A 136,839-nucleotide genomic window follows, 5' to 3' on the forward strand; every position below is an offset into this window, starting at 1 on the left:
CTCAGCTGGTTCGTTCCTCCTCCAGATCCCTGCTGGAGGTGCCACTGCAAAACTCATCCAGAAAGGCTCAGATCCTCTTCAGGCACCCCAGGGACAGGGATTCCTCAGTTTCCTTGGATGGCATCCATGGTTTTCTCTCCCTGCAGGGTCCAGGCTCAGGGGTGAGTTTGGACCCAGCGGTTCCCAGCTGTGATTTTGCCACCACCTGTATTCAATTCTGGCTTTTCCTGGCTCATCCCTGAGCCATGGAAGCGATCTGGCAAATCCCAGAGCGGAATTCCTTGCTGTGCCTTTGACCTGCCCCCTCCTTCCCCAGGGATAACCAAACCCAGCGCAGGGGGAGGACGGGTCCTCTCCCAGATGCCAGGGAGGGGATCCCCACTGGGGTTTTCCTCCGCTTCCTCTCATTCCCAAGGCATCTTTCCACTGCCAGTGAAGCACGTTCCACTCCCCCGTTCCCGGCTATCTGTGGTGAGCAGGGAGGGCTGAATATGGGGAATCTCAGCAGCCCTGCCCAGAGCTCTGGACTCTGAATCCCACACTGTTTATCCAACCCCTGTCCCTCTGTCTTCCCTCATTCCCGTTTCCTGGAAAGGTCAATGGTACTTGGAGCTGTCGGTGGCTCCTCGAGGAGAGGCCATTAATCTCTCTATAATTATCTGCACTCGTTTCAGGAGCAATAACCCATTTGTCCAAGCTTTTCTCAGAAGCTTGATAAGCAGAAGGAGGGAATGGAAGGTGGGAGACACTGGGAAATAATCCAGGGAATGTCTGTGCATTACTATTATTATTATTATTATTATTATTATTATTATTATTATTATTATTATATAATTATATTATTATCATCATATTATTATCAAATATCATATTACCAAATTATATTATATTACATTACATTATATTACATTATATTACATTATATTATATTACATTATATTATATTATATTACATTATATTATATTATATTATCATTTCATTTTTAAAATTATCACTAATATTGTTATTACTGACATTATTAATATTATTTATAATAATATTGTTATCAATATTATTACTATTGAGCTTCTGGGCCCTGTGGCAGCTCCTGCACTGGCGTGGTTCTGCCAAAGCCACTGAGGATCTGCCCCAGCTCATCCAGCACTGGAAAAATCTGGAGATCTCCCCAGATCTTTGTGGGTTTCACATCCAGTGTCTGGGTCCACTCCGGTACTGACAGTGCTTGGATTTACTTCAATTCCAATTTTTTAAAAGAAGTTTGGCCCTGAATTCAAAATATTTGCAGTTCTGGAGCTGAACTACTTAAATGAAGTAGATTTACCAAAATAAATGAAGACAATAAACAACATTCAGAAGTTAAAAAGCCCAAATCCACTTCTGTTTTCTGTCAATTAATAACAATATTTTTTACATACATAGGTGCGTATAAACAAAGGATTAATTAAAGGTTAATTACACAGGGCAGGGGAGTTTGCTCAGGTTTGAAGCCCACAATATTTAGGATCCAGTCAATGATCTGCTAAAGAGAAATTAATGTGATAATTATATCCCAGCTCTGCTGTGGGAGCCAGCGACCCACCTTTAATCAAGCTCATTAGCAAATGAGTGCTGCCAGTGGAGGCTCCCGTCCATGTCCATGTCCATGTCCATGTCCAGAGGAGAAACATCTGGATCCTGGGGAGCCTCTGTTCCACATCCAGGAGAGAAACATCTGGATCCTGGGGAGCCTCAGTTCCACATCCAGGAGAGAAACATCTGGATCCTGGGGAGCCTCCGTTCCACATCCAGGAGAGAAACATCTGGATCCTGGGGAGCCTCCGTTCCACATCCAGGAGAGAAACATCTGGATCCTGGGGAGCCTCCGTTCCACATCCAGGAGAGAAACATCTGGATCCTGGGGAGCCTCCGTTCCACATCCAGGAGAGCAGGGACCTCCCTGGGAGCCGTGGCAGAGCTCTGGGTGAGGAGGGACAATTCCAGCAGCACTCTGGGGGGATTCTCTGTCACCTGGAGTCACCAGGTGAGAGCAGCAATCCCGACCTTGTGGCTGAAAACACCTGGGATCTGCTTCCCCTCTGCCTTTGGACTTGTGGGGCTCCCAGAGAAACCCTCAGGACTTGTGGGGCTCGTGGAGAAACCAAGGAGGGAGAAGCAGGTGAGGACTGGGCTCTGCTCCCAGGGAATAAGGGACAGGATGAGAGGAAACAGCCTCAAGCTCTGCCAGGAGAGGCTTTGATTGGAAATTGGGAAGAGATTCCTCACAAAAAGGGCTGTGCAGCCCCAGCACAGGGGAATTCCCATCCCTGGAAGTGCTCAAAACCCACTTGGGTTTAGATGGGTGTGACACCTGGGGACAAGGTTTAGCAGTGATCCTGGAGGTGGTCGATGGGTGGACTTGATGGCCAAAAAAGGTGACTGGATGGCCAAAAGGGTGACTGGATGGCCAAAAAGGTGACTGGATGGCCAAAAGGGTCTTCTCCACTTTAACAATTCCAAGGTTCTGTGATTCATCCTCCCATCACGCTGGTTTCCACATCTGTGGGACACGGAGACGTCCTCAGTTCCTGTGACTTCCTGAAGGGTGAGGGGACACAGGGGACCCAAATCCCTGATGTCTGGCCATCAGGGCTGTCTGAAGAACAACAAGAGGCTCCATTTATCCGAGGAGCCCCAAGCAGGGCCACAGCCCCAGTGGTGACAGCGGAACAGAACGTGCGAGCTCTGGGCAGCAGCTGGCCCCTGTCCCCCCAGCTGGGCCCTGTCCCCAGCCAAGGCGGGGCTGCAAACGCCCTGTCCCCCTCCAAACAACTCCAAACCACTTCAAAGAACTCCCAAGAACTTGACTTCACTCGGCCCCCGGCTGATAAGAAAGTTATGAGCAAAAAAAACTTCAAGTGCGGGGTCAGCGCGGGCTCGTGGGAACAGCAGGGATCTGGTTCTGCTTCCCCAGGCATCCCCTCCTCCAGGGAAGGGAAATTCCCGTGTGCCTGAGCAATCCCAGTCCTGCACTCACCCATCCCGGCTGCAGGGACGGGATGTGCCTGCACACACTGAAATAATCCAAATTTTCCAGCTCTTTGCATGGGAGAACTTTCCTGGTTTGGTGGGATCCAGCCTGGAGTTGCTGGAGGTTTCCTAGTGGTAAATCCAAGGAGATCACCTGGAGCTCCCCTTGGGATGATGTGGGGCAGGATGGGGGTCAGGGGATGGGAGAAATGGGGGGGTTGCATCCCACTGCTTCCATGTTCTCCCAACTTCCATGTTCTCATTTCTCCTGGCTCACCTGAAGGGCAGCTCTGAGAATTCACACTCAGCTCTCCACAGGAAAGGAAAAAGGGAAAGGAAAAAGGAAAGGGGAAAAGAGAAGGGGAAAAGAGAAGGGGGAAAGGGAAAGGAAAAAAAAGGGAAAGGGGAAACAAAATGGAAAGGGAAAAAAGGGAAAGGGAAAGGAAAAGGAATGGAATAGGGGCAGGATATGATCTGGCAGCACCTCTTGCTCCCTTCACTCCCCATTGCTGCTGTGCTGGGTTGCTCCAGGAGTTAAAACCAGGGAATATCAGCCTGGAGGGGGGAAGGAGAAGGGCAAATTCAGAGATCAGAACTCGATGTGAATGAAAATATTTGCAGCAGAAAAGCACAGCTGGGAAGATGCCAGAGCTGTTCTCCAGCACTCCAGAGCCCCGTGGCACAAGAGGCAGGGCAGAGGGAACGCTGGCAGCAGGATTTGAGGAATACGACCAGAAATGCAGGCACGGTCCTCCATTTATTTACTTTAACTGGTGCCAGGGGAGGTGTCAGGCTGGGAGGCAGCCTCTGAGCATTCCCAGTGTCCCAGAACAAAATCCAAACCTTCCCAGAGCATGCCTGAGCAGAAATACTCCCAACATTTCAGTCACATCACACCAGGCCTCCCAAAGCAGGAGGGTTTGCCAGCTGAGAGTGCTGGAAAAACATTTTCCCAAAGGATTTGTCCCTGCAGGTTGCTCCTCCACAATGTTTTACCCGCTGGAATTCCTGAGGGATTGTCTGAGATTCCAAGCTCGGGTTCCAGAGGAGAGGTTCTGCAGGATATTCCCTCCCTCCAGGCATCCCTGCTTTCCCACAGCCCCTCCCTGCATTTGGGGTCTCCCAGACTCACACCCGGCCACTGGGAACTGAACTGGAATGGGTTCAGGGCCATAAGGAGCAATTAGTGCCCTAATTAGTGCCATAATTACAGCAATTAGTGGGGGGTCTGGGAGGCACCTCCATCCCTTCCTGGGCACATCCCGGGGCACACAGCTGCATTCCCTCTGCCATGGGGGCAGCACCCAGATGTTGAGAGGGGTCAGGAGAACTTCCCACAGATCCTCCAGATGTTCCTCTGCTGCGTGACCACATCTGTCAGTGAGATTCCACCTCCACAGCCCAGGGCAGAGCCCAGCTGAGCCTCACTGGGGCAGCCCCACACTTTTCCAGTTTAGGTTAAACCCTGGGTCAATCCCACACTTTTCCAGTTTAGGTTAAACCCTGGGTCAGCCCCACACTTTTCCAGTTTAGGTTAAACCCTGGGTCAATCCCACACTTTTCCAGTTTAGGTTAAACCCCGCCTGGATTTCCCTTCACCAACCCTTGTCTGGCAAAGCTGCTCCAGGGGCTTGGGCTCCCAAGAGCCATGAGGGATGTGTGCCCTGAGCTGTGGCTGTCCCCAGACCTCACTCAGGGATTCTGGGTTCCTCGGGACGCTGCTCTCCTGCTGTGACACAAAGCACTTTTGGGATTTTTTGGGTCCCTTTGGGGTTCCGTTCTCCTCGCTGAAGCGACTCAACACCAACCTTGCCCCCCAGTGCGTGTCAGGGCCACTCTGGCTGGGTTTTCCTGGGGGTCTCTGAGGATTTGGAGGCATCCTTTGTGTGCAGCAGAACACAGAGAGCCATTCATGCCCTGTCCCGTGCAGGAACGTGACTGGCCCAGAATAGGCTGCAGGACCCGCAGGGCTCAGGGAGGGGGGCACTGCACAGCCCAGACTCCTCTGTTTTGGGAAGAGAGCCCCCAAAAAAGGAAAAGCTGCAGCCCCTCACAGAGGCCAGAGGGTTAAAGGGTGGCTGAATCCACGGGTGGATAAATCCCTGGGCGCTTTGAGCTCCCTGCTCTGCCTGGGGACAGAGAGCAGAGGGAACAGGGCCAGGTCACCTCCTGTGCCCTTCCAAGCCTCCACCTTGGATGGGCATGGATGGGTTTGCTCCTGCCTAGGCCAGGCCTAAAGTCCAGCCCCAGAGTCCCAGGGAGGCACCAAGGGTCAGGAATGAGCTCCAGAGTCAACTCTGGGACACAAATTTCCAGGTGGAAAAAAAAAAATCTCTGGGTATTACTGGGCAAAAAAATCGGGCAGCAGCTGAGTGCTCGAGGCAGGGCCAGGGATGGGCTGTGAACACCCAGCCCAGCCCAGCAAACCTGGATTTTCCTGCTGTCCTTCCACTAAACCTGGCTTTACCTCCATGTCCTTCCACTAAACCTGGCTTTTCCTGCTGTCCTTCCCACTAAACCTGGCTTTACCTCCATGTCCTTCCACTAAACCTGGCTTTTCCTGCTGTCCTTCCCACTAATCCTGGCTTTACCTCCGTGTCCTTCCCACTAAACCTGGCTTTTCCTGCTGTCCTTCCCACTAATCCTGGCTTTACCTCCATGTCCTTCCCACTAAACCTGGCTTTTCCTGCTGTCCTTCCCACTAAACCTGGCTTTACCTCCATGTCCTTCCACTAAACCTGGCTTTTCCTGCTGTCCTTCCCACTAATCCTGGCTTTACCTCCGTGTCCTTCCCACTAAACCTGGCTTTTCCTGCTGTCCTTCCCACTAATCCTGGCTTTACCTCCATGTCCTTCCCACTAAACCTGGCTTTTCCTGCTGTCCTTCCCACTAAACCTGGCTTTACCTCCGTGTCCTTCCCACTAATCCTGGCTTTACCTCCGTGTCCTTCCCACTAAACCTGGCTTTTCCTGCAGTACAGATGATTTCTACCCTATTAACAAACCTCAGCCCCTGGGAAAAGCCAGGCTTTCCCAGTTCTCACCAACAACTTTGACCAAGTCTTGAGACGAGGATCCCGTCTCTGTCGGAGCAGACGGTGCCACCCCCTTGTCCAGCTTTATTTGTTTCTTATTTTCACTCCTTCCCAGCTCTTCCCTCCTCCATCCCCATCCCACCCCAGCCATTGGTCACAGGGGCTGTGCTGGGGGAGCCCTGGCATGTTCTATAAAACCACCCTGCAGGAGCCAGCCCAGGCAGGAGCAGCACAAATCCCGCACAAAATCCAGCTCCAGCATCCTGCAGCTCCCCCAGGACGTGCCCAGGATCCCGGGCAGGGGGAAGGAGCCGTGAGGGACCAGGAAAATCCCCCAGGAGAGCCCAAATTCCCGTGGTCAGCACCGAGGTAACGACTCCCATGGGAAGCTTTGCTTTAATCTGCAAACAAAAAATGATTCCTTGTGCCAGGGTTTGCAGCCCCCTCTGGGAAGGTGTTGAAGGGGCTGGAGAAGGTCCAGGATGGGGCAGGGAGAGGAGAAATCCAGCACATCTCTGCTGGAAACTGCAGGATGGGTTCAGGGCATGTGCTGCTGTCATCTGTCTCCCTCCTCTCCTCAATCCACAGATCTTGCTGTGATATTTGTCCACATATAATAGTATATATAATATATAATCCATGCACTACTACTACTACTACTACTACTACTACTACTACTACTACTACTACTACTATAGTTATTATAATTATAAATATAACTTAAATAAAATAAAATAAAAATATATACTTAATATATTATAATTACTAATATATATTATATATAAACTATATATAATCCACAGAAAAGCAGTGTTCGGTGTCTGAAGAGATGGGTCTGGTGAGGTGGAACTGCTCTGGAAGGGAGGGAGAGGAGGAGGAGGATGGAGGGAGAGGCTGCTGGAGGTGAGGACGCTGTGCTGGGCTCTCCTGGGCTCCCAGGGAAGAGATTCCAGCCCCACGCTCAGCACCTTTCAGGCACAATCAGGCTCTGTAGGGCTGTGACAATTTTCAGGCTGATTTTTTTTCCCCCTCCCTGGTGTCCATGTCAGGATTCCTGTGTGTTCAGCTGCGATTTGGCACAGTTAAAATTCCCACTGGGATGGGTGAAAGCAGTTCTGGATGTGGGGTTTAACCATGCTGCTGTTGGTTTCCCATCCAAACTCGTTTCCTGATGCTCCCGTGCCTCGGTTTCCCTCAGCTGAGGAAGGGCTGCTCTTCCAAGATGGAGTAAATGGGCAGGAGAAAACATATTCTCTTTGCCCAAATTTTGGATTTGGTGAAAGATTTGATTTGGTTTAGGCTGAGGAGATGGGGAGGAATTGTTTTTCTTGCGCAGCTGCGCCGTAGAGGGGCCGAGTCCTGTGATCCTCCCTCACATGAGCTCCTCTGCCAAGCCCCAGGGCTTTTTCTGCTCCTCCATTTTTCTCTGCCAGAGCTCTGAGCTCAGGCTGGGCACGTAAAACAGCCCAGAATTGTGGGGAGGGGCTGTGGGCATGAACGCCAGGGATGCTCTGGCACCCTGTGCCACCCAGAGCTGGCCCTGGGAGCTCTCAGGGAGCTCGGGCAGGAGCTGGGAGCTGCCTCTGCCCTCTCTGCGAGCTGCAGAGCTGTGGGCAAGGTGGGGAGCAGGGCCTGGGACACCCCCAGGGGACACCTGGGGTGGCTTTTGGGGACACCCGATATGCCTGGAACAGGTCAGAGCAGGGATGTGTGCCCGGATTTGTGACGCTTTGGGGTTTTTATCCATTCTCTCCCTTCCTTTCTCGCCTGCCCCAGCCCCTGGGGAGGCACAGCCGTGTCCACAGGAGCTGTGCTCAGTCCTGGGGGGCTCCTGGCTGCCTCTCCCCAGGGTGGGAGCACTGCAGGGTCTGGGATTGCCCTCGGAAAACCCTGCTACAGCCTGGGGGTGTCCTGGGGAGCAGATCCTGGGTTTGGGATCAGACCCCAGCTCTGCTTGGAGGAGTCAGAGCAGAGTTTGAGTCCCTGCTCCAACCCCTGATCCCTGCCTCTCTTGTTCCCTGAGCAGGGAAATCCCGGGGACTCTCAGAAAGGCTCCAGCTCCCAGTCCAGCCCCAGCAATTCCTCCTTCCTTCAGAGCTGGAATTTCCGTGTTTTGACAGAAGAGTTTCCAACCAGGAGCCCCCAGATTTCTCCCTGCTTGAGGAACACGCTGGAGTCTGCTGCCCTCTCCCACTCCTTCTCTGGGCTCATTTCCAAGCCTGGATCAGCCAGAACCCCCTTCCTCCACCCCACATCCCCCAGGATGGTGCCACCAGCACCCCCAGCTTTCTCCTGTGGTTGTGGAGCAGCCACTTGGCGCTTCCTGCCTGGAAGAGCTGTGCAGAGCAGAAAACCACTCCAGAGATATTTATTATATTTATTAAGTTTATTACATTTATTACATTTATTATATTTATTTATATATTTAACTGCAGCCCTGGAGAGCTCTCACTGTGCCAGCAGCCAGGGCTGGAGGGAGCCCAGTGAGATTTTACACCCCTGAGCTCGGGGGTTTGGGAAGGAAGAGGTTCAGTTCGTGGTGGTGAGGATGAGGAAGGAGGGGCTGTGCTGCTGCACATCGGGATGGGATGTCAGGTATCAGTGTGGAAAACTCCCTGCAGTGTTTTCTGTCTGTGCTGAGTCCTCCCTCTGCCCGAGGGATCAGCTGGGGAGGGGGATTGTTGGTGAGCCTTCACTTCCCACATGGAATGAGCTGGAAAAGTTCTGCTGGTTCCGTGCACCCTGAGCTGGGACTGCAGAACTGCCCAGATGTGCAGACAAAGGCAGAGGTGCCCCAAAACTACAACCTCAACCTGTCAGGAACTAAATGACCCAAAACTAAACTCCCTGGCAGGAGGGGACAGCCAGGGGGGATTTGGGATGTGCTCCCAGGGAACGGGGACAGGGGAGAGGGAACGGCCTGAGGGGAGGTCAGGGTGGACAGCAGCAGGAATTTCCTCATGGAATGGGTGGTCAGGGGTTGGAAGTGCCCAGGGAGGTTTGGATCCCCATCCCTGGGGGTGTCCCAGGAATGCCTGGAGGTGGCACTCAGAGCTCTGGGCTGGGGACAAGGTGGGGATCAGACACAAGTTCGATTCAGTGATCCTGGAGGGCTTTCCCAAAGCTGATGGTTCTGGGGTTCTGAGTGAGGAGCAGGATGGGCACAGGAGGAAACTGGGGCTGCCACAGGAGCAGCAGTGCCGAGTGCAGGGGGTGCAGGCACTGTCCCACACTCAGGTGTCCCCAGCCCCTGCAGGGCCGTGGCAGGCACAGGGGACGGGTGTTCTCCTTCCAGTTTGTCCTGCTGAACTGGTTAAATTTAGCAGCACAAGCCCCACCCTCAGGGTCACAACAGCTCTGACCTGCTGGGATCCGATGTGGCCCCGTTTCTGTGTGCTGGGATGATGGAGCTCTCCAGCAACTCATAAACAGAATGGAATCAGGAAACCGAATATCCCAGCTTGGGAGGGAACCACAGGGATCGTCCAGCCCAGCTCCTGGCCCTGCACAGACACCCCCAAATCCACCCCGGCTATCCCTGGAGCGGTGTCTAAACACCCCCAGAGCTCTGGCAGCCTTGGGGCAGTGCCCAGCACCCTCTGGGTGAGGGAAGAACCATTCCTGATATCAACCTAACCCTCTCTGACACAGCTGCAGCCATTCCCTGGGGTCTGTCCCTGCCCACAGAGATCAGAGATCGGAGTTGTCTCTCATGAGGAGCTTTCGGACCCCAGCGGGGTCTGACCTCAGCCTCCTCCTCTCCAGGCTTCCCCAAAGCATCCCATCTCTCCATCCTCTCTCCCTGCTCCCTTTCTCCACTGGCAGATCCCAGGACGTCCCACGGCACCATGAGGACTCCTGCCCCCAGCTCCTCAGCGGGACCAGCCCCAGCCCTGGCCATTCTCCTGAGCTGCCTCTTCTCAGGGACACGCAGCCAGACCCCAGGATCCTTCCAGGACAGCACCGTGCCCTTGGAGGTGCTCGGCCAGGAGCATCCCTCCAGCCTGCTGCAGCCTGGCTTCCTCCAGGGCGTGCCAGTGTCCAACCTGTCAGAGATCCCCTCCTCGGAGCCACCCCTGCTGCCCGTGTGCGCCCGGCCCGCCGACATCCGCCACGTCTTCAAGTACATCAACACCATCGTGTCCTGCAGCATCTTCATCGTGGGCATCATCGGCAACTCCACGCTGCTGCGCATCATCTACAAGAACAAGTGCATGAGGAACGGGCCCAACGTCCTCATCGCCAGCCTGGCCCTGGGGGACCTGCTCTACATCCTCATCGCCCTGCCCATCAACGTCTACAAGGTAGGCACGGCTGGGTGGGGCTGCTCCCACCTGGGAGGGGCTCTTGGATGAGCTGTGGGTTCATGGAAGTGATCAAGGGCAGTTTGGATGAGGTTTGGAGAAGTTTGGGATAGTGGAAGGTGTCCAAGCCCATGGCAGGAACAGGATGGGCTTTAAGGTCTCTTCCAAACCAAACCACTCCATGATTCCATAATTGTAGGATGCTGAGATCTGTCCTGGCCCACTGCGGGATGGGCTTTAGGGTCCTTCTGAAACCCTTCTGGGATTCCAAGATTTGTGTGGAGGAGAGAGCTGGAATGGGTGGTGGGTTCTGGGGTGGCCTCAGGAAGGGCTCTGGGGCTCAGGGGGGCAGAGGGGCTGGGAATTCTCCTCGTTCCCCTCTGGAATGAGTGGCCTGGATTTCTCCAGCTGTCAGGACACGCTGTCCCCTCTGCCTGTGCCAGCTGAGCGTGGGTTCTGCCAGGAAAGTGAATGTGCTCAGAGGCTGCAAACGGCTCTGGAGTGTCCAGGCTGGATTTTGGTTGTGTCAGAACACGACTTTCATTCTCCCTTTGAAAACAACCCAAAGTAACCTCGTGTGGAGTTTAGGACCCAGATCCATCCAAAACCGCCCAGGGTCTGGAGTCAGGACCTGGTGTCTGGACCATCCTTCATCTCTGTGTCCAGCCAAGATTCCCAGTGCCAGCAAACCACGGGAAAGCGCCCACGGCACATTCCCAGGGGTGGGGAGCTCAGAGAGCTCTCCCTGCTCTCTGTGGGCTCCCCCACGAGGTGTGGGGAGCCCAGAGGAGCTGGAGGCACGTTCCCAAAGCAGCCTGGTAACCTGTGGGTCTTCCCCAGCTCCTGGCCAAGGACTGGCCCTTCGGAGTGCAGGTCTGCAAGCTGGTGCCCTTCATCCAGAAAGCCTCTGTGGGCATCACGGTGCTCAGCCTCTGTGCCCTCAGCATCGACAGGTGAGACACGACACCACACCTGCCCTGCCCAGCCTGACCCTGGCCCTCCCCTGGCACCTGAGGCAGAAGCAGGAGCTCGTTCCCAGGCTAATGCCAAGATGGGGACAGGCTGCTCTCCTGTGGAGCTCAAATTCCAGAGTTGGAATCATAGGAAAGGATGAGGGGAGGATTGTGGTGTGGGTGGGGTGGTGAGGAGGGGTGGCCAAGGACAGCCCCCATCCCAAATCTCATCCCATCCCATCCCATCCCATCCCATCCCATCCCATCCCATCCCATCCCATCCCATCCCATTCCATCCCATCCCATCCCATCCCATCCATCCACTGAGCCCCTGCTTCCCCATTCCCACACTTGGGAAGGTGTGAGGGAAGGAAAAAGGACTTTTGGGGACAATTCTACTCTGCACCTTCTCCTGCCCTCCCTGGCTGCTTCTCTCACGGTCACCTGCTCCTGTGACATTGCCACACCTGGGCAGGTACCGAGCCGTGGCGTCCTGGAGCCGGATCCAGGGCATTGGGATCCCCATGTGGAAGGCCGTGGAGGTGCTGCTGATCTGGGCAGTGGCCATCGTGCTGGCAGTGCCCGAGGCCATCGCCTTCGACATGGTGGAGTTGAGCTACTGGGAGCAGCACCTGTGGGTGTGCATGCTGGCCTCGGAGCAGAAATCCCGCTTCATGAGGGTACCAACCCCAAACCCAACCCCAACCCCAAACCCAAACCCAATCCCGCTTCATGAGGGTACACGTGCATGCCAATGCCAATGCCAATGCCAATCCCAAGACCAAACCCAACCCCAATCCCAAAACCAAACCCAACCCCAAACCCAATCCCACTTCGTGAGTGTACGTGTGTGTACCAACCCCAGTCCCAAACCCAAACCCAATCCCAGCTCCAATCCCACTTCATGACAATACGTGTGTATCCCAATCCCAACCCCACTTCAGCAGGGTCTGTGTGCATCCCAATCCCAATCCCAATCCCAATCCCAATCCCAATCCAAATCCCCCTTCAGGAGTGTCCAAGTTCATCCCAAATTGTCCCTCCTGCCCTTTTCCTGTTGCCAGCCTCTCTCTGTCCCTTTGCCCTGCAGTTTTACCGGGATGTGAAGGACTGGTGGCTTTTTGGCTTCTATTTCTGCCTGCCCTTGGTGTGCACGGGCATCTTCTACACCCTCATGTCCTGTGAGATGCTGAGCAAGAGGAATGGGATGAGGATTGCCCTGAATGACCACATGAAACGGGTGAGGAACCCAGGGAGGAATTTTGGGGTTCCCAGAAGGAGGCAGTGCTGTTGGAGGGGGACACTCCCATCCCTGTGCAGGACAGGATAAGCTGGCAGAGCCTCACAGTGGATCTTGGCACGCTGGTGCAGGATTACCCCAGGGAAAAGAGCCTTCAACTCCAAAATCTCCAAAATCTCCAGCCTCTGGGATGGCCCCAAACACTTCTGGCCACAGCCCAGCTTCACTAAAGCTCTCCAGGTCATTTATCCCAGCCCACGCCACACTGGACCAAAGGCTGGATGTGCCAAATCCCAGACAAGGCGTGCAGGGAAAGTTTCCCTGTCTCCTCCCACACTTTGGGAATGGTTCCTTGAGGGGCTCCAGCTGGCTCTCACCCCAACAGCGTGAGGGGTGGATGGAGGGGGTGTCCCAGGGAACACCCAGGGAACCAGGGTTCATCCAGGGAACATCCCAGCAGAACCCCCAGGAGAGGCTGGGCAGGGGTCTGACCCACCTGGAGCTGCTGCTGCTGCCCTGCTCCTTCCTGCACCTGACTCGGGTTCCAGGAGCAACCTGGGCTGGTGGAAGATGTCCCTGCCCATCTCTAATGTCCCAACCCAAACCATTCCGTGGTTCCACGAGCTGGGAGCTGCTCCCCAGTGCTCACGCTGCCCCTGGCCCTGTCTGGCAGCGCAGGGAGGTGGCCAAGACCGTGTTCTGCCTGGTGGTGATCTTCGCGCTCTGCTGGCTGCCCCTGCACCTCAGCCGCATCCTCAAGAAGACAATCTACGACCAGACAGACCCCAACCGCTGTGAGCTGCTCAGGTAGAGCCCCCCAGCAGGTGACACCAGCCCAGGAGCCCCACTGGGACCAGCACTGGCCCTGTTTGGCTTGCAGCAGGCTGGGGGAGTTGCCTTCCACCTCGTGCTGTCGGTAATTCCTTGTGCGGATGGCAGCGCCCTCCTGATGGGCACAGAGAGGGTGGGCGGCGTGAGAAGGGTTAAATTGAATTTGGGAATTCTCTGGGAAGTTGAGGTCTGCTGGGAGTAGGAACATTCCCAGCTGGGCTGAGGGCTCCTCACTTTCTCTCTCCCTTCTCTTCCACCCATTGGCCAAAACCCAGCCCAGGCCAGGGGCTGTGCTGTGCTGGGGTTTGGGAATGTCAGGAGCACCTGGAGAAATCCGGGCTCGTGCTCTTGGCTTCCTCAGGGAATGCTCCTTGCAGGGAAAAGTGGTTCTTCTTAGGGGAGGATGGATTTGTGTTCAGCTCTGTTATCACTCACTGCTCCTCCACGGAAGCAGGATCCCAGGCCAGGCAGTTTAGAAATTCTCTCTGCCCTCCAGGAGTTTCTGACACATCTGTTCTCCCCCTTCCCACCTCAGTTTCCTCCTGGTGATGGATTATTTTGGGATCAACATGGCCTCCCTCAACTCCTGCATCAACCCCGTGGCTCTGTACTTCGTCAGCCGGAAATTCAAGAACTGCTTCCAGGTAGGAATGAGCCCGTGGTCATCAGGCCCAGGGACACAAGCTGATCTTATTCCTCATCCCAAATTTTCCCCCTTAGGTACCTCTCTTCTTCAGGTGCACCAGAGATCAGTGCCCTGCTGGGGAGAGGCAGAGCAGGATTTAGGACAAGCCAAAACTTCCCTGTCACTCTGGGACAGGAACATCCCCACAGGGGATCAGACCAGGGGCTGGGGCTGCTCCAAACTTTGAACCCAAGATGTTGGGAGATAATTTTTAGGAGTAATGAAGCCCTGAGATAGGAAGGGAAGGGGATGGGATGGGATGGGATGGGATGGGATGGGATGGGATTTGGGATGGGGAATTGAGCCCAGCATAGCATCACCTGTATTTTCTGCTCCCTAATGATGAGAACACACAATTACAAAAAACTCCCCAAATTTCAGTATCCTCATTTCCCACCTTCCCCAGCCCTATCCTGGAAAACCCACTCCCAGCAGAGCTGCAGGACAGCAAGGCTCAGCAACTCCCAGCCTGGCACTGTGCAGGGACACCTGCTGGCACAAATATGGGAATATTCCCTCCTCTTTTCCCACATCCCACACGTGTGACCTCTGATCCCTGTGTCTCCCCAGTCCTGCCTGTGCTGCTGGTGCCAGAGGCCAGCCCTGAGCATCACCCCCACGGATGAGAAGGGATCTGTTGGGAAGTGGAAAGCCACGGGGCAGGAGCTGGGGCTGGACCGGAGCAGCTCCCGCCTGAGCAACAAGTACAGCTCTTCCTAAATCCCTGTCACTGTCCAGGACAAGGCACAAGGACAGCAGGACCCCTCCAATCCTCTCCCAGGCTCTTCCTGAATCAGCTTTGCCTTCGTGTCCAACCCAACTGGAAGGAGCTGGAGCATTGCCCTGGGACCAGTTCCAAACGCAGCCCCTGACCCCAGAGGTCACCTCTGCAGGAGGGGGAAGGGGATTCACATCCTCACAGGATTCTTCATTGCCTTGCAGGAAAAACAAGGGATTTCTGGCCATTTGCCTGAGGGTGGAACGTGGGGTGGGGAGGATGAGCATGGGAAGGGAAGGAAGGTTTGGAGTGGTCACTCTGAGATGGATGTGGGGTGAGGAGGAGAGGGACAGACACAATTCTTGGAGAAATCCCTGTGGGGGACAGAGATGTCCTCGTGGTCATGTGGAGGTGGGAAAGGCACTGGGGAAGGTCCAGTCTCAGCTGGAAGAGCCACTAGAACCAGCTAAAATACGGGAAAGGGCTGTCTGGGATTTATTATTGGCAATAATTCATCCTCCAGGTGATTTTCCAGCAATTTTCAAGGCCAGGTTGGACGGGGCTTGGAGCACCCTGGGATAATGGAAGGAGTCCCTGCCCATGCATGGCAGGAGGGGGAGTGAAGGTCCCTCCCAACCCAAACCAGTCTGGGATTGCAATCCATGTGATTCCATGTGACTGATTCCATGTGATTCCATCCTAACCTTCTTGCCAAAACTTTCAGGAGAACTACATGAAGAAGTTGTGTTTACCAGGTTTTTGATGATTATTTTGTTGGTTTTCCCAAATCTCTCTTTCCCCTCTCTCTCTTTTCCTTCTTTCCCCCTTCTACTTTGTCATGGGAAAAAATGGAGAGGAAAAGGGGAGAAGAGATGAGAGCTGCAATTAAAAGATTTTCCAGGTGTCGGGGTGGATTTTTTAGCTTAACTTTCACTGAACTGTAAATGTTTTATGCATAAATAATAAAGAAAAATGGGTTTCAAGGAAAACAGAGACTGAAGGATATCAAGACCAGCCCATTTTCCATAAATTTCCCAATCTGTGGAGCAATCTGTGTCCATCTTCTATGACCCTCCAACTCTGTGCTGAGCAAGACACAGCATCAGCTCTGCAGCATCTAAAATAATAAACTTTATTATTCAAGAATATACATTTTGCAGCAAAGTCATAAAAAAATAAAAACAACAACAACAACAACAAAAACCCTCATTTGGACACAGGGAATTCCACACACAGAGGTTACACATCCATGGGCATCCCTGCCACTCCCAAAGGCTACTGCATCTCCTCCTCCTTCTGTGCCCTGAACTCCTTCATGCTCCTCTGAAACAAGACAAACACAAATGTCACCAACATGTCCCTGGGCAGCACAGAGCCACCACCCTGCTGTGCTGGCACTCTCTGCCTGGAGCTGGGAAGTTCTGACAGAGCTCCAGGTGCTTTTGGAAGTGACTGAGATCTACAGTCACTCCAAGGGAAAGGGAGCTGGGCCATGCCATGGATCAGGCAGAGCCTGTCCAAAAAAACTCCCACGTTTTCCTGCCAAAGGTGTCCCCAACACAGACTCAACCTCCCCCTCTGGGATCAAGGGACAGAACTGACCCTGAACTCCCCAGGAATGGCCCAAGGGACAGAACTGACCCTGAACTCCCCAGGAATGTCTCACCTCAAAGGTGTTGAGCACGTGTTGGCAAACACCCATCAAGTCATTCAGCCCTTTCCGGAATGGCTCCACAGCAGGAAGGGCTCCTTTGGGAAAAGATGGGAAAAGATGGATCAGGAACATGGGAAGTGCTTCCCAAGGGCAGTCCTCACCTCCCCAGGGGTGTGCCCCCTCCCCAGCCCCACAGCTCAGGGCTGCTCCTAGCCAGCCCAGGTGCCTGGAGCCAGGGATGTGCTTCCCACTGCAGCTAGAGCACAATTCTGGAGCAGCCTGTGAGGCTCAGCAGAGGCTCAGCACTGCAGTGCCTGGCAGAGGGCAGGGAGAAAGGGCTTTTCTTTATTTAACAGACTCCTGGTGGGAAGCTGCCATGAGCAGGGGGAATCCCATGAGAACAGGGCCCCAGACATGGAGGGACAGCCCCAGCCTCACCTCTGGTCTGGATCCTGAAGTTGATCTTGCTTTCTGAGGGGTGTGTGATACAGTAACCACAGAACTCCACGTCAGGGCTGCAGGAGGGCAGAGGAGAGGGAGCAGTGAAACCCACTCCAACCCACGGCAAATCCCAGGCAAGTCAGAGCCTCAGGGCACCCCAGGCCTGCTGGGGCTCTGGATGTTTCTAGAATGACTTAGGGGAGGGATGTGCTGAGGGGAAACTCCCTGGGTGACCTTGTTCCCTCGCACCCATCTCTCTCTGAGCAGAGCTGGAGCTCTGCAGGACAAGGGCATGGCTGGCACCACAACCAGAGCAGTGCCAGCTCTGCAGATCCCAATACGGGATCCCGGATGCTTGGAATTCTCCCTGCAACCCAATCTGCTGCTGCTGTGCTGGGTGGAAGAGGTTCAGTGGGCCAGGGCACTGGAGGAGCTCCCAGAATGTTGCAGGGCCTCTCCCTCCAGCTGAGCTGAGTGCTGGAGCTTTGGCTCCCAGCTTTGGCTCCCAGCTTTGGCCAGCAGCTTCTTTTGTGTTGTCACAGTGATTTATCTTAAAGCCCATCCAGACCCGCCTCCTGCCATGGGCAGGGACACCTTCCACTGTCCCAGGCTGCTCCAAACCCCATCCAACCTGGCCTGGGACACTCCCAGGGATGGGAAATCCACAGCCTCTCTGGAGAGTCCAGGACCCAGTTCCTCCTCCAGCAGCTCAGGAAGGACTGGAAGCCCTGGGCTGAGCTTACCTTGGGTTCCTGGGCAGGGGAGGGTGTGGGTGGAGGCTCAGGAGAGGCTGCTCAGGCCCTTTAAGGGCTGTTGGTGCTCTCAGCACAAGGAAAAGGAGGAGCAGCAGGTGGGATGGGTGTGCACAGGGGGGATTTGGGATTTTGTTGCCTCATGCCAGCCACAGCTGTGGTGTGGATGGGGAAGGAGAAGGCCAGAGCAGGGCATGGAGGTCCCTCAGAGGCCCCACTCACTTCTTCATGACCATGTAGCGCAGGGAGTTGCCCAGGGTGTGATCCTCGTCGTGCAGCACGAACGTGACGCAGTCCCCGTCTGTCCCATCCGCCTGGATCTGTCACCAGGGGAAGAGGAGAGAAGCTCTGAGCTCCCTGAGCTCAGGGACAGCCGAAGGGTGAGGATCAGCCCCCGTGCTCAGCTTCCCAGTGACTGGCAGGGCTGTGGATCTCACTGGGCCACCTCTGGTGCTGCTGTGGCACCTTCAGAGAAGAGGGAAAGCTCCTAGAATGTAAATCCTAGTTTTAGAGCAGGTTAGTCCTGGGCTCCACCTGTTGCTGTTCACCACGGGATGCCAGGGTGTCCCTCGGAGCCATCCTGACACTATTTGTCCTGCTGCTGCCCCACCACCGCACGTCAGGGTGCCCTACCACTAAGCCAGGCTTGGGAATGACAGAATCATGGAAGCACGGAATCGTTTCGCTTGGAAAAGCCCCCCCCAAGCCCACCGAGCACCCAGCACTGCCAAGGCCACCCCAGGCCGTGTCCCCAAGTGCCACAGGGCTGTTAAACTCCTGCAGGGACGGGCACTGCGCCCTGCCCTGGGCAGCTGTGCCAGCGCCGGACAACCTTTCCATGACTGGAATTTCTCCCTCCCCGACACAACGTGGGGCTGCTTTCCTCGGGAGCAGAGCCCGGGCCCCGTGTTCTGTAAGGGAGCGGGAGGAGCCCCGATCACCGATCCCGAACCCGGTCCCGATCCTCTTCCCTTCCCCGACCCCCACGCCCCCAGCTCCCCGTGTCCCTCACGGTTTCCAGCGCGGGCCCGGTGCCGGTGCCGGTGCCGGCCATGGCGGTTCCGGTTCCGGTTCTGTTTCCGGTTCCGGTCCCGCCGCTCCGCGCTCCCGGCGGCCCCGCGGCCGGAAACGCGTCGGGGCCGGGCCGGGCCGGGCGGGGCCGCAGCGGGGCCGGTGGGGCCCGGAGCGCCGGTGAGCGCGGGGGGGGGCTCGGCCCGGGGGGCCGGACCGGACCGGACCGGACCGGACCGGACCGGGTTTGGGGGTTTGGGTGCGGGGTCCGGCGGACACGGCCCCAGCCCCGCCCGGCCCCGCGGGCCGCAGGCGCTGCCGGCGGGAGGAGACCGCGCTCGGCACCGGGGACGGGCTCGGGGAACAGCGGGGTGACCGCGGGTACCGGGGTGGTATTGCCGTGTTACGGGAGTGCTGCTGGGCTATTACTGGTGTGTTACTGGGTTGTTACATCGCTGTGTTACTGGTGTGTTACTGGGCTCTTATATCGCTGTGTTACTGGGCTTTTACTGGTGTGTTACTGGGCTGTTAATGGTGTGTTACTGGTGTGTTACTGGGTTGTTATATCGCTGTGTTACTGGTGTGTTACTGGGCTGTTACTGGGCTGTTAATGGTGTGTAACTGGGTTGTTATATCGCTGTGTTACTGGGTTGTTATATAGCTGTGTTACTGGGCTGTTACTGGTGTGTTACTGGGCTGTTAATGGTGTGTAACTGGGTTGTTACATCGCTGTGTTACTGGTGTGTTACTGGGCTCTTATATCGCTGTGTTACTGGGCTGTTAATGGTGTGTTACTGGGCTGTTAATGGTGTGTAACTGGTGTGTTACTGGGTTGTTACATCGCTGTGTTACTGGTGTGTTACTGGTCTGTTACTGGGTTGTTACATCGCTGTGTTAATGGTGTGTTACTGGGCTCTTATATCGCTGTGTTACTGGGCTGTTAATGGTGTGTTACTGGGCTGTTAATGGTGTGTAACTGGTGTGTTACTGGGTTGTTATGTCACTGTGTTACTGGGCTGTTAGTGGTGTGTTATTTGTGTGTTACTGGACTGTTATATCACTGTGTTACTGGTGTGTTACTGGGGGTGCTAGTAGCATGTTATTGGGATGTTATTAGTGGGTTACTGGGGGATTTATTGCCATGTTACTGGGATTTATTAGTGTTTTACTGGGAGATTTATTGCCACGTTACTGGGGTATTATTAGTGTGTTACTGGGGTGGTACTGGTGTGTCTGGGAAGTGGACGGTGTCACACATGTAGCACTGCATGGCTTAATTAGTTAATTAATGAATCATAGGTGTGCTGGCAAGGTGTGCTGGGAGGCTGGAGGGGGTCGGGCTCTGCTCCCAGGGAACAGGGACAGGGTGACAGGATGTCGCTCTGCCAGGGAGGTTTTGGGGGGATATTGGGAACATTCTGACCCGGACAGGACTGTCCAGCCCTGACCCAGCTGCCCAGGCCAGTGGTGGGGGGGTTTAAAAGCCCCTGTGGATGTGGCACTTGGGGACACGGCTTGGGATGGCCTTGGCAGTGCTGGGAATGGTTGAACTCGGTGGTCTTGGGGGGCTTTTCCAACCTGAACAATTCCCTGGTTCCGTGCTTTGGGCTGTTCCCCTTTTAGGGAGCTGCTTACTCAATCACCGTGCTGCTGGCTGTCCTAACCCCCTCCAAACCCTGCAGTGCTGCTTCCAGGCAGGGTGATGGGGCTGGAGGAGCACGTGGATTCATTTCCTTGGTGATTTGTTTCCTTAGTGACACACTGGGGCAATCTGAAGTAAACTCTGTGTGCAGAAGGGAAGCTGAACTCGGGATAAGTCGGAGCAAAAATGTCACAATTCTCAGGCTCAAAACGAACAGGAGAGCCCCAGGGCTTCAGGGTGGAATATTCTGTAATGAAATAATGATTTTTCCAGCTGCCCAGCAGAGGTTAAAGGGAAGCCCGGGCTGCTTTCTGCTGAGCTCACTCTGCTCAAACGATCTCTTTATTGCAGCAGTTTGCAACTGGCTGGGTTGCAACACCTCCCCTTGTTCTGTGCTTAAACAGCAGCGTGGTGCCCTTTGCTTTCTCTAAGAGGATTTCTGGAAGGGCAGGCAGGGACCTTCCATGGCTCACTGGCACTGAGCTGGGAGTCTTCTGGGCCAGAAGGAAAACAGGAAATCATGCTGAGGATGGGTTTCTGATGTTCCTGAAGAGGTTTTTTTGTGCCTTTTTTCCCCTGCCTGGTGTTGGGAAAGAATTCCTCCCTGTCAGGGTGGGCAGGCCCTGGCACAGGGTGCCCAGAGAAGCTGGGACTGCCCCTGGATCCCTGGAAGTGTCCCAGGCCAGGCTGGACAGGGCTTGGAACAGCCTGGGACAGTGGAAGGTGTCCCTGCCATAGCAGGGGTGGCACTGGATGGGCTTTGAGGTCCCTCTTACCCAAACCCTTCTGTGTTTCCAGGATCCTTCAGTTAAATCCCCAGAGGGACCTCAGACAGCAGCTTGAGCATCTTGCAGTGTCTTTCTGGAAGGTTTGGTCTTGGCTGCTTCCAGCTGTGTGGTATTGTGAGTTTAGGTAGAAGAAAGCTCTGCAGAGGGCTTGATTTAAGGGATTTCGTTCCTGTAACTGCTGAGGAAGGACCTTGTGGAGCAGTTTAACAGATTTGTGTTACTACCAGGAGTGGCACAAGGCTGGTACTGGCTGCTCAGGGAGGAAAATGCTCCTTGTTAATCTCTTACTTCATTTAACCCCTTCTGCTCAAAGCTGGGGCTGAGCACGGGCTCCTGTGTCCTGAGTACTGTGAGGGACAGGGATCTGGGGACGTGGGGCTGTGAACTCAGGGAGTTTTGGGCTGGATTTGGGGAGATGAGGGCTGTGAATCCAGGGAGGTGAGAGCCATGAACTGAGGGAATTGAGCGCTGTGAGAACTGAAGGCACTGCTGCTGCTCAAGTGTCACCTCAGGGGTGGGAGTTCCACCAGTCCCCGATGTTGAAAGAGGAGAGATGTGTAGGAATTGTCCAAACCACTTCACAGTCCTCAGTTTGAGACTGGGTTTGTTCTTCTCGGGAAGCTGAGGTCTGTGTGTGTGGGCTCTGTGCCCTGACTTGGTCCTTGCAGGGCAGGGATGTGTCTTCTGCTCCTTTCTGTGGCTCCTGGGTGGCTGCAGGAGCAGACAGTGGTTTCCTGGTGCTGGACACTCACCTGCCTGCTCAAGAGGTGTGGTGGTGGGCTGTGATTCCAGGTGTGGTGCTGGGCTGTGATTCCAGGTGTGTGGTGCTGGGCTGTGATTCCAGGTGTGGTGGTTGGCTGTGATTCCAGGTGTGGTGGTGGCTGTGATTCCAGGTGTGGTGCTGGGCTGTGATTCCAGGTGTGGTGGTGGCTGTGATTCCAGGTGTGATGCTGGGCTGTGATTCCAGGTGTGTGGTGGTGGGCTGTGATTCCAGGTGTGGTGGTGGGCTGTGATTCCAGGTGTGGTGGTGGGCTGTGATTCCAGGTGTGGTGGTGGGCTGTGATTCCAGGTGTGGTGCTGGGCTGTGATTCCAGGTGTGGTGGTGGCTGTGATTCCAGGTGTGTGGTGGTGGGCTGTGATTCCAGGTGTGGTGGTGGGCTGTGATTCCAGGTGTGGTGGTTGGCTGTGATTCCAGGTGTGATGCTGGGCTGTGATTCCAGGTGTGTGGTGGTGGCTGTGATTCCAGGTGTGGTGGTGGCTGTGATTCCAGGTGTGGTGGTTGGCTGTGATTCCAGGTGTGATGCTGGGCTGTGATTCCAGGTGTGGTGGTGGCTGTGATTCCAGGTGTGGTGGTGGGCTGTGATTCCAGGTGTGGTGCTGGGCTGTGATTCCAGGTGTGGTGGTGGGCTGTGATTCCAGGTGTGGTGGTTGGCTGTGATTCCAGGTGTGGTGGTGGCTGTGATTCCAGGTGTGGTGGTGGGCTGTGATTCCAGGTGTGGTGCTGGGCTGTGATTCCAGGTGTGTGGTGCTGGGCTGTGATTCCAGGTGTGTGGTGCTGGGCTGTGATTCCAGGTGTGTGGTGCTGGGCTGTGATTCCAGGTGTGGTGCTGGGCTGTGATTCCAGGTGTGGTGGTGGCTGTGATTCCAGGTGTGTGGTGGTGGCTGTGATTCCAGGTGTGTGGTGGTGGGCTGTGATTCCAGGTGTGTGGTGCTGGGCTGTGATTCCAGGTGTGTGGTGCTGGGCTGTGATTCCAGGTGTGTGGTGGTGGCTGTGATTCCAGGCTGTGCCCTGGTGTTGCTCCACAGGCCTGGGGCAGCCCTGGACTGGTCAAATCCTCTGTGTCCAGTGGCTGTGAGGGACAGGAGAGTGCAGTGAATTCCCTGGGCTTTGTTAGCTCACAGTATTATTTAAGACAGGAGCATTTTGACCTTAAAGTGAGGCAAAGTGGAGATTGCTCAGAGCTGAAACTTAAAGGAATAAGCAATTCCTTGGAAGCTGCTGAGGGAGCCAGCACCTCCACCTGGAGAGCAGCCAAGCCAGGTCTAGCAAGTTTCTGAGGATGAAAGAAAGTTAAACCTTGGATAAGGCACATTAAATGCTGCTCACAGCAGAGGGAAGGGCAGCCCCAACAGGCAGAGCTGCTGTGGCTGCCCCTGGATCCCTGGAAGTGTCCAAGGCCAGGTTGGATGGAGTTTGGAGCAGCCTGGGACAGTGGGAAATGTCCCTTCCAACCCCAACCATTCCATGGTTGTGTTCCCCTTGGCACTGCTCCCAGGTGCTTGTGTGGAGTCTGTCCTGTGAAGAAATCCGTGACTTTATCCTTTTCCCCCTCCAGTGCTGGGCTCAGACCTGTGGGAGGTTTGGAGTTGTCCTGGTCTGTGCTGGCCAAGCCTGGATCTGTGGAGCTCAGCCTGCCCAGGAGAGAGCCCTGCTGGGATCTCCCTTCTCAGCCTCATTAATCCAGGAGATTTCCCTAACTCTCACCAGGGGGGTGGAAAGTCTGGATCCAGGAGCTCAGCCCCCACTCCTGCTCTGTGGCTGTTCCCAGAGAGCTCTCCTGGGGGATTTGAGATAGGTCTGGGATCTTGCCACATCTGTCGAGGCACAGAACAGAGCAGGCAATAAGTAGGGCCTAAATGCAAAGTGAAAAATGAGATTTTTGGGTTTTGCAGGGTGCTAAGCCCTTCCTAAGCAGAAAAGAGGCTTATGGATGTGCAGGATGAGCAGGGCAGCTGTCCCAGCTGGGCTCTGCCATGTGCCAGATCTGACTCTGGCCCTAGATTAATGTGCTGATACTGAGCTGATTAAGAATGTCCCTTTCTGTGGCAGCAGGGGTGTTCTTCCAGCCCTGGAGACTTAGGGAATCCCACAGTGGTTTGGGTTGGAAGGGAGCTTAAAGCTCATCCAGTTCCAGCTCACAGCACCTTCTGCTATCCCAGGCTGCTCCAAGCCTCATCCAGCCTGGCCTTGGACACTTCCAGGGATGCAGGAGCAGCCACAGCTTCTCTGAGGTCAGCTTTGCCACCCTCACAAGGCACAGAGGTGATAAAAACTCCTTTTTCTGGAGGGTTTTGTGTCATTTTGTGAGCGGAACCTAAAAGGGGAAGTGGCAGAACTTTGTGGTTGTGGTGCCCTGGTCCCTGTGCCAGCTCCTGATGTCCCCCCTGTTGTGTCCCCAGGCAGGAGAGCAGCCATGGCCATCCTGTTTGCTGTGGTGGCAAGGGGCACCACCATCCTGGCCAAGCATGCCTGGTGTGGAGGGAACTTCCTGGAGGTGACCGAGCAGATCCTGGCCAAAATCCCATCTGAGAACAACAAACTGACCTATTCCCATGGCAGGTGAGTAACCCCTCTCCTTGGCTCTGGGGGGAATGTGGGCATGCATGAGGACACAAAGGAACTGCGGGTGTTTGGGGGTTTTTCTGTGGTTCTGTAATTATTTATTCCCATCCAAATTCCCGTGTGATGGAATATGCCACCAGCTCAGCAGCTCCTTCTGTCCCCCAGAACTCTGCAGCACAAATTTGAGTTCAGCTCCAGCAGCAGCACAGGGCAGCTGACACAAAGTTGAGTTTTCCATTTTTATATAATTCCAAGGTGAGCTGGAGGGTTCCTTCCAGCTGTGGAGTCTTTGGAGTTTGGCTTCTGGAAGCTTCCTCTGGTTTTTCTGAGGCTTGAACGTGACTTTAAATAAAACTCTCACCCTTTTTGGGCTGCCTGGGGGGCTTTGAGACAAGCTGTGCTCACATGGGCTGCCCCAAATCCAGTCTGCAGGACACAGAGAGGTTTTCTCTGGATTTTTCCAGCCCTCTCTGAGCTCTTGGTCAGTGTTGGTTGGGCAGGGAGTAGAAGCTTCATCACCTGGGACTTCCTGCATGTGGGAAGTGGCTGAGTCAGTGGGAATAAACTAAAACAACTGTGGAAATCCCAAATTTAGAGGTGTTGGAGCTCTTTTTTTTTGGGAACTGGCAGCATGGCTGGCTCCTCTCTGGTGCCCAAGCTGTTGTGTCAGAGCTGTTCTGAGGATGCAGGAGATGAGAACTGGGCTGGGCTTCTCAAATCCTCCAGTGCCTGCTCTGGAGTCTGACACACCTTGGGTATGCAGCTTTTCCCTCCTGCTGGAATTTTAAGGATAAATTTTAATATTTTAAGTAAAAGAAATTCTTTGAGTGCTGTTCAACCAGCGGAAGAGTTGAGTCTGAGGAGTGCTGTAGTGCATTTTTGGAGGTAACTGGGCAGGATGTGGGAGCTGTGAAGCTCCATGAGCCCTGGGAATTGTTGCTCCTGTCTAGTTCCTCCCAGGGATGCTCTGCCCCAAAAACTATAGGCTCCAAAACTCCCTGGATTCTGTCCAAAATAGTTTCTCCCATTCTGAAACAGGAAAAACCTGAGTTTCTTTGAATCTTGAATTCATTAATTTTGTTACTGAGTTCTTTTTGTTTTTTAAGAACTTCTGTGTCTTTTGCATCAATGTCCAAGGAAAAGCAGCCCTCTGGCATCAGGAATTCTTGGGTTGCTCTCTCTGCTGCTGGGATCCTTCTTGGACTCTCTGAGGAGTCTACAGGGTGGTACCAGACAAGTTTCACCTCACTCCTTCCAGGAGAGTTGTGGATGTGCAAGGAGTTCTGAACTTTTTGATGGGAGCAGCCCTTCAGGCAGAGACCTGTTCCCCAGCCTCACTTCCCTGGAGATTTACCTGGGACGTGTTTGTCTGTGCCAGCTCCGTAGAATAACTGGGATTTTCTCTTGCCAGCCCCCAAGGGCCCCACAGGGAGCAGTGGCTTCTGGAAAATGAAATTTCTGTGGAAATGTGGCAGCTCCCAATGACGTTTTGTTTCTTCCTTTCCATCCCCTGCAGTTACCTGTTCCATTACATCTGCCAGGACAGGATCATCTACCTGTGCATCACAGATGATGTGAGTACTGGGGACACAGCTACAGCCCCGGGAAATCTGGGAATTTTGGGTTCCATGTGGTATTTATTAATGAGGGCTGCTCTGAGCTGCTTTTTCTGCCCCTGGAGCCACAGTGACCTCAGTTACAGCTGTGAGCTCAGCCCGGAGCTCAGCCTGGAGTGTGGGATGGTTTGGGTTGGGAGTGACCTTCAAAACCATCCCATTCCAACCCCTGCCACGGGAGGGACACGTGGGTTGTGAGTTTTGGGGTGAAGCTGTTGGCTCTGCCCAGTTTCTCTCTCTGAGAGCAGTGGGTTGGTGCTGCAGAGACCGTGCCAGTGGCGTTTCCTGCTGCTCCGGGATTCTGCAAGCGCTGAAGGATTTCAGCACTCCCTGAAACGAGTGCAGCAGTGGAGCTGGCATTGTCCTGGGCAGAGCTGAGAGCCCTGGCAGTTGTTCCTGTTGTCCCACCCTCCCTGCCCTCTGCTCGCAGGACTTTGAGCGCTCCAGAGCCTTCACGTTCCTGAACGAGATCAAGAAGCGTTTCCAGACCACGTACGGCTCCCGAGCCCAGACTGCCCTGCCCTATGCCATGAACAGCGAGTTCTCCTCTGTGCTGGCTGCTCAGCTGGTGAGCCCCTGCCCCTTCCCTGCCAGCCCAGCTCCCCTCAGCAATCTCTTCCCTTTGTTCCATTTCCTTTTTCTTCCTCAGGGTCCAATGCGCAGATTTCTTGTTTGGACTCCGATGTTTATTAATTTCTATCTGTGTTACAGGGAGTTCTAGCTAACTTTCTAATCTCTCTTTCTACAAGGCCTTTTAAGGTCCAATTAAGAAATGCCACCTAAATTACTTTTACTTTTAACGCAATAACTGGTCACCCGAGACCCACAATGTGGAATTTTCTATCCAATCACAAAATACCACCCAGACCCATGAAGAAGAAGAAATACAAAACCTCCACCCTAAAACCTCCACTTGGCTTTATGTATATTGCTATATCCTAAGACCTTAATTCTAAATTTTTCACCCCGTGGTACTGCACACTTGTATTCAAACTGCACACCAGTGATCCCAGTTCCATCACTCAATTTTGGAAGCCTTCTCCACAGCCTCAGGTCAAATGCAGTGTTCTCCTGGGGGTCAGTGCCTGTCAGCACAGAAAACCCAAAATTCTCAATTTCCAAGGTTCCAACAGGGATTCTCCTAGGGTGAGCTTTGTGGAGATGTCCCTTGGATTAAAGACCAGGTGTCCCAGGAATGGTGGTTTTAGGGCTGTCCCTACATGTTAGTGTCACTTTAGTGAAGGGATGGGACCACAGGATTTATTGCTCTGATACACATCAGCCTCAAGGCTGTGAGATTTAAAGAAGCAAGAATTTAACCATATCTTAAAGTAGGCACAAATTGCCTGTTTTCCCTGGGTCCTGGTTTTTGAGGCTCCTGTTTTCCCTGGGTCCTGGTTTTTGAGGCTCCTGTTTTCCCTGGGTCCTGTTTTTTGAGGCTCCTGTTTTCCCTGGATCCTGGTTTTTGAGGCTTCTGTTTTCCCTGGCTGTTGTGTTGCAGAAATACCACTCGGAGAGCAAGGGCCCAGACCAGGTGGCAGAGACACAAGCCCAGATTGATGAACTCAAAGGGATCATGGTCCGGAACATAGGTACTGCTTCCTTTGGGAGCTGCTCTCTGCAGCTCTTCTGGTTTGGGTTTGGGGTTGGACAAGTCTGACCATTCAAAATAGAGGGTGAGATCTGGAACTGACCCAAAATTCAGTCCCAGAATGTATCCTGTGGGATGTGAGGCTGTTCCCCAAGTCCCTGGTTATCCCAGCAAAGCTGGAGCTCCTGGCTTGGGTGTTGGGAGCAGCTTTTTGCTCTGGGATTTCACCTTCAGAGCTTTTTCTCTTTTCCTCCAGACCTTGTGGCACAGAGAGGAGAGAAGCTGGAGCTGCTGATTGATAAAACAGAGAATCTCGTGGATTCGGTGAGCCTGGGGAAATCCTGGAAGTGGGGAAGTTGTGTTTGTGCAGCAGGGAGGTGGGGACAGCACCTGGAGACCTGCAGGGAGTCCTTCCCCCTCCTTCCAGCTGTTTTCCAGCTGCATCCCAGTTTGGGGAAGATCCAGCTGCTCCCTGTGCCACAGCCAGCCAAGGGTGACACATCCCTGTCCTCATCCCTTGTCCCCAAAGGGGAGAAAAAACCCCCCTCTGGTTATCTGCAGTGATAGGAGGGATAAAATCACAATTTACACTGCCCTGGTAGCCTGGGCTGAAGGCAGCTGGATGCAAATAAACTGGAAAATGTGCATCTGTGGAGTTGTTCTGATACCAGCAGGGAAAGTGTGGCTGATTTAAAATTTAAAAAGCTGAGTTGTTGCATTTAAATAATCTTTAAAGACTCTGGAGCTTCTCGGAGTGTTTCTGAGGAAGCGAAGACTAGAAAAACCCCAAATTAATGTAATTATCAAGCAGAGTTATGTAGCAAAGTGCTGTGCACTCTGGAAGCTTTTTGTCTTTCCTTTGGGAATCCCTGCCTTAGCATCCTGGCTTGGTGCCCAGCTCCTGTGGCATCCAGTCCTTGGGCTGGGAAAGTGCCAGGAGCTCCTGTGTGGGATCCAAACATCCCTGAGCTGTCCCAAAACCCTCCTGGCTTTGGAGGGGCAGCAGAAATGCCAGGAGCTTATCCAGCAGGGAACCTGGAGCTCCCAGGTGTTCAAACCTTCCCCTGTCCTCAGGTGGTGGCAGGGCTGAAAGCTCAGGTAAAGCTTTAGGGAAAGAAGGAGGCTGGAATTGCTGCAGCAGCTGGGCTGAGCTCATGGAGGAGCTGTCCCAGGGAGTGCTGGCTTTGGAAAGCACAGGGAAATGAAGGGGTGGAAGGAATGTCCTTCAGGGGGAATGTCCCACAGCCTGGGAGGGAGATCCAGGGAGGGAGATCCACCTTGGGAATGGGCTCTGAGCTGCAGCTCCCAGGGATGTGGTTCCTGCCTGCTGCAGCCTCGTGGAGGGTGGTTTGCAGGAAAAGCTGGCACTACCCCATGGAATGGCTGCACTGAGCCAGCCTGGGCTCTTTGGGGTCATTTGCTGCCCAAATCCTATTTTGAATATGTGAAAGTGCAGGGTACAGAGAGGACATTTGGGATGGGACAACCACATCCCAAATATTTCCATACCAGCTTACCCAGGAAAGCTGTGGCTGCCCCTGGATCCCTGCAGGTGTCCCAGGCCAGGCTGGAGCAGCCTGGGACAGTGGAAAGTGTCCCTGGCCATGGCAGGGATGGCACTGGATAGGATTTAGGTCCCATCCATCCTGGGATTTTCCTTGTTTTCTCTTGCAGTCAGTCACTTTCAAAACCACCAGCAGGAACCTTGCCCGAGCCATGTGTATGAAGAACCTCAAGCTCACCATCGTCATCATCATCGTGTCCATTGTGAGTGGGGAGCCTGGAGCTGCTGTGCCAGCTGGAACCACCAAACCCCTGCTGCTGTCCTGGCATCTGTGTGTGCCCAGCTCTGCCTGGCAGGGCAGAACCAGGGCCCTGAGTGTCCTTGTGTGAGGAGGGTGAAGGGCCTGGACAATCAGAGCTGCTGGGGGGGCTCAGCCTGGAGAGGAGGAGGTTCAGGAGACACCTCCTGGCTCTGCAGGCACCTGGGGGAGGTTGTGGTGAGAAGGGGATTGGCCTCTTCTCCCAGGCAGTCACGGGGGGGGGTTCAGGTTGGATATTAGGAAATACTCCTTCCCTGAGAGATGAAGCCCAAGGCAGTGCTGGGGTCACCAGGGAGGTGTTCAGAAAACGAGAGGATGTGGCACTTGGTGGCAGGAGGGATTTGATCAAAGGCTGGACTCGATGGTTGTGGAGGCTTTTTCTAAACTTTGTGACCCTCTGAGAGGAGAGGAGAGGGGAGCACCAGGAGCTGCCCCTGCTTGCCCCAGCAGCAGCTGAGGTGCCCTGCTGGAGCTGGGGTGGCTTTTTAGCCCTCAGTCCTGGTGGGATCTCGTTCTGTGACTCAAAAGTGCCTTAATTTTTTTTTATTTTTTTTTCGGTAGGACAGTTCCCCTCCAGCTGTAAGGACTGTGGATGGAGCAGGGGCAGGGTGGGAAGCACTTTGTCTCTACATGGGGACAGCTCTCAGCTGCAGGGGGGGACAGGAGGGTGTGAGACAGGTTCTTCAAGGCTTTGGGCATGTGGGGTGTCCAGGTGAGTGCTGTGGCAGTCAGCGAGTGCTGGCAGTCCCTAATTCCCTGCGCCGTTCCCGTGTTCCTTGCCCAGGTGATCCTGTACATCATCCTGTCGGCCGTGTGTGGTGGGCTGGCCTGGCCCAGCTGTGTGCAGAAGTAGCTGCAGCTGGAGCTGCTCCCCAGGAGATGAAGAAGTGAAGAAGGAACCTCCAGAGTGACTCCTGCCTGTCACCGCTGCCACCTTCACCCTCCCATCCCTCCAGGACTTCAGACTCTTTGCCTTATCACCCAGACAGACCCGGCTGGTTGCTGCTCCCGTGCTCTCAAGAGTGGGCTGGGTTAATTACTTGAAAGGATTTTTGTGTTCCCTTTGCTGTCCCAGTGCCACCCCTGCAGAGAGCTCTGTGCATGCTGGCCCCGTGGCTTCCCCTGTGCGGGGACAGGAGTGGCTGCAGCTGTCCCACAGAGCAGGTTTGGGGTGGACAGGTGGGTTTGGGTTCCCAGAGAGCCTCTCCTGCACATCTGGCCACATCTGGTGGCACGGGGAGGTCACGGTGTCACCCTGGCAGGAACAAATGGGGGGCAGGGCTTTGTGCACTCACAGGTGGAGGTGCTGCTGCTGTTCCTGCAGTGATGCTGCAGGCAGGAGGCTGGGGGGTCACCTCAGCTGTGCAATGGCTGCCTCCTCATCCTCACTTCTTCCTCACACCCCCTTCCCCCCCCCCCCCCCCCAGGCTGGCTGCTGAATGGACACAGCAGAGGGGGTGGTCACACACGGTTCAGGATCTGCTTTCTCACAGATGATTTCTGCTGCTCTCCTTGGGAGGGTGGACTGCAATTAATTTAATTTATAATTCTGGCACCGACTACGGTGAATTTGGGGCCAGGCTGGCTTGCTGAGGTGCCAGGGAGCTGCTGCTTGTGCTTCTCCTGGAAGGTGTGCACTGGAACTGGAGGGCAGAGAAGGGTTGGAGTTGGTGCCTGGTGACTTTTTCTCCAAGGTCAGAGGGAGAAAGGCTCTGCTAGAGGATGAACTTCCTCCTCTGGGAGGATTTCAAACCAAACCCAAGGCTGGTAACCAAATGCAGGCTCAGGGCTGCTGTTTCTGTGCCAGCTGCACATCTCCATCCCGGGGCAGGCCTGGCTGAGGAGCTGGAGCTGCCGGGGGCTGGGCAAAGGGGAAGGAATGGAAAACACCCTTCAGGGGGTAAGGAATCTGCTTTTGGCCCAAGGGAGTTGAGGGATGGAAGGGGAGGCTTCTTTTGGTGCCCGAGCTGGTGCCACGAGGTCCTGGTGACAGTGGCAGGGTGGGGACGTGGCTCTGCTGCTCCTTCAGTGTGGCACTGACCATGGAGCTCCCAGCAGGACTCAGCTCCAGGGGGAGAGTCTCCAGTAGCTCCTTTGGATTTGTCTTCTGCTGGGCTGAGGTTTCACCAAGGGTGATTGGTAGCCACAAAGTGCCAGTGGCCACTGGCACCTGCTTCTCTTTGTGTTGTGAATGTAAAGCTTGGAGCCCCCTCCCTGCAGCTCCTGCAGCCCCAGGTGCAGCCGTGCATGTTTTAGGGATAGTGCTGTTACCATGTTCATTTGGATCATTTCTTGTCTTATGTACAAATAATTTTTAAAGAAATTCCTTTTCCTTCTCGAGGATGCACTGAGGCATTAGTGTAAAAAAAACCATGACCTTGATTTCAATAAAATTCCTGTACAGAAAGCAGAGTTGTGTGGAAAGCCTACCTTGGGAGTGCTCTGTGCTGGTACAGGGGAAGGTTCTGGAAGCAGGCTCACGCTTGGGGATGAGGGAATTGGATTTCCTCTTGGACTTGGAAACTCTTGGGAGTTGTTGATTGTTATCTCAGTTGGAGGCAAAGCTGCATTTTCCTGGTATCAACCATGGAGAATATTGGGAGCTGAAGGGAGCTTAGAAAAATGAAAGGATAAAATAAAGTGAACAGCTCCCACGTGTGCTGTGCTCCCTCTCTCCCAAGTGCCTGGCAGCAGCAGGTTTGTATGGAAATGCCTGGGAATGCCAGCAGCATCCAACCTCAGCACCTTCCTGCTGCTCTGCTCAGCCTGGAACTGCAGCCAGCTCTGGCAGGCTGGAAAAAATGGGAACAATCCCCCCTGCCTGAGAGACTTGAACTGGGATGTAGCCTTCAAGCAGTTAACATCTGACTCTGAGGAAGTTTCTGCTCTTCACCTCCTGTTAAATGCCCATGGAAGAGCAGCAGTTTGACTTGGGGGGGGCAGAGCCTGGGAAATCTCCTTTGGAACACAGAGCACAGGAAAGGCAACAGGAGAAAAATCAGATGTTGCTGCTCTCTTACCTTTCAGTTCTCTGGGAAGATCAGTGTGAGCAGGACATGTCTCAGAAAACAATGTACATGGGGTGAAAAACTCCACAGGGCAGTGCTGGGACCCCACTGAGCTTCACTGGGGGCAGAAACCTCTCTGAGCTCCACCGTGCCAGCCTGGGGAGGGGGTGACAGCCAGGGACAGCAGCAGCTCCTGGGCCCCAGATGTCTCTTGCTCTTCCTCTTTCCCTGCATCACAGGAGATCTCTGCAGTGCAGGAACTTCCTCTGTGCTGCTTCCTGCCTCTGGTTCTGCTCAGGCCACGTGCACGTTTCAGGAACAGCACACAGCGCCTGCTGTGGGTTTTTAATTTACTGACACCCACCTTGCCCTGATCTCTGAGGAATTAAAGGTAAATCTCACTCCTTGCATCCTACCTGACTTTACTGGTGTCCTGTTTATCCTTGCAGACCTCTCTTCTGGCAGAAGCCTCACACAAAATTCACCGTTGGAAGAAAGCAGATCTATTTCAGCACCATAACATTTTATTAAACTACACTATCAAAGTCACATTGATGGCAGGGAGAACATTGCTATCAGTGCATATTTCCTGGACTAAGACTGCAGTTGTAGCATCCAGCACTTGCTGAGGAAAAGGACACTGGAACAGAATCCTTAAGAGGCAGTAGAAAACTTCTACAAAAGTCAGGGCAGCTGGAAACCAGCTGAGAGCTCCAACACTTCAAGACTAAGCTGTCAGGGAAGGCGATTTTTAAAAAGCTGACTCTGAAGTGGTGTTGAACTCGCTCAGCTGAGGTAAGAAGGTGCTGGTGCCCAGCAGTTTTTAAGTGGCATCCCTGTCCCTGCCTGTTCCCACCCCACACAAATATTGTGTACTGCTCCTCATCACCTGTGCTGACACCTGGATACAACAGCTCAGAGTGTTCTACAGTTATAAAAACCTGCTGCAGCTCTAGACCAAACAAGAAAAAGAAGCAGAAATACATTCTATACAGAAGTAAAAAAAAAAAAAATCCAAAACAAAACAAAGGGAAAAAAAAAAGAAAAAAAAAAACAAAACAAAACAACCAAACCCAGCTGAATTCCAGACAAATATTAGAGTACATCAGGTCAGGTTTAAAAAGTCTCAAGTCTAACACCTATGTCACTATTTCTACTCTCCACGAGCTCTGTCACAGCACCAGCTCAGAGTTGTGGCACAGAGAGGACACCCCCAGCTCTGCAGCAGCCCTGGGAGGGGATGTGACACACCTTCCTTCCCCAGGGCTGCAGCTGGGCTGTGATCAAATAAGGCTTTTCCAGTCTTCCTGGGAAGACTGAGGGTTCAGTGAAGGGTGGGAGCTGCGTCCCAGCCCCAGGTCCTGGCAGAGCAGAGGGAGGTGGGTGGTGTGGAGAGCACAGAGTGAGGGATGTGGTATGTACAGCAGTCTGCAGGGACAGGGGCTCGGGCTGTTCCCAGGGAGGTCATGCCCAGCCAGCTGGGATCTGCTCCACAGAGGTGTTCTGGGCTCTCAGTAGCACCCATCCTTCCAGGAGTCATCCTCGGGGGCCTGGGGGGTCTGTGCTGCCTGGAGGAACCTGGGGGCACAAAACAACACAGTCAGGGACAGCTCCAACAACAGCCCAGGCACTTGGGGGACAAAACAAGAGCTCAGGGACAGCCCCAGGCACAGTCCTGTAGTGGACACAGGTTTGGGGTATGGGTTACCATCTCCAGGCCATGGGTAAAGTGTTGCTGTCACACCCGGAGTACCAGCAGCACCAATTTGAGGCACTTTAAGGAAATTCAGTGGCTGCTGCTGGATGCTTTAACACTGCTATCTGCTCAATTATCACTGTTGTGACTTCAGCCCATGACTGAGAACAGGAGAAGTATTTTTGCATGCAAACATAACTGAACACACAAAAAGTAATCAGGTATGTGGAGTACTGACATAAATTAGAAGATTAAAAATTCCCTTTGTCATGGTTTTAAAGTAGATACATTTCAGTGTCAGGCCCCAGGGGGACATTAAAGATCAACAAGCACTGGTTGCTTATTAGTCTGGTATCAGCCATATCACACCAAATCCAAATCAATTTAATTCCCCTCAACCACAAAACTCCCAACTGCAGCATCACAGCTGTTAAAAAGCAGCAACAAGACCGGAAGATTTAAGGGCCGGGACAGTCCCTGGCCCTGCTTTGACCCTGCTGCAGAAGTTACCCCAAGGCCAAGGCGGTCTGAAGCCCCACTCACCTCCTGGACTGGGGCGCTGCCTTTCCCTTGGGCACGGCCACTCCTCCCAGTGCCGGCCGCGCCTTCAGGGCAGAGCCTTTGGCCACAGTGACCGCGCCGCTGGTTCTGGAAGCGCAACTGCCGCTGGCAGGGCCCGTGTGGAGCTGTGCCTTGCGGACCGGGGCGCCAGGAGCCGTGTAGCTGCAGGGTTTGCCCACCTGCCTGCCGGGCAGCAGGGAGTTGGCTCCCGAAGCCTTGCCGGGCTGGCGTGCCGTGAGCGGGGACTGCGCGGCCCCCGAGGAATACCTGAGCTTGCTGGGAGTCAGACCTGCAGGGGGTTGGAGTCACAAAACAAGAGGCCTGAGTTCCTCAGTGAGGGATCAGCGAGTTCTAGTGAAGCTGAAAAACACAGTCCTAGATACTAGTGTTGAAAATGAATTTCCGTCGAGTCTCCAAGAACAGTTTTAAACATAATAAAACTATAGTAAAAATACTGCTTGTATTTTTTCAGAACAAGACAGACGATGTGTGTAGTTTATATGTAACCTGGAGTGCTAAAAAATATAATTCTGATAGGTTAAGAAGTAGTGGTTTGAGTTTGTATTTTGTAGCTTGTTGGGTAATTTGTGTGTAAGAACTGGGGACAGATTTGCTTGCTCCTGCTCTCTCGTTCTTCTCTCCTCACCACCATCATCCTCACCCAGAAGAGGACAGGAGCTGCAGCAGCAACACTGGCCCTCCCACGACGCCAACAAGAGCAGCTCCTACTTCTAATTGGGACTTTACTTCTATTTAAAACTCTACACCAAAAACTTTTAACACGGACTTTTAACGCTCGTGACTCTCTGCGCCTTTACAACAAACAACCGCTCCGCTCTTTAAAGAAAACACCAACAACCCGACCCGGGGGAGCAGGACAGCACCTCAGAAGGCACCTCTGGAGTGAGAAGGGGATGGGGGTGTGTGGAAGGGGTGGCACTGACCTGCTGACCGCTGCTGAGTCCTGGGGATGCGGCTGCCGGGCACCTGCAGGTCGGACTCCAGGCTGCGGCTGCCGCGCACGGCCTCGAGCGCGCGCAGGCTGCTGCGGGCCAGGTTGGGCATGCTGTGCCTCAGCTCCTCTGCAAGCACACACAGCTCAGCCTCAGCCCCTGCTGCTGCTTTTCAGGCTCTCTGCAAACACCCTTCAAAGCACAGCTGTCTGGGCCGAGTTCTTAGCTCCCAGTGAACAGCGGTGATGTTTGAAATCGAGGGGTACGAAGAAACCGTGGAGATTATCCCAGCAGGATCACCCCAGCATCACCGTGAGCACCCCTAGGCCACACCCCGGCATGGTGACTCCAGCACCTCCCTGGGCAGCCCATTCCAAGGCCTGACCACTTGTGTAGGGAAACAGTTGCTTCTACCACCTAACCTGGACCTCCCCCGGTGCAGCCCCAGGCATTTTCTCTTGTCCTTTCACTTGGGACATGGCAGAGGAGACCAAGCCCCAGCTGGCTGCAGCCTCCTGCCAGGGGTTGTGGACAGCAGGAAGGTCTCCTACACACTGAACACCTGGCTCCCTGGTGGACTGAAATCCTTCTGGGATTCTGGCATTTGTGGACATCAGGTTTGGCTCTCAGGCGCTCCCTTCTCTGGCCACACTCCAACCCTCAATGTCCTTCTTGTACTGAGTGGCTCAGAACTGGACACAGCACTCGAGGTGTGCCCAGCACAGTGGACAACTCCTGCCCTGGTCCTGTGGCCACCCTATTCTCCATCCATCCATCCATCCATCCATCCATCCATCCATCCATCCATCCATCCATCCATCCATCCCATGTCCCCCCAGGCACGTGCTGGCTCCCTCCCTGCCCAGCAGCACTCCAGGGGCATGTGTTCCAGTGTGCTTTTTGTTAATAGGATCTTCTGTTATTGCCCAAATTAATGGTTTGGTCCAAATTATTCCCTCCCACCTTGTCAATCTGCCCTGAATTCCATGTCAATCCTACCTTGTGCCTGCTTGGAATTTCCCTTCAGAAATCCCTTAAAATTCCATGTCCCATTAGTTCATGTGACCCAATTTCTCCCCCAGCCTCCCTCACTGGATGATGCTTTTGTGAACCCTGCATTTTACCCCTCCCCAGAATTTCTCCAATTTGCTGATGATTTGTACCCTCCTCTTGAACCTCCCCCATATTTCAGCTGTTGCACACTCCCATTTTCTGTCTTTTGCCCCCAAATTCCCCAGAGTAATAAAATCCTCCTTCTTGCCTCCTCAGAGCACAGAGTGACAGCCAAAAAAGCCGTAGAGGAATTGCACTAGCCACTATTGGGAGTTGTTGATTGTTATCTCAGTTGGAGGCAAAGCTGCATTTTCCTGGTATCAACCATGGAGAATATTGGGAGCTGAAGGGAGCTTAGAAAAATGAAAGGATAAAATAAAGTGAACAGCTCCCACGTGTGCTGTGCTCCCTCTCTCCCAAGTGCCTGGCAGCAGCAGGTTTGTATGGAAATGCCTGGGAATGCCAGCAGCATCCAACCTCAGCACCTTCCTGCTGCTCTGCTCAGCCTGGAACTGCAGCCAGCTCTGGCAGGCTGGAAAAAATGGGAACAATCCCCCCTGCCTGAGAGACTTGAACTGGGATGTAGCCTTCAAGCAGTTAACATCTGACTCTGAGGAAGTTTCTGCTCTTCACCTCCTGTTAAATGCCCATGGAAGAGCAGCAGTTTGACTTGGGGGGGGGGCAGAGAAAGGCAGAGCCTGGGAAATCTCCTTTGGAACACAGAGCACGGGAAAGGCAACAGGAGAACCTTGGGAGTGAAGGAGAAACCCTGGGAGTGAAGGAGAAGCTTGGGAATGAAGAAGAAACCCTGGGAGTGAAGGAGAAGTTTGGGAATGAAGGAGAAACCCTGGGACTGCAGGAGAACCGTGGGACTGCAGAACCCCAGGACCCACAGGCTATAACCCCGCAGCAGGGTGCGACCCTGGGCCAGCACAGGACCCCCGGGCCGGCACACAGCCCCCAAGAGCCGGCACACAGCCCCCCCCAAGAGCCGGCACACAGCCCCCAAGAGCCGGCACACAGCCCCCAAGAGCAGGCACAGAGCCCCCAAGAGCAGGCACACAGCCCCCAAGAGCAGGCACACAGCCCCCAAGAGCAGGCACACAGCCCCCAAGAGCCGGCACAGCCCCCAAGAGCCGGCACAGCCCCCAAGAGCCGGCACAGCCCCCAAGAGCCGGCACAGCCCCCAAGAGCCGGCACACAGCCCCCAAGAGCCGGCACACAGCCCCCCCCGGGCCGGCACACAGCCCCCAAGAGCCGGCACAGCCCCCAAGAGCCGGCACACAGCCCCCAAGAGCCGGCACAGCCCCCAAGAGCCGGCACAGCCCCCAAGAGCAGGCACACAGCCCCCCCCAAGAGCCGGCACACAGCCCCCCCGAGCCGGCACACAGCCCCCAAGAGCAGGCACACAGCCCCCAAGAGCAGGCACACAGCCCCCAAGAGCCGGCACACAGCCCCCCCGAGCCGGCACACAGCCCCCAAGAGCCGGCACACAGCCCCCAAGAGCCGGCACACAGCCCCCAAGAGCCGGCACACAGCCCCCAGGAGCCGGCACACAGCCCCCAAGAGCCGGCACACAGCCCCCAAGAGCCGGCACACAGCCCCCAAGAGCCGGCACAGCCCCCCCCGAGCCGGCACAGCACCCCCCGAGCCGGCACACAGCCCCCAAGAGCCGGCACAGCCCCCCCCGAGCCGGCACAGCACCCCCCGAGCCGGCACACAGCCCCCCGAGCCGGCACAGAGCCCCCCGAGCCGAGGCAGGACGCCTCCCCCAGCCCTGCCCGCCGCTCACCTTCGCTGTTTGCGTACTTGAGGCGCTCCTGCATGGGGCTCTGCACCGCCCTGCGCGGGGCTCGCAGCCTGGCCGCCGCCGCCCTGCCCAGCTCGGTGCTCGCCGAGGGCGACTGGCAGCGCGGAGAGCTCAGAGGGGAGGGCGAGTAGCGATGGGCGCTGCGCAGGGACAGCGAGCAGTCGCAGTCATCCTCATCCTCCAGGCTGTAGGTGTCGAACTCCTGGTCGCTGTAGGTGCCGCGGCGCAGCGAGTGCAGGGAAGCGCTGGAGCTGCGGCGGGACACGGAGGCCGAGCTGGAGGCGCAGTCCTGCCGCAGGCCTGCGAGGGAGAGCCTTGGCTACAGGGTTTTGGCGGTTTTTTGGGTTTTTTTTTCCCCCGCGAGAGGAAAGAAACAGTTCTTTTGTAGCTTCACTTTACGTGGATTCCTCCCATTCCGGCAGCTCTCTTAAATTGTGTTGATGGGCTGTGTTAAACTCATGGGGTATTTACTTTTAAGAATGAACTGGTCAAAAGGAAAAGTTATCTTTTGTTTTTTTCTGTTCATCCCTAAGAACAGAGATCTTCTTTTGGGGCGAAGGATCTTCCCAACATTTTAACTCCCATGTCTCTTTCTACGGTTTACAAGAATTTTTTAGTGCAGTACAGTCCATTCTTATAGCTTACAAAAGGATTTTTAGCACAAATTCATTTTCATAGGATTGTAGCCTAAATTCACATCATCCTTTCACTCGGAGATGCAGGACTCCCGAGTGGCTCTTTAAAATGCTGTTTATTGTATCCAGGGGTACAGCAGTTCAGGGGTGGTGGCTGACAGAGCCTGGCCTAAAGCTGTAGGTTTGTCTGAAGCCACTCTAGCTTTAGTTACAATGCATTATAGACTTTTCTTTGCTGAATATTCTAATACACAACAACCAATCAATACCTTTACTATTACCTACAGCCTTCCATAACCACTAACATCACCATATCCATGTCACTGTTCTCTAATCACAAAAAGTTACTGTGTTGCACTTTAAGCTAGAAGTTGTTTTTCAGTTTTCTTGCAGTGGAAAATTCTGAGACTTTTTTTTCTACTTGCAATATCAGCATTCTTGTTTGCTTGTGGAATCTTTTTGCTTGGTAAAAACATACTTTGTTTGAGGTGGGTTTATCCTTTGCTCTGAGCCATAAAAACCCCTTCTAACTAACATTGCCTTTGCCTTCTTAGTTATCCAGTAAGACTGGCTCAGCAATTATTTTCTTTTGTATCAAAACTTGCTTTTATTTCTATTCCTTCTTCAGATTCTACATTCAAAGATCTTTCTGCTAAGCATACACATCTTTGAGACTTCCTTGTCAAAATTTCATCTGGGGACATGGGCAGCACCAATCCCAAGGGCACGTCCCAAATTCCAAAGCAGTGCTCTGGTAGTGATTGGTTTCACACTGGAAGGAGAGGCAGGTGGAACAGCATCACCTGCACCAGCACTGCTTAATTACAGCACAATTAACATTCAGGGGACCTGCAGTCCATCTCAGATTGTAGACACTGCCATCAAGCTCCAGCAGGTTAAGTAGGTATAGGAGTCTAATTCAGGTATAGGAGTCCAATTTACAGGTATGGGAGTCCAATTTAGGTACAGGAGTCCAATTCAGAGGTTCAATCTTTTAGTTTGGTTCATTCTGCACCCACCAGCATTTCAAAGGTGGAAATAAACATTTTAAGCCTGTCTCCCATGAAAACACACCTGCCTGGGTGGCACCTGGGTTATTTACAGCTTCTCACCAGCCTATGCTGATATTAAAATTTTCCTGCCCGACAATATGTAAGAACTTAAAAAAAAAACCAAAAAACACAACAAAACCAAATAACCCCCCCCCCAAAAAATCCCAAAGAGAGACACAAACAAAACTTACTCTCTTCCTGCAGCCGTGCCATGACCTGCACATCAGTGAGGTCCTGCAGTTTGTAGCCCATGGAGATGGAGTCATCCGAGGTGCTCAGCTCGCTGTCCACCGAGGACTGGGAGCTCAGGGCTGAGTGCATGCTCAGGTACCCTGGGGGAGAGGGACACAAACCCTGTGAGACCCTCCCAAAGCCACCAGCAGCAGCACGGATCTATCCCAGCAACTCAGCAGCGCAGCTGGGAGCTTCAGGTCCAGCTGGCAGAAATAAGAATTTAGAAACTGCAACGCTCAGTTTTTAAGCTGCAGCCTTCAGGTGCTTTTCAAACAAGGAATGTGAGACTGACTTGGACAGTGAACATGTAAGAAATTCATTTTACACCTGAACTTCACGCCTGTTTTCCATGTCAGCAGTTACTTCTCTTCCAAACTGATTGAAGAAATAATGTTGGGAACCTGCTGCTTTTTACTGTCTGGCTGGGTTTGATCACAGCTTGAAAGGGCTGCTCAGTTTTGCTGGGAAATGGTTTATTTTAACATCACTGCTGAGTATTCAGGAGGTGCCCTGCCTTCAGATCTTCTCAGAACACGGCAGGAAAACTGTGAGCTTCAGGACGCTTAAATAATACAGTGACAGAGGTGTGGCTGTACCTTAAAGGTGCATGCTGCACAAATACACACTCCAAGTCAAGACATACCACAATAAAATCCCATTTCTTTCCTCCTGGTGTCAGGAAAAGACTGCAAGAGTTGAAATAAATCCATCCTGAGCAGGCCTTGCACCTGTATCATGTGGTGGAGTGAACAAGCACAGGTCTCCTGCTGTAACTAACAAACAGCACCTTCTATACTGATTAAAAACCCAGCTGGAGCTCCAGACCAGCTTTCTAAAAGGCACAACTGCCAATCCAACTTTGTTTAGTTTGGCTGTAATGGGAAGGTAAATGTTGCATTTCAAATTGCTAAAAACAGCCAATGAGGGGACAAAACTGCTTCTTCCATCACTAAAGCTGAGCTGATGATGGTTTTCAAACAGAAACCACACCTGGGTTTTGTCAGGGGCTGGTTTGGTTTTCAAGGGAAGTCACTGCTAAACATTTTTCCATTTAAAGGGTAGGAAAACTGTTTTTTTTCTTGGAAATCAAAGAAGATTTGAGTCAGTCAGGTTGACAGGAAACTTTAAACTTGGGTTAGCACAAGGCACAGGGAAGAGGCACCTGAGATGAAGTGAACTCATCATGTTCTGAAAGGACAGAGCCTGTCCTGGCTTCCCACCCAGCAGAGTGAACCTTCCAGGAGCCAGAGCCACTTTGGTTTTACTCATCAGGAGCTGCTGTTGGTGAAAAGGTGTTCAGACACCTGGGCTGCCCCCCAGCCTCACATAAAAACAAGAAACTGCCTTAGAGATGTTTCCCTGCAGAGCTCAGTCCTACATGCATCCTTTTGTTTGCAAAACAGAGATAAGTGTTAATTTCTATTTATAGCAGAAAATCAGACCTCAAAAACAAACCTGCACCTGTGAAAACATCCACAGGCAACCCTTTTTCTTCTTTTAGAGGGGAAAATAGTTCATTTAACATCAAGTTTGGAGGCACAGGCTGTTAAACATGCTTTGTGTTTTGAAACATGCAAAGTGGGGTTTAGCAATTTCCACACAAAACAAGCAAATAAGGAAGAGTCCTTTGATAAGAGAGCCAGGAGGCAAAGCCCTGGTGCTGGGAACAGCAGGAACTGCAGCAGGGAGAACAAATGGAGCTCCTGAAGAGTGTTCTGGCTCCTCAGGCACAGGGAGGCTGCAGGCCAAAGCATCTTGGAGCAGCTTCATTCTCAGGAGTAACAGAAGTTGAGCCTGAGCTGCCTCTAAGGCAGGGAACCTTGCTCCACATACAGTGAAGGCTCAAGGAAAAATTCTGGTATTTTGTTTCAGCTGCCCACTCAGACAATTGAAGCTTTCTGTTCCCTGCAATAATCAATATTCCCAAGAGAAACCTTGCTCAGAAAACAGAATCCAAGTAACTTTATAAAGATCACATCTCCAGTCTACAATATTATTCAAGAGCAATATATTTTTGCCCCAACAGCTGTTTTCTATTTTAAGCCACTTAAAATTAGTACAATTCATAAATAAATACATATAGAGAGAGAAAGTAGAGAAACCCAAACCAAGAAGTAACTCCAGGACATTTAGAATGCAAGGAGGTTTTGTCCCACACAAATGAAACCTGGGTGAGGAAGGGAGCAAAACAAGGGGGAAACACCACGAGTGGCCATGAGAACAATTCCCTGTGCCAATCCCTAATCCTCCTTGCATTTTAAAGAGCCCAGTGCTGCACTGTCATGCCATACCTGAGCTGCCACAGGTTAGTAGTGCTTTGTTAGTCGATTTGAGGTGCCCAGGAGAGTTTAGTGCATTGCTACAGGAGCCTGCCTCGGAATTCAGGTTATGGGCGCTGGGAGATGCCAGGGGGCTGCAATACAGGTTTTTCCATCTACTGGCTAGAAGGAAAAATACAAAAAAGCCACAAAGGTTAGCAAATTATTTTGGAAACGGAGAGCAAGATCAAGAACGAGATACAGGGGTTACCAAACAGGATTCAATTCTGCAGCAGAGGTTCTTGGTGGTACCAGTGCCGTGCTGCAGGGAGCACAGCAGTGCCCAGTCCCCCACTCGTGTCCTTTAACTGGGTTTGTCCCTCCTGAAGAATTCCAAGGGTAACTCCTGACAAGCCTGGCTTTGAGGAAGCCATACATTTCACAGAGTTCCAGTGCTGGGCTTCCCATATGATTATTTCCATCGATATCTGCCACTCCTACACCACTTCATTTTAGAGAACTCGCTGAACTTTGTCTTACATGTTCCATCATTTTATGATGGAACCAAGACATATAAACCACAGAAACTGTGCCAATCCAATAGAAAAACCAACTCTTTGAATGGAATTCCTTCAGCTCACACACACTCACATGTTCATAAACCAACCAAAATAAGGCAGGTGGCAAAAGCAAGTGCCCCCATCCTTACTGGAGGTGGAAATGAGCAGCTACAACACTGAGGAAATTACTCACACCATCATCTGGAGATATTCTGAACTGCCCACAGAACTCAGCTCTCCCTACTGTGGGGATATCAGCTAAGAAAATAATGAAGATTCACTGGATTAAGTTTTCTTTTTTTTATTTCTCCCACAAATATTATCAGGTCAGACTAAGTACAACTGAAGCCTGATACATTTCAGAGAGAAAAGAGAGAATCAAATAGATTTCATCCAAATTTCTAAGCACAGATGGTTTATGGAAGCAAATGAAATTTGTTCTCAGAGTCTATTCAGTTATCTCCAATCAGAAATGCCAAGGTTAAACTCAAGAGAAGCCTGAGATCTCAAGCAGTGCCAAACACTGTCTGAATGAAAACTAAAAACCCAGACCAAGCCCCAAAGCAGTGACCTCAGACTCCAAACCACAGGGCTCAAACTGTTGGTTAAGCTGAAACCAGAATTCTTGCACTCCCATGGAGACAAAGCCAGGCACCAGAAACCCTGAGACACCAACGTGGGGGCCCAGCTGGGCTTGGATTCCAGACCTGATGCCAAACACCGACTGTCTCACAAGTGTCACTTTTCCAAACACAGCTTTTGTGTCTGCAGGTTCCTGAGTCCAGCTGCACAGAGACTGCAGCACATCTCTGCAATAAACCTGCAGCAAGTCCTGAGCAGCAGAGCTGGATGAGAGATTGGAATCTAGAGCAGGTCAAAAACAGTCACAGGTTCCTCTCCAACCCCTCAGTGTCCAGCCCATGTCACACCAACCTGGGGCCATGAAAAATGACACAGGCAGGATAGGCTCCAGGTGATGGCAGGAGCAGAACAAACTCATTTCTGTCCTGTGAACTGCACCAGAATAAACTCATTTCTGTCCTGTGAGCTGCATCTGCTCTGAGAGCTGTCCCACCACTGAGAGGCCAAGTGGAAAAGCAAAGCCCTAGAACACTGCCTGTGATCAGAGACGCCCCCACTGCACACAACACTCCAGGTCTGCACTTCAGGCAGATGAAATCAGAATTAACACAGCCCACAGCCACCAGGAAGTGCTTTTAGGGGATGATACACTGGAGGAAAAAACTGTGACACCATTTCTTCAAGTTTAGTATTTCATTGTTGTAAGCTTCAAGCAGCAGACAACTTTTTCACCCAGGAAAGAGCAGCTGGGAAGATCCAGCAGGAATATCCAGAGGAGGAATAATCACCACTAGGAGCACTCAGCACCAGGAGTTCTCCAGAAAAAAGCTGCAAGAACAGCTTTCCATGGTTCTCTCCCCAGCAGCACATTATTCTCTCTACACATTTCTTACATTTAAAAACATTTAAATATTAACAAAACTTAAAAATTCAAAAGCCTGACAACACCAAGCTCGATTTTCCTGCTCAGAATGAGATTTTCAAGGGAGCCCAGAGCAGCAGAGGCTGCAGCTGCCCTACCTTGGTCCAGCCTGTTGATGAGGGTTCTGCAGGCAGCCTCAATCTCGGGGCTGGGGTTGTCCAGCACCTGCCTGCACCATTTCAGAGGAGAGGCTGTTTTCTCATCCATGGATTTCCTTGGAGACACATAGAGCCTTTGCAAGGATTCAAAGGAGACAGGAAGAAATGCTTGTTAATTCAAAGCATGCAGCTAGCAAAGTGGCATTTGCTAGAGTGAACAAACAGTCACCCAAAGTTAAAAAATTTAGGTTTAAATTGCAGATTGTGACTCAGAAAGAAAATGTACTGCCACAACAGGAGAAGTCAATGGCTGCACAGAGAAAGCCACAGGCTCTGCAAGGCAAGGTGCCAGCCTGGGCTGGAAATGAAGGGGTTGGGACAAATGAAGGGGTTGGGACACTCAGCTGTCTGTCCCTCCCCTCCCTCCTCCAAACCCCCTGAGAGGCAGTGAGGGTGTGAGGAGCTCCTAACTCCAGCTGCAGGGTGATCTCCTCCCAGGAGCTGCAGGGTTTTGTTTAAATCCCTCTGGCTATCCCAGGTGTTCAGCACTGCAGGCACAGCTGTGTCCTCACAGCAGCTCTGAGACACCCAAAGGTGCATTCCCAGATTCCAGGGATAAACCTTATCCTCACTGCAGGATTCAGACATTCCCAGGCAGGCAGGGAGTGTGGAATGTCAGATCCATTCTCCTCCAGCCTGAGTGCCTGCCACATCTCTGCCACCTCCACTGCTTTGCACGGACACCCAGGATTAGCCTTCTGGATGGACAGATTTCATCATCTTAAACTCCTGGATTATTTACAAGGGACTGGGTGTAAAGCAGCATCTCCACCAGATTTCCAAAGCAGAACATCCCTCTGAGGAAAGGGGAAAGCTGGAAGAGCCTTTGCTATGAAGGCAACTCAAGTATTTGATTTACACATCCCACACTTGTATTTTTAAAAGCAGGTCCCTATTTTTTTAATGTTTTTGCTGTTCAGCAACACATTCAAAACCTGCAGGAGGGAGGGAGGGAAGGAAGGAGGGAAGGAAGGAGGGAAGGAAGGAGGGAAGGAAGGAGGGAAGGAAGGAAGGAAGGAAGGAGGGAAGGAAGGAAGGAAGGAAGGAAGGAAGGAAGGAAGGAACAGTCCTTTGTATATCCAAAAGTGAAACTGCTTTTAATTCTTGCACATCACCTGGAGAAACCCTGGTGGAGAAGGCAGAGAGACCTCGACCTAGATCTGCAACCTGATGGTTTTTGAGGTCCCTCCCACCCCAAATCCTTCTGGGATTCTGGGATTTGTGGACATCAGGTTTGGCTCTCAGGTTCCCCCTCTCCTGAGGTGTTGGAGTGTGTAAAACAGAAACCTCTCCGAGTTCCTCAGAGAGAGAAAAGAATGCAGGGATTGAATTAAAACCTTTAGAGAAATTAAAATATATTAAACCATACAGACACAAAGTATAAGTGCAAGCTTTAGTTTTAAATAAGTAGAAATATTATTAAGTCACAGGGATATGAAGTAGAAGTTTTAGTTTTCAGTAAATAAGAATATGCTTTAAGTGCCTTAAGAGAGTAAAAAGCCCTGGAATCTAGTGTAAGGTTCAGAAAGTTCAGAAACTTAGCCCCAGACATAATTAAAACATAGAAAGAACATTGCTTACATTTTCCAGACAGAACAGACAGAACCATTTATGTGAAAGGACAGAGCTCTGTGTGTAAATTATGTGTAAGAATTAACAACACTTTCCTACTACAGAGCTAGGATTTAAATTTAAATTTAAACCTGATTAAAGAGGTTTAGCAGGAATGTTTTAGGAGCTCACTGGATGACTGACAAATAAAAAGGCCTGCACTGGAGTGACAAAACCTCCATCCCCACCACCCAGAAGAACAGGGGAGCTGCTGCAGCTGCTGCTTCGACTCAGGACTCTACACCACAAAACTTTAGCGTGGACTTTGAATACTCTGAACTCTGATGTGCTTCTGCAATAATCACCTTTACAGCAACCAACAACTGCTCTTGTTTTTGAAGACCTAAACCCAAGAAAAACTCACACTGAGGCTCGGCTGAGCTGCTGGCACCTGGAAACGCCCGGCAGGAGCTGTCCCATGCACACAAGTGCTGCTTCCCCACCAGTAGCTCCCTCTGCTGCCACTGCTTCACCTCAGCAACCGCTCCCAGGGGACAAAATCCCCTCCTGCTCACCAGCAGCGCCTACAGCCACACCTGAGCGCTCCTGGTGCTCCCAGCTGAAGTATCCAGGGCATTCCACCCCCACCAGAGGTGAAAACAATCAAAATGCAGTATTTAAGCATGAAGTGACCAGGGGGGTGGAGTTAAGATTTCAAGGGATGTCTGCCTCCTCCTCTCTCTCCCGACTCCTGCAGCAAGGCACACCAGCCCTTCTGCTCCAGTTACTCATTCCCTCACAGCCAGCTCACATCCAACCCATAAAATACTGATTTCCAGAACAAAACCGATGGAAATCAGCAGGAATGTCGGTCATTAGCCCACTCATCCCTGAAAAGCCAGGTTTAGAATACCCGGAGACACTGTGGGACTCTGAGCTGTCAGGTGTCCCGGCTGTAACATCAACACTTGGCCAAGACAGAACATAAACAGCTGGGATATTTCAAATATTGCACAGGTCTGCCTGACCTACTGCCCTGGATCCAGGCAGGGATACCATGGGATGAAGGAAGCAACACTCCCCAGACCTGGCAGTTTCTGGGGCCATGAGATGGAGCATCACTGCATGCAGCAGCTCTCCAAATATTACTAGTTACCTGCAGAAGGACATTATTCCCTATCTTTTGCCTCCTGACTTGCCAGCCCTGCCTCTGGCCAGAGCCATTTTTTCCAGGGAATACACTCAGCCTCTTCAGTCACAACTCACACAGAAACTTTTCCCCACCAAGCTTTACACAAAATTAAAAAAAAAAAATTCCAAAGGTTGATTTGTTACTGACAAAATAAATGCTGAGGAATGAATGCAAATATTCCTGGCCCTCCAAAGGTACCTGTCAGGGCAGCCCCCCCAGCAAACCTTGCCGAGTTTCTGCACGGATAAATGAGCATTGCAAGCACTCAAATCCAATCAAAGCCAGGAAGCAAAGTGCTGCCTCTCCCTGGATTTACTGTACAGCTCAGACCACAGAAGGAGCAGTAAAAACCATCACACAAAAAGAGGCCAACAGCCTCCTCAGGGCAGGTCAGGCTGCCCTGCAAACACTCCAGGTTAAGGGAGAGACCCCTGGCCAGCTCCTCACCCTGTTCCCATCCCAGCTGAGGATGGCCACCCTTGTTTGCTTGCCAGAGCCATTCCCACGTGCAGCAGAGCTGTGTGGGAATAAAACATTTGTCAATAAGAAGCCCCAGACCATCTGGAATTTGTGGCTTTTGCTAGGACCTGGAGACAAACTCATTCCCAGCTCTGGACTCTGCCAGAATTCTATTTTTTTTTTTTTTCTGCAGACAAGTGCATTGGCAAGAGAAACTCTCACAGAATTTCCCCAACCCAATTAAGTGAACACAGCTCAATTCTTCAGAGCACTGACAGGCAACTTCCTAAAAAAACCCCAAAAAATAAAAGGAATTTTGGTTTGATTTCACAGCACTAAGGTTCCCATTTTCCTTCTGCAGGAGCTTTGGGAAGGGCTCAGCACCCTGACTTCTCCAAAGGGGCTGGCACAGCACTAAACAAAAACACCTCAAAAATGTGAATGTGAATATTTCTCTGGACATATCAAGAGCCAGAAGACACCTCTTCCTAGGCTCAGGAAAGCCATTGGCACCCACCAGAAGCTGACTTGGCCCAGCCTCGCATCCAGGGAGCTAAAACAGCCTTACCTCAGAAAAATGGGGATGTGAAAAGCTAAAAATTCCTGGCTTTGTTTAAAAACACTCTGAATTTATCTTTCTGGCACTTTCAGCCTGCGAGGCTGTTTGATTTGCCAGGTTTAACTGAATCCCAGAAGCACTGGAAAAGCAGGAGCCACCCCAGAGTCAGGCAGAGCTTAACAAAGCCCAGCTCAGGACCAAGCCTTACCCTGCAGTTTGTTCCACCAGCTCAGCAGTTTGGGTGTTCTCTCTAAATGTCTCTGAATGGTTTTCTTTTGTCAAATTGCTAATTAAAATCGGTTATTTAGACACTTAAAAGGCCCCGTACAAAATGCACAGAGTAAACATTTGGGCAAATATTCCCAGTTTGATGTGCTGGGGGTTTGTTGTATGAATTATTAAATATGAATGATATTTTCTTTGGCTTCTGAGAGGAAACCCTTGGATAATAAAGTATCTTTAGTTTCTTCTCACTAGTGTTTGTGTTTACCCTGCAAAAAACAAAAACAGTGTTTGTGACAAACATCTCTGGCAAGGACCCAGTGCCACAAGGGTTTTTCTTCCATTAAGTTGCAGCCATTCACAAATAAATTTGTGATACTCTCTGCACTTTATTCTGACATAATCCAGAGCACTAAAACCAAGGAATATTCCAGAGACACTGCTTCCCTTATGGAATCAATGTCACAGAAGGATTTACAGAAGTTAATGGCCACTGTTGTTGGATTCTGAAATTCCTGCTTTAAAAAAAACCCCAGAATGCAGGAAACACAACAACTTATGCACCAAGAAAAATCATCCTCACAACTGAATAACAGATCAGAGCAGTTCTAAGAGTGCAATTTTAGATCCTGCTCGTGCAGAGTATTTGCAGCAGAAATCTCTAAATCCTGAGAGCAGAATTCAGGCTGCAGAAGGCTCTAGAAGCAGGGCATTAGGAAGTGGAAGTGAGCATAAAGCAAAGCCCACTGCTGAAGACACAGCTTGGGTTATTATCCATCTTCCAAAGCACTTGGCACCAGTGGCTGCAGCAGCTCCAAAAATGGCAAACACTGCACTGATTTTCAGACCTTTTGAGCATATACAACAGAGCAAGGAGAAGGAGACCTCAAGCAGCTCTAAGTGTTTAGGAAATTTCAGGTTTATGAGATACAACTCCCTCAAGTGCTAAAAGGCAGCTGAATTCCTCTCCAAAGGATGGATTTCAAACAGGTAATACATTCCTTTTCCTTTCCTTTACGTATCTGACTTCAGAGGGTTGATTTTCAGATTTAGTACTCTGCTTATGCTGTGCTTATCTCAAATCTAAACACTCCTGCTGAACAGAAATCCTAACACAGACAAGACTGAGGCAGAAAGCCACAGTGAAACATGATCCAGGTTCTGAAACGATAGAAATATAAAGGAAAAAAAGGGGGAAATCCTGTGGAGGACACTCCACACAAAAACATTCTGCTGTTAGCCCAAGGAGAGGTCTGAGCTTTATTCCTAAGAAATGCAAAGAGAGAAAAAAATGCTCCTGCGCCCAGAGATTGTCCCAGCAGGGCAGACACCACCCAGGTGTCACCCAGGGGTGCTGGGGACACCCCCAGAGCTGCACTGGGCTTCTCAAACAGCTCCTGCACCCAGAGATTGTCCCAGCAGGGCAGATGTCACCCAGCCCCTGGCCATGTGCAGCCAGCACAAGCAGGTAATGCTCTCCTCAAACCTCAGGAAAGGTTTGGAGAAGTCACTTGTGCATTATTTAATGCAGGAGAGGCAAAAACACCTCCTAAAATGACCAGTCTGAGAAAACAAGATTGCAAATCGTTGTCTCTAAGTCATGTAGATGCTGTCAGCAGCAGCCTGTGACAAGGACAGATCACAGAAGTACAAGACAGCCTGTGAAGGGTATAAATGGATTACACAGACACAGTCTGTAAGGAAAGTTCAGCCCCAAGTTAGAGGCACAAGGTGCTGCACTGGTAGGATTCCTGGATTTTGTGCAGCATCAAATGCTCACTTCTCCAGAATTTCTCCTCCTTTCTCTGATGGTACAAACAGCAATGATTCCTTCCAGTACACTGAATTAAAATCTTAAACGTGACTATAGAAGAAGGTCACTGCACACAGAGCTAAGGCTGGAAAATCCCATTCCCAGGAAACTGCTGCACTGTCATTTCTGCACAAACCCCAGTCCAAGGGCACCCCACTTGCTGTGCTGAGCACAGGTTCAGGCAGGAGCCAACACAACACTGAGCTGAAGACAGCATGACCCACTTTCATTCAAGAGACTTTTGGGAACAAGAGCAGCACTCAGGGATTCACCTGAGTGCCAGGGATCCCTTCTTCTCCTTCCCCCGTGGAAAAAGGCAGAATGACAAACCCTGGGGAACACAAGCCACGTAACCAGCAGCAGTGTGGTTTGTTCCCTAGGAAAGGGGGAATTTGGATAAAAGCCTTGCCAAAGCAGCTCAGGAGCTGCCCTGTGCTGGAGTCCAAGGTGAGCATCACTGAGCTCCTCAGTGCCAGAGCCAGCTCCAGGGCATTGGTCCCCAGGATATTTACAATTTTGAGCAGCTATTTGAGAAAGGGAGCTGAGGGAGCAGTCAGAGGCCAGGCAGCCCAGGGCAGAGTTACAGCAGCTGGGAGTGGGCACTGCCTCGGGTTTCACACACACAGCTCCAAAACACAACCTCGGAGCTGCTGAAGCAGGGCAGCTGCACAGGAACTGCTGCAAGCTCCAGCTGAACAAAGAGAAGCATTTCAGAGTACAGCAGCAACTGAGCCTCCACCTGCACCTGCAGAGAACAGCAAGAAACTCTCTGACCACCCCATGCTTCTTAGGGGAGAGGGATGTACAATATTTCAAACACTCAGCTATTCCCTTTGGATTTGCTCAATCCAGGCAGCACTAAACTCCCCCATCAGCAAAGCCACCTGGTTAGAGCTGACCCTAAATTCACAGAGAATTAAGGGGCGTTTGTTGGTGGCTTTTTTGTTTGTTTTAAGAAAACCCTCCCTGCCCTCCAAGCAGTTCTCTGGCTCTTGCTGTGGGAAAGCACAAACTCCTGCAGGGGCTGCAAGTGGGATGTGTTTATGGAGACACTTTGGGATATTTGGCAATAAACACAGGCACTACTGATCGTACACAGGATTCATTTCCCACTTTCAGAACAAGCTCCAGAACAAGAAGCCACCACTTAAAGCAGCTCCCTGTTTCAGCAGGTTTGTTTGACAAGAGGGAAAGGGAGCAGATGGAAGTGATGCAGCACAATCCAAGATAATTTATGGAAAGAGCACTTGCACAAGTGCTCTGGATCACCACCCTCACCCAGCTCCTCAGGGGCTCTTTGTCGCAGGCTCCCCTGTTCCAACCACACCTGGTAGTAAAAAAAAGAGGAAACAAACCCACAAGGATCCTACAAGGTGCAGAGTGAAGGGTACCTGGGAAAGAAGGGGCTTAGCAGCCACCAGCTGAAAGAAAGGTCAAAGAACACAACTCCCAGACACAGAATCTCTCCAGATTTCACTGGGCAGCATCCCCTGCCTGGGTAAATCTCAGCCCCTGAGATTCAACAGAATTTGAGGACCCTCCCCTGTCACAGGCTCTGTAAATATGAATGTAAGTCTGGCTGCTTCCATTAACATGGAAATAATCGAGCCAGTCTTCCTTATGCAACTTGTTAAATATATTCCCTAATTTATTTATAAGAAATCTGCTCAAAATGCTCTTTAGGTCTATTGAAGAATTCCAGTGATCAAGTTAGAGCCAGTATTTGGGTTTTAAAAGTGCACTTGAAAAGCAAAAAAAACCAACAAAAACCTGTTTTAAATATAACCTCAAATTGAGGCTGAAGCTGATGCCATAACCTCATTGAGCTCCGCTCCATTAACAAAAAATTCACCTTCCCTTCTACCAGCTAATGAATGTTTGGAGCTGAAGGTTTGGTTTGTGTTCAGCAGCCCTGTCCTTGCTGCCAGATTCATCTGGCTACACAAATTTGAAACCCAATTTGCAGAGCCCTGAGGCTTTTCCTCCCAAATCTTACAAATCAACAACCCTGGGTAAAATCTCAAGTCCCAGTTATTGCAGGAGCTGGAATCAGCCTCCAACTTTACATTTCCCTTGTCCTTCCCAAGGCTGTTAATCTGCTGATTTATAAAACAAGTTCTAAACGAGGCTGGTGGTGGAAGGGAGAGTCCCAGAGAGTCGGGTCAGTTAAGGATTACATCATTGATCTGGTTCAGTTCATGTCTCTGAACAAAAGAGGTGCTTAACTGGAAAGAAAAAGCCTTCAGGAGCTGGGAATGAGTTTGTCTCCTCGAGTCCTAGCAAAAGCCCCCGAGTTCCAGATGGTCTGGGGATTCTTATTGACAAAATTCTTATTTAAATGTGGTATTTGACAGTTGTGTGCAAGGTTTAAAAGCTCCATTATTCATTCATCTGCATGTGCTATATATAACTCAGTGAGAGGGAAAGGAAGCTGCAGCAGTGGCTGGAAGGAAGGGGGGAAAAGCAGCACCTACAGGTAAACTTCTTTTTAAAAAAATAATGGTCTGGCACAGTGGACATAAAAATAAGAACAGTCACCAATGAGAAGTGCATTCTTGTTGTACAGAAATCAGCTCCTAGCTTTAAAGGAACTGCTCACTCAAGCACAGCACATCCCTGTGCCCCAGAGCTGGGGATACCTACCAGCAATCCTCCTCGTCGGGGCAGTTCTCCAGTTCCAACACTTTGACTTCATCCAGACCCTCGTGGCTGGGAAGGCCCTGGAGATCTGCCCCCTTTTCACTGGGATTCTGTTCATGGATTACTGCAGCTGGGTTGTGGATCCCTGCCATGAGCAGGCTGCCCAGCAGCTCGGAGCTGGCACCTGGATGCCCAGGTGAGGGACAGTGCCCATTGCTGCGGCTCTGCTCCGTGCTGGGAGACACCTCCTCGGGGCCACTCTTGCAGCTGTACTGCACTGGTGCATCCAGGGCTCTGTTGAAGTTGTTCTCTCCTTCCTCCTGCCTCATTTTGCTCAGCTGGCTGTGCAGATCTGCCATCAGCTGCAGCCCCTGCTGCTCGGCCATGGCCTTGATGCTGTTGTTGATCTCCATGCCCTTGAGGCCGGGCTCGTGGTTATCCACCCCTGGCACGTTTGTCCCCAGCAGGCTCCTGCTGCTCCTGCTCCTGGTGTGCTGGTTGTCCAGCTCCAGCCTCCTGACCAGCTCCCTCAGCTTCAGCACCTCGGGTCCCACATCCTCGGGGGGCTCCGTGCCCATGGCTGAGTGCTCCGGGGCGTTTCTGCCCAGGGCTGGCTCCAGAGCAGGGTCCTGCTGGATCAGCGGGGAATTCCCAGGCACCACCATCCTCCAGGACACTCCAGCACACTGCAAGGCATGGCAAACATCCACAAGAGTTTTTAGGAAAACGGAACTGGACACCGAAAATTCTGGAGCTAATTACGCTGGGGTGGAGGTGTCTGAATTTCATCCAAATCCAGAAACAACGACTGCAAAGAACACAAATTCCTCTTTTTGGGCTGCAAGGATGTGCACCTGCTCTGCTATCAATGAGTTTAGTAAAAGGAAGCTGATTTAATCCCCCACAATAGTTTAGTTTCCATGTGTTTACCAACAAAATACTTGAGAAAAGCGCTGATGGAGCAAAGTCAGGAAACATCCTTAACGAGGTGCTGACATCAGACAACAACAGCAGCAAGTAAATGGTGAAAACATCCTTTGTGCATTACCAGGTTTATCCTGGAAAAGCAGGAAAAACTTGGAAAAATTTCTGTATCACACCTTATACCGAAGCAACAACAGGAACTGCTGTTACTGTGTTACATGAAAATAAGCTTCAATAATGTTTATAATGGTGTATTTTTCTGATACAGCTGAAAAGAGAGAGGGGCAAACAGAAAAAAAAAAAAAAAGAAAACCAAACCAATTTAAGATTCCATATTCCACCAATTAAAAAAAAAAAAAACATAAAGTGCATTTCACACTAGCTTTACAGGAGCAAACACTGCTTTTCCCCTCCACCTGATTTACGTGAGTTTTCAGTTTCATTGGGCACAGTCATTTCCAGACTGACTCTTCACTGAAAACCCCCAGTATTGAAAAATCCCTTAATTAACAGTCCACGGGGCAGTAAAATGGGTTAAAAGTTAGAAATCCTCTCAGTTTTACAGAGGGAGGGCAAACAGACTGAGGGAAGAGGGAGTAAGTCAACACAGCCAATTCAAAGTTTAAAAACTGATGCACTTGTTACAACAGCAATCTAACCCTGACTTTTTGTGGCTGTGGATGTTCTTCCCCCTCCCTTTGCTGCCTGAAAATGTCACATGTTTTGAAGTGCCAGTGAGCAAAGGAAACCACAAAAACTCAGTGCCACACAAAGCAAGGTTACAAAAAGACACCCCTACATGCACCTCAGCATCTCTCTATTATTTAGGCACTTAACAGCAATAGCTGTTTAATTTCTTTAAAAATACATTTTGTTTTGTTGGGTGTTTTTTACCTGATTTTTAAAATTATTGTTAATGTGGTCCTCTATCTGCTAGATGTATATTTTCAACTTCCACTTGAATGAATAAAAAAATACAAACAGCCCTTAGGAAGAGCTGTGAGTAAACAGAACACACTTTGCACCCACAGTCCAAACCTGTGCCTGTAAGCAGCACTGCTGAAGGTTCTGCCTTGGGGAAAATAAATCTAAAATGAAATAAATTTGTGGAGTTACCAAGCAATCCCCTTCCCACCCATGTGCCAGCTCCAAAAAGCTCCTGGCATGGATTCCCACTGCTCCAAACCCACCCAATCCTCTCGGTGTGATTACCAAAGAGCTCTCTGAGGAAGGGAGATTTCCAGAGATATCCCAAAGCTCAGCAGCTCTGAGAATGCACCACGGGGAGTTTTAGGAGTTCCACTGTCCAAGCAAAACAGCAGCTCAAGGAGGGGAGTTAAGGACATGGGTCACCCCAAAAACCGGTTCCATCCCGAAAGGGAGGAGCTGGAAAAGACCTCAGGTGAGGAAAAAACACACCTTGAGGGGGAAGAGCAGCTGAAAAGCGTTCAGTCTTTCCCCACAACCACTTAATGTGAAAAACAACCAAACGAAAAAACAAACCAGCAAAGACAAGCGGGGGAAGAGATACAAACCTGTGAAAGTTAATTCCATAACGGGGAGGGGGGGAAAGAAATAAAACACGTTTAGAAGAAGGCAAAAAGGCAGCAGCCGTGACAAGGTGGGAGACAATAATTCCGAGTTTGCCGAGCAGACACCCAGGTGTGTCATGGAGGGCAAGGTCCCCTCACTCAGCCCAGGGCCACGGGGGCTTTGAGAGCCAGGGGTGTGAATGCTCTGAGCTGGAGGGGCTCTGAAGGGTGGGCAAAGGGCTGGGATGGGACTGGGGGGTCTTTAGGGGCAATGATGGCCATGGGGATTATGGAGGGTGCAGGTTCTGGGGAGGCCCTGAGAGCCGGGGGGAGGCTGTGATGGTTATAGGGGTGAGTGAGGGGGTTCTGGGGGGGCTGTGATGGTTATAGGGCTGAGTGAGGGGGTTCTGGGGGGGCTGTGATGGTTATAGGGCTGAGTGAGGGGGTTCTGGGGGGGCTGTGATGGTTATAGGGGTGAGTGAGGGGGTTTTGGGGGGCAGTGATGGCCATGGGGCTGAGTGAGGGGGTTTTGGGGGGTACTGATGGCCATGGGGCTGTGAGAGTTACAGGGTGAAAGCTGTGATGGGGCTGTGATGGCCATATGCGCTGTGAGAGGGCTCTGAGAGGCCGGGGGGCTGTGATGGCCGGAGGGCTGAGGGGGCTCTGACGATCGGGGGCTGCGGGGGGCTCTGAGCAGCTCCGAGAGCCGGAGGGGTGAGGTAAAGGACGGGCGGAGGGCTCCGCTGGCCGCGATGGGGCTGCGCGGCACCGGCGGACGCGACCCCCGCGGGGGGCACGGGCGCGGCCGGTCCGCAGCGAGCGCGGCAGAGCCGAGCGCGGCGAGCACCGCCCCCCCTTCCCTCAGACGGTACCTGGACGGATGGACGGGTGGACGGACGGATGGACGGCGGGCCGTCGGTGCCGGTGCCGCCTTTCTCCGGCGGCTCGGGCCGGCCCGCGAACGGCGGGAGGCGCCGCTCCCGCCCCTGAGTGGGGAACGGGCCAGGGGGGCGCTGCGCCTGCGCGGGGCCGCCTCGGGCGGCGGAGGGCGGGGGGCGGCCGGGGCGGGAGCGGCGGTGAGCGAGTGAGGGGAAAGGGTGAGGGAAAAGGGTGAGCGAGTGAGGGGAAAGGGTGAGGGAAAAGGGTGAGGGAAAAGTGAAAGAGTGAGGGAAAAGGGTGAGTGAGGGAAGAAGAGAGTGAGGGGAAAGGTGAAGGGGAAAGGAGTGAAGGAAAAGGGGTGAGTGAGGGGGAAAGGGTGAGTGAAAGAGAAAGGAGTGAGTAAGGAGAAAAGGGAAGAGTGAGGGGGAAAGGAATGAGGTGGAATGGCTGTGATAAGGGGGGAGTGAGGGGAAAAGCAGGGAAGGAGGTGAGGGAGGAGGAAAAGGAATGAATGAGGGAAATGGAGATCAGTGAGGGGAGAAGGGGGTAGTGGCAGGAAAAAGGAGTGAGAGGAAAAGGATGAGTGAGGTGAAAGAGGGGAATGGAATGGGTGAGGGAAGAAAGGAAATCAGAGGGAAATGGATCAGATGGGGGAGGAAAGGGATGAATGAGGAAAAAGGGGGTGAATGGGGAAAATGGAGTGATGGGAAGGATGTGAGTGAGGAGAAGAGGGATGAATGAGGAAAATGGGGATCAGTAAGGGGGAAAGGGAGTTAGATGGAAGGGGGGTGAGTGAGGGGGAGGAAAGGGAAGGGAAGGAGTGAAAAAGGTGAGGAAGTGAGGGAAAAGAAAGGAGAGAATAAGAAGAAGGGCAAATGAGAGGAAGAAGGCTGAGTAGGGAAGGGATGAGTGAGGGGGGGAAAGGTTCTCCCCCTGTGCACGTGATCCAGAAAAATGCACAAAATATAGCTTAGCTGTGATCTCCCAAAGCTTCAGTGAGTACAACATCTCCTCAGGACAGTTTTTATCAGGCAACAATAAAACTAGCACCATTCTTTGCCATCCTCCTCCCAAACTGGACCCTCACCCAGCCTGTGGCAGCTCCTGATAAGAAGCAGTGGATGTTTGTTTCTGCTGCCAGCAGAATCTCATTTTTGTCCCAGCAGGCCTGAGCACCACATCCAGCCCTGACCGTGCTCAAGGTCTGTCCTGCTGTCAGCCAGGCTAGTGGTCATTTTGTCACTCTGTTGGTGTAATTGTTGGTGTTCTGGGAAGGTTTGGTCTGTGCAGAAGATGGGATTTCCAAAAACAGAGTTCCCATGTGCCAGGAGGGGTTTGCCTCCACCACCAGCACATGTCATATATTTATTTGATTTTATGTGAAATAACCTGGTCAAGATTTGTCCCCACAAGCAGCAGAATACCAACAGAAGTAAGAAAATTAGAAAATGCATATAGGAAAAAATCAGTGTGCAGGTGATCCTTTTTCCACAAATAGCAGGAAGATTCACCTCTTTGAATAATTCATTTGTTTTTTTATTCACGGGGAGGGGTAGGTCAGCAATTCTTCAAAGCTCAGGCCAATATAAGTCATAAAGCATAACATTTTAATAGCTGCAGGTTCCTTCTGATTGATACATGGCTTTAAGGGGGAAAAACCCCTCCTGTCAGGGAGCTGTGCAGAGCCAGGTCTCTCCTGAGCCTCCTTTTCTCCAAGCTGAGCCCCCTTCCCAGCTCCTTCAGCTGCTTTGAAATAGAAACAAAACCGTCTCATGGGGGATCAGGGTTCCTTTTCCCCCAGGAAATCACAGGGTTTTAGGAGAAGCTTGGTTTTCAGCAATTCTTGGCTGTGAGGATGGGGAAGCCCTGGTTTCCCGGGGAAGCTGGGGCTGCCCCTGGATCCCTGGAAGTGTCCAAGGCCAGGCTGGACGGAGCTTGGAGCAACCTGGGATAGGGGAAGGTGTCCCTGCCCATGAACTTGAACTCCTTCCAACCCCACATCATTCTGTGATTCTAGAATGTTATGATTCCTAGTGCTTCCCATGAGGAAACAGTAAATCTGGACATTTCTAGGACACCTGACTTTCAGGTTTCAGTATTGAGCATTCCCAACCTCTCAGCTCTGAGTTAAGGGCTAAAATGACACAATTCTGATTTTACTGAGTGCAGCGTCTGCTGGAAGCTCAATGTTAGCGAGCATTTGGGCTGTGAATAGTTTACAGCAAGGAGAGGTGTGGGCAAAGCCCTGCTGAGGGGAGAAATGGGGATTTCAGATGGGCAGAGCTTTGTCAGGAGAGGGAATTGAGGTGTCCCTGCCCTCAGAGCCCGAGTTAAACACCAGGGGAAGGACACTGTTATCTCCCCAAACAGGCAGTAGCCACAAGTGCTGCTGCAGCATCCTCAGGGAAGAGGCAGGAAGGGGAATTAAAGCTGACACACAATTAGAACAGAGTTGGAAGTGCTCCTGGAATCCTGGGGAAAGCAAATGGAAACCAGGCAGAAGCTATTTCTAGGCTGAATTTGGGGGTGAAGGAAGCAGAAATAGGCTTTTGCTAAGGACTAAATTCAAACCCTCCCAAGAATCCAAATTTAGTGTTTAAGGCTCCCAGTGCCTGCGTGCCAGCTCACACAGCCTGGCTGCACGAGGGGAGAGAAATCCAAATATCAGCAGCAGAGCCTGGTGGCAACGAGCTGGGATAAACGTGGGGAGCTGTGCCTGGATCCCAGCTCCGGGAGCACCGGGAACCTTCGTGTGGCTACGGACAGGCTCAGCACCTCTGGGAAATGTTGTCTTTGAGGAGGAGCTGCCTTATCTCGTTGCCATCACACGCGTCTGGTGCAGGTGACAGCATCAACCAGCAGGTGCTGAACCCATCCACGGGCAGCGCAGCGAGAGGGAAAAGAGCTCGAGGAAAGCGGGAGCAGGAATTCTGCCGTGCCAGCCAGTCAGGAGCTGCGCTGTTCTCAGCTCCGCAGGGCCCTGCGAGCACACAAAGAGCGGCTGAGCACGGCCCGATCCCACCGGGAATGCGGTGGGACGGCCACGGTCTCACCAGTCACATCCCATCACCAGGTGCGGGGAGCAGCGAGGCAGGAGCTCCGTTCCCTGCTCCTCCTCCTCCTCCTCCCCCACGAGGTCTCCCAGCGCCGACCCAGCAGCTCCGCTCGCTGCCATGGCACCTCCTGCTCCTTGCAGATAATCAAACACCAAACCGTGTCCAACCCGCTCCTGTGGGTCTGTTGGAATGTACAACTCTACTCTCCCCAAAGGTTTGCGCCGCAGAGGATCTTTAGGTGAAGGAGTAGCTGTGTCCCTGTCAAGGGAATGTCCCAGCTCTAAAGCACACGGGGTCAGCCCAGGACACAGGGAGGAACCTTTAACTGCCTTCCCTGAGGACTCTGCACCTCTGAGGGACATTTCTGTCATCACCCAACCCAGCCTCTGCCTGTCACCCCCAGGAAACCACCACAGCCTGTTTGTCACCGAGATTCTGGCTCCAACCAACACCCCCGGGACAGCGTGACTGAGATTGCAGCTCATGCTGCTCCAAGGTCACTGTTGGACACTGTCAGCCCTGGAAATGTGAGGATTAAACGCCCTTCAGCAGTGAACTCTGAGCTCTCCCCCGGGAATGGCTTTGGAAAGGGCCCCTGGAAACGCACCTAGAAGAGCTTCTCGTAGCACTTGTCACAGTGGACAATGTCCCGGTGGATGAATATTTTATCCAGGAGATCTCCCATCGCTTTGTGGCAGATTCCACACTGCCAAAGGAAAACAGGGAGGTTGGACAGTGACCACAACCCCACGCAGGAGCAGCAAGAGGGAGGGGGCAGAGGTCTCTGCATCATTTTGATAGGGGGTGAGGATGCAAGCTTTGGGGCTCTGCTTTCCTACAACCGCCAAATGTCCCTGCAGGCCTCTTTCTCCCACACTCCCCATCCCTCCTCCCACCCTCCCCACATCCCCACCACACACTTTCCTTGGAAACCCTGCAGGGTTTGAGGATGCAGCCACCTCAACTAGAACACAAAGACCACAAAGCAACAAGTCTGCCCCAAGGACAGTAGGGCAAGGACATGAGGGTGTTCTGAGGATGCTGCCAATAGTAAAAAATTCTCCTTGTTCTCACATTTATTCAAGGACCTGAAGAACTTCTGGGGACACCCATGGCTGCCGGACTGTTTCTGTCCCAGTGTGAGGTGAGGATCTGGCACACCCCATGCAGATCCCTGGGACAGCCCGGGGATGGAACTTGCAGGAGGACCCCTGCTCCCAGCCCTGCCGTTGCCAGCAGCACGGGCACTGGGCTTACCCTGAAGCAGTACTCGTGGCAGTGGATGTTCAGGTGCTCCACGATGATCTTGGGGCAGTCTCGGATCTCCCGGCTGCAGTAGCTGCACAGGGGCTCACTGGACCTGGGAAGAACGGGGCACTGGAATGCTCTGGTTCCAGTCGCAGCACTGGGACTGGGTTTATCCCTGTCCTGCTCCCACACTGAGACTGTGAGTAACAGGACAGGGGACTGTGCTGTCCCAGGGGTGCAGAGACCTCAGCAGTGGGGCAGGACAGATCTCAGAATCCTTCAGCTGTGGAATCATGGAATGGTTTGGGTTGGAAAGGACCTTAAAGCCCATCCTGTTCCACCTGCTGCCATGGGCAGGGACACCTGCCACTGTCCACAGTGCCCCAAGCCCCCTCCAACCTGACCTTGGACTCTGCCACAGCTGCTCTGGGCACCCTGTGCCAGGGCCTGCCCACCCTCCCAGAGGAGAATTTCTTCCCAATATCCCATCTGACCCTTCTCTCAGTCAGAGAGAAGGCATTGCCTTTTGTCCTGTCTCTCTTTGGAAATAATCCCTTTCCATTTTTCTTGTGGGCTCCCTTCAGGCACTGTAAGGCCACAATTCAGTTACCACAAAGCTTCTCAGCCCTAGGCTGAGCAATCCCAAATCTCTCAGCCTTTCCTCACAGGAAAGGTGCTCCATCCCTCTGATCACCTTGGTGCCTGCCCTGGACTCTGACTTGGAGTCTGCGGCACTGTATTTCCATTTATTGTGTTGCTGTTCCACCAAACACACCCCAGGGTCCTCAAAAAGCAAACCCTTAAAATTGAAATTTTAATCTCATTTCTGATTGAGAATTTGATTAGCCCCCCCCCAGGGCAGCCCCACCCTGTCCTACCTGTGCAGGGGAGCACTGGACAGGAAACTGTGCTGGCTGTAGCTGCTTCTCTCCAGGTCACTCAGATCCACAAGGCTGCCACTGCAAAAGGAGGGAAGGAAATATCAGCACTCAGCAGTGATATGTGGGAAGGGAATCTCGGATGGAATCATCATCCAATGATTTGGAATATTCCTGGCTACCTGTTCTATGGGGAGAAAGTCCTCAAAATGCCTTCCCAGGACACAGAGAGGAACATTTCAGTACCCCCAGGGAAAATTCCCCAGGCAAAACTCCCCTGGCCTCACCAGGACCCTCATTTTCACATCTGCCCCCTACAAACAGCAGCTTTTCACTGCTAAAACCCCAAATCCTGCACTTTTATGCAGGAAAAGGCGTGGAGCACATCTCTGGCTCCATCCCTCATCCAGCTGAGTGTTCCCTTTCTGCCTGAGTTTCCTGGATATTTGGCTTAACTTCGGCTGCTGCCAGCAGCTCTGGGACAGGCTGGAGGTTTACAGAGCTCCCCCAGGGATGCCAGCACAGCGCTGAGGGGGGATAATGCCTGCAGGGAGCATCAAACTGGTGTGAACTGGTGCCACAGCACTTGTGCTCGAGGGTGATGTGCGTGGGGCCAAATTCTGCTCTTGTCACGCTGGGGCCAGTCTGGAGCAGCTCCACTCGAGCACAACACAAAGGACTGAAGATTTCAGCTTGAAAACAGTGCAATCTAACTTTTTAAAACTCATACAGTGACGTTTTTCCAGCGAGAGCCCTCACCCTTCACATTCTCCTCACGCATTCCAATCACTTGCAGGCGCACCCCGGTGCCAAATCTGCAGGGTGGTGTTTTCGTCCACCTCAGGAGGAGCTTCCCTGTCCCCTGGGAGCAGTGGGACACGGGTCCCGCTGTCCCCACCACGCCCGGCTGTGACACATGGGTGGCACACACGGTGTCCCCAGCGCCCCGTACCTGCCGTGGCGTGGCGAGCCTCCGGTGTTCACGTACTCCTTGACAAAGAGGATCCCTCTCCTGAGAAAACGGGAAGCATTTCCATGAGAAAAGAGCGGCTGGGGCTGGGACCGTGCGTGCCCTGCACGCGTGCGGGAGAGGCTGGGAGCGGGATGTTGTTGTTCTGGAATAAATCCTGCATATCGAGCATTGTTGCTAAATAACAACTCCTCTAATTACCCCACCGCAACAAATCGGGTTAATTGGCAAGAATGGGATGGATAATGTAACCCTTTCATCCAGTTACGGCTTTGAGGGATAAGTGATTCCCAGCTCCTGGCAGGATTAGGCACACAATGGGCATGGAGTGAGCTCCCAGCTCCCGGTTAGCACCGAGCCCTGTGGCACAGCGCTGCTTCCAGGGGCTGCTCTGCCTCTGGAACATCTCCAGGGTTCTCAGCCAGTGTGTGAGCTGCTGCTGTCTGGTTGGGGATGCTTTTACCTCCCTTGCATATTCCTGCCTCCTTCCAATCCCAGCTCCAGAATTCCATGCCCCAGCCTGGTGCAGGCTGAGGGGAGTTTTGTGCCCCCCACGCTCAGCCTGCAGCCCTGACAGGAACTAATCCATGGTGCATTTTTCCATGGTGCATTTCCACTGCTGCCTAAAAGCAGGGATTAATCCTCCCTTCTTACACTAAGCCCTGTCATGGCTAAGGAAAGAAACATATATTTTTTTTTTCCTTAAACTGAGCACAAGCTCTTCTAAGTCATGGAATCATTAATGTTGAAAAAGACCTTTATGATCACCAAATCCAACCATCAATTAGTGCCACCACCATGGTCACCACCCAACCATGCTCCCAATTTTCTGAACACTTCCACCACTAACCTCAACTTCCCCTGAGGCCATTCCCTCTCCTCCTGTCCCTGTTCTGGGAACAGATCCCGAATTCCCCCCAGCTGTCCCCTCCTGTCAGGGGGTTTGCAGAGCCAGAATTTCCCCGTGAGCCTCCATTTCTCAAGGCTGAGCCCCTTTCCAGCTCCCTCAGGGATTCTCCAGCCCCTTTCCAGCTCCATTCCCTTCCCTGGACACGCTCCAGCCCCTCAGGGTCTGCCTTGTCCTGAGGGGCCGAGAACTGGCCCCTGGATTCCATGTGGGACCTCACCAGTGCCCAGCACAGGGAGACAGTCACTGCCCTGACCCTGCTGGCCCCAGTGGGTGACACCAACCAGGTGCCAGATCTGGAATGGCCCCATCCTGCAGCGAGGGGCTTTTGCCCCTCTCAGTTGTTTACCCGGCAGTGCTGGAGTCAGGCTGGTACCCAGAGCTGTGGTGGGAGCTGCAAAGCCTCTCACTGGAGCTGGACAGGAGCCTGTGGAGAGAGGGAAAAATCTGTGAGCCATGGCAGGATCCAAAGTGACAGCCAGGAGAACGTGCTGCTGCTAGGAGGGCAGATGGACAGCACAGCCCTATGCCAGACCTCATCATGGACCAAACCAATCCTTTTCTCCTTCTACATCTGCCACAGGACAGGACTGCTTCCCTGGAGAAGGGATCTGGAGAAGTTCTCACTTGTAGGGCCATGAGACAGAAGAGCCAACGAGGTCTTCCAGTGAGGATGGGCTCAGTGAGTGGGAGCCTGACTGGGAGCAGCCACAGGGAGAAAGGGCACAGGAGGAATTGCAGGAGATGGGAACATTCCCAAAGCCAATGGAACTGCCCCAACTCAGTAATTTGAAGGAAGAATGCAACAAAACTGGGAAACAACTCTGTCCATCCGTCCAGCAATGAGAGCTGGAATGAGCTGACCTTTCCTGGAGCCAATCCAAGGATCCTGTGCCTCTCCTGCAGCACTGGTGGCTGCATGGACATCAGAGAGCACATGGACGGGCTGGCACTGCCAGGAGGGACTGCAGGGGACCCAGGACAATGGTATTCCATCCTAGAGACCTCCTGCCCCTTCCAGCAGCCTTGTCCTGGGAGCACTTCTGTCACTGAACCATTGACACTCTGGGGACATTGACCCTCTCTCTCTGCTGTGATCTCTGCTTTCCTGCAGCAAAGGCCAATTCCTGGCTAGGAACCAGCTCCCCATTCTCCTGTCCCTCTCTTCTGAGCTCCCACACAGGGAAAAGTCTCCAGGGATTTTCTGGATGTATCCCGGACCCTCTGCCAGGCAGCTTTAGTTAGGGATGGTTTAAGAGCAGGTCTGTGCCACTGGATCACACATCCACTCCCTGGAAACCAATCCTTGCTCTCTCAGCTCTTAGCATTGCCTGCTGGCTCCTGTTCCATAAATTTCTGGGAAATTCCCTCGGAGCCCCTGTGACTCCCCGTTTACCTGGTGCTGTTACAGTTTAAGCTGTCCATGTAGAACGGCACCCTGTGGCTTCTCTGGGACATGGTGGCATCTCTGGGAAGAGGAGGTGGAACAGTCTCAAACTCTGAGTTTGGGCACCTGAGGGATCCTCACACAGGGTGGGAATCTCAGCCAGAATCTCCCTGCTGGGCACTGACCCTTCCCACTCCACACCCAACACCTGCTCACATCCAGGGAATCACCAAATGCATCAGGACACCTGGATACTGAGTAAATGTGGTACTGGGAAGTTCCTTGGCTCGGGAAGCTGGGATCCCAGCCCTGGACTCACCGTCCTGCAGGGGGGCTGAAGTCCCCGTGCCCCCTGGCACTGTCATACCAGCTGCTCCCGGGATAAACGCTCCCTTGGGCATCAGGGCTGGGCCTGCTGAGGAGACACAAAGCCCTGAGCACACGGCAGCAGCAATCTCTGGAGTCCCCACGCCAGGCTCACAGTCACTGCCAGGCTTCTGGCACCACCAAGCCCTGGCACAGCAGTGGGATCCCCGTCCCTGGAAGTGTCCAGAAAACGTGTGGATGTGGCACTTGAGGCTGTGGTTTGGTGGTGACAATGTGACAGCACTGCATTGACAGCTGATGATCTCAGTGGCCTTTTCCAGCCATGAGGACTCCATGATTCCATTATTCCATCATGCACTCCTCCATCCTCTGCCTGTTTCCCATGTGCTGGTTCTGCACTCCAAAGGGAGAACAGGCTCCAAACCCAACACCTGAGCAAAACCAAAGCATTCCCAAACTTCCCCAGATGCCTGGAAGTGTCCAAGGCCAGGCTGAATGTGCTTGGAGCAGCCTGGGATAGTGAAGGTTTTCCATGCCAGCAGCTTTCCCTGTCAGCATCCTTCACTCTCAACCCCCTCATGCCCAAACCCCATCCCCAAACCTGACCTCCTGGTGCTGAACACCTGGCTGTCCACATAGGCTGGAATCCTGTGGCTGGGCACGGAGCCTGCGAAGGACCGGCGCTCCTGGAACAGGGACACGGGGGGCCGGGACTCGTGGGCACTGGGAACACTCTGCTGGGAGCTGAGGTCAGACCTGCTGAGGAGTTAAAAACCAGTTGGACCATGAAGCCAAGGGGTGTCTTTGCTCTGAGCAGCTCACAAACAGTGGTCAGGGTCTGCTGAGGGTGGGTCCTGCCACATCCCACAGGGAGAGCTGGGACACCGTGGGGTTTATAGAAGCACTGGGGCACGGAATTCCACAATCCCAGAGTGGTTTGGGTTGGGAGGGACCAAATCCCAAATCCACCCCTGCCATGGGCAAGGACACCTTCCACCATCCCAGGCTGCTCCAAGCCTCATCCAGCCTGCCCTTGGGCACTGCCAGGGATCCAGGGGCAGCCACAGCTGCTCTGGGCACCCCGTGCCCCCTCCCAGGGAACAATCCCTTCCAGTATTCCTGTGGTCAGTGTTACTGCATTGGGCAAATTTCCTGACTCCTCACTTCAGGCAGGAGTGTTTCAAGGAGCAGAGGATGAGGGTGAGGGAGCCACTGATGGCACAAACACAGGGATGTCCCCAGCCCACCTGGCTGGCCCCGGGCTGGGCTCACTGTGCCTCCAGCCCCCCAGGCTCTCCCAGTGGCTGTCTGTGCTGGGAGTGCTTTTTTCCTCATGGTCCACAGTGATCCTGGGGGGGAGAAAAGAGCTGTCAGGAGCTGTGTGTGACCCTGTCCTCTGTGGGGGGAGATGCAGGAACACCGTGACTGTCACAGGGTCAGTGTCAGCATGCTTTAGGTTGGGAGGGACCTTAAAACTCATCCAGTGCCATGGCAGGGACACCTCCCACTGTCCCAGGCTGCTCCAACCTGCCCTTGGGCACTTCCAGGGATCCAGGGGCAGCCACAGCTGCTCTGGGCACTCTGTGCCAGCCCTGCCCACCCTGCCAGGGAACAATTCCTAATTCCCAATATCCCACCCATCCCTGCCCTGTGGCAGTGGGAGCCATTCCCTGTGTCCTGTCCCTCCATCCCTTGTCTCTCCAGCTCTCCTGGAGCCCCTTCAGGCCCTGCCAGGGGCTCTGAGCTCTCCCTGGATCCTTCTCCTCTCCAGGTGAGCACCCCCAGCTCTCCCAGCCTGGCTCCAGCCCTGCAACAGCTCCATGGATTCCTCTGGACTTGCTCCAGCAGCTCCAGGTCCTCCTGATGCTGAGCTGCAGCAATTCCTGTGGGAGATCCCTGTAGTGCTTTGCTCCTTCCAGGGTGAAAGGTGGCACTGGCAGAGCCTGTATTGGTTCCTGAATTCCCTGAGCCAGGAAATGAGCATTTGGATGCCTTGGGAGAGGCCAGGAAGGAGAACTGCTGGTGTGGGAGGAGTGTCCTGGTGCCCTGGCTCTGTACCTGTCCCCGCGTGGCTCAGACTCGTTTGCACATGGAATCTCTGGAGCTGGGATGCTGCTTCCCCCAGGAACAGAGCTGGACCTGCAAGACATGAGACCTTTATAGGGTGGAAACACCCTGAGTACAGAATTCCCGTGGGATGGAGATGCAGCCCTTGGAGAATCTCCTGCCTCAAGGGAAGAAAAAAAAAAAAAAAAAAAAAAGTGCAATATCCCTGCATGGAAATGTGCCAGACAGAATCACGGAATCACAGAATTGCTTAGGTTGGAAAAGGCTACCAAATGCAACCACCCAGCACTAAGCCAGAGCGATGTGAAAAAATCAGATGGAAAATCCAGACCTCTGAAGAAACAGAGCTGAAAGGAAGGACCCCAAGCACAGCACCTTTAGTGCCTCCTCCAGGGCCCCCTGCAGCGAATTCCCCAGGTCCTGCCAGCAGGAAAAGCAGTGCCATTATTGCTCCTGCCTTCTTGCAGTGCTTTCCTCACTGTGCACACAGGATGACACCCCCATGTCCCTCTCCCTGTCCCTGCTGCCAGCAGAGTCCTGGGGGCGCAGCTCAGACCTGGGGACAGGAACACTCAGGTCACCCTCTGATTCCAAGGTGTTCTCACTGACACACCTGGCAGGGAGCCCTGTTTAACCAAGAGCCTCAACTCTTCCAATTTAGGTGGAAAATTTGGACAAAAGGAAGGAAATCAGTCCATTAAGTCCTTCCATGTGCACACCCAGCCCTGACTGGGCAAGTTCAAAACCAGACCCAGCATTACCACGGAGACTAATGCCAAATTTCACTGCTTATTGTCTCTCCCTAGAGATCCTCTGCTCCCACATTTAAAGCCTAGGAAACAATTCCTGGCAGTCCAGCTGGACAGGTTTGATGGCTCCAGCTAAGGAGGATCTTTTTTCCCAGGTTTTCCTATAAAACCATGGTAAAAGGTTCATGCAGTAAAAGCAGCACTAGAATCAGGCACAAAAAGGCCCCAGGTTGCACTAGAGGAGGTTTAGATTGGATATTGGGAAAATTTTCTACATAGACAGAGTTGTCAAGCCCTGGAAATGTTCAGGAAATGTGTGGATGTGTGGAGCTTGAGGACATGAGTTAGTGCTGAACATGGTGATGGTGGTGCTGGACTTAATCCCAGAGGTCTTTCCCATCCTGAACAATTCCATGATTCTACAAAAAGGAGAACCTGGGAGGATGTTTATCAGCAGGGAGAGATGCCCCAGGAATGACCCCTCATCCCACAGGAGATTAGGCTGGGGGAATATCCCATTCCTCACCTGGCCCTGCTGGGCTCAGTGGGATCCTTCTGCCTGGGGGGCTCCGGGGGGGTGTCGTGGCCAGGAGCTCCTTGGCCCCTCTCAGTGAGGCTGGCTGAGTCCAGAAACCTAAACCAGAGATCCAGGATTGGGTAAATCCATCTTGGGATGGGCAGACACTCATTCCCTGGAGAGGAGCAGGCTGGGAGCAGGAGCCAGCTTGGCCAGAGCCATTCCAAATATCCTGGATCACCACCCCCAAATATCCCGGGTCTCCAGCCCCAAAACGTCCCGGGTCTCCAGCTCCAAAATGTCCCAGTCCCCCCAGTCCTCACCTCGTCTCATCCCAGTAGGGCTGGTGGTGGAATGAGCCCTCAGGATCCGTGGAGCTGCTCCTGTTCTCATAGCCCTGGCCAGACCTGGAAAGCAGAGCAGCACCCATCAATCACATCCCTAAAAACTGGCACCTGCACCCTGGCACTGCTCTGCTCGCCAGGCCAGGCTTGTGCCAGCCTGCACTGGGGCTTTTCCCCTGGGACAATCCATGTCCCTGGATTCCAGCTGCTCCAGCACCCCTGGATTTCAGGGAATTGGAAGGGAGTGACTGAGCCCCACCGAGAACACAAGAGGAGGAAAGTTCTGGAGTGCTTGGCTGGTCTCAGAGGAGATGGAGGGAGATAGAGCTCTTGGTTTATTTAAACCTCAGTTTAAATTCCCATCCTTGGGGAAAAAAGTGGGAGCAGAAGCCTCTTTCTGTGCCTGCCCTTTCAGGTTTCCCTTAATCCTCAGCATGATGGGAACACCCATGTATTTATGGTTCATGGGATTATGAACTACACTGGCTAAATTCCCCCTACTCTTACCTTTCAAAGGAATATTCTGTGTCTTCGATGCGCACAGGGGTTCTCTCAGTGGGATGAAAAGGGACATCAGACTGCAAGGGTGACCTGGCAAAAAAATGGGGAATTTAGAGCTTCAAAAAGTTTCCAGGGGATTTGTGTGGAAGAGCAGCACTGCACTTTGTATCAGCCCAGGAATCAGGAGAGAATTGTCTCAGAGAACTGATTTTCCCTCAAACAAACCCCATTTTTCATCCTAACCAAGAGGAGGAGAGGCTGCTGGTGGAACTGAGGTGGTTACTGGGATTCAATTCCCACACATCTCTGGACAGGAATTCCCTGTCCTGTCCCAGGATGGAGCACCTGGACAAAGCAAAAGGAGTAACTTTGGGGAAGATATTCCTACATCAGCAGTGGCTCCAGGCTGTGGCATCCTCCTCACCTCAGCTCAGGGGGCTGAATTAATTTAATAGAATCTAGGAATCGTGGACAGGTTTGGGTTGGAAGGACCTTAAAGCTCATCCAGTGCCACCCTCTGCCATGGGCAGGGACTTCTCCCACTATCCCAGGCTGCTCCAAGCCCCAGTGTCCAACCTGACCCTGAAATCTGCTCACCTCAAGGCTTCTGTTGGGCCAAAACATGGAAACAAATCCCAAAATAATGGAAAGGGAGAGAAGCAGCTCCAGGGAGATCAGTGCTGCCAGCAGCAGCAATTCCTCCCTGACCCTGCACCCCTGGCAATGAAGGGGCAGCAAAGGCTCTAAAATCCTGTGGGATGGAGGCACTAAAGGCAGAGCTGAAGCTGCTGGATCTGCTCCCAGAATCCCAGAGGTTGGGAAAAAAACCCTCTGGGACCATCAGCTGTGCCTGATCCCCAGCTTGTCCCCAGCCCAGAGCTCTGAGTGCCAAATCCAGGAATTCCTTGGACACCTCCAGGGATGGAGAACCCCAGACCTCCCTGTGCAGCCCTGCCAAGGCCTGAGCACCCCTTCCATGGAGAAATTCCTCCTGAATTCCCGGGGAAGAAGCTGTGTGACAATGAACTGAAAGATGCTGTTCCCACTGTTCACCCACGCAGATTTTTCCTTTTCCTTTCTTGCCAAATTTGGATTCTAATCCCAGTTTGGATTCTAATCCCAGCTCTACTCTGGACATGTTGTTTATTCCCAGCCCAGCTCCCTGGGGAAGCAGAGGGTGCCAGCCCCAGGCCCTGTGCAGGGTCTCACCTGGAGTCACCCTGGCAGGGCTCGGGAGGATGGAGCAGCTTCTCTGGAGCATCCCCAGGTCTGTCCCAGGAGCCAGAGCTGGACCTGTGAGAGAAGGGGGTTGGTCCCAGCAGGAAGATCAACAAGAGGAGAACACCAAAAAAAACAAAAAATCCACCACGGGACTTTCCTGGCTCCAGTGGAACATCTCCTCCCTCCTGCTTAGCTCTGGGAATTTCCTGAAGGACTGAGCCCCATATCCAAGCCGCTCATCCTCATGCAAGGAGAGCAGCTGGAAGATCCCAGGCTTTTTGAGCTGCTGGGTCAGGCCCAGCCACCTCTGCAAGGGCTGCTCCCAGAACTCATCCACAGGACAGGAGAACCCCCCACTCTAAAATGAAGGAGAAAAGGGGAATTCTCCACTTACTCTGGTGGGTAAAACCCATTATTGGCTTCCGTGTGCTCAGGAAAACTGGAAAAGAGAGACACAACTTGAAGAATGTTCTACAGTGGCTCTCCATGCATTCCATAGAGGAGAGAACAGATGGATTCTGATTTGCCATCAGAAAATGCCCATTCAGAGATTCCATCCAGCTCCAGAACAGGATTTTATGGATTGTGCAGTGCCCAGGGCAGGAATCCCACTGTGACTTTACCTTCCATTCGTGGAAGCCCTGCTGGCTCTGGGGGCTCCTTCATCCCATGGGAACCTCTCAGGCTTTTCCTTCAGAGTTTTGTCACTAGAGAGAGAAAACGGGGCCTGTCAGCATTTGCAGTGTGAGAAATCTGCTGCTGTGTGGTTGGGGGACAAAAATAAAGTGAGATGGAGGAGTGGAGTGTTCAGGGAGAGGGGCAGGGAGGAGAATCCCACACCCAGAGGTGTCTGTACCCAAAGGGAAGGGTGAAAACTTCCACAAATACCAAAATGCTTGACTTGCAGCCTTGGAAGAAGCTTGGATTGATGCAAAAATAGCAGTACACAGATAATAAGTTTAAAAAATTATAAATTTCCATAGTTGTAAGTAATAATATGCCTTAAGTAAAAAACTGTATTGAATAAAATAATTAAAAATTATAGTATAATAATATAATTATATAAAATTAGTTGAGTTTAAGTGTTATAATAAAAGCATAATAAAAACGTGTATATAACTTATATAAGTTAAAATATATAGTTTAATATATATTTATAATATAATACATAAAAATATATAACTAATATAAGCTAAAATATATAATTTAATAGTTTATTAAATAAAAGTATACACAGTACAGCAAAGTTAAGTAAAAGTAATAAGTCAGAAAAACAAAATTAACTTTGTAGGAACTCTCTTGAATTAAAATATTATATATGGCCTTGTGACAAAAAAACCCCATGACTACCTGAGCTGTAGCTGACTTCTTGCTTCTCTAAATCTCATAACCTGATGCATTTTAGAACAATAAATCAACCTTGAGCACCACTGTGGCCCCCTCCCTTCATTTCAAGCAACAACAACACAGAGGAATGAGGGACAGAGGAGAATCCCAGAGAATTCCCAGAGGAGTGAGGGACAGAGGAGAATTCCCAGAGGAGTGGGGGACAGAGGAGAATTCCCAGAGGAATGAGGGACAGAGGAGAATCCCAGAGAATTCCCAGAGGAGTGAGGGACAGAGGAGAATTCCCAGAGGAGTGGGGGACAGAGGAGAATTCCCAGAGGAGTGGGGGACAGAGGAGAATTCCCAGAGAATTCCCAGAGGAATGAGGGACAGAGGAGAATCCCAGAGAATTCCCAGAGGAATGAGGGACACCAGGAGCTGCTGCTCCCCAGCAAATGCAGGGCCAGGACCTGGTGCAGCAGCCCCTGCCTGTTCCTTACCCATCCCCACGCTGGGACACCTTTTCCAAGGAGGATTTCCCATTCAGGTCCCGTGTGTCCTCAGCATTCCTGCAGGACAAACAGCAGGAGTTCAGGGAGGGAGGTGAGGAGCCCCAGGAGCTGCACAGAAAGGGGCTGGAAGTGAGCTAGGAACAGGCAGGGGCAGGAGGGGGGAAAAGCCCAAATGGGAAATGATCTGAGCACGGAAAGGCTGCGGGTTTGGGTTCACATTCCCAACACGGAGCTGGGCAGTGTGCAAACCACGGGAGACCCTCTCCTTCCACCTGGAAGTGTTTCCTCCCAGATCCTCTCCCTGGAACTCCCTGCGTGCTGTTTGCTGCTCTGTGTCCTGGAGGATTTTGTGTCTCCAGGAATCCCCCTGGGCACAGCTGAATTCCCCACCGTGCCCTCAGGGCCCCCCGACCCACCTGATCTCAGCAGAAATGGAGATTTTCCCCAAAGTGTCACTCAGGGATGGGGATGTTTGGCTCCTGCTGCCTGGTTTGGGGCTGCAAGGGAGGACAAAGGACAAAACTGTCACAAAGAAGCTCAAATTGCAGCAAACCTGCCCTGCTCTGGCGTGTTCCTCACGGGAATGGAGAAAATGGGAATGAACCATCGCTCTCCTCCATCCATTCACTGGCAAAGTCATCCCCTCAGAAGCAAGTTCGAAATTAAGAGTATGGATTTTGCCAGGAATTTCCACTTCCTGCAGTGACACACCAGGATGAGGGCAGTAACCCAAGTGCTGTTAGCAGTGAGAACTGCTTCACCCTTTTTACACTCCAGGCATGGATTCACTCAAAGAACACTGGAAAACAACTGAAAATTATTTCCTTACACCAAGAAAGGGTTCACCTGGATGGGTTCTCAAGTCCTTCCAACCCAAACCATTCCAGGATCCTACGTTTGTTTTTTTTTCCTTTTGGGTTTTGAGCCCTTCTATGAGGATATTGTCAGGTCCTGGCAGGACATGGCATGGATCTCAGCCGTAAAACCTTTATTAGGAGCAGTCTAAACCTCCAGGAAAGGTTTCCCATGGCAGGGTGGGTTTGGTTCCTCCCCTTGCCCAGAGTGGTGCCCACAGAGGTCTCTGACCTTCAGCCCAAACCATCCCACCCATCCTGGCTGTGCCTGAACTCTCACCTGCAGGGAGAGGCTGCTGCTGGCTTTGGCTCATCCTGGGGAGACCCAGAGCTGGTTTTTCTCAGCCCATTAGCACTGACAAAGAAACCCAAACCAAACAAACAAACAAACAAACAAAGAGAGAACAAAATAACAAATAAAACATTAAGGCAGGTGATTTTAGGAGCTTCCCCAGAGGAGTAGAAATGCTGCTTTGTTCCCACAGCTCCTGTGCTGCTTCCTGAGCAGTGTCCCTGTGCTCTGTGGCACTGCTGTCACTCACACCTGCCTTTCTGCTGCAATACTTGGGTTTAAAAACTGGTTTTTCCCATTTATCCCAGCTGGAGCTGTTTCTGTCCCCAGTGTTTGCTGGGAAGTCTCCTCTGCAAACCTGCTGGAACCCCAAGGCCTGGGAGTTTGGAGCTTTCTGTGCTTTCTGGTTCTGACCCTCAAAAGAGCACTGCTTTTGACCTGAAGGCTTGGGAAAAGCTTCCAAAATTGAGTGATGGAGTTAAAATCACTGGTGTGCAGTTTGAATAGAAGTGTGTGATTTCACACGGTGAAGGGTTTGGAATTAGGGGTTTTAGAATATAGTAATGGGTGTGGGACAAGATGGAGGTTCTTGGGAGTTGTCTCTTTCTTCCTTCTTGTTCCTTCTTAGTTTTAGGTTGGACAGAAAGTGCTGCAGTGCAGGTCCTGGGTGTTTGGTCATTGGGTCCAAAGTGTAAATAGTATAGATGTTAGTTTTTAATTAGAGAGTTAACCTTTAAAAGACCTTGTAACTAGCTAGGTAAACTCCATTTTCTCACTCCTACCTCGTTAGCTAGACGTGCTGTGGAACTCTCTGTACTATGGATAATAATTAATAAACAACTGAGTCTGGACACGAAAATCCATCTCTTGTGCTTCTATCCTGACTCTGAGTGAAGGCAGAGGGAAAAAAAAGAAGCCAGCCACAAACTGTGGTGCTAGTAATAGAAACCCTGTGACTGATAAATGCTGGGATTGCCCCCTGCAATCACATCCCACCCTGAGCAGTGAACACCTGCTGCTCACCTGGATGAACCCGGCACAGTCGGGCTGCTCCTCTGCTGTCCTTCCTCCTCTTCTATCTCAATTCTTTCCACAGGGAGAAAGACACAAATGTCACAGCATTTCCTCTTTTTCTGCAGCTTTCCAGGCACTTCATCCCTGCTGTCCCCCAGCCATGTTTTCCCTCTTTCCTGAGGTCATTCCTGCTCCTGCTGAGCATCCCGAGGGGCAGAGGGCAGCCAGGCCAGTGGGATTTTTTCCACACAGCATCAGCTGAGTTCTTGGACCCCAGAGGGAGGGATATGGGGAAGGAACTGTTCCCTCTGAGGCAGCTGTGGCTGCCCCTGGATCCCTGGAAATGTCCCCGTGTCCCTTGGGACTCGTGCTAGGACCGAGGTCACTGCAGACACTCCGTGCATTGTCAGCCACAGAGCCCACCTCCCATTTTCTGTCCCTGGAATCCCAGACTGCAGCATTCCAGCTCTGCAATGGCTGGCCCAGCCCTGGCAGTGCTGCAGTTCCCATCTCCCTGTCCCACTGGCAGCCCCGGGAGGGAGATGCCTGAGGAGCATCCTCCTGGCTGGCTGCAGCAGCTTCCCAGCAAACAGGAATGCTGTGCCTGAGCCTCCCCGGTTTCAGGCTGCCCATAACCCAAAGCCCCATCAGGACCGTATTCCCAGTGCTTCCAACACCGTTTCTCCCAAAAAAACAGCGGGATCCAACCCCCAGCATTCTTAATTTCTCAAGCAATTCTTCTCCCTGTGCTGTGAAGCTCCTGGGATCTGCAATCACAGCCTGCAGTGCTCCCCGAGGTCCAGCACTCACCTCTTGGCAAACAGGGCTGGGAACTCCTGTGTTGGGCTGCTGTAGAGGAAGGGTTAAGGAGCAGTTAAAGGACTGGAGGGAAAGAAACTCCCTGGGCAGAGGCAGAGCCCCCCAGGAACCTGCCCAGGTGTGCAAGGTCCTGTCACCCCACTGGGCAGAGCTGGGGGTGTCACACCCAGGCAAGTTCCCAAGGAAATCAAACAGCAAAACCACAGAGAGCAGCTAAAGGACTGAAAATGGGACTCCTGACTGCCTCAGGGAATTAGGGACTCTCCTGGCTTTTCTTTTCCAGCAATTCCATCCCTCTCAATGAGGAATACTTGGAGGATTTCCCAGCTCTGCAGAAACCCACAAATACCAAGGAACCATGGAAAGGTTTGGGTTGGAAGGACCTTAAAGATCCAGTTCCACCCCTGCCATGGCAGGGACACCTCCCACTGTCCCAGGCTGCTCCAACCCAGCCTTGGACACTGCCAGGGATCCAGGGGCAGCCCCAGCTGCTCTGGGAATTCCAGCCCAGCCCCTGCCCACCCTGCCAGGGAACAATTCCTAATTCCCAATATCCCACCCAGCCCTGCCCTGTGGCAGTGGGAGCCATTCCCTGTGTCCTGTCCCTCCATCCCTTGTCTCTCCAGCTCTCCTGGAGCCCCTTCAGGCCCTGCCAGGGGCTCTGAGCTCTCCCTGGATCCTTCTCCTCTCCAGGTGAGCACCCCCAGCCCTTCCCGTGTAGGGAAGCAGCTCCAGCCCTTGGAGCAGCTCCGTGGCTGTGGTGTTGGAAAGGTTCCCTTCACCTCCAGCTGCCCTCCCCTGCACTCACCCATTGCTCTTTTTGGCTGCGGACAGGACGTAGGAGCGCTCCCGGCCGGCCGAGCGCCGCAGGACGCTGTTGGCAGCCTCAGCCCTGAGGGGAGCAGAGAGGGAGGGAAGGGGTCACATCCTGCTCATCCTGCCCGCCTGCAGCCTTGGACAGGTGAGGAACAACCTGCTGGAGGTCAGGGGTAACCCTGGCAGAGCTGCTGTGCTCTGGGGAGCAGATTTCATGGGATGGTTAAAGCCATGTCCTCAAGGGCTGCTGCCACAGGTTTATTGAACATTTCCAGGGATGGGCAATCCATTGCAGACCTGGACTGTTGCAATATGGGATTCCATGGACAGAGAAATGGGATGTGGGCTCTGTGGTTAGCAGATCCCAGGAGCTTCACAGCACAGGGAGAAGAATTGCTTGAGAAATTAAGAATGCTGGGGGTTGGATCCCGCTGTTTTTTTGGGAGAAACGGTGTTGGAAGCACTGGGAATACGGTCCTGATGGGGCTTTGGGTTATGGGCAGCCTGAAACCGGGGAGGCTCAGGCACAGCATTCCTGTTTGCTGGGAAGCTGCTGCAGCCAGCCAGGAGGATGCTCCTCAGGCATCTCCCTCCCGGGGCTGCCAGTGGGACAGGGAGATGGGAACTGCAGCACTGCCAGGGCTGGGCCAGCCATTGCAGAGCTGGAATGCTGCAGTCTGGGATTCCAGGGACAGAAAATGGGAGGTGGGCTCTGTGGCTGACAATGCACGGAGTGTCTGCAGTGACCTCGGTCCTAGCACGAGTCCCAAGGGACACGGGGACATTTCCAGGGATCCAGGGGCAGCCACAGCTGCTCTGTGCCAGAGCCAGCCCACCCTCACAGGGAACAATTCCTTCCCAAAATCCCATCCATTCCCTGTGTCCTGCCCCTCCATCCCTTATCCAAAGTCCCTCTCCAGCTCTTGGGTGGACGATGACCAACTTTTCCTTTGTACAAGTCCTGTGGCTGAGGAAGAGGATCCTCAGAAACTCCATCCAAAGCAAGGAGGCTGCAGCCAGAGAGACCAGACCTGCTCCTGTCCATGTCCTGTGCCCCTGGATCCCTGGCAGTGTCCCAGGCCAGGCTGGACAGTGGGAGGTGTCCCTGCCATGGCAGGGGTGGCACTGGGTGGGCTTTGAGGTCTCTTCCACCCCAACCGTTCCAGGAGGATTCTCTGATCCCATTCCCAACAGGAGACCAGACCTGCCTGGAGCTGGCCTCGGGTGCCAGTGCCGGGCTCCTCCCTCCTGGCTGTTTGTACATCCCCGTATCCCCACGGATTCCTCATTAACTGGGCCGTGCTGTCAGGCTGGATCACGTCAGGATTTTAACGAGGTTTTATCGGGAGCGCGCTGGCCCGTGGGCAGAGCTGGGATTCTCCTGGGATTGCTCCGTGCCCAGATCCCCCAGAGCTGCTCTCTGTCCCTGCAGGAACACGGGGACCCCCTCCAGCCTCACCTCTTCTTGTGCTCATCCGGAGAAAAAGGTGCCTCCTCCTCATCCTCATCCCCGGACCTCTGCCGGACATTGTAGGGAGCTCTGGGGAGGGAGAGCCAGGGTCAGGGAACTCTGCTGGGGCAGTAAGAGCCAAGCACAAACCAATCCAAGGGACTGGTTCAGACCCTGTGTTTTCCATAAGTCCTTGAAAGAATTTTTTTCCTTAGTCCAGAGGCTCCATCCCCATTTGGGATCAGAGCCATACTCTGGGACACGAAAAGCTGGGCAGGAAATGCCCAGAGTGCTGCTCTGCCTTTCTCCAGGCTTCAGGAATGCTCCCAACCCAGCTCCCTCCATTCCCACCTGGTTCAAGGAGCTCCTCCTGGCCCTGGGACCCTGGAGAAGCCCCAGGGGCATTCCCAGAGCAGGGACAGGAGCTGCCGCTCCCTTTGCACACTCACAGTTTCTTGTAGTCCTCTGTGGTCATCCTGTATCCCGAGGGGGAGCGGCTCTGGCCCTTCAGGGAGGTGCTGAGGGGACACAAACCACACCTGGGAACGTCACCTCCCCACCCCTGCCCTCCTCCTTCCCGGGGGAGCTCCTCAGGAAGGGGAAAATCAGCGTCAGCCCAAATCCCCCACCCTGACTGCAGGGAGTGCTGCTCAAGGGAAGGGCAGCATTGCAGCATTTAGGGTTGGGATTTGAGGTGTGCTTCGCTTGCCCAGGGCCCCTGGGAGCTGTGGGAGCTGATGTGGACATCTCCTGTGGGATGGAGCTCCTGCATCCCGGGATCAGCAGGGGCAAGGACGGAGACACCTCGGGGCATCCTCCTCCTTCCAGAGCAGAACCAAAGCAAAATGGGGCTCTGAAAGGTTTCCCTTGAGATTCCTACAGAATCCCAGGAGGGTTTGGGTGGGGAGGAACCTTAAAGCTCATCCCATCCCACCCCCGACACTGCAGGGACAACTCTCACTGTCCCAGGCTGCTCCAACCTGGCCTGGAACACTGCCAGGGATGGGGCACAACTTCTCTGGGCACCTCTCAGATCAGAGCCATGCTTAGATCTGACTTATTGGGATCAAATGTAAGCACCTTGCACAAGGCATGTTAAAAAACAAACAAGCCCTCAGAAGAATCCCATTAAAACCATCCAAGTTAAGCATTCCAGCCTTGCAAGGTTTCCCTGTGATTTCCCCCCCACTCCAAACTATTTCCCAAATTAACCCCAAGCTCATGAGCTCTCTCAGGGCCAGCTGTGGGGAGGAAAACAGGGAGTTTGATGCCTGGTCTTTTCCCATGGCTGGAAAATGGAAAATTCCAGCATTTTTTGTAGGGATTTAGGGGAGATCTGGGAGCCTGTGAGCTGTCAAAGTAAGGGGATGGCTGGAAATGAGCGTAGGAAATCTCCTTTTTCATGGGAGGGGAAAAGGGGGGTAAAAAGGGGGAATAAAATAAAGGGGGGGGAAGGAATGAAAAAAAAAAGGGGGGGGCACTCCTACTTTTTCTGTGCTGGGCTGGAAGGTGAAGAATCTGGGGAGCTCTTGTCAATGGTCCTGGTGAACACCCCCCTGGGGAGGGAAGGGAGGGACACCTTCAGTTTTTGGCTGGTGAATGTTTGGCAAAAGTTCAAAGCACGGCTGGAACGGCAGGGCTGGCTCTCGAAGCTGAGCACTGGGATGTTCCCAGCTCCCAGAATCCACGAGAATCTTCCCTGCTTTTGGCTCCTGGTTGAGCTCTCCTCTCTCCCATTCCATACCCACCTGATGAGGTATCCAGACTGAGGCTTGGAGGCAGAGGACCTGTGCCAAGAACAGACATCAGGGAGTAAAAAACACAGGGGGAACGACAGGGGAGAGGGGAAATTGTAGGGGAATGTCCACGCAAAAATCCAGCTAAGCAGGGCTGGAGGGATCCCTGGGGGCATGGTTTGAAATGAATAAGCAGAATAAATATTCATTTAAAATGAATAATTAGCAGAACAAGGTCTATTAAGGATTTTTTAATGGGGGAAGTGAATTTTAAAGTGAGCCAATTAATATTAGCCACGCTGGCAGCGTTCTCTAGGCCCTACATTTGCTCCCCAGGCTGGTGGAACAGGAGGGGGAAATCAGGTGTGATACAGATCCTGATTATTTTATCAGGATAAAATATTTATATTTCCAGGATATTACATTCCCAGCAGCTCCACCCCAGCTCCTCCGAGGGTGCATTCCCAGGCAGGGAATTCATTCCTTCCCACAGGGCCAGCCCCTGCCCAGGAGTTTGGGATTTCAGGATATTCCTACAAGCTCCTGAGTTCTGGGGACCCCCGGTGCTCTGAACCAAACTCAGCCTCACCCAGGGCTGTCCCTGCTTGGGGCACTGAGGGGTGGCACCAGCTCAGGTCCCATCCCAGCCTGGGGGGCTCAGGGGCTCAAAGGCTCCATCCCTCTGAACTCCAGGCATCCCTCTGAACTGAAACAATCCCTCTGAATTCCAGTAATCCCTCTGATTTACAGGCATCCCTCTGAATTCAAATTAGCTATCCCTCTGAATTCCAGTAATTAGCCCAGTGAATTCCAGAGCTAGCCCTCTGAATTCCAGGCATCCCCCTCGATTCCAGCCATCCCCCTGGACCTCTCAGGAGCCAATCCATGTCTCCCCAAGGTGACACACGGCCGTGCCCAGCCCTGGGCTGGCAGCAGGAGCTGAGGGCAGCGCAGCCAGCAGAGCAGGGAAGGAGCAGGATTTAGCCTGGAATTACCTGTCCTGCTGGGGAGCAGAGGGTTTGGGGACTGGGGGTCTCCCAGCAGCCTGTCCAGACCTGAGGGAACAGGAAACACAAGGGGTTAAGTGATTGCTGAACATGGCCACGATGGGAGAGGAGAGGAGCTGTGGGATGGGGCTTGTTCCCAAGGAAAGGGGAGCTGGAGCAGGGGTGCTCCCTGGCACAGGGCACTGTGTGACACCCAGCACTGTCTGATCTCCTGCCTCCTCCATCCTACGCTCCCTCTGTCCAGCCTGCTCTCAGTTTGGCACTCTGAGATGCTGAAGCCCAATTTGGCTTCACCCAACTCTGGATCTCTCCTGAATCCTCCAACCTGTCTGTGCTGCTGAATTCCAGCTCCAGCAGTTTTTGTGAGAGCTTCTCCCCACCCTGCCTTCATCAGGAGCAATCAGGAGCAGCAATTCTTCTGCTGGCACCACGGGGACCCCAAAACTTGTCACAGCACATCTTGTGCAGCTCTGGAGAACCCAGAGCATCATTTGGGCAATGCCCTCGGGCATAGGCTGCGGTGGTGCAGGGCTGGGGCTTGGATCGATGATCTGGGAATTCTGAGAGGGAAAGGGAAGGAGAAGTGAGAGGAATGAGGGATTTGTCTTTACAAACAAGCTGGTGGATAAAACCAGCACTGAGACATAAAAGAAACAATGGGAAGGATTCCACTGATTGATGAATGAAATATATATTATATATATATTTGCCTTTACAAAAAGGTTTGCTGATGAATGAAATTGGATATCGAAAGATGAAAGAAGCCATGGGGGAAACCCACGAATTCTGTAAGAATTCCAAATGAGAAGGGAGGGTTGTACATTAGAGGGCAATGTCAGGTACCAGGTGTTCTGGGAAGTCTGAGCCTCCCAAGTACCTCGGCCCATGGGGAAAGAGAGGGAAATGTGGCAGGAAATTGGGATAAAAAGGAGGCTGCATCCTCCAGAAATGTGAGAGATCCCAGGGGAAACACCCGTGGCTCTCCCTTTATTCCAATAAAGGACTCCTCTGTCTCCTTTTTGGCCATAAACCTCTGGTGTTTGTGGCTGAATTTTCCTGACAAGAAGGAAACGTTCTCACAGGGGGCTGCTCTTCTCCTCATCCTCATCCGAGTTGTGGTGCTGGATCCAGCTCTGGTCCCCCCGCAGGGTGGTGCGCACTTTCATCTGCCGGATGATCCTGCGGCGATCCTCGTCCGTGGCTGGGAGCAGCTCCCTCCCTCCTGGAGAACAGGGACAGGGCTCAGGACCCCAGCACCGAGCCCTCTCCTCCTTCCAGCACCGGCTGAGGCTTTCCCCAGCCCTGGTGGAGGATGGAGACGTGGCCGTGCAGAGCTCGGGGTCGCAATCCTGCTGGATCAGAGGGGTCCATGCTCCATTTCCACAGCTCTGTGGAAACATCCCCCTGGTGCTGGAACCTACAAAACTGGAACCCCAGAAACCCTGAGAACCTGGAACCCAGAAACCTGGAACCCCAGAAACTCAGAACCCCAGAAACCCTGGAACCTGGAATCCACACCAGCCTGGAATTTTGGAGCTTTCTGACACTGACCCCCAGGAGAACACTGCTTTTGGCCTGAGGCCTTGGAGAAGATTTCCAAAATTGAGTGATGGAGTTAAAATCAGGGGTGTGTGGTTAAACAGAAGTGAATGATTTCACACGGTGAAGGGTTTTACATTGGAGGTTTTTACAATATAGTAATAGGTATGGGACAAGGTGGAAGATTTTGGGTGTTTTCTTTCTCTATGTTTTTCCTTCTTCATGATTTCAGGTGGCAGTTTTTGGTTGGATAGTGCTGTACTGCGGGTCACAGGGGTTTGGTTGTCGAGTCAAAATTATTAACAATATAGGTGTTAGTTCTCTGTTGAGCTGTTTAGCTTTAAAAGACCTTGTAACCAGCTAAATTCAGCTCCATTTTTCTCACTTTTAGCTGGTAGCTGGAAGTGTTGCAGAACTCTTTGTACTTTAGGTAAGATTTAATAAACAACCAAGCCCCAACACGAGAAAATTCATCGTCTTCATGTTTTTAATCCTGGCTTTGAGTGAAGACAGAAAATGAAGACAAGCCACTAATTAAGTGCCACATTTACACCTGGCAGCCTGTGCCAGCAGAGACATTCCAGCAGCTCCACCTGGGCAGAGGAAAAGCCAGGAGAGGAAGGAATTAAAGGAATTACCTTTAGCAACACCCAGGGACATCATGGTGTCAGCAGCACCTTCCCCTCCTGCCACTGCTCAAAGCCAAAGAGCCCCTGGAAGAAATGGAAAAGGGGATAAAGCAAAATATCAGCTGTGGTAGAAAAAGCTGGCAGGCACGGGGAGAGGAAAGCACACGGTGCCCAGGGGTGAGGAGACTCTGGCTCAGAGCAGAGCTGGGATTCCTCCCCATCCAAGGGAAAATCAAATCCAGCCATGCCAGAGGTGTTGTTTCCAAGAGCAAAGTGCTGGAGGAGACCTTGCACAAGTGCCCAGGTGGGTCAGACCTGGAGTCCACGGAGCTCTGAGGTGCTGGAGCATCTTTGGGATTTGTGTCAGCTGGGGTGAGGAGGAGCCAGGTTAGTTCAGCACTGTTTGTGTCTGTCAGAAATGGTTCTGTTCTATTTTCACTCCTGATTTCTTCACTGCTGCGGGATGAGCATTTGTTTATGGAGGAGAAAAATCAGGCATTGAATCCCAGAATGGTTTGGGTTGGATGGGACCTTAAATCTGCCCCAGCTCCAAACCCTTCCATGGCAGGGACACCTTCCAGCTCTTCCCACCCCTAGCACGGAGTGATCCCTATAGAGAGGAATGAGGGATTTGTCTTTACAAACAAGCTGGTGGATAAAACCAGCCCTGAGACATAAAGAAACAAAGGGAAGGATTCCACTGATTGATGAATGAAATATATATTATATATATATTTGCCTTTACAAAAAGGTTTGCTGATGAATGAAATTGGATATCGAAAGATGAAAGAAGCCATGGGGGAAACCCACGAATTCTGTAAGAATTCCAAATGAGAAGGGAGGGTTGTACATTAGAGGGCAATGTCAGGTACCAGGTGTTCTGGGAAGTCTGAGCCTCCCAAGTACCTCGGCCCATGGGGAAAGAGAGGGAAATGTGGCAGGAAATTGGGATAAAAAGGAGGCTGCATCCTCCAGAAATGTGAGAGATCCCAGGGGAAACACCCGTGGCTCTCCCTTTATTCCAATAAAGGACTCCTCTGTCTCCTTTTTGGCCATAAACCTCTGGTGTTTGTGGCTGAATTTTCCTGACACTCTGGATCACAGCCCGGGGATGAAGGAGGGAGCAGCTCCAGCTGTGGTGGCCCTGGAGGGGGTGACCTGTCCCTGCCCACCACGCCAACTCTTCCCTAATTAATTCTTCAAGTGCCTGAAACCAGCGGCCCTTAATTGGGAAAGATCTGGATTTCCTTGGGAAGCAAACAGCTGGAATCACCCTGCAGGAGATGAAACCTTGGCTGCTCTTTCTTTCTGATGGGAGCTCCTCTTCCCTGCCAGCCAAGCTCCTTTTTGATGGCTCAACTGGGACCTTCCAGTGTTAAAAACAAGTTTTCATCCTGCTGTTTGTAGGGCACTTGGGGTAATGGCCCCTTTGGCTCTCTGGGTGTTTTGGGGATGAGCTGGACCCAGCTCTGAGGATTGAAGGAATTCCCTGGGAAGGGGAAGTAGAGCTGCTGTGATCCCATGGATCCAGCTTTGCTGGGATCACCGCGGTGCCTTCAGAGCCCTGAGCTGTCCCTGCAGCCAGGCCAGGCACTGAGCCCAGCTTCCAGCACTCCTGATCCCCTGCTCCGGCTTCTGGCCCTGGGAGGGGATGCTGCAAGCCCCACGCTCCCTTGTCCAAGCCCCACGCTCCCTGTCTCATCCAGACCCTTTGGGGACAGGAACCCCCAGCTCCCACTGCTGCCTTCCCTGTCCCTGCCAGGCCTCGGTGGCACTGGATGACCTCGAAGGTCCCTTCCAGCCCCCACGGCTCTGGGATTCCAGGACAAGGACAGAGCCCCGGGTGCCTCACACGAAGGGCACGCGCCGTGCCAGCCTGTGCCTCAGCAGGGAAATTTCCCTCAGCCCAAAGCCCACGCGGCATCACTAATGCCCCCAGCTCCCAAGGGAGCGCTGCCCACGCTGATCTGGGTCCTGTGGGGATCCAGCAGCAGCTCCAGGCTCTGTTCCCACCAGCTGAGCCCCTGCTGGAGCTCTCCAAGGATCCCTCCCCTGCTCCTGGCTACCACAGGACTCGTTTCCCCCAGGAGCTGGGCACCCAGGGCAGCCATGTGGAAAAATCTCCTGGTCTCAGAGTAATTGATGCCTGTTCTGACCTTCACAAGCCACAAATTAAAATGTGTTTAAGGCTTGTAAGAGGTTTGAATCTCCTTCCTTTGAGCCTCCCCATGCCTGCTGAGGGCTTTTTTTTCCTCCGGCTCCATCTCCAGTGGGGTCAGGTCCCCCCTTCACGTGGAAAGTGGGAATTTGATGTGGAAGATGGAGCCCAGGAAATCCACGGCAAGGAGAGCGGGGGGAGAGAGCTTTTCCTGTTCCCTTTGGCACAGGTTACCTGCCCCAGCAGGCAGATCCAGAGCCTGGCACTGCCTCAGGAGGGCACAGACTCGGATTTCTCTGCAGCAGCCAAGCACACAATGCCAACCTTGTCCCTGCTCTGCCCTGATGTCACCTGAGGAGGGGCAGCCCCAGCTGGAAGGAACCCAGCCAGAGCCAAATCAACCCCAGCCAGAGCCAAACTAACTCCTGACCCCAGCCAGAGCCACCCTGGATGGGCTTTAGGGTCCTCTCAACCCAGACCATCCTGGGATTCCAGGTTTTAGACAATGCTCAGCTGCTCTGACGTAGCAGCTCTTTATTCCTGCCTTTCCCTTTTCCCCATGCAGTGACTGTTTGACACTGATGCTGTTCCATAAACACTGGGGATGTTTAAGAAGCACCAGGAGATTTCTAAATGAAAGCTATGAACAATCAGGAATTGAAAGAGTCCAGGCAACCTGAAATTAAACCTTAAATCAAACCTTAAATCAAATCTTAAATCCACCCTCCTGGTCTTGTGCAACACAACAGCTCTGCCTGCCTGGCTCATGAGCCAGAATCCTGAAATCCCTGAGGCTGGAAAAGCGCTCTGGGATCATCAAACCCATCCTGTGGACATCCCTGACCACCCTTTCCATGGAGAAATTCCTGATGCCCATCCTGGAGCTCTGTCCTGGCTCAGTGGCTGCAGCAGAGCCTGGGGCTGTGCAGGAGCTCTGAGCAGCCTCATCCCAGCACCACAGAGAATTTTCCCTGATTATGGGAAAAGGGATGAAAACCTGGAGCTGGAGGGGTGGGAATCCTGCCCAGACCTCACAACAGACACGTTCCAGACGCTGCTTGGAAAGCTGCAAGTGCACAATTGGAATTTCCTTCCATTCACTCACAGCCACGCATACCAAAAAAAAAAAAAACAAAACAAAACAAAATTTAAATCCTGTTGAAGCTGGCACGGTCTGGAGCTGTTGAAGCGAGGAAAATGTGGAAAACGTCCCGAGAGCAGCACTCAGCCCTGCCCATCCCCAGGGATCATCAGGACCACCCCCAGCACGAAAATTCCCCCCTGCCACTGCCAAAAATTCTCAGTTCGTTTTCACCATCCTGGGTGTGCAGTTTCGTTGCCCTAATTACACGGAATCCGTTCCTAATTGCTCAGCTAATTTCTGGGTTTAAAAAGAAGGATGTGCGGGACGTTCACCACACCCACACACCGCTGACCTTGAGCCTTGATGTCCAAAGATGAAAGGGAAAAAAGGAAGGGAAAACGGGTTTTGTGTCAAAGGTGGAGCTCTGCGTTTGTGTCGCTGACCCACAGACAGAGCAGGACAAAAACTCCTTGGAGCCTCGTGACATCACAGAGACACCACGAAGTTTTGCCAAGAAAACACAACTTTTTTTTTTTTTTTTTTTTTTGTAAAAGAAAGCTAAAATCTGCCACTCGTGAAAATCGGGACTTCCACTTCAGTCCTGGTAATTTTCTTTTTTTAAATTTTTTTTGGAAGAAATATACTGAACCAGTGGCTGGATTAATAAAACAAACTGAGTTTATAACAAAAGAAATCAAATACCCTAAACAAAACCTCCTGATGGAGCTGAGGAAGAGGGAGAGCCCAACGTGCCCGGCTGATCCCAGCTCATCCTCCTGTCCTGGAGCAGGAAAATGGGAAATGCAACAGGGAAATGGGGCGACATTCCCTGCCCTGGGATGAAGCAAGGACAGAGGGAGGTGCTCTCTGTCCTCTGTGCCAGCTCCGCCACTCCTTCCCAGGGCGCTGATTTCACTCCGGTCCGGGGACAAACAACACAAGGCAGAGCAGGAGGGAGGGAGGGAGGAATCCCGAGCTGCACCTCCAGTGTCCCACGGGAGTCCCGGGAGGGAGCAGGAAGAGCTGGAGCTGCCCCAAAGCTCTCCAGAGGCTGTCAGGGCTCACCGGTTTGAATTTCCCGACTCTGCCCCCACGCAGACCTGTCCCAGGTGAATTCCAGAGGGGAAGGGCTTTTAGGAGGATGCAGGGAGGGAATTTGACATCACACAGGTACAACAAAACCCCAGAAAACCAAACCCCGCTGCTGTAGGAACCCCATCCCTACAGAACTCACCCCACACTCCTCCATCACCCCAAAAATCTCCAGTTCCCCACGGAGCAAGAGGATTTAGGGGATCCCTCGGGGGATGCCGGGCAGGACAGCACAGCCCTGCTGTCCCTCCTCCTCCTCCTCCCAGGCAGGGAGGGCAGGTGAGCATCCCCATCCCCATCCCTACCTGCGCAGTTCCCCAGGTGCGTTCGCGATGCGGAGCTCCCCCGGCCCTGGCACGGCTGTGGCACACCTGAGCCCTTACCCGTGGCACACCTGAGCCCTTACCTGCCGAGAGGGCCGGGCCCCGGGAAGCCGAGCCTTGTTTTGAGGAGGAGACTTGGGTGTGTTCTGCCCTTCAGGGGAATCAAACAGGTTTCTCCATTCGGCGGCACGGGCTCCCCTCCCCGTGAGGCTCTGCTCCGCATTCCTGGCATTCTCCGGCCGATGCCACGGTCCCCAGCCCTGTGGGCCACCTGCACGGCCCCGGCTCGGCCCCCCGAGCCCCCGGCAAGCACAGCCAGGGCGAGCAGGGTGCCCGGAGCCGCTTTGGGCAGTGGTACCCAGAGAGCATCCGGGAGCGGGGCTGTAATTAGCCCGGGACGCTGATTGTCTCCTCGGAGCTCATTAACGAGGCTCACAGGTGTGATAATCGCACGGGAAATTGCCGGGCATTCCGCTCCTCCTGGCTTCATTTCCCTTTCTAATTGCTCTGGTCACCGCTGGGTCCCCGAGGGCTGCTGGAGGGGACAGATGGCACTGCCAGGCCCTGGGACACGATTTGTGCCCGTCCCCAAAGCCTGGCAGCTGGGGCTGTGCGTTTGGAGCTGTCCTGGGGAGTCAGGGCTTCATCCCGGCACTGCCGCGGGGTGGGAAGAGCCAGAGAATCCCGGAGTGGTTTGGGTTGGGAGGGACCCAAATCCCACTCAGTGCCACCCCTGCCATGGCAGGGACAGCTCCCACTGTCCCAAGCTGCTCCAACCCCAGCGTCCAGCCTGGCCTTGGGCACTGCCAGGGATCCAGGGGCAGCCCCAGCTGCTCTGGGAATTCCACCCTGTGCCAGGGCTGCCCACCCTGCCGGGGAACAATTCCTGCCCCAAATCCCAATTAGCATTCCAGCACAGGTAATGCTGAGCCTGTAGCAGCTGGAAAGGAAAACTCCTGCTGTGTCCTCTTGGGTCTGCGGGGGGATGATGGGCAAAGATGCCATGGATCCCATGCCATGGATCCCATCCCCTCCCCTCCCACCGGGATCTGCTCCAACGGGGTCCATAGCCCAGCCCTGGCTCCCAGCAGCACAGGCAGGATGACATCAGAGATTTTCGGGTGCTAGAACCTTGCTGCAGCCCCAGATCTCTCTCTCCCATCTCCGCGGGCTCAGCTGAGCCGGGCTCTGTGCTGTGCTGATCCCGGCTGAGATAAGCCGGGCTCTCCCAGAGCCGCACCCCGAGCTCCCAGCAGGTCCGGGGTGCCCAGCTCAGGGAACCTGGAGCTGCCCAGACCCTTCCTGTGAGAGCATCCTCTGCCCCAGGGCTCCAGCTGACACTGCAGCTTTATTTTGGGCAAGCCCTGAGTCAGGGCAGGGTTTGCTGAAGGTTTGTCCGGGTTCTCCCCTGAAATAACAGTGAGTAACAACCCAGCCTGGCCAGCCCTGCAGGGACAGGAGGTCCCAAAGCACGGCAGGGACACCCAGAGCTCTGCTTTTACCCAGTGGGAACACGCTGTTCCACACTGAATGTTCAAAAGAAAAAAAAATTCCAACAAAAAACAAATCACAAAAAAAAAAAGGTATTTGTTATGAACACCTCGATCTCAACCAGAAATGGATGAGGAGCTCCCAAAGCAACGCCCCAGGTCACTGCATCCCTACAGTGTGGCAGCAGGAAAGGGATTGGGATTCTGCCCCCCCTGCCCCACTCGGGTGAGAGCTCACCTGCAGAGCTGTCCCAGCACAGGGAGGAGCTGCAGAGAGCCCAGAGGAGGCTCAGGAGGAGCAGAGGATGGAGCAGCTATGCTGGGAGAGCTGGGATTGTTCACCTGGACAGGAGAAGCTTTGGGGTGAGCTCAGTGTGGCCTTGCAGGAGCTGGGAGCTTCTACCAGAGGCTCAGGGACAGACCCCAGATTTGTGTGAGGGGGTTAAGCAGGAGTGAAACACTGCCAAATTCAGGATGCTCCAGGACAAGACACCCACCTTGGTCTCCCAGCCCCACCTGGAGCAGCACACGTGCCCTGCACACCTCTGGAGGAAACCTGAGTGTGCTGAAGGCAGCAACGCAAGAAGTCCTTTATACTCATTCATACTCACCCCAACTGAGCAGGATCCAAGAGGGGAATTTTTCCATTTTCCCACTGAATTTGGTTCAAACCAGGAGGATCTGGCTCTAACTCCCCACCCTGCAGGCCTGGCCCCCTCCTCAGCCACGAGCCAAGGCTCAGGTAAAGCTGGGTCTGAGCCCAGCCCAGAGCAGGAGCAAGGTCAGGGACACACACACACATTCCTGCAGCACAGGAGAACAGGGAAAAAAGAGCTTTTACCTCAGCTCCAGGTAAAAACATTTTTTGTTATAAAGCAAATTTCAGCCTGGAATTTAAGCCAGTACTTTGCCAGGAAATGGATTTTCATGGGATCTCCTCCCCAAGGGAAGCACAAAGATCTCTTTCTCATGGAGATGTCCCACAGCTGGCACTGGCTGGTCTGGGTTCTGCCCCTTGTAGAGCAGCCAACAGCTGTAACCCCACAGCTGTAAATAACCCCACAGCTCACTCCTACAGGAGCAGGGATGTCTGCAAGGAACCTGCAAATCCAAGCAGCCAATTTCATGGGAAGGGGATTTTACCAAAACCATTCCTGTGGCAAAGGTGACTCCTGCCCAGGGCCACCCTCAGAGCCCAGCCTGTGTTTTTGCACAACGTCCTGTGACACTTTTCAGCATTTTCTGGCTGTGACAAGTGCACCAGCCCCACTCCAGAGCGCGGGGCTGCTCTGGAACTTCTCCTGCTTTGCCAATAGCACTTGGAGCAGCCCCTCCCAGGTGCTGCAGGGGAAGGGCAGGTGAGTAACCCTGCAGTGCTGTGGCCTTTGCAGAGCTGCCACCAACCCCAAGCCCAGCCGAGCCGTGATGAGTCGCAGGGTGTAAAACCACTACACCCATTAGTTACGAGGGAATCAAACTGGTTTTTCATGAGGTGTCACTGCAGAGCTCTGCCAGAACGCCAGACCTCACCTTCCTAATAGCAGGGAGCAAGCAGGGCATTGTCTGTCCCAAGCTATTCCCTGCTGGAATACAGCAGCTCCCCGTGCTCAGGGACACACCTGGAGCTCAGGAGTGCCAGCACTGCCACCAAACGTTGTTGTCAGCAGAGCCAGGGCAAGGCAGAGGCAGAGCTGTGGCAGGGACACCGCGGTGCCACCAGGACACCCCAAACCCGCTCTGGGAGATGCTGAGCTGTCCTCAGCAGCTCAGCGAGGTCCTTGCAGGTTCTGAGGCAAAGCAGCTGCTCTTCCCCCTGCCCTGACAGGGCCTGGCTTGCACCACTCTCCCCTGTGGGCCTGGCACCAGCCCGGGGCTTGCACAAGCACCGGCGAAACTCGGGAGAGAACTGGGAAGGAGACGCCAGCCCTGCTGAGGCTGGGAGGTGTGGGAGTGTCCTGGTGCTCATATTGGGGTGACAGGATGTACTGGGACACAAAACACCCCAAAATGCTGGGCTGGAGCCCTGCAGCTGTCCTGGAGGGCTGTGCCTGGAATGTCCCACTTGCAAGGTGCAAGTGTCACACTGCTCCCAAAGCTGGCTCAATTCCGGCGTGGTTTGGGTGGGAAGGGACCTTAAAGCCCATCTTGTCCCACCCCATGGGCAGGGACACCTTCCACTGTCCCAGACTGCCCCCAGCCCTGTCCAGCCTGACCCTGAACACCCCTGGGGGGCCCTCTGTGCTTTTTTGCTCCCTGGACAAAAGGCAGGGTCATTTCTGACCTGCTTTTATCCATTTTATTCCTCTTAGCTATTTCTGGTAATTAAACCCAAGGCACCCTTTTTCCTCTCTGGGCTTCCCCCTCATTCCAAGGGCAATTGAAAGGAATTCCTTGGACAATGCTCCTGAGCAAGCTCCCTTTGCAATCTCTGTAAGAGGGGAATGGGGTTTTTGGTTACCTTAACTCCACCTAGAAAAGCACTTTTAATCCTCTCTGCCTTCCCTCCCTCTCCTTTCTCCAGGATAAGCAACAGAAGATCTCCCTTCATCTCTCCCACTGCCAAAACCAGTCTGAGGTCAGCAAAATGAGGATGTGCAGCAAGGAAAAGCCAGGAAAGTAGAGAGGGAGATAAGGAATGTGATGAGAGTGCTCCAGGGAACTCTTTGAAGTCGTGGGGAGCTCCTGCTGAGGGTTCCTGACCAGGACAGACTGCACCTGCAGTGATCCTGGATGTTTGCAAGCCAAGTTTGAGAACAGCAAATTTGCTTCACAGCCTCTGCTTGCTGACACACACAAAATCCACACTGGGAGCCATAAAAATGCCTGAATGGTTTGGGTTGGGAGGGACCTTAAAGCCCATCCAGAGCCATGGGCAGGGACATCTTCCACTGTCCCAGACTGCTGGGAACAGCCTGGAATAGTGTTCTCTGGGAATGGGATGAGCTTGAAGGTGCCTCCCAACCCCAACCATCCTGGGGTTCTGTAATTCTGCAACTGAGGCCCTTCCCATCCTTCTGAAATTCCAAACACCAGAATGCCCAGGCAGCCAGGAATTTGCACAGGGAGAAATTGCAGCTCTAACCCAAACCCCTCATTTAAAACCAAACCAAAATTGAAGTGCTTAGAAGCATTAGAGGGTAAAGAACATTTAATATACAAGTCACAGGAAATAGCTTGGGGACCATTGCTTTGCATCCGTTTCCTTGTGGAAAAAGAGGTTTTTTTCATGGACTAAGGGGTCAGAGCACCAAAAAATCCCTGTGACAGGGCAGGGAGGAAGAGTTGGGTGCTGTAGGATTTTCCCACCACTGCAGCTCGTGTGGGAAGGGAGTTGTGCTAAAACAGGGCTGGGGCTGCTGTCAGGCAGCTCCCAAAGCCCTCTGCCCCCAAAAATGGAACCATTAACATCCTGCTTGTGCTCAGAGTGGGATCTGCCCTTTCAGAGATGGGACACGAAGCTGGGAAGTCACCTCTGTGTGATTCATTTGGGTTTTTTTGGGACAAAAAAATCAACCCTGTATGGACAAAGGAACACACTCCTCATGGGTTCCTTCTGCCGCCTCGGGGAGAAGCCAAATCACGCCCTGATCAGGGAGGGAGAAACCAGAAGAGCTGCAATGACTGAAGAGATGGTGGCAGAACTCCTTTTTGGCACGGGGCTCTCTTGTGGAGAGCAAAGCCAAAGCCCAGAGGGGAGCCAGGCACGGGAAGTGTTTGTGACCCAGCCTGCAGCTCTGGGAAGGGGTGGCTGCTGTCACCAGAGCAACAAAACACGGGACAAGGGTGGAGGGAAGGGAGCAGGAATGCTGGTGTGCCTGCTTGGGATGGAAGAGGGCACAGCAAAGTGTTTATTCACGGCCCCAGAGACTTCAGCAGCTGTTTCCAAACAAGAAGTCACATCCAAGAAACAAACTCCCACACGGGGGGAAGGAGGAGGAGCAGAGACTTCAGGAAAACTGGTTCCTGGGAACTGCTGCCATTTGCTGCACGTGGAGGTGCCAGTGAGGGTGGAAATGGGGGAGGAGAGGCCCCAGGCAGGGCTGTCAGGCCCTGGCCCGGCGCAGGCCGGGGTAGCTCTGCACTGTCCTGGCTATGGCCTCGTCCAGGCTGACCACGGGGCTGTAGCCCATGGCTCTCTTGGCCCTCTCACAGCTGTAATAGTGGAAGGTCCCAGCCAGGGCCACCCTCATGGGTGTGAAGGTGGCCTTGATGGTCACCAGGGGCCTGAGCAGGGCCAGCAGCAGGGCCAGCAGCATGGCCAGGTAATAGGCCAGCCAGTAGGGGATGTGGTACTTGGGAGGGTCGTAGTCCAGGCCGGTCAGGATCCGGGACATGAACGTCCAGAAGGGAATTGGTTCATCGTTGGTGATGTGAAAGGCCTGGAAGAGAGGCAGAGGAGAACCAAGGGTTAAAATCCTGCTGGGTTTGCCAGGTTTGGCTCAGTGCTGGCCCCTCTCCTGCTCGTGCTGAGGACATGACCAGCCAGAGCACGTTGTCCTGGCAAACTTTGTTTGCCCCTCTCCGTGCGAACGGGGGGAATCCCTGCTTTTCCAAGGAAACCAGCACTCCAGAGGCCAGGATTCCTCATAAACATCAACCCAGCTGGCTGCCATAGCCCAGAGCTGGCAGGTTAAAACACCCCAGTGTGCCCAGAGCACGGAAGGACCAGGAAAAGTTCCTCCTGTTCTGAACTGTGTCCCAAAAGTTTCTGTGTTCCCGTGTATGCCTCCTGGCTCTGCCTGGATTGCCCTTCCTAAGGAGTTTTAGAGCAGGAAATTCCAGGACATCCATCCAGATGGCTGCACACAATGCTCACCACAGAGGGAGCTGCTCCCTGCAGGGTGGATGTCCAGGACACTGAGGAATCAGCAGGGATCCCTCAGCAGAGGTTGTGGGAAGGGGATCCCACAGCAGAGGTTGTGGGAAGGGGATCCCACAGCAGAGGTTGTGGGAAGGGGATCCCTTCCTTCCCCTCCCCTTCCCTCCCCTCCTTCCTCACCTTCCCACACAGGGGAGAATCTTTGTGCAGCTTTTCTGCAGCCAGGATGTGCCCATGCACCACGTTCTCCACATAGGTGAAATCCACCAAGTTCTTTCCATCCCTGCACACAGAAAAAAAAATAATTTAGCCCCAAGGCAAGCTGGGCTGCAAATCTGCCCGTGGCAAAAGGGAGGATTTCCACCAGGATGAATTGGTGCCAAGTTTCCCCTTCTCTGACTCTCTGGTGCTGCAACTTCAGGCCATACTTCCAGTATTTTGTATTTTATAGGGATTTTAATTGCCAGAACCTCAAATACAAGTGGTATAAATGAACAGCAAGTAATCTGAGCTGCCTCATATTCATGGCACAGCTCTTTAGCAGCTCAGGCCATGCCAGCTTTCCTCATGGATATTCCTCTGGCATTATGGACACTCACCATGGCAGGGAGTGAGCCCCTAATACAGGGCTTTTAAGGAGAAAAAAAAAAAAAAAAAACTTGAAAAAGAAAAGAAACAACACAACTGATTTCCTTCTGTTCCCTTCCAAAAGGGCTCTGTAGATCCATCCAAAATGGATTTTGCCCCAGCTCTGAAACGCCTGGGCCTTGCTCACCCAATGATGAACTTCATTTTGCCACTCCGAGCTGCTTGGATGAGGATGGGAACCAGCTGAGGGTCCCTGGGGCCAAATATTCCATGAGGACGGATGGCAGTGGTGAGGAAATTGTTGTCTGGGTCGTTGGCACCGAGAACCTCCTGTGGGGAAAGGGGAGAAGGAAAACAGAGCTCAGCAATCCATCCACTGCAGGCTGCTCATCTCCTGGGGAAGGAACCAGAATTATGATCCCCTCCTGTCCCTTTCCTGATCCTCCCTTTGTCCCCATCTCTTCTCCCAGCTCTCCTTGATAAGAAAACCAGACAAAACCCAGCTTGCATGGCTGACACTTCATGCACTGACAAAGGAAGGGAAGCTTTGCTCCTCTCAGTGAACACCAGAGCTTTCCAAGCTCCTTCTCTCCACGAACTCTGAGCTGGAGCAGAGGAGCTCCATTTCTCAGGAATTCCATTTCTGTCCCTCCCAGCAGCCATTCCCACCCCAGCCCTCCTGGATCTGCCTCAGGAGGGGGTGATCCCACCTCCCTGGAGCCCCAGCAGCACCTTCAGCAGCCCTGGAGCAGATTCCATTCTCCTGGGACTTCCTGAACAACGTGTTCTCCCCATTTCCAGCAGCTGCTGGAATTTCTAGGGAGGAGGCACAGACAAAATCCTTTCAGTTTCCCCCAAAACAAAGCCATAATCACCAGCACTGGGGCTCCCCCTGATTGCTGCTCCTCAGCTTCCCCTCTAGCAGTCACTGCAAAGTGCTGCTGAAGGAACAGATGTTCCCACAATTAAAATTAATTCAGGAAATTCCTCCCAGGCTCTCACACTGTCAGCATCAGCGTGGAAGGGACTCTCAATTCTTCTGGCACCAAAAGCAAAGATCCTTCCCACAGCTGAAATGAAGGCCATGGAAAAAGGATCCCCAAAAAAGGCCTGCAGCCCTGGATTGAAAACATTGCTCTCCCACATTCAAACCACAGATGCTGCAGCAGTAAGAACATGAGAAGAGCAGATATTGGTGGTGCCCAAAGCAGTGAGCTCCCAGATGTTTGGAGATCTATTAATTTCATCTTTTCAGTGTGCCCTTTTTAGCTCAGGCCACATTCTCACCTCCTCTCCCAGTGCCTTTTGCACATTCCCAACTCGAAATTCAGGCTGCAAAGCAGGACAAGAAGACAAAAACCTGCCCTGACAGCTGTTAACCCAAAGCTGGGGCAGGTGAGAGCTGGGATTATCCCTGGCTGTGACACCTCTGGCAGTTCTGGAACCACCTCTGAAATGTCACACAGGATTTCATTCAACCTCCGTGGCAATTCATGCCACAGCTGGACTTTATTCTCTTTTTATTAAGTGAATTCATCCAAAAGTAACAGTTTAACCATTGGCAAATACCTTCTCCTGCAGGATCTTGGTCTCTGTGTAGTAATCAATAGGTTTTTGTGCATAGGGGAGATCTTCTGAGCCATTTTTTATGTCTGTGCCCTCAAAAACGACACTGGCACTGCTGGTTAGCACCAATTTCTGAAAGATAGGGGAGAAAACAGTTGTTTAAAGCCTAAAATGAAAAAAAAAATCATCATTTACAGAGGCTGAGTAAAGCTATATAATAACAATATTTAACCAACTGATGCTACAGAAAATAACCTGAGTCTAACAGAAGATGAACAGAAACTGCAGGTGAGAGAACTCCTCTTTTTAGTTAATTTTGTCCCATCATTTAATGCTACCTAAAGGAGTTTAAGACATTCCAGCAAACACCCAAGGCAGTAAATCCAGGGGAAACATCTCTAGGAAAATCAGAGGCTTGGAACACTTAACACACACCCAGTGTTTTAAAGATTTGCTCACCTTGGCAATAACAGAAAAACAAAATAAGAGAAAACCTTGGATGTTTTTTGTCTGTCAATTTAAATGAAATTAATACAATAAATAAATTTAAAATAAGTGAAATAAATGAACTTCAATGAAAACTTATGGGAAATCAAAGTGATATAAAGAGAAAATTCAGTCTCCAGTTCCAGGCTGGCCTCCTCAGGCTCTTCCTTTTGTGGGCAATTAACTTTTTAAACCAAATGACACTGAGGTCATGGCACAAGTGAGGTGCTCGTTCATGTTCCATGGTGAGGAAATGCCAGAGGGAAGAGATGCCAGGAATATTCCCCCTGCTGGAAAAGCCATCTCTGGGGCTGTCCCTTTCTGGAAGCAGCAAAGAAGCCACCTGTGAGATGCTGTTCTCCCAGCTAGGACAGATTTTAATGATGCTCTTCCAGCACAATGTGCTTTTCTGTGGCAAACAGGGACTGAGTTTACACTAAGCAGGAATCCCCAGAGCCTCTCTTGCACTGGTTTTCATGGATCAAGTGGGAATTCAGGATCTCAGGGCCCTTTGTCCCCCTCTCAAGCAAGGCTGGCACCGATGCCAATGTTACAAAGTCCAGCAGCCAAAAACCCTCCAGGGCTTTTGCACCTTTACCTGCACTCCAGCTTCTCTGCAGGCTGCAATGACTGCCTTGGTCCCCATAAAATTCACCTTGTAGAACAGCTCCCTGTTGTCACTGGAAGGGGCTGGTGATGCACAGTGGAACACCACAGACACTCCTTGCAGGGCTGGCAGCAAAGCCTGCAGCAGGAAACCAGGAGGGAAAAGGGAATGGAGCAGCAGCCAGGGTGGGTATCAGGAGAAAAAAAAAAAAAAAAAAAACAACAGCAGGGAAATTAAGCAGCTCTTTTTTTTTTCTTTTTTCTTTTTTTTCCATGGAAACAGCTCCAGTTCAAGTCATGTTCCCTCCATAAAGCTGGAATGGGATTAGCATGCAGGATCTCCACAGTGTCCTGTCCTCAGCACACAGCACATCCTCTCCTCTCCCCAGAGAAATCCTGGCAGCTTCCCCAGAGCTGGAGGCTGTCCAGGCTGAGCTCCCTGCAGCTCCAGGTGCAAGGCTCAGGATTACCTGGAGCTGGGACACTGAGGAAGCAGCAGGCTCAGAGCTCCCCATGGCACTGGCTGAGTGCAGCTGAGTGTCCCCAGGTCACCTCCTCCACAGCTTGGCCAAGGCTCCACTCACCCCAGCCTGACTGCTGGAAACAGGAGCTGTGCCATTCTCAGGGAGCTGAGGAGAGCTGGGAGAGCCCCCTGCAATTCACTCAGGGGGCTGTAATTACCCTGTGAATCTCTAATGCAAAGCACCAGGCACAAACCAGCCTTGCAGCAGAAGCCAGACATCAGAGACAGCAGATCTGCTCCCCTCAGAGGCAAAAGTGCAAGGAAAAGTGCAATTCCTGCCCTTGCTACCTGCAGCCAGCCCTTGCTCACCTCCTTGTCACACAGGTCCCCCAGGTAGAAGGTCACCTGCTCGCTCTCAAAGCTCTGCTGGATGTCGAAGACGTTGACTCTGTAGCCCTTGGCCAGCAGCTGCTCCACCATGTGCTGTCCCAGGAAGCCCGAGCCCCCGATGACAGTGCAGGTCCTGCCAGCCTGCAGGGACACAAGGACAGGGAGAACCCCCCTAGCACAGCCAGCAAAACTGATGTGAGCTTCCCTGGAGCTCAGCTCTGCTCAGCAGCTCCACTGCAGGGATCTGAGCGGGGACAGCAGAGCTCTGGGCTCTCAGGGAGTCAGGAGTGCAGAAAATCTGCTGGGATTTTGGAAGGACTCTGCCTCGTGCTCACAACCAAGAGAGGCTCAGATTGGCCCCCATGAACTCTGCTTGGAGAGCAAAGCAAGCAGGATTTGAAAGGAGCCTGCAAGGAAGATGGGGAGAGATGATTTACAGGAGCACGGAGGGACAGGACACAGGGAATGGATTCCCACAGCCAGAGGGCAGGGATGGGTGGGATACTGGGCAGGAATTGTTCCCTGGCAGGGTGGGCAGGCCCTGGCACAGATTCCCAGAGCAGCTGTGGCTGCTCCTGACCCAGGGCAGTGTCCAAGGCCAGGCTGGACATTGGGGCTGGAGCAGCCTGGGACAGTGGGAGGTGTCCCTGCCGTGGCAGGGCTGGAGCTGAAACACCTTTAAGGTCCCTCCCAAGCCAGACCAGTCTGGGATTCTGGGATGATTCTGGGATTTGCTTCAGCCTCCTGGCACAGCTAATTCAGAACATTAAAGCATGACCATTATCAGAGTGACTCTCAGAGCCAAGAAAGCCACCAGGTAAAGGCAGGGGCTGTCCTTTTGAGCCATTAGTTCTGCCTTTCCTTTTCTTTAAGCTTTGTAAACCAATGATTGGAGTCACTGATTAACAGGTTTCAGTCTGGCCACTCTGATGTCTGGCTGGACTGAGACCAAAGCACAGAACATCCAGGCCCTGAGTCTGAGCGAGCTTTTACACAAAGAATGCTCTGTGCTGGTTGGAAAGAGTTTTACTCCTGGTTGTAACACAACCCCCAGCTCTGCAGGGATCTCTGGGGGAGTCTGAACCCCCTGGAGCCACACAAGGACAAGGATTGTGCACAGCCCTTTAAGGGCCACATCCTTAAGGAAAGGTTCTGCTGAGTGTTGGGTGAGCCACAGGAGAAATCCCTGAGTTACATCAAAGCTGAACCAGTTTTTTGGGATGGGTCACACAACGGAGAGTCTGAGCAAGGTCTGGAGCAGAAATCCTCTGAGGAGCAGCTGGGAAAGGGGCTCGGGGGGGACCCTGTGGCTCTGCACAGCTCCCTGACAGGAGGGGACAACCAGGGGAGGATTTGGGATCTGCTCCAGGGAACAGCCTCAGGCTGTGCCAGGGTAGGTACTGGGGAAATTTCTCCCCTGGAAGAGTGGCCAAGCCCTGGAAGGGGCTGCCCAGGGGGCTTTGGAGTGCCCATCCCTGGAAGTCTCAGACAATGAGGGGATTTTGGGATGTGGTTTGGAGCAGATGAGGGCATTCAGGCAGACTGGGGACAGAAACGTTTTCAGCTTCTCCTCAAAGGCAGTCACTCCCTTCCAGTGGCATTTCCCTTTTCCCTGCACCCTTTCCCATTGGGTCCCTTCCACCCTACACCATTCTGGCATTCCCAGATCCCCTGAGCCCTCTCCAGGAACCAGGAGCACCCAGACTGCTCTGAGATGTGCTTGAAGTGAAGTTTTACTGCAGCAGAATGCTGCCCTCTGCCTCTGAACCCCCCAGCACTGCAGAGGCTTCGGAGGAATCCCAGAATCCCAGACTGGGTTGGGCTGTGAGGGATTTTAAAGCTCATTTTATTCCACCCCTGCCATGGGCAGAGACACCTTCCACTATCCCAGCCCAACCTTGGACACTTCCAGGGATCATGGGGCAGCCAAAATTATATGTAATTTTATTACGAACTCCCTATCATTTGATATTGCATAGTATAATATTTTATGGAAAGCCAAGTTACACATCTATATTGATTTTAAAGTCTGAATTCAACCTATCCAAATCATACCTCGGAAAATGATGTTTTCTCCCCAGAATTATCATTAATGCAGGATCAGCCTCATGCCTTTCCTAGTGATATGCAGAATATTTATGAATTTGAACAGAGTATTTATGAATTATGAACACAAAACTTCCCAAAGCATCTGAGGCCCCAACTCACCGATCTGAGCCGTGTGGCCATGCCTTGGGTGAGGCACTGTCCACCAGAATCCTTGAAAAAAAAAAAGGGAGAATATTCTTTTATTCCCAATAAAATAACACTTTTCTAGTTACAGAAATCAAGCCGTGGTGCTGAAGAAGGATGAAGAGAGGGAGTTAATTCTCCCTGTTCTCCCAAACTAAATCAGCAACTTCAAGTGCTGGCCTGCATCTTTGGTGCTGAGTTTTCTGAAACCCCTTTGAAATTCCAAGGAAAAAGCCGAGAAGAGGGGGGATCGGTGCCTGTCCTGGAACACCGAGCTGGTTTAAAGCAGGGACACAGCTGTTGCCTCGTCCATCCCGATCCCTCAGCACCTCATTCCTCTCCAAAATGCACTCTATGAACTGCTGCATCTCCAGCTGCCCGCTAGCTCTTTCAGCCCCATCCCAGAGCCCCCCATGACCTCACCCACAGCCCCGGGACCCTGCCCCATTCCCCTCACGGTCCCTAGGCCCCCTCCCGCAGCCGCAGCCCGTCCCCCGCTGTTCCCGCACCTTTTCTCAGCTGCCAGGACCTTCCCGGACCCCGCTCTCAATGAGTCCTGGCCGCGCCCCCCGCTGCTTTCAACCAATCAGCGCCGCGCTTCCCTCCAGACCACGCCCACCCGTCCCGTTCCCGCCTCTTTCCCTGGGGCGAGCATCGCGCCAGCCCGGTCCCGCCCGCTGATTGGTCCGACCTCTCCCCACTCCGGCCAATCGCGTGGAAGGAATGAGGAGATTCTCCCACGCCCTCATTCAACTTTGGCTCCTGCATCACGCCAGCCAATAGGAGCGCGCGTTGCCATAGCAACGGCGTGGGGGCGACAGCCAATGGGAGGGAGCGATATTGAGGCTGCCAGGAGTGAAGCCGGCGGGATGGTGAGGGGAGCTCAGGAAGGATCAATGGAACCAGGAAATTCTCCTGTTTCCTGTGATGGGGGCTCAGGAGTTGTGATGGCTCAAAGGCAGTGATGGCTCAGGAGCCATGAGGGCTCAAGGGTAGTGATGGGGGCTCAGGAGCTGGGATGGGGATCAGGGGTTGTGACAGAGCTCAGGGGATGGGACAGAACTCAGGGACAGAGCTCAGGGGAAGAATTTCACCTCTTCCCAGCAGAGCTGGCTGGTGCCATGGAGCTGCTCCTGCTTTCAGCAGTGCCACATTCCTGCTCCAGTCTGGGTTCTGACAAATCCCAGCAAAACAAGGTGGGATGGGGGGTGTTGGTGTTAGGAATTCCTTCCTGCATCATTTTCCTAACTGCCCCAGTTGGGGAAGCAGAGACAGAAGCAGAGTTCAGAATTCAGTAGAAGCATTTATTTGGTATGATAATTGTTATAAAATCAATTTTATTTCTTTTATTTGGTAGCAGAACTGGCTACAATTCACTGCTCTCCCTGGGAGCATGGGCAGGGCTGGCACAGGGTGCCCAGAGCAGCTGGGGCTGCTCCTGGATCCCTGGCAGTGCCCAAGGCTGGGCTGGAGCAGCCCGGGCTGGTGGGATGTGTTCCTGCCCATGGGAGGAGATTGGAACAAAATGAGATTAAAGGTCCCTCCCAAGCCAAACCATTCCATGATCCCGTGGAAGCTCCTGCCAGTGGGTGAACACAACAACTCCAAGGTTCTCCCTCCTCACCAGAGATCTGGAGTGGGCAGAGCAGAAGGGAGAGACATCACCCCTGGAGGAGGATGGGAGGAGTTCAGGCCAGCCTGAGCACTTCCTTCACCATTCTCCCCACGCCGTCATGGATGTGGTGGATGGGGGCGTTGCACATGAAGGCACTGGTGGTCACCAGGAGGTTCTTGTGGTCCACGTGGACCTCGCTGACCTGGCTGTTCACGTGCCTGCAGCCCAGCTCCTTCATGGCCTCTGCAGTCTTGGCATAAGGCCACCTGCAAAAGGGAGCAGGGAATGAAATCCTGCAGTAGGGAACAGCCTACAGACTCTACTGGGGGGGAAAGCAAAGAGGGAACATTCTCTGCTCAGTACGAGGCAAATCGTGTCCTGCTCCAGGAGTTTCTCCAGGATTATACAACAGGAAAACTCTTGGAACTCTAAAGCCTGGGAGTTGGGAATTTTCTGTGCTTTCTGGCACTGACCCCCAGAGGAACACTGCTTTTGACTTGAGTCCTTGGAGAAAGCTTCCAAAATTGAGTGGTGGAGTTGGGATCACTGGTGTGTAGTTAGAACAGAATATTTGAATAGAAGTGTTTAATATCACATGGTGAAGGGTTTGGAATTTGGGGGTTTAGAATATAGTAATGGGTGTGGGACAAGATGGAAATTCTGGGACGTTGTCTTTTTCTTCTTCTTGGTTTTAGGTAATATTTTTTAGTTAGATAGAAGGTACCACAAGTGTTTAGTCATTGAGTCAAAAGTATAAATAATATAGATGTTAGTTTTTAATGGGATAGTTAGGCCTTGAAAGACCTTGTAACGAGCAAAGCACAGCTCCATTTTCTCACTTTTAGTTCGTTATCTAAAAGTGCTGAAGCACTCACTGTACTGTAGATAAGAATTAATAAACAACTGAAAATCCTGTCTCTTGTACTTCATCCTGACTCTAACTAAAAGCAGGGGGAAAAAAAAAAAGATAACGACTAATAGAAAATCTCCTGTTCAAATGAGTTAAAAATCTGAAGTAAAGCCAAAAGAAAGACCTGAAGTTCCACTTTGGATGTTCCACTAATTCTCATGACCCTCCCGTGCTCATGTTTATAGAAGCCTGGGATGGTTTGGGTGAAAGGGGCCCAAAGCCCACCCAGTGCCACCCCTGCCATGGCAGGGACAGCTCCCACTGTCCAGCCTGGCCTGGGACACTGCCAGGGATGGAGCAGCCACAGCTTCCCTTGGCAACAATTAAATTTAGGTTAGGGGTGGGGTTTTTTTCACCACCATCCTCCAAGTTAGTGAAAAAACTCCTTCCTAGCAAAAGGTGTCAACATTCCTTGCCTGCCCCTGGGAGAATCCAGTCACAGCTTCCCTTTAGGACTGAGGACAGTTTCACTCCCTTGGGTACCCATCTGTTCCTGCTTAACTTGGAGTCAGCAAAGCGTTTTCCTACCCTGGATCTGTGAGGCATCAGGGAGGCTAACGTTTAATTTAAAATAATAAATGACATTTAAATTCGTTTGAAGGAAAATGTCTTACTCAGAGCCGTCAGAATTACGGAAACAAATCAGAAAAATGCAAACAGATCTGGTGTTACATCGTTCCTTCTGCTGTGCTGAGAAATGATAAAATCAGCCTTCCACAGTTTCTACTTTTCCCTGTTAAGTCCCCAGAATTTGCTAAAGGCCTCACTCGAAGCAGCCCAGCTGAGTTCTCACATTTCTCCTAATGAGAAATACCATTCAGCTCCTTGTGAGACTCCCACAGTGCGCAGGCACTGGGCACTTTGGAGGGATTTTTTGGGGTGTGGCTGTCCCCAACCCCCCCCCCCCGGGCGGTCACTCACTGCTCGCACTCCGTGTCGTGTCCCACGGTCACCTCACAGCCCGGGAAGATTTTGGCTGCCAGCACTGGGGAGATGCAGCAGAGCCCGATGGGTTTGTGGGCAGTGTGGAACGCCCTCAGCACCCCCTCCACCTCCCTGGAGACGCTGCAGTTCTTGCCCTGGGTAGCCCAAGTGCTCAGGTTTTTGGCCACCCCGAAGCCACCTGAGGAAAGAGAAGCAGGTTAGGCTGGAGATTTTTATACCTAGGGCAGGATATTTTTGCCAGGTATGGCAGGGTGGAATCCTCGGGTGGATTGGATGGTTGGCAGCATTTATCCCGAACAAAAGAATTAAAATTGATTCTCCTTCCAAGCCCTGCTCCAGCCTGTTTCTCTCCATCCCACGACTCCCACGTCACTCCAGACCTATGGAATATTTAACCTGTGCACAGGCAGACCCCACAAAATGCTACCTGGAATGATGAGGGCATCCAGCTCCTTGACATCCAGTGTAGCCAGGTCCTTGATGTTGCCTCTGGCTATCCTGGCGCTTTCCACCAGGACGTTTCTCTGCTCCTGTGTTGGCTGCCCCTTCACATGGTCCACCACGTGCATCTGGGGGATGTTGGGGGCATAAACCTCAGCCTGGAGTGAGGGGAAAGGGCTGTTATCCTTTGGGAATTATGGATAAATGTACAAATGGCACAGTGGGAATGCTGAGAGGAAAGGAAAAGGGAAAGGCCTTTAATAGTTTGTAGAACTTGTCTGGGGGGCTGAAGAGTCCATCCACATCCCAATAAATCCCTCTTGCTGGGGATTTGCTCCCCCAGAGAGCTGCTGTCCCACCCCAGGACAGCACTTGGAGCTTTCTCTCCCCACCCACTCTTTTCCCGAAGCCAGAGTGTTTTTGTGGAAAATGCTTCCTCTTCCTTTAGCACTTTCATATGCAGAAGTTAAGGGCAGTGTACAGATTTTGGGACTGTACCACCTGTGCAGTTCTGGGTCCCACAATTTTTTAAGGAGAATTTAAGGAACACCAAGGTGTGCCGAGGAGGGCAGGGTTGGAATGTCCCATGAGGAGCAGCCGAGGACTTTGGAATTATCCAGTGGGGAGACAAGGAGGCTGAGGCAGCTTCCCCTGGAGAGGGAGGTGCTGAGCTCTCCTCTCTCCCAACTGAAATATTCCACTCTGTGCTGTTCTATTCCCTTAGAAAAGGAGGGATTGAGATGACGCCCGAGTTTCCTCCACTAGAGGCCCCTGCCGATCCAGGGATGAGGGAGGGATGAGTTCCGAGCCTGCTGCGTTGGGATATGGCAGGAGGGAAGCGACTGCAGCAGCTCCAGGAGAAGAAAAGGCAAAATTACACACGGTGGAGAAAATGTCTGGCCAAGTCCCATCCTGGATGCAGACAGCGAAGGCAGGGTTGGAATGGGCTGGAACTGGGGTGGGTGGCACGGGTAGGTCACCCCTGTGTTCCACAAAGTAATTCCCATTCCCAGGGGAAGGGACCAGGCTGTTCCAGAGTCTTTCCCTCGCTCCTTTCCCAGAGCGGCTCTCCCGACTTTTAGAGCACCTTTAGAGACTTTTTTTAACCCCTCGAGTTTAGCCCCTGCCTGTGCTCTCATCCCTGGCAGTGTCCTAGGCCAGGCTGGACGGGGCTGGGAGCACCCAGGGACAGTGGAAGGTGTCCCTGCCCATAGCAGGGGATGGGAACGGATGAGCTTTAAAGTCCTTCCCAACCCAAACCATCCTGGGATTCTCTGATTCCTGTTTTCACCTTCTACTCTTGGAAGGCTTAAAAAAATGAATTTCAAACAGCACAAAATGTCTTTTAAACAGAAATAGCAGGGGAGAAAAGAGGATGCGCTAGTCAAAAGTGAAGAGAGAAGGCACTCGGGGAAAAAAAGGCATTTGGGAATAAAAAGGCATTTGGGAAAAAAAAAAAGAGGCATTCAGGAAAGTCTTTTGGAGAGTTTGGATACGCTGGATCCAGAGCTAATTCCTCTGTACAGCACAGCTGGGCAGGGAATTCTCCAAACCATCCCCAGGGACTCCAGGCACCGCTGCTTGGCTTTTGGGAATTCCTCACAGGGATAAGAGGGGAGAGGTCGAGGAGCAGAGCTGGGAAAAGGAGCCGGGGCAGGATCCAGGGACAAGGAAGCGGGACAAGGATTCAGGGACAAGGAGCCCGGGACCAGGAGCCCGGGACAAGGCTCCGCTCCCTCTTACCTGAGCCCCCTCCCGGCTGAGCTGCACCAGCACGGCCGAAGCCTCGTGGATCTCGGTGCCGTCGAACACCCCGCAGCCTGCCAGCACCACGGCCACCCTCCGAGCCATCGTCCCCGGGCACCGCGATTCCCTGGAGAGCCCCGCGCCGCTCCGAGCCCCGCTCCTGCCCGCAGCCCTTTATAACCCCAGCCCTCCCCAGGAGCAGGTGGGGCCCAGAGGGTTGGGCTGAGGTTTTTTTTTGTTTTTTTTTTTTACTGGCAGGGAGGTTTTATTTCCAGTTGCACAGGCAGGGCATGTAAATATTATTTGTTTCCTCAACTGGCTGCTCCCTTACAGATCTTCTTCCCCGCACGTTGTCCGCAGGGCTGACGTGCCCTGCTCGACAGAGCAGCTGTGTTTTTCCTCCTCTGCTGTTGATTTTCCATTCTAGCTCAGACTGAAGCACCACAACCTTTGCACAGGGGATGGTATCACAGGGAGCCAGGATTTCAGCCGGTGCATTCCCCTCTGTGCCCCGTTCTAGGAGCCCTGCCCTGCACCAGCTGCTTCAGATTTTTAACTCCAACATTTCCTTTTGGCGTCCTGAATGTTCCTTCCCTCAGATCCCATCTCTCAGAAGGGGATATTTTACACCTCGCTGCAGTTGTTTGCTGGCTTTTGCACCCTGAGTTTAGAAGTTAATGAAGTCACAGAGTTGGAAGGGACCCCACGACCCCTGGTCCTGCACGGGGCACCCCAACAATCCCACCCTGTACCTGGCAGCGTTGCCCAAACACTTCTTGATCTCTGCAGCAATGGGATTCTTCACCAACAGCACCATCTCTCCATTTATTTAATCCCAGGGAAGTGGCACTGGGGATTGGTGGATCCCTGAGCTCTGCAGGAGCCCCTGGCAGGCGGATTCAGGGTCTGGAGCTCGTTCCTCCCTCCCTGGCTCTGCTCGCATGGAGATGATCCTGCACCTCTCCATTTCAGCCCGGCCCTGGTGCAATAACTGTGCCCTGTGGAGGCTGGGAGAACAAAAAAACTCCCACAGCATGGCTGCAGGGTGTTTTTCAGGGGTTATTTATGAGACATGTTCCTTGGGGCTCTGTCATATTTGGGAGAGACGTGAAGCACATCCTGTGGATAATGAACTCGTGGCTTGGCAGGGTGTTCAGTCAGGGCAGGCTCGCTGCTGCTGCTGCTGCTGCTGCTGCTGCTTGGGACTTCATTTATGGCATGCTCCTCCCAAAATGAGGGATTTCAGGCACCCAGCTGCTACCTGAACAAGCAGGAACAAGAAATGTGTGACAGAAGCCTTGCAGTCCCACTAATCCAACCCAGACTGTGCCTCTCAGTTACTTTTATGGCTCATAACAGGAATTAAATTGAGATATGCATAAAAAAAACACCCAAAGCATTTCCTCTGCTGTTTGTTGTGCTATGTAAGGAATCCCAACTATGGTTAGGGGTATTTTATTTCCCCTCGAATGGAAAAACAACCGAGTGTTGTTGCAACCTGAACAGGTAATTTCTCCTTCCTGCAGCTGCTTGGGGAGCAGTCCCCTCAGCCATGGAACAAAGTAGCCAGAGGCTGAGGATTTCCACACCATGCCTGCTTCAAACCACACCAGTTACCCCTGCCTGCTCTAAACTGGCTGGGCTGGTTCCCCTTACTGGGATAATTGATGCAACTGGACCAGCCAGGCTTGTTTCCTCCCCTTGGAAAAACATCCTTCTCAACAGACATGTCAGCCCTAAAGATGTCTCTGCAGTGAGGAGATGAGTGATAAATGTGTGTGATAAATGGCATTTCTCAGCTGGGCTATTCCAGCCTGGGTGCCCTTGGCTGTACACATTTATTGGGGGCTTTGGTTTTAACAAGTGGCTTTCAGCTGCATGAAGGTTCCAGTGAGGAGGGGTGGGAAGGGACCCTCCTCCTGCAGGGTGAGCACAGCCAGAGATCCCAGGGGAGTTTGGGAGCAGTGATGGGGATGCTGCTGGATCTGTCGTGCTCCAGCTGGCTCAGGGGGCAGGAGGGGCAGGGTCCTCTGGCAGTACCTGATGCTCTGGGCTTGTTCTGGATCCTGTCACAACTCCAGCACCTCTTGGATGATCCCACAGGCCTGACTGTGAGCTCCAGCCAGTTCAGATCCCAGCTCCATTCCCAGCAGCTTTCCTGTCCTCCAGGTTCCTGTGGAACAGGATTTATGGGTTATGTGTCACAGGGCAGGGTCTGCTGAGGGGAGCACCAGAGCTGGCAGCTGCAGGAGCTCTGCAGATCCATCCCTGGGCAGCCCAGGGGTATCAGTGCAGGGCTCTGCACGCTCTTCTGCACCTCTGCTCTTGTGGGATTTGCTTTAGCTAGAGCTGAGTCCCTCAGGGGAGCATTTCCTACCCTGGTCCAGCCCCACAAACAGCACAGCAGAGGAGCAAAGCTCTGTCAGCTGTCTCAGAACCGTTCTCTGACATTTCCCACCTCACCCGTGGCTCAACACCATCCCCAGACCAGTGTCCACTGCTTCCTGCAGCCTCCCCTCCATCCGTAACCACCTTTATTCCCTGACCATTCCCCGTGGGAAGCTGCCACAGGTCCTTCCTGTCCCCTTGGGGACATAATCCTGGCAATGCTGGACTCTCACTGGAAAGGACCTGGAAAGCCAGCACGACTCCTCTGGGCTGGAGGAGCTGGGTGTGGAGTGACAGAGGGACAGAAGTGGCCTTTAAGGGAATGGCACCGAGCCTGCCCTGGGTTTGCCCAGCTCAGGGGGCTGCTGCCAGGCATTCAGAGCTGTGGCAGGGACAAACAGCAGGCCCCTGGTCAGTGTGAGGAGAAACAAGTGGTCCCCAAGGAGCTGCTGGGCTTGCACAGGGCTTGTTTGCTCCATCAAGGTGGATGCTCGCAAAAATTTTCGCTTTAACCAGTGTAATTTCCTCACTGGCAGGACAAAATATAAAAAAAAGGCAGCAACAGCAATAAACCCTCAGCCTTATTTTCCACGTGGCTTCTTGAACAAGGGTTAATCAACAGTAAAATTAAGAGGCCCCTGGAGGGAGCTACCAGCAGCCCAGGCTGACTCACAGCCCCAAATTTACTGCAGCCAGGACTTCATTTGCATTTCCTCCCGCATGCAGAGAGGAGCAGGAACAGAAGAGGTTTGTAGGGAAAAGGGGTGGAGAGCAGGGAGGAAGGCGATGGTTTGGTTATAAAGAGCATGGGAGGAAGGAGAGGCAGCAGTGCAGCCCTCGGCGCAGGGATGGGCGGCAGCGGGGCTGAGTCACTGCATTCCTGCATCGGGCTCCTGGGCATTGCCGCAGGTAGGCACCGCTCCTGGCATCCTGCCACGGGACAGGGCTTGGGAAGAGCTTTCCCCTTTTCCAAGGGGGCTAAAGACGCTGTTTATCCGCGGGCTGCTCTGCCTGGGGAAAGCGTTTCGGTCCAGAGATCCCAGCGCCCGCTCCGGCCGCCAGCAAAATATTTGTGTTGGCTTCCAAGGGCTGGCCTGGAGTTTTGTGCTGGTTCCACGCTGGGTGGGAAGTGAATCCAAACTTTTTTTCGTAGTCACTGTAGTAAATCATCTCGGTTTGGATGCAGTTTCCTCCCCTTTCGTTTTCCAGCCCTTCTCCTCACAGCTCTGTTTTCTGTGTTCACTCCCTTTCACTTGCTCCTTCTTTGTGTTTCGTCTTCCCGGATTTTATTTTGGCTGCTTTTCCATCAGCAGGAGGCTGGAGGGATCCGCTGCAGGGTCTGTGTGTGTCTGTCTGCCTTTTGCATAACTGGAATAATGGATTTTTACCTTTAGCTGGAAACTTTCAGACTCTTCCATACATTCTCAGGATGGTTTGGGTTGGAAGGCACCTTAAAGATGATCCAGTTCCATCCCCTGCCATGGGCAGGGACACCTTCCACTAGCTCAGGTTTCTCCAAGCCCTGTTCAACCTGATCTTGATGGGATGGGGCATCCACAACCTCTCTGGGCGTCCTCAAATGATTCATTCCAAGCTTTTTCAAACCAGGCACCTCGGGCACAAACCGAGTCACACTCAGCTCCTTAGGCTCTCCCGTTTGCACATTTTGCACTGTTATTTCCCTCTATTCCCTGCCCTGTCCACCCTGATCCTCTCAAGATTTTGGGATGGGTTTACAAGCTCTTTGTGCTTCCTCCCCTCTGTCCCCCACAGGGTCTCTCCTGCTGGCCGTGCACTTCTACAGCTCCCCCCGAGAGACCCCACTGATCCCCAGCACAGTTCTGGGGGTCCTGCTGCTGCTCCTGTCAGCTCTCCTGGCCTATGCAGGTAAGATTTGGGGCTGCCCAGGCCCAAAACCTCCCTCCCGTGGCTTTGCACATCCAGGTGTGCTTTGCCAACAGGATCCAAACCTCCCTGCACGGCTCACCCCTTCTCCCAGGGGTGTGTGGTGTCCAGAGATGCTGTGGCTGCATCCCTGGAAGTGTCCAAGGCCAGGTTGGATGAGTCTTGGAGCCAGCTGGGATAGTGTAAAATGTCCCTGCCCATGGCAGGGGGTGGGATGGGATGAGCTTTGAGGTCTCCCCCAACCCAAACCATTCCATGGCTCAGTGTCAGCACAGCAAATTTTTCCTCTATAAGCGAGAAGAGAAATCAATGTTTGTTTTAAACAAGTGCTCTACCAGGACCTCGGAGCTTTAACACACTGAACACACCATTCCTCTCCCAGGCTTTCTGAGAGTGCTTTCAGCATCCATGGATTGAAATGTCCATGGGTAAATGCCAAGAGACAGTGCCTCTACTCATCTGAGAGAAAACAATCGCTGCCTACAACAAAATCCACACTCTCTAGAGTGAATGCTGAACTATTTATTCTTTGTAACTCATAGCAATGAGAGCAGTTCAGTTTAGAAAAGACCTTAAAGATTGTCAGATCCAACCATCAGCCAGCACTGCCACCATGGTCAGCATTGGTCCATGTCCTCAAGTGCCACATATGCCTGTCTTTTGGGAAATGGGCACTCCACCACTGCCCTGGCAGCTGTGCCAGGGCTGGACAACCCTTTCCATGAGAAATCTAAACCTCCCCTGGTACAAGTTGAAGCCATTTCCTCTCGTGCTCTCTCTTGTTCCCTGGGAGAGGAGCCCGACCCCTTGCTACAAGCTCCTTCCAGGCAGCTGTAGAGTGTGAAAAGCTCCCCCTGAGCCTCCTTTTCTCCAGGATAAATCCATCATCAGGCAGGACCCGTGCTGATCCTTGCTCCGTAGTGACCCTGCTGCCCACGTGCCGCTCTCTGAAATCACATCCCTGTCTCCCTTTGTTCCCAGGGATCCGGAGAAACCTCAGGAATGGCTCCCTGCTGGTGCCTCTGTGCCTGACCCTGTCAGCCTTCTGGAGTGGCTACGGAGTGATCCTCATCCTGGCAGGGCAGGGAGTGCTCCGTGAGCCGGGGGATGCCCGTGATGCCCTGGTGCCAGGCCTGGCCACCTTCACCCTGGCCCTGCTGCTGCTGGCCGTGGTGGGCTTCCTCTGTGGAGAGCCCCTCCTGGCCCTGGTGGCTAGTGCCACGTCCCTGGCCAGTGCCCACGAGCTTGCCCTGCACTACAGCTCCTCGCTCGGCCCCTCGGCCGTGGCTTGCGGCCACCTCCTTGTCTGCTTGCTCGGGGGCTACTTTGCTCTGGGGAGGATCCTCTACTTCCTGACCAAAGGGAAAGTTGCCCTCCCTGGCACGGATCTGGCTGAGAAAAAGTCCCAGGAGCAGGGCTGGGCCAGCGCTGGCAATCCCTTTGTAGCCCCCGGGCTGCTCCTGAACGTGCTGGCGGCCAGTGTCTTCTGCTGCAGGCTCCTGGGGATCACCCCCAGGCTCTTCCCGGGCCACGTGCCCTGGCTGTGGGCAGCTGGCACCTACCAGGTTGGCATCTGTGTGTTGTCCTTCCGTGCAATGGATGTTCTCATGGCCACAGCCTTTGGCTTCACTTCCATCCTCCAGTTTGCTGCAGGTTACAGCCTCCTGTACCCCACCTGGCAGCCAGAGGAGCCGTCTTTCCCTACCCCATTCCTGGTGGTTTTCTCCATTCTTTTTGCAGTCTTGGCTCTTTTTCTCTTCCTCCAGAGCCCCGTGGATGGCTTGTACCTGCTGGTTTTTGTCACCTACTGCATTGCCTTGGCTTGTAGCCCCAGGGGTTTTTTTGCAGCTGGCCCCCAAGGCGTGGCCGTGGCCGTTTTCGTGGCTTCGGCCTCGGTGGCTCTGATTCACCTGTACAACGTGAGGGCAAGGGCCAAGATCCCAACAGGGAAGGGGGCTGTGAGGGCCCTCCTTGCTCGCAGCAACCTCCTGAAGCTCCGGGAGGGACCCAACCTCCACGCTCCTTACCTGGGCTATTCCAAGTACGCCGATGCAGAAGTGCTCGCCTACGCCTGCAGTGTCCTGGCTTCTTTTGCTCTGACAGACACAGGAGACCCCCAGGCTCCCCTTGCCACCGTGGTCATTCCATGGGTGGTGGTCGCTGGTGGCATCCTGAAGCTTCTTAGTGGCTCGGTGGCCTTTGCCCGGGGTAAAACCCTGGAGAGCAGCGCCTTCATCCTCTACGCTGTCATGTGGATCATCTGGGGCCTGGCAAGGTATGCTGGCCTCCACGGCACTGCCAGAAGCTTCCACGCAGCCGTGGGCATCGTTGCCTTCATGCTCTTCAACAGCTTCGTTGTCTTCTGCTCGCTCTTCCTCAACATGGCTTGGTTCTTCTACTCCCTCACGTTCATGCTGGTGGCTGTCAGCTTCCTGCTGGACGCCATCCGTGCTCTTCCTGCAGGATACGACCTCGCTGCCAGCCTCATCTTTGGGCTGGTCAGCTTTTACTGCTTCCTGGCTGCCCTGGCCAGCAGCACCTTGGAGGGTTGCTGCTTGCCCATGGGGAAGCCCGTGGTGCAGCTCAGTGGTGTCGGGGCAGGAGCCACCAAGTGTCTTCACCTGCCTGCCAGAAAAGCATCCTCAGTCAAGAGGATTGCAGGTAAGGGGGAAAAAGCAGAGGGAGGGGAAATTCTGGGAGATCTTGTAGCAGAACACTGTTAAAAGGACGTGATCCCAATCAGAGAATCACAGAATGGTTTCAGTGGGAAAGGACCTCAAAGCCCATCTTGTTCCATGGGCAGGGACACCTTCCACTCGACCAGGATGGTCCAAGCCATGTCCAATGTGGCCTTGATGTGGAAACCTGGATGATGTGGTGATGTTTTGGTAAAGTTTTGTTTTTAAGCCATCAGGGCTGTGGAAGGAGTTTTGATCCCCACTTTGATACCCACAAAAAAAAAAAAAAGAAAAAAAGAAAGAAGATGTGGCCAGGCTGGAGACGATCCAGAGAAAGGCCACAAAGATGATCCAAAGCCTGAGAAGCTCCCAAGTGAGGAAAGGCTGAGAGAGCTGAGCTTGTTCAGCCTTGGGGAACTGAGATTTAGGGGAGATCTTCTCACCATGTTTGGTACTCGAGGGGTGGCTACAAAGGAGAAGGAATCTCCCTTTTAATGAGGAATCATGGAAAATACAAGGGATAATCTGTGCAGGTTATTCCTGGGGAGAATATCAGAATTCCTGGGCCAAGTTACAGGGGTCAGGAGCTGAGTGGAGCAGTGAATTCCCTGCTGTGTCTCCTGCATCATTTCCCTGTGTCCTCATCCAGTCTGAGACCCAGGAATCCTCCAAGATGGGGTTACCACCCAAAGCTTTGCCCAGAGAAAGCAGAACCAATGCTTGGTCCTTGTTCTCTCTCCACTCTGGTTCAGAACCCCCTGAATGCCAGATACCCTCTTGGAGGAGTGCTGGGAAAATGCACTGCCAGAAATGGGAAAAAAGAGGAGAAGAGAGGAGAGGAGAGGAGAGGAGAGGAGAGGAGAGGAGAGGAGAGGAGAGGAGAGGAGAGGAGAGGAGAGGAGAGGAGAGGAGAGGAGAGGAGAGGAGAGGAGAGGAGAGGAGAGGAGAGGAGAGGAGAGGAGAGGAGAGGAGAGGAGAGGAGAGGAGAGGAGAGGAGAGGAGAGGAGAGGAGAGGAGAGGAGAGGAGAGGAGAGGAGAGGAGAGGAGAGGAGAGGAGAGGAAGCACACGGTGTGGCAGCTCTGCCAGGGGAATTACACCCCTGTCACCTCCCTGTGTCCATGCCAACAGATATCCTGAGGAATGGTGGCACCTGTGGCATCCCCACCGACACCGTGTACGTGCTGGTGGCTGCCTGCAGCCGGCCTGATGCCGTGGAGAAAGCTCACAGGTGAGTCCTGGCACCTGGGCTGGGCTCAGGAACCTTCCAGAACTCGGAGCTGCTGCTGAGAGCGAGAGCAGCTCAGCCTCAGTGGGAACAGCAAGGTGAGCAGAAGATTCAGGTGAGGAAAGGAGGGAATTGAGCTGGAATTGTGTCCTGACACACTGAGGAGCTGGGTAACCTGGACACCACCAGAAACCCAAGTGGCAAATGGGGCAGGGGGTAATTGTTCTTATTTGGAGGTAAATGTTGTCACAACAAAACCCCTCTGGTGACAGCAGACTTGTGCTCTGAGCTCTCCATAGAGCTCCTCACAAGGAGTGTGTAGGAAGTTTGGTTGGGGTTTTTGGTATATTGTGTGTTTTGAGGGGTTTTGGGTTGATGAGTTACTATTTGTGCTGTAGGTATTTTTGGAGTTTCTTGGTAGAAGCAGAGGTTTTTTATTTACATTTATTTTGGAAAGATGCTGAGTTGTAAAGTGTCTTTTTTTTGTATCTTGGGTAATAATTTGGTGGTTTTGTATTTTCTGTAGACTTTGGGTAACATTTTTTATATGTTTAAATTTTTTACGCTTGAAATGTGGGGTTTTCTGGTGAGTTTTGCTGTTATTATTTTTGTGGAGTGGTTTTGTTGAGGAGCCCCTCATATTGGTGGGGTTTCCTCAGAATTTGGGCCATTGGGACCTTTGCCCATCACTACACAAGAAATTAAAGCCTTTGGAAATGGACATTCCTGACTGGGAGGGATTCCCATCCCATCTGCTGCTGACCAGTCCTAATTTTACTCCAGACTGGTGACCTGGGGCAGGGCCTGCACACCTTCTCTTAGCTCTAGACCTCACCAAGTTTCCTATATTTGAAATGAAATCCTCATCCTACTTCCAGTCTCACCTTTTCCTCCCTCTTTTCCAGATCCAAGCGCCAGGCTCAGGATCGCCCCATGTCCCTCTGGATTTCCAGCCTAAAGCAGCTGGAACCTGCCAAGCATTTGTTCACTCCCCTCCTCTGGGATTTCATGGAGGCTGCCTGGCCATCTCCCATCAGCTTGGTCATTCCCAGAGGTGAGGAAATACTCTTCATTTCAAGCTCTCTGGAGAGCTTTGGGTTTGGAATTCCTAAAACCGCGAACCCCCGCAGCACCGCGCGTTCCGTGGGGACATTCCTGTCACGGTGGTTGTGTTTGGGCTGGTGGAAATCTCTGAGTGCTGAGTGCCTCTGCTTGGTGCAGGCGAGTGGGTGGATTTCCTGGGAATGAAGGACTCTGCCAAATACGTTGGAACCCCTCAGAGCGTGGCCATCCGCATCCCCGACTGCTCTGTGACCACACACCTCATCGACCTGGTGAGTCAGAGCACCTCAGCCTGGTGACCTGAGCCCTCCTTTGACAGGGGCTGGGGCCTGCAAGCAGCTGGGAGGGGATTTATGGCAGCAAAGAGGGGAAAAGGAGCAACTGCCAGGTCAGGAAATGAGGAGAATGCCCTTAACAGACACAGTTCCATTTCCAGCGTAGAGCACTGTTGGAAACACGGACTTGTGTGAGGACAGAATGACTTCAGAAGGTGCAGAAAGCGGCCCCAGGAGCTGGGATACCCTAAGTGTTCTAGGTCTAGGCAAGAGCTGATGCTGAAAAGCAAGATGGCATCTCATGGCCATCATCACCAAACCAAAATTGGCCAGTGCTTGTCACCCAAATGCGGTTTGGTGGGACCGTAGTTACCTGCAAAGAAGGTTCCTCACCTGGGTGAGACACACTGAGCTCTGTTGAGGGTCACGGATGATCTTTAGAGCTCGAGTCGCCTGTTTGATCCCAACAGTGCTGCTCAGAGCTTTGATCCCTGTTTTTGTATCTCCAGGTTGGCCCCATTGTGGTCACATCAGCCAACCCAACGGGAGAGGCTGACACGACCCACCACAACCAAGTGTACGCCAAGCTGGGAGATAAGGTAACCAAGAGATGTTAAAACGGGGATGGAAAAATGCAACCCCTCTGCTTCCAGAAAGCAAATCAACAGATGGTAGCAGGAATCTGGGAAAGCTTCTAATTAAAAAAAAATCTCCTCATGTCGGTGTCAAAGAGAAAGAAGATTTCAAAGCACAGATCTTGGTGTGAAACTGAAGTTCTTCTGCTGTGCACAGTGTAGTTATGGCTTGGCAACGTGAGTTGTTGATATTCCAACATGGGATGATGGGAGCAGTAAAAAATTCCTTCTTGCTCACAAGAAATCAAATCCTGGTTCCTGGATGTGCCAGTCCTCCAGCTGGCATTGGGCTGTGAGAACTCAGGGATTCCCATATAAGCCTGGTCTAAAACTGGTGCCGAGCTCCAAAAAAATTCCTGTCTTTTAGAGCTTTCATGGAAGTGCCATGGTCATGGCCTTTCATTGGTTGTGGTGGGACATCAGGAAAGGTTCTTCCCTCACCCAGAGGGTGCTGGGCACTGCCCAGGCTCCCCAGGGAGTAGGCACGGCTCCGAGGCCACCAGGAGTGCTTGGAAGGGTGGAATTATTGGGGTGTCCTGTGCAGGGTCAGGGGTTGGTTTGATGGTGCCTGTGGATCCTTCCAACTCAGGATAATTCCACGTTTCTAAGATTTAACTGCTGAATTCCAAGGGGTTTACATTTGGTGTCATCATGGCACAGCTTTAAACAAGAGGTGGGACAAATCTTCCACCTCTAATTCCTCACAAATCAAAACTACATGCGCATTTTCTTTGTGGATGGGACTTCTCCAGACCTCCTCAGCTGCAGTAAACCTGCCTGGGCTGTGCTGCTGACCTGCACCCCACAGAGCTCTCCCTGTCCTTGCTTTGGGGTTCGTTCACTCCAAATCTAGCGCTGGTGTCACTGCAGCAGGGCAGGAAGGAGCAGCATTGCCTTTGAAGAGAATTATTTGCTGTTGAGAGGGAAAACTCTCCCATTCCAAAGGGAATTTGGTGTGGAAATCTCCTGTTTTCAGGTCGATGCAGTTCTTTGTGGTGGGCCTTCTCCAGAGAACATTGCCTCCACCGTGGTGGACTGCACCAAGATCGACAGTGGGAACATCGGATTCTTCCGGGTCGGCATCATCCCCAAGTCTCAGGTAAAATTCAGCTAGATTTCATTTCCATTCCCTCTCTCCACTGCATGAGTTTCAGCCTGGGGCTTCCTAATTCAGCAAGGAGACAAAGAAGTCTGATGGCATGAGGAGTTGTCCCAGGCTGGTGTGAGGGACACGAGGAGAGCTCCTCCCTTCTGTCCTGATCCTGCTCCGGAGCACTGGAGCACCTCTCTGGTGCTGAGGAATGGGCAATTCCCCAAAAAACGGGGATGATTCATCCATGGAAAGGGCTCTGAGATCCAAGGTCATGGACCTCCTCCATGGGGCAGGCTCTCCGTGTTCACCCATCCCAGAGAGCTCTGAGCACAGAAATGATTTGTGCCATCACAAAACCGAGCCAGACACTTGAAAGAGAAGATCTTGTGGAAGGTGTGCCTGCCCTTGGGGGACCTTTCAACCCATTATTTTATGATCATTTGATTATTTCAACATCTGGAGAAGAAATGAGTGCTCTCCCCTAATTCCTAACCTACTCCCAGCTGTGTTTGCTCATTCCAGGTGCTGCAGATCCTGGAGCAGGTGCAGAAGAAACGCCTGGTGGTCCCTACCAGTGGCACTGGCCCCACAAAAGGCTGGGAAGAGCTCCAGACCCGTGGCCATGCCGTGCGCAACGGCGTGGGCAGAGCTGCCCTGGGGGAGCCGGGGCTGGATTCCGATTTGGAGCATCACACCCGCTTCTGAGTGGCACAGCTCCGCGCTCACCGCGACATCGTCTGCTGGAAAAACGTGGAAAATGTGGGAAATGCCATTTTGGCCAAACTGGGCAATGGGAGAGGCTGCCCAGCTGCAGGGGTGACTCATCCGTCTTTCTATGGACACTGCTCACGCATCCCTGCAAACCACAGGAAAATTTTCCCTTAGGGACACTGCCAGCTCTCCCTGGAGACCAGTCACGACCAAAGCCTTTGGTGGCAGGCTGGCTCCGGAGTTCCAGAGCTCCATCCCTGTCACTGGGAGGGAATTCCTTGGGTTTGGGGCATGGGGTGAGGAGAAGCGGTGCAGAATTGTGTGGTGGGGGAGAAACACCGCGTGGAACTTGAATCACACAGAATGATTTCGGTGGGGAAAGACATTTCCATTCCTTGAATCCTGCCGTGCCCCCAGCACTGCCAAGTCCCCATGTCCCCGAGTGCCACACCACGTGGGAAAGGAGGAGGGGAGATGTGTCCAGGGGCTTTGCTGGTGGATCCAATGGGCTTGGCAAAGCCTGGGCTCGGAGCTGGGGCTGTCTCCTGCTGTGTTTTCCTCAGAATCACCCATGTTTGACCCCACCTGGGAGGTGTTTCCTCTGCTGGAGGAACCCAACACTCCAAAGAAATGCCAGACCTGAGGTGTGAGGTGTCGTTCCTGCGTTTCACACTCAGTGTCAGGGTGGAATTCCCATTTGGATGACCCCGATATTATCTCCTTCAAGGTGCTGGAGCTTTAGGGAAGGCCCTCCCTTCCCATGTTAGGAATTTCAGGAGCCCAATCTCCATGTGTTTGAGCATGCCAGGAGCTGGTCTCTTGCCTTGCAGCCTAACCCTTCCCATCTCATGGCACGTTTCCTCCAGAGTGCAAATTCCATAGGATCAGAGGAAGGAATTCCAACCATCCCAGGCAGCCATTTGTCTTCTCCAGGGGCCCAACTTCTCTGGAAACTCTGAAATTTCCCCTGAAATACAGGGAAGAGGCTGGAGATGCGCTCACTCATGACCTTAATGGCATCACTGGGACATGGTGGGATGGCTCCTGGAGCGTAGCAATGGGAGGATATGGACTTTTTAGGAAGGACAGGCAGTTTGGAGTGCTGGCTGCTGGCCAGGAGGAGTTGGGAAGGAGTCTCAAACCCTCCTGAGGAGTTTTCCTTCACAAACATTGCAGTTATGGCTCATTCCAGCTCCAAAAACTGCTGATCTTATTCTTACCTGACTCAGGTGCAAGGTGCTGATCAAACTCCAGCTGAAACCAATCTATTGCTCATTGATTTCACCTGAAGTTGTGCTGGAATTTAAGGATAAAAGTGGTGCAGGTGGAGGAGCTCGACCTCCATGAACTCTGGCAAGTGGGGTCTCCTCAACTCATCCTCACAGAGCTGGCTCTTTCTCTCTCTCTCTCTTCCACCAGAAAAAATTCCAGGGAATTCAGTGTGTTCAATAATTCTGCTGATCTACTTCCTCTATATCCTTGGAGTTTATTAAAACTGGTTTTTAGAGAGCAATAAAATATTTTCAATAAAGAGATCTCACCCAGGGCTGTGCAGTCGTGACAAAAACCTTGTGGGGTAATGGGTTCTGGATGTTGGGGGTTCCTGGCCATGCAGGATCCGAGCAGGATCTCAGGAGGGAATCAAATTGTCACACATCCAGGGTGAGGAAGAGGAGGGAGGGAGAAGATAACTCCTCACAGCAGGTCCTGGCACCAGCTCAAAAATGCCAGGGCTGAATTTCACCCCTTAATCACTTAAAAAAACCCAAAAAACCTATAAACACCAAAATCTGAGGGAATGTGCTGAGAAGTGGGAATTTGAAGAGGTGCTGAGACATCACAAAGCCTTCTGGTGAGGGAAAACTGTCATGGCTTAAATATACCATGGGTGCTGCTGCCCTGTGCTGCAAATACTGATTTTTTTTCTTTTTTTTAAAGTGGCACAAATTAAAAGTGGCTCAAAAAAGTGTTCTTCACTACATGCTTCATCTGGATCCATTTTCCCCCTTTGTTTCCATATTTTTTGGTTTTTATTCACAAAAAATGTTGGTTTCAGTGTCAGGACACTGGGGGAAGCATTTCTTATTTTGCTGGAGTGAGACAAGGAGAGGTTTCATCTCAGGCTTGATTTTACCCCACCCACAGCTCTCCTGTGTACCAGCAAAACAAAAAGGAACAGTTTAGGGAAAAGGAGATTTTAATGGGATCTTTCACTTAAATCAAGGCAAAAAAAAAAATCTGCTATTTCCACAGTTTCCCAGTGTTTAGGGGGAAGCAGAACATTTTTGAAGGGAGCTGGAGAAAGGATAAAAGTTGCTGTTTCAAGTGGCAAATCCAAAACACTTGAGTCACAAAGGGCTGAGATAAACATTTGATTATTGGGCTGTATGTGCTGAAAAATCACAGATCAAATCTATTTTGGGCTATCAACAAGAGTCTTTTCATCACTAAAACTGGAGGTTATTGTTATAAGTATGTTTCAATAATTGACAGGAACAAATTTAATTAGATTCAATACGATTTATTGAGTGAGTGACAGTAAGCAAAACAGGTCAAAAAAGGTTTTCCAAGCCTCCTCAAGGGGAAGGAACCTCTCCATCCCCATGTTCTGGATAAGAGGGACTAAAGGGGGTGTAAAGCCCTCAGACCTCACCCCAAGAGGAGGAAAACCAGAAGAGACTCCACTGAAACCAATTTGGGTTTGCATTGTCAATGTCTGGGAGATCTTTAGGCCTGAAAGGTCACCCTGGGAGACAAAACAACCTCATGAATGGGGCTCTTTGTGAACCAGCCAACTCTCCAATCCCACTGGGGTTGGAAACAACCCGGGAAGAAGGGCTGTCCCACCTTCCTTCTGCCCTTTGTGCAGTCTAGACATCCGTGTCAATGGAAAAAAGGTTTAAAAAGGGATGTAAAAGAAGCGTGTTTTCCAGTGGCAGGAAAAAGCCAGCTCACCCTTGGAGAGCAGAGCGGTGCCGTGGGGACAGGAACTGAGTCAGTGCCACGGCCCAGGACGTGTCGGTGCCGTGGGTGCGCCTGGCTCAGGGTGGGCAGAGCTCTTCCGAGGGGAAGGGCGGCTTCCCAACCACGGCCGGGGGCCAAACCAGCCCAGCAGAAACCTTGGGACATGGGCAGGAATGTCCCCCTGGCCACTTCGAACCTACAGGAGCACCAGGGACCTTGGAATGGGTGATCTTGGAGATCTTTTTCTGCAACCTGGGAGTTTGGAGCTTTCTGTGCTTTCTGGCTCTGACCCCTAAAAGAGCACTGAGCCCTTGGAAAAATCTTCCGGATTTGAGTGATGGAGTTAAAATCACTGAATACCAAATGGTGAAGGATTTGGAATTTAGAATATAATAATGGGTATGGGACAAGATGGAGGTTCTAAGGCAGTGGCTCTTCTTCCTTCTTGTTCCTTCTTCTTACTTTTAAGTAATATTTTTTGGTTAAGTAAAAAGTACTGGGTGTTTATTCACTGAGTCAGAAGTATAAATAATACAGATGTTAGTTTTTAATTAAACACTTAGGCCTTAAAAGACCTTGTAACGAGCAAGATCCACCAACATTTTCTCGCTTTTAGCTTGGTAGCTAGAGGTGCTGTAGTACTCACTGCACTATGGATAAAAATTTAATGAACAGCCAAGTCCAAACACAAAACATCCTCTCTCACCCATTCAATCCTAACTCTAACTAAAAAAAAAAAAAAAAAAAAAAAAATCAAAAACTCCAAACAATTCCTACTAATATTTTCCAACCTTATCAATTCTACAGTTTTATGGCTCTCTACTTGGAGGGTTCTGTCTCCTGAAGAAAATCTGCCTGGAGCTTGGGATGGGGTGGAGGAAAAGGCAGGAATTGACCCTACTTGGTTGGGTCATCTTCAGCCCAAACCCAGCCCCATGACCTGGCCAGGGTTGAGGGCACGGCTCCTGCAAACACAACCCGCAGTGGGTTCGGGTCACACTCACCCTGTTGAATTCTTCTCTTCCCTTTTCCAGCAACAGCCTGGGGTTATTCCTGCAAAATCACCAGATAATCAACTCTATCAGCACAGAGGAGCACCATCAATCAAAACCCCAGGTCAGGTTTTCAGCTGCTCCACAGAACAGCTGGGATTTAACCCCTGAAAGGGGCTGAGCTGTGGTGCCCAGCTGGGCAACCTGGTCCAGAGCCATCCTGGCATTCTCACATTCCTGCCAGAGGTGACACTGGGCTTAGGGATGGCTGGGTGGCAGCAACTGGGCCCTGAACCAAAGCAGAAATGACTGTAAAATCCCAGAACCCCAGACTCTTTGGGGTCGGAAAGGACCTCAAAGCTCATCTCATTCCCCCTAGCCATGGAAGGGACACCTTCCACTATCCCAGGTTGCTCCAAACCCTGTCCAACCTGGCCCTGGACATTTTGTCCTTTGCTGCAATCCTTTGTTGTGATTCTTGGTGCTCCTGGAGCTGTGGAACAGCAGCAGAGAATTTATATCACCCAAGGGAATAGATGGATTATGTACAAAATCTTGGAGGAGAAAACAGCTTGCTGGAAATGGAGTTTCTTGAGACTTGACAACAATTAATGGGATTAATTAAATCCAGTTGTGACTCCATCATGGTCTTCTTTCCTGATTGGAAGATTTCCATCCCCTCTTCCAGCAGGGGCTGAGGGAGGAGAGGGTCTGTAGGAGCTGCATCCTTGGGCAGGCCCTGGTGGGTTTATGGGATCACTGGATTCCCCTGCTCCGTTCCATGGGTGCTGTCACCTCCCAGTGCCAGTGGATCCCAGGGGATAACAGAGCAGTCAGGGCAGGGGGGTGTGTGGGGCTGGATGGGAAGGTCTGCCCTGAACATCCAGTTCAGCAGCTCCAATAAATACCTCGGGTGAAAATCTCATGTTAAAGGGTCAGCACTGCCAGTTCTTGTGAGAACTTTCCATTCCTTCCTGGGAAACACACCGAGATCTCACTCATGTTGTTATCTCATTCGAGATAGCAAAACCCGGGAATTCCAGCAAATTTTTCTTCTCTGGCCATGAGATGGATATCAGGGTTGGGACAGTTGTCCTGAGAGAGTTTCATCTATCCCAGTAACTGTGGAACAGAGTCACTGAGGTCCCCCCACTGAGGAACCTCGTGTTCTCACACCCTGCTGCAGAAGATCCTTTGACCATCTCTGTGCCTTGGCTCTGTGCAGTTCTCATGACCCCATCCCAAATTTAGAGGCATACCTGGAATTCCTTGCTCACCCAGGTGATCACCTCATGACGGGAGATTCTCCACATGAGCACCTCTGTTCTCACACCCCATTTTTCATGTGACCCACCCAGCAGGAAGTAACGTGGGCCTTTTGTGAGGTCTTTTTGTTCCACGAGGAGTTTCAGTAAATACTGAGCTCCACATTCCTTCCCTGACACAGCACCCATTGCTGGAAGTGCTACAACCCCTTCGCCCTTTGACTTCCCGTGTACCACAGCTGGTTTCCACCCCACAGCCTGCTGAATTAATGTGGATCCAGGTGATCATTCCCACTGCTGTGGGCTCCAGCAGGGCCCTGTGCACTCAGTTAAAACCCCCTAAAGGACCAGGCTGTGCCCTGGTTTCCTTTCAGGAGTTCTTTAGGACCTGGAGGGTGGGTGGGTATCAGCAGCACTGATCCGACCCCTGACCACACTCACCTTATCTCCTAAAAATTCCCCAAAGTCCCCAAACCACCTCTGGCATCCTGTGCCCTCAGCCTTCACTGCTGTCTCACACTGGGTTATCAGATCCTACATGACCCAAGGGGTCCCCCGACTCCTCTCTCCCTCTTTCCCAACCCTACAAACCCTCCTTCCCTTGCAAAACCAACCCAGTCCTAATTGGCAGCACGGGATTCTCTTGTGGGAATTGGAAACAGCAAAAGAAGTGAGGGATAAGGAAGGAGCAGACATGGAAGCTCGCTGTTGGTTTGGCAGTGAAGAAGAAACCAAGTGCAGGTGGTTGGACTGATGATCTTACCAAACACCATGATTCCATGATTCCATGATTCCATGATTACATGAATCCATGTTTCCATGATTCCATGTTTCCACGATTCCATGATTCCACAATTCCACAATTCCACGATTCCATGATTCCATGATTCCACAACTCCACGATTCCACAAGTCCATGATTCCACAATTCCATGAGTCCATGACTCACTCCATGATTCCATGTATTCCATGATTCTATGATTTCATGATTCCATGAGTCCATGAGTCCATGATTCCATGGATTCCATGGATTTCATGGATTCCATGCTTCCACAATTCCATTATTCCATGACTGCTGGGACATGGGATGCAGGCCCCTTCACCACAGGATCAGCTGAGCTGGGCTTTCCACAGACATTTAATGGAGATCCTGTTCTCCATCTCACTTGCAAGGTCTCACCCTCCAGGACCTGAGGTGTGAGTCCAGGGAAGGTGGAGGCCTCATCCAGGTGCCTCCACTGCTAAACTTTAAAATGAAACAGCAGCTCTGGGGGGCTCATAACCAAGTAGTGGAGCTGTCCCTGCCCAGGAGAGTGGAATGAGATGAGCTTTAAGGTCCCTCCCAACCCAAACCAGTCTGGAGTTCTGGGATTACTGAAATGGTTTTGCACAGCAGCAGGTGGATCCTTTGAGGTTGCCTTGTCTGTGGTACTGCAGATTCTGGAGATTTTGGAGTTTTTTTGACATGCTTTGCCCAGAACAATTCCTCCTGTCCATTGAGGAAGTGAGTCCCATTAGATACCTGCTGGGAATTGGTTGTGTACGTGTCCTCACAGGTTGTTTTTGATTCCTACTCTGCACGAAACTACGTTTAAATTGATAAAATGCAAATTCCCCAAGCTGTGATCTAACTGCAACCAGGAAGATGCATTTTCCTTCCTCATAAAATGAGCTGACAAATAGAATTCTTTGATCAATCAGTAAAAAGCCCCAAGAAGAAGGAAGGAGACAGGAATGGGCAGGGCAGAACCGAAACCAGAGGGCACCATCATTGATGTGGGACAGCTCTGGGAAGGGCAGCACCAACTCCTGGCCTAGAAAGGACTTCCTTATTTTTAGACAAATAATGAGTTGGTAAAAGCTGCTGTCAGAGAGTCCAGACAGGAGGATGAGTTGTTTCTCTGTGCTGAGACAGAGGTGGAAATGCAGATCTCTGGGAGGCTGAGCTGACCAAAACCCGCTTTCCTGAGAAAAGAGCCTCTCCAAGGCATGGGCGCCCTGGGGATGCCCAAACCTGCTGTCACCCCCCAGGCTTTGGTCCCTTGGTCCCAGAGCAGGCCTGGCCATGGAAGGCCGGATGGCCACTCCTCAATATTCCCTTCACAACCTCCTGGAGCACAGCTGGAATGTCCTGCACCACCACTGGCATTCGAGCAATTTAATTCCTTGACAATGTGAAAACTCAGTTTTGTACCAGCATTTCCCACCAGGGTTTCTCTTATTAAAAGAGTTAATAAAATCATGTCCCGTTACCTGCAACCTCCTCTCCCATCCCTGCCTCTCCTTCCCTCTCCCTGCACAGGGGCTGCTCCTCTCTGCCCAACCTGCTCCCCATCCCTCAAAATGATTTCACTGGAGCTCAGCTCACTTTGAAGCAAACACCAAAGTGAGAAGAAATCAATAAAACCATCCACAGGAGAGCAAAGATGACAAGATTTGCATCCTTTACCCCCATCTCTGGCTGGCATTTCTGTTTCCATTGGGAAATGAGCCTTCCCCTTTGGGAGTGAGCCTTCTCCAGCGTGCACCAGAATGGAAAACACAACAAGAGGCGTCAAAAATTAGCACTAGCTCTGCTGAAAGGTCCCTGTGTTTTGAGAGCCTGGCTGAAGGAACCGAAGGCTCCTGTTGTTGATTTAAAGGAGGTGTGTTTGCTTCCCTCTGAACTTGCAGGAACACCGGCAGAGGCTCTGGAGACCTGGGGAATTTACTTTGGAAGAATGGTGGGAATGTGACAGTGGGGTTTCTCCAGGTCCCAACCCTCTCGTGCTGGGTTCGTGTGTTAGAGTCCCAGCACGGCACTGCTCACTCCTGTGGGGATGGGGTCTAAGCCATTTCCAGCCTAGTTTGTCCTGGGAACTGCTCAGAGCCCACCAAGGAATTCCATCATTTATTTGGCTGAAGTGGCAGAACCAACAACACAAAGAACCCCAGAATGATCTGGATTAGAATTATCTAATCTTCCACTATCCCAGGTTGCTCCAAGCCTCATCCGACCCGGCCTTGGACACTTCCAGAGATGGAACATCTCCTATACATCCCTACCATGAAAGAACCTTTTAGTTAAAATGCTGTGAAATATATTTCACAAAATCATCAATTCTTTGCTGTTTATCTGAGATTTATCACGGCCCCTCAACCAGCAAATCTTTGCTCCACAACCCCCAGGGATGCTTGTCAGAAATTCTCAGCTGTGAGTGCACGGCACAAGTAACCTGGAGCAGTGGAAATTTTTCCATGGCAGGGATTGGGAAAAGGGTGATCTTTAAGGTCCCTCCTGGCCAAAGCCATTCTGGGGTTCTCTAATTCCCCTAAAATATGGTTTTGTTGTTGTTGTTGTTGTTGTTGTTTGGGGTTTTTTAAGGAAATACCCTTAAATAAATAAATAAATAAAATCCTTTTTATTTAGCAGCAATACTGGAAAAAAAAATCAAATTTATTTCCTTCTTTGCAGCAAAAAGAGGAGCTTGTTCCTCTTGTGAGCTTGTTCCTGGCACAACCCGATTGTGCTGTTTATTGTGTTAATTAAAAATCCCCTGTTTTTATGTTTTATCACTTGATGGTGGAAAACAGGTGCAGAGCAAAGACCTCTGACCCATAATCACTCTTGAGTCACCAGAACACTCATGAGATGCCAATGCCAAAGTGAGCAGCCCAGGCCATGGTGTCTGTCTGGGGTTTTATTTTCATCTAACATAATTTGGTTTTTTCCTTATTCAGTAAATCATAAAAACTCAATTAGTGCATAAAATTTTATAGCTCTGGCTGTCAGCTGCCTGAAGTACAGACAGTTTATTGATTTCATTGTGTTCTGCTGGGGAGGGACTCTTTGCATGAATTTTATAAGGAAATACTAATCCTGGTTCTTCCTGAAATGAAGCCATAAACTCCTATAATTTTCTTATCTTGCCCCACTTTCAACATAAATTCTGTTTTATTAATAGTTCTGGTTGGAATCTGTTTCTATTTTCACCCCTGATTTCTCATCACAGTGTTTTCCTCAAGGGCTGACACATCCCAGGTATCTCCAGAGGTAACTTTTCCATCTTTGGATTTACCCAATCCTGGCTGTGTGGCGTGAGCAGTGAAGGGGCATTTGGGGAGCTCCACATCCTTCCCTGGAGCTGACACCTCCCATGGCACCAACACGGGGAAGGTCAAACACAGCCCCAGATCACAGGTCAAGAATTCTTCACCTTTTCTATTTTCTTGGTTTTTTTTTTTTTTTTTGTTTCTTTGTTTTGGTTTTTTTTGGTTTATTTGGTTTTTTTGTTTTTTTTTTTTTTTGTGGATTTTTTTGTTGTTGTTTTGTTTTGTTTTGTTTTGTTGTTGTGTTTCTTTTTTGGTTTTTGCCATTCCAGCACTTTATAGCCAATATTAACAAACCTCTCTTGCTCAGGAAGTTCAAGTCGTTTTTCAAGCATTAAGGTATTTTAACATGAGACGAGTCCCATGTTGTGGGACTTCACCACATGCCTTAAAGTTAATCCTCAGCTGGCACTTAGATCCATTTATTAATAAGTGTTTATCACACAACCAGGGAATGGTTTGGCTTGGAAGGGACCTGGAAGCTCATCCCATTCCACACCTTCCACCAGGTTGTTTAGCTGTCCTAAGGCATGTGCAGGGAGGAGAGCCTGACCCAAGTTCCACTTCCAGATGCTGGCACGGGCTGGGAAACCACAGCAGGCTGGGAATGCCCAGCTGTGCCCGAGTGGGTTTGCAGGGTCAGGAGGCTGCAGGGTGAAGGGGAGCCTGTGTTCCATCCCAGGAACGGCTGCCAGGCATCTCCAGCCGGGAGTTTGGGGAGCTGCTTGGACGAAACAACATCCGTGACCTGGAGAAAGAGTGAAAGCTGCTATTTATGGTGACTTGGAGTGCAGATGGAATGGCAGCACCAGCTGGGCAGCGCCAAAGCAAGCGGAGAGCACTCGGGGCTGGAGTTGGTGTTGACAAGTCAGCAAAGAGGTGTGGGAGGAATCCAGCCCCAGAGCTCCCAGATTTTCCTGCTCAAACCCCACAGCAGCAGAAGGAATCCAGCCCCACATCTCCCAGATTTTCCTGCTCAAACCCCACAGCAGCAGAAGGAATCCAGCCCCACATCTCCCAGATTTTCCTGCCCAAGCCCCACAGCAGCAGAAGGAATCCAGCCCCACATCTCCCAGATTTTCCTGCCCAAACCCCACAGCAGCAGAAGGAATCCAGCCCCACATCTCCCAGATTTTCCTGCTCAAACCCCACAGCAGCAGAAGGAATCCAGCCCCACATCTCCCAGATTTTCCTGCTCAAACCCCACAGCAGCAGAAGGAATCCAGCCCCACATCTCCCAGATTTTCCTGCTCAAACCCCACAGCAGCAGAAGGAATCCAGCCCCACATCTCCCAGATTTTCCTGCCCAGCTACCACAGCAGGTGAGCAGGTGGGATGTGGCCTGAGGGAGAATTCCATGAGCAAGATGCCCCAAAACAATGATAAGGAGAAGGGAAGGGCAGTGCCAGGGGAATGACCGCCCTGCCCAGGGCAGGAGGGAGCAGAGGAACAGGGAACTGGCAGGGATCTCCCACTTGGACACTGCCTCCAGGATGGGAAAAACATTGCAGAAAACCTCCAATCTGTCACGCACCTCGAAGTGTTTTGAAGCCTTCGGGTCTAACTCATTGTTTCCTTTGTTGAGGTTTGTCTTTAATGAGTGGATTCCCTCATCCCTGGCTCCCCCTGGGGCTTGTTTGCTTTGGGAGTGAGGGAAGTTCTGTTCTCTGCTTTTGGCAGGAACTTCTGCCCCTCCACAGCGCCTAGCACGGGTCCTGGGGACAGGGGTGGGGACAGCAGCACTCAGCCCAGGGCCACGGTGATGATGCTGAAGGTCCCTTCCCACCCAAGCCAGCCCATGAACTCTGAACCCTCGGCAGCCCCAGCTCGGCCATGGATGCTCACGGAAGCTCCTTTGCATTTTCAAGGAGCTGAGTGCCCCGGGATGAGCTGGGGAGTGGCTGGGAGGGTGGAAGGGAAGGAATGGGGTGAGTGACTTGCTGTAATTCTCTGTCAGAATTGCACCTCCCTGTATTTATTCCTTCCTCTGGTGTTTACTCATGTAGCTTTGCCATTTTGGGAGGATGAAGAGCTCGGTGGAGATCAAACAGAACTCAAAGCGCTTGCCTCGTGTTCCAAAAAGAGCACTTTATTTAGTGGGTTTTAGAACTTTCAAGCACACAGATCTGAGTGTTGTGGAGGGGGATGCACAAACATTGCATTCGCAGTCCAAGGCACTTCAGAAACACAGGAGCTCTGGGAATTCCTGCAGTAAAGCTCCTGGGCAGCTCTCCTGGAGATTCCAGGCACTTACTGGGGATAAACAACAAATCACTGCAGAAAGGTCCCAGGAGAGGCCCCAGGTGGAGAAGTGCTGCCGTTCCCAAGGAGGTAAGAGCTGGATCTGAGAAGGAATGGCTCTCCCAAGGCCACGTGCTCCAGCAAAACATGGGACACCTCCTGGTTTTAGGGAGAGCAGACTTTGTTCCTTTGCTTAGGGAAGGTTCCTTCGGTTCAGACCACTCTGTTCTTCACCCTCTCAAAGATCTGCATCACTTTTCCTGCTGGGATGCAGCCTTCCCGCACGATGGTGATGCCACCTTCCCAGAGGGAGAATGAACACATCAGGACAATCCCCAAAGGGGCACAGAAAGGAATATTAACTAACATCTCTCACCAGCAAAGCCACTCAAAATAAAATTGTGTGGAAGGACCAGAAACTGAAGAGTCAGAAAGGGAAACCAATGAACACTGACCTCACACTCTGTTCAAGGGTTTGGTTTTCCTCTCAAATGTCAGCCCACAGCCACCCAGGACACTTCAGCGTGTGCTGCTGCATCACTGTGGGCAAGCTGCTGTACCACCCTCGTGGTGGTGGGCTGAGGCAGCCCCCACCTCCTTCCAGCAGCCCCCACCTCCTTCCAGCAGCACCCACTCCTCCTTTCCAGCAGCACCCACGTCGTTTCCAGCAACCCCCACCCTCCCACTCAGAACATTTTCACCCTAACAAGGCAGATTTTCCTTGCACATCTGGGTTTGTCCTCCTGCCTTGCTCCCTGTCAACACAGAGGTCCTCCCAGGACATCTTTTGTTCGCTTCTCTTCATCAACATGTTTGCAAATGTCCAGGCACTCAAGAGCTGTTACTCTTGGAGCACTCCGTGCTGCCAGATTGATACTGGGAAAAGCATGGAAAGCTCCCAGGAAAACGCCATTGCTGACACAGAGGGTGGTTCTCACACTCACTTTCATCAATCCTTGTGCAGTTGACCACGGTGGATGCCACCACCTCGTCAGACTCTCCATCACACAGAACACCCTCCAGCTTATGGCCAAGACGCCTGTGAGGGGGGGAAAAACCAGCAAAAACCCTTCAAAGACCTTGCTGTGACCTCGTGCTGAGGTCGCCCTGGGTGCAGGACAACAAAGCAAGGTGTGCCAGTGCCACTGGGGCAGGTGGGTGGCACTGCCAGCGAGCACTCACGAGATGACCATGTCGTGGTGGGTGCTGTCCACCTCCCCGCTGGGGTTGGCCGAGGTGATGGCCAAGGGTCCGGTCATGTCGATGAGGTGCACCAGCACCGTCAGGTCAGGGACTCGGATCATGATGCTGTCCTGGGTTCCCACCCTGCTGTATCCTGCTCCGACCCCTGGAAGGACAGCAGAGGACTATTAGTGAAACCACATAATCGTGGCTTATCTTCTTTTGCTCTTCTGCCTTCGCTCAGAGTCAGGATTAAAGCATGAGAGATGGATTTTCTTGTTTGGACTTGGTTGTTTATTGAATCTTATCTGTAGTACAGAGAGCTCTGTAACACCTGTAGCTAACAAGACAGGAGTGAGAAAATGGAGGTGGATCTAGTTAGTTACAAGGTCTTTTAAAGGCTAATTATCTAATTAAAAGTTAGCACCTATATTATTTATGCTTTTGACCCAATAACCAAACACTTGTGACATGCACTGTGGTACCTTCTATCCAACTCAAAACCACCACCTAAAACTGAGCAGAAGGAGCAAGAGGGAAGACGAGACAACTCCCAAGAACCTCCATCTTGTCCCATACTCATTACTATATTCTAAAACCCCAAATTCCCAACCCTTCACCGTGTGATCTTACACACTTCTACACAAACCAGTGTTCCCAACTCTATCATACAAATTTGGAAGCTTCTCCAAGGCCTCAGGTCAAAAGCAGTGTTCTCCTGGGGTCAGTGTCAGAAAGCACAGAAAGGCCAAAACTCCCAGGCTTTGGGGTTCCAGCAGAGGACGTTGGCAGAGCCCCTGGGGTGGATCTCCTGCTCCCTTTGGAGGTGGCCCTGCTCCATGCACCCAACTGAAAGTGTCCTTGTGGATGTTCATTCCTGAGCAGAGTGAGAGCAGAGGCACAGTTTGGGGTCCAGCTGGGTGAAAAGGAAATGATTCACTACTGGAGACATCCCAGCTGTTTGCATGGTGCAGGATCTCCCCATATCCCAAAGTCTGACTTCCTGTGACCACTGCCCACCCTCCACCACCTCCCTCTGCCTGTTGAATGTGGGTAACTCTCAGAATCCACTGGGCTGGAAAAGACCTTTGAGAGCATCGAGTGCAACCCCAACACCACCGTGTGTCCCAGACCATGGCACCAAGTGCCACATCCAGCCTTTCCTCCAGGGATGGGAACTCCAACACCTCTCTGGGCAGCCCCTGCCAATGCCCAATCACCCTTTCTGGGAAGATTTTTTTCCCTAATGTCCAACCCTGGCCCAGCCTGAGGCCGTTCCCTCTCCTCCTGTCCTTGTTCCCTGGGAGCAGAGCCCGATACCCTCCGGCTGTCCCCTCCTGTCAGGGAGTTGTGCAGAGCCACGAGGTCCCCCCTGAGCCTCTTTTGCTCCAGCTTGAGCCCCTTTCCCACGTCCCTCAGCTGCTCCTCACAGGATTTGTACTCCAGCTCCTCCAGTTCCCTCATTCCATGTTATTTCCACGGATTCCCAGGAGCCGGGGTTGAGGTGAATCAGCCCAGTGCTCACAGTGCCTGCCTGTGCTGGGAAGGCAGAGGCCATGGGCAGGGATGACCATGGGAGCCCTCTCATCTCCTGGGTGCCCCACCCTGGTTTGCTCATTCCCGGTGAACAGTGGGGGGCTTGGGAGAGGGACCCTCCCAGGCTGAGGAGCCTCCCTTGCTCCGGTTAAAGAGCTCATCCTGCTGGCTCCCACTCCTGGTGAGTCACCCCAGCTGATGAACACCCTCTGCCAAACATCCACCAGAGCATCTGGGAGCTCCAGGGAGGATTTCTTGGGAGAAAGTGACTGGAATGTTTCCCCATGACATCCCAAATGGGGTTGGGATTGCAGACCTGCCGTGCTGAAAACACCAAAGGGGCATGGAAGGATTGTGTGAAAACACCAAAGGGGGATGGAAAACACCAAAGGGGGATGGAAGGGCTGTGTGAAAACATGGAAGGGGGATGGAAAACACCAAAGGGGGATAGAAAACACCAAAGGGGGATGGAAGGGTCCTGCTGCTCATCTTACCCAACTTCTTCAGCCACTCTCCCTTACGGATGATGCAGCCAATGCCACCAGGATAAACATTTTCCATGAATTCCCAGAGCAGGGGGCTGATGGGTGGAGCTGCTGCCCGAAGCTGCTCCAAGTTGGAAATAAAGATGCAGATGGGTTTCTCTTGAGGCCTGTCCTAAAAAAAAAACAGGGGGGAAATGATGAAGAATGAGATGAAGAAGGAAAGTTTGCCTGGAGAAGCTCAAAGCCTGCTGGGATCCTGGTTTATGTGTTTCCCAGGGAGCTCCAGGCAGGGAAGGTGCGGTGTCTGCACAAATGCTGAGCTGTGATGGATGCCTGTGGTGGTTTGTGAAGATTTTTTGAAAATTTAAAAAAATACTGAACTGACTAAATTTTTTCTACATGTAATTAATATTTTAAAAAAGTTGTAAAAGAAAGAAAAAAGTGTTCTTAAAATTTTATTCTGATTCTTATTATTTTTCCTTATAATTTCTAATAATAAAATTTTTCTTTATACCCTTTAAAACTGGAACCTATTTTACCTTCTTCCTAATTCTATCTCACAACAAAAAATAAAGAAATAATTCTAATAAATACACTAGCAATTTAACCAACACAAAACCCACACCATAAATTAGTACATTTACAAAAATTTTCAAATTAACAAACCAAAACCACTACAATGCCCCAGCTCAGATCTGCACGTGCTAACTAAAGAGGAGACAGAGCAGCAGGCTGCCCTTGGGAACTCCTGGGATGCCTCCAAGTTCCCCCCTTTAATCACACCCATCACAGGGACAGCGATGCTCTGCTCAGCATCAGCATTTTTGGGATCTTACACACCAGGGTTTTGATTTGTTCCAAACTTCTGCTGGTGTAAGCCAAGGTCAAAAACACCAATCTGTGATGGGATGAAGGACGGAGAGCTCAACCCCCTGCAAACCAACAGCTCCATTATCCCCCCTCCAGCACTTCGAAAGAAGCTTGGTGAAATAAATTTGGTGTAAAAGCAGCGGTGGAGATGGAGGGGAAATAAAACAAGCTCCCAAAGCGGTGTCATTTCAGTCCTCAACTGACATCAGCTTCAGTGGGGCCGAATGACTCAGGAACTGGGCATGTATTTACATTCTGTTTGTATTCTCTCATCGCAGGGAAGGTCAGCCCTGGCACCAGGGCAGCGCAGAAGAGACGGCCTTTGTGCCGCTGCTCGCGCTCGGGGCCAGCTCAGATGGTCTGTTATGGTTGTTTCTCCAGGCTAGCCAGGAAATTGCCTCATGGACAGCAGAGAGGGCCAGGCTGCAAAAGCTGGATCAGAGGTGCAAATCTGGATCTGGGGCTGTTTCCAGCTCTGAACGGCTCCAAAAGTCTGGGGGAATGTAGCCCTGGGATTCTGATTCAGCACTTCGTAAGGCACGGTGGACAAACACAGGTTTGGACGCGGCTGTGGGTTGCTGTTCCTGTTTGGGGTTGTGCTTTGTCCATCCCCAAGGATGTCGCTGCCTAATTCCAGCCTGGGGCAGGGGGGCTGTACCCTGGCTTGCTCAGAAAATGGTCCCTGATATTCCGGTGTGGCTGCTCATGAACTCTGCCCGTGGTCGCTTCCTGAGCCTTGGGACAGCCTGAAACCCGGGGCTCCCCCTTCTGCCTCTGTGCAAACTCGTGGACGGGACACAGAGCCAGGCAAGCAGAGACACCCCTGAATTCCCACCTTGATCCTGTAGACCTTCTCGATGGCTTGAGGGTGTTTGCAGGAGGCTGCCAGGGCGTACACGGTGTCTGTGGGGACCCCGCACACGGCCCCCGTGTTCAGCAGCTCCGCGATGGTCCTCAGGCCACTCGTGAGGTGGGACTTGGGGCAGACACAGGGCAGGGGCTCCTCCCTGTCCTTCTTGGAGCTCTGGACCTGCCAGGGATCAGGAAGCAACAAATAAGTAAATATATGGAACACAGGGCAGGATTCCATCCGCCTGAACACGGGGATCCATCGTGCCGTGGTCCCTTGGCAGCACCTCTAGGGATGCTTCTCCCACAGCAGGGGAGGTGAATTCTGATTATTAAAGTCAAAAGGAGCAGCTGAGGGTGGATGTTTCAGCTGCTGAGATGAATCCCACCCAGCACAGCTTCCCGGAGAAGTGGATGCTCTCCAAAGTGACCTAAGGAAACTGTTTGGGAATCCAAAATGCAGGCGAGGATGGAGTTTCAAGTGCATTCCCAGGAAATGCTGATTTAATGGAAACGTTTCTCTGCAGGAGGAATTGGAGCTGTCAGATCCATCTGGGGGAATTGCCCTGGTCAGACACACCAGAAGGAGTTCAAAGTTAAGAAAAGATGGGGAATTCTTGCTGTCCAGTCTGGGAAAATTCTTAAACTCCCTGCTCCCGATGTTATGGTTTTAAAACTCCAGTCTATGAGGAATCCTTCAACTGGGGATGGCTGATTCCCCAGCAGCGAGATGGGAGCCTTGTGAACATCCCTGCCCTTTCTCCAGTGTTATTCCTGACGGAACAGAGCTCACTTCCTGCTCACAGCTCCCTACCAAAGTGCTGCGACCAGGACCTCAAACGCCACTAAAGGATTCAGCAGAAGGTAAATTCCACAGGAATCTGCACTGAAGGCCCCAGAATATCCTCTCTGAGCAAGGAAGCTCCAGCACCATGCCAAGATCTCTTACTGTGAGCAGAGGAGGTCCCATCACCAGGAGGTCCTTCCCAAACATGCAGTTGGTGAGTGAGGCTGTGGCTCCGTAGAAGCAGATGATGCTGAGGATGCTCAACACCACAACTGGGAAAAAAGAATCCCAGAGTCAAAGGCAGGAAAGGGTGATTGAATCCCTATCCTTGCAGGGATTTAGCAGTGTGGATGTGGCACTTGGGGACAGGGTTTGTCAGCGCTGTGGGAACAGTTGGACTCAGTTTCTTGGATTTCATGGTGCTGTGGTTCTATTCTGTGGTGACAAAGTCCTGGTGGAAATGCTCCTGCTAATCCCTTTGCTACAGCACTCCATGGGATTAAAACGAAAAATGTGACTTGCAGCAGAGCCAGAGCTTCAGCAGAGCTCTGGCCATTGACAGTGGTGGCACCTTCAGCTCATTCCACACCTCGGGGAGCATCCACTGGGAAGTGGAGCTGGACAGAACTTCTAGAGGTGCTCTGATCCAGCAGTATTGGCTTTATTTGGAAGCTCAAGGCCCTGGGGATGGCAGGAGGAAAGATTTCCTTCTCCGGTTATGCTTGCACACACCCCAGACTTGCAGAGAAAGAGGAACACTCTGTTTGATCTTCCCATGCTGCTCCCCAAGCCAGGACCCACTCCCTGCACTCTGTGGGTGAAGGTTTAGCATCCAGGTTCCCCTAAAACTCACTTTCAAATGGCAAAGGGAGGCTCTCCAGTGTAAAGAGCAGAAAACAAATGGTCAGGAGCTCCATGGCCAGGGTCAGGCAGAGCAGCACCACGTTGAAAGAGGAAGCTGCGGAAAGAAACACAAACAAGAGGGACCCACATCAAGCACGGCCCATAAAACATCCATGAAGCAGCAGAAGAGCTCCTAAATCAACTGAGGCTTGTTTGACTGAACTGAGCAGCCCCAGCTCTGATTTCCCTGTCCGTGGAGGAACAAAGAGGCACAGCCAGGATCTGTTCAGCCCTCAGGTTCCACCGACATGCTGCCAAACCCTTGATCTGCCAGGACACTGTGCTCACATGGAAAACACTTCCCCAGCAGCCAGGCAGGTCCTGATTTACACCAGCTGGGCTGGAGTGTGGCTGTGGATTGGTGCCAGAGTGCTGAACACTTTCACCTGATTTGATCCTTTTATTTTCTTTGAAATGTTCTTCCATTCCCTCGGGGATGCTTCTCCTAAGCCCAGCTCAGCTTCTGTTACTGGCTGTGGGCAAAACATCTCCATTCTTGCTTAATGAGAGCGACAGGCAGAGCTGAGCCTCCCTCACTGGTGCATCTCCACCACAGAGCAACCACAGGAGCATTCATGTTCTGACCCCAGATGCCCCTCTATAAACATCCCACCTGGTTCTGAGACTTACCCAAAATGATTAAAAACACATTGAGCACCAAAAAGGCAACGGAGCCAGCGGTGAATCCCTCGGTGTTCCCCGCTCCAATGTCCAGCAAGTGGCCTGAAAGAGGAGCAGCACATCTGGTTATGAGCAAACCACGGAGAGCAGCGTGACAGCAGAGTGGCAGAGCCTCAGATGGGATTCCCACAGCTCCAGCTGATGGATGGTGGCCTCCCAAAAACCCTCCCTCACCAACACCCGCTGCTGCTGCCATGCAAAGTGAGGTATTAACTGT

General features: G+C 52.3%; 8 protein-coding genes across 10 annotated transcripts; 3 read left to right on the top strand and 5 right to left on the bottom strand.

The window, feature by feature from the left end:
* The first annotated feature begins 9,889 nt into the window (after positions 1–9,889).
* Positions 9,890–14,774, top strand: LOC134050025 (endothelin receptor type B-like). Its single transcript, XM_062502831.1, has 7 exons — positions 9,890–10,345; positions 11,186–11,298; positions 11,774–11,978; positions 12,389–12,538; positions 13,212–13,345; positions 13,905–14,013; positions 14,625–14,774. Exons 1-7 carry the CDS (start codon positions 9,890–9,892, stop codon positions 14,772–14,774), a joined length of 1,317 nt encoding a protein of 438 aa, XP_062358815.1.
* Positions 14,775–15,881: 1,107 nt separating this feature from the next.
* On the bottom strand, positions 15,882–18,687 carry LOC134050031 (DNA-directed RNA polymerases I and III subunit RPAC2-like). Its single transcript, XM_062502841.1, has 5 exons — positions 18,632–18,687; positions 17,842–17,939; positions 16,865–16,941; positions 16,439–16,521; positions 15,882–16,095 (listed from the first exon to the last, which is right to left on the bottom strand). The coding sequence occupies exons 1-5, from the start codon at positions 18,671–18,673 to the stop codon at positions 16,048–16,050; spliced, it is 348 nt and encodes a 115-aa protein (XP_062358825.1). The 5' UTR covers positions 18,674–18,687; the 3' UTR covers positions 15,882–16,047.
* Positions 18,688–18,780: 93 nt separating this feature from the next.
* Positions 18,781–32,543, top strand: VAMP7 (vesicle associated membrane protein 7). Of its 2 annotated transcripts, XM_062503001.1 has the most exons (8): positions 18,781–18,810; positions 24,241–24,400; positions 25,920–25,977; positions 26,450–26,587; positions 27,521–27,611; positions 27,867–27,934; positions 29,285–29,377; positions 30,218–32,543. In XM_062503001.1, exons 2-8 carry the CDS (start codon positions 24,255–24,257, stop codon positions 30,284–30,286), a joined length of 663 nt encoding a protein of 220 aa, XP_062358985.1. In that variant the 5' UTR covers positions 18,781–18,810; positions 24,241–24,254; the 3' UTR covers positions 30,287–32,543. The 2 variants fall into 2 exon arrangements, with proteins under 2 accessions (XP_062358985.1, XP_062358987.1); XM_062503003.1 differs by lacking the exons at positions 18,781–18,810; positions 25,920–25,977 and having other exon boundaries at positions 24,248–24,335.
* Positions 32,544–33,841: 1,298 nt separating this feature from the next.
* Positions 33,842–54,016, bottom strand: LOC134050090 (SLAIN motif-containing protein-like). Its single transcript, XM_062502940.1, has 8 exons — positions 53,355–54,016; positions 44,856–44,989; positions 42,727–42,876; positions 40,393–40,533; positions 38,497–38,814; positions 35,643–35,780; positions 34,681–34,987; positions 33,842–34,019 (listed from the first exon to the last, which is right to left on the bottom strand). Exons 1-8 carry the CDS (start codon positions 54,014–54,016, stop codon positions 33,953–33,955), a joined length of 1,917 nt encoding a protein of 638 aa, XP_062358924.1. The 3' UTR covers positions 33,842–33,952.
* Positions 54,017–60,349: 6,333 nt separating this feature from the next.
* LOC134050225 (zinc finger protein 185-like) lies at positions 60,350–82,931 on the bottom strand. Its single transcript, XM_062503160.1, is given in 28 exon segments — positions 60,350–60,448; positions 61,000–61,102; positions 61,869–61,949; positions 62,821–62,880; positions 64,095–64,172; positions 65,142–65,236; positions 65,448–65,547; positions 66,066–66,218; positions 66,707–66,808; positions 67,518–67,598; positions 68,802–68,909; positions 69,116–69,199; positions 69,644–69,727; positions 70,847–70,930; positions 71,253–71,297; positions 71,482–71,565; positions 72,685–72,753; positions 73,113–73,193; positions 74,866–74,928; positions 75,667–75,705; positions 76,484–76,567; positions 77,951–78,031; positions 78,391–78,459; positions 79,429–79,497; positions 79,690–79,728; positions 80,673–80,732; positions 81,765–81,906; positions 82,862–82,931. Coding segments are annotated over 28 exon segments (2,262 nt in total). The 5' UTR covers positions 82,887–82,931.
* A 10,111-nt stretch (positions 82,932–93,042) lies between these two features.
* NSDHL (NAD(P) dependent steroid dehydrogenase-like) lies at positions 93,043–100,146 on the bottom strand. Its single transcript, XM_062502944.1, has 7 exons — positions 100,126–100,146; positions 97,897–98,058; positions 97,057–97,203; positions 95,976–96,104; positions 94,594–94,736; positions 93,999–94,101; positions 93,043–93,378 (listed from the first exon to the last, which is right to left on the bottom strand). Exons 1-7 carry the CDS (start codon positions 100,144–100,146, stop codon positions 93,043–93,045), a joined length of 1,041 nt encoding a protein of 346 aa, XP_062358928.1.
* Positions 100,147–101,837: 1,691 nt separating this feature from the next.
* LOC134050100 (putative glutamine amidotransferase-like class 1 domain-containing protein 3B, mitochondrial) lies at positions 101,838–106,260 on the bottom strand. 2 transcript variants are annotated; one of them, XM_062502952.1, is made up of 4 exons: positions 105,804–106,260; positions 104,047–104,218; positions 103,605–103,797; positions 101,838–102,030 (listed from the first exon to the last, which is right to left on the bottom strand). In XM_062502952.1, the coding sequence occupies exons 1-4, from the start codon at positions 105,909–105,911 to the stop codon at positions 101,838–101,840; spliced, it is 666 nt and encodes a 221-aa protein (XP_062358936.1). In that variant the 5' UTR covers positions 105,912–106,260. The 2 variants fall into 2 exon arrangements, with proteins under 2 accessions (XP_062358936.1, XP_062358935.1); XM_062502951.1 differs by having other exon boundaries at positions 103,596–103,797.
* Positions 106,261–109,042: 2,782 nt separating this feature from the next.
* On the top strand, positions 109,043–117,773 carry LOC134050227 (uncharacterized). Its single transcript, XM_062503161.1, has 9 exons — positions 109,043–109,103; positions 109,968–110,081; positions 111,081–112,760; positions 113,907–114,006; positions 114,909–115,057; positions 115,225–115,337; positions 115,850–115,939; positions 116,952–117,074; positions 117,591–117,773. Exons 1-9 carry the CDS (start codon positions 109,043–109,045, stop codon positions 117,771–117,773), a joined length of 2,613 nt encoding a protein of 870 aa, XP_062359145.1.
* Positions 117,774–136,839: the final 19,066 nt, after the last annotated feature.

This window comes from Cinclus cinclus, chromosome 15 (assembly GCF_963662255.1).
Source record: "Cinclus cinclus chromosome 15, bCinCin1.1, whole genome shotgun sequence".
Taxonomy (NCBI): domain Eukaryota; kingdom Metazoa; phylum Chordata; class Aves; order Passeriformes; family Cinclidae; genus Cinclus; species Cinclus cinclus.

Excerpts from the sequence above, each read along its gene's own strand:
- LOC134050025 (XM_062502831.1), top strand. The coding sequence starts at position 9,890 with ATGAGGACTCCTGCCCCCAGCTCCTCAGCGGGACCAGCCCCAGCCCTG. Across the intron at positions 10,346-11,185 it reads TGCCCATCAACGTCTACAAG|CTCCTGGCCAAGGACTGGCC; the intron begins GTAGGCACGGCT and ends GGTCTTCCCCAG. Across the intron at positions 11,299-11,773 it reads TGTGCCCTCAGCATCGACAG|GTACCGAGCCGTGGCGTCCT; the intron begins GTGAGACACGAC and ends ACACCTGGGCAG.
- LOC134050031 (XM_062502841.1), bottom strand. The coding sequence starts at position 18,673 with ATGGCCGGCACCGGCACCGGCACCGGGCCCGCGCTGGAAACC. Across the intron at positions 16,942-17,841 it reads CGCTACATGGTCATGAAGAA|CCCTGACGTGGAGTTCTGTG; the intron begins GTGAGTGGGGCC and ends GCCCTCCTGCAG. Across the intron at positions 16,096-16,438 it reads ACGTGCTCAACACCTTTGAG|AGGAGCATGAAGGAGTTCAG; the intron begins GTGAGACATTCC and ends GTCTTGTTTCAG.
- VAMP7 (XM_062503001.1), top strand. The coding sequence starts at position 24,255 with ATGGCCATCCTGTTTGCTGTGGTGGCAAGGGGCACCACCATCCTGGCC. Across the intron at positions 24,401-25,919 it reads CTGACCTATTCCCATGGCAG|TTACCTGTTCCATTACATCT; the intron begins GTGAGTAACCCC and ends CATCCCCTGCAG. Across the intron at positions 27,612-27,866 it reads GATCATGGTCCGGAACATAG|ACCTTGTGGCACAGAGAGGA; the intron begins GTACTGCTTCCT and ends CTTTTCCTCCAG.
- LOC134050090 (XM_062502940.1), bottom strand. The coding sequence starts at position 54,016 with ATGGTGGTGCCTGGGAATTCCCCGCTGATCCAGCAGGACCCTGCTCTG. Across the intron at positions 40,534-42,726 it reads ACTAACCTGTGGCAGCTCAG|GGTACCTGAGCATGCACTCA; the intron begins GTATGGCATGAC and ends CCTCTCCCCCAG. Across the intron at positions 34,988-35,642 it reads GACTCAGCAGCGGTCAGCAG|GTCTGACTCCCAGCAAGCTC; the intron begins GTCAGTGCCACC and ends AACCCCCTGCAG.
- NSDHL (XM_062502944.1), bottom strand. The coding sequence starts at position 100,146 with ATGGCCACACGGCTCAGATCG. Across the intron at positions 97,204-97,896 it reads GGGACCTGTGTGACAAGGAG|GCTTTGCTGCCAGCCCTGCA; the intron begins GTGAGCAAGGGC and ends TTCCTGCTGCAG. Across the intron at positions 93,379-93,998 it reads ATTCTCCCCTGTGTGGGAAG|GCCTTTCACATCACCAACGA; the intron begins GTGAGGAAGGAG and ends CCTCTCTTCCAG.
- LOC134050100 (XM_062502951.1), bottom strand. The coding sequence starts at position 105,911 with ATGGCTCGGAGGGTGGCCGTGGTGCTGGCAGGCTGCGGGGTGTTCGAC. Across the intron at positions 103,798-104,046 it reads GGATGCCCTCATCATTCCAG|GTGGCTTCGGGGTGGCCAAA; the intron begins GTAGCATTTTGT and ends CTCTTTCCTCAG. Across the intron at positions 102,031-103,595 it reads CACGACACGGAGTGCGAGCA|GTGGCCTTATGCCAAGACTG; the intron begins GTGAGTGACCGC and ends TCCCTTTTGCAG.
- LOC134050227 (XM_062503161.1), top strand. The coding sequence starts at position 109,043 with ATGGGCGGCAGCGGGGCTGAGTCACTGCATTCCTGCATCGGGCTCCTG. Across the intron at positions 109,104-109,967 it reads GCTCCTGGGCATTGCCGCAG|GGTCTCTCCTGCTGGCCGTG; the intron begins GTAGGCACCGCT and ends TGTCCCCCACAG. Across the intron at positions 112,761-113,906 it reads CTCAGTCAAGAGGATTGCAG|ATATCCTGAGGAATGGTGGC; the intron begins GTAAGGGGGAAA and ends CCATGCCAACAG.